The sequence below is a fragment of the Rhopilema esculentum genome, unplaced genomic scaffold (genome assembly GCF_057945365.1).
Source record: "Rhopilema esculentum isolate cy_ngs unplaced genomic scaffold, ASM5794536v1 HiC_scaffold_23, whole genome shotgun sequence".
NCBI lineage: Eukaryota > Metazoa > Cnidaria > Scyphozoa > Rhizostomeae > Rhizostomatidae > Rhopilema > Rhopilema esculentum.
The window spans coordinates 1-135,697 of NW_028300834.1; the positions used below are offsets into that span (position 1 = coordinate 1).

The 135,697-nt window shown below is 35.6% G+C and overlaps 10 protein-coding genes and 1 long non-coding RNA gene across 18 annotated transcripts; 8 read left to right on the forward strand and 3 right to left on the reverse strand.

Moving 5' to 3' along the window:
• Nucleotides 1–1,048: 1,048 nt before the first annotated feature.
• Nucleotides 1,049–12,814, forward strand: LOC148957487 (vacuolar protein sorting-associated protein 35-like; the record flags this gene model as incomplete). The annotated part of the gene is made up of 16 exons (XM_089115180.1): nt 1,049–1,144; nt 2,060–2,156; nt 2,648–2,771; nt 3,226–3,408; nt 3,567–3,783; nt 4,377–4,460; nt 4,696–4,977; nt 5,342–5,490; nt 5,936–6,143; nt 6,564–6,629; nt 6,984–7,073; nt 7,806–7,928; nt 8,872–9,051; nt 10,002–10,259; nt 10,512–10,655; nt 11,544–12,814. Coding segments are annotated over 16 exons (2,481 nt in total), but the record flags the coding sequence as incomplete, so codon positions are not given.
• Nucleotides 12,815–16,352: 3,538 nt separating this feature from the next.
• On the forward strand, nt 16,353–19,090 carry LOC148957488 (ubiquitin-conjugating enzyme E2Q-like protein 1). Its single transcript, XM_089115227.1, has one exon. It carries the CDS (start codon nt 16,630–16,632, stop codon nt 17,356–17,358), a length of 729 nt encoding a protein of 242 aa, XP_088971353.1. The 5' UTR covers nt 16,353–16,629; the 3' UTR covers nt 17,359–19,090.
• Nucleotides 19,091–23,926: 4,836 nt separating this feature from the next.
• On the forward strand, nt 23,927–47,337 carry LOC148957489 (tonsoku-like protein). The gene is made up of 21 exons (XM_089115207.1): nt 23,927–24,006; nt 24,752–24,847; nt 25,266–25,429; nt 26,352–26,653; nt 27,747–27,918; nt 28,469–28,586; nt 28,949–29,088; nt 29,727–29,894; nt 30,475–30,600; nt 31,470–31,650; nt 31,931–31,986; nt 32,334–32,423; nt 33,587–33,659; nt 34,617–34,780; nt 35,288–36,514; nt 37,215–37,413; nt 38,192–38,353; nt 39,051–39,217; nt 40,238–40,415; nt 41,690–42,019; nt 43,103–47,337. Exons 1-20 carry the CDS (start codon nt 23,970–23,972, stop codon nt 41,824–41,826), a joined length of 3,957 nt encoding a protein of 1,318 aa, XP_088971333.1. The 5' UTR covers nt 23,927–23,969; the 3' UTR covers nt 41,827–42,019; nt 43,103–47,337.
• Nucleotides 45,814–49,970, reverse strand: LOC148957490 (RNA-binding protein NOB1-like). Its single transcript, XM_089115211.1, has 7 exons — nt 49,745–49,970; nt 49,457–49,590; nt 48,666–48,737; nt 47,987–48,430; nt 47,242–47,339; nt 46,652–46,796; nt 45,814–46,122 (listed from the first exon to the last, which is right to left on the reverse strand). The coding sequence occupies exons 1-7, from the start codon at nt 49,944–49,946 to the stop codon at nt 45,868–45,870; spliced, it is 1,350 nt and encodes a 449-aa protein (XP_088971337.1). The 5' UTR covers nt 49,947–49,970; the 3' UTR covers nt 45,814–45,867.
• Nucleotides 49,971–50,012: 42 nt separating this feature from the next.
• Nucleotides 50,013–52,002, forward strand: LOC135691295 (2-hydroxyacyl-CoA lyase 1). The gene has a single exon (XM_065209116.2). It carries the CDS (start codon nt 50,077–50,079, stop codon nt 51,787–51,789), a length of 1,713 nt encoding a protein of 570 aa, XP_065065188.2. The 5' UTR covers nt 50,013–50,076; the 3' UTR covers nt 51,790–52,002.
• A 934-nt stretch (nt 52,003–52,936) lies between these two features.
• Nucleotides 52,937–60,494, forward strand: LOC148957491 (uncharacterized). 3 transcript variants are annotated; one of them, XM_089115209.1, is made up of 13 exons: nt 52,937–53,149; nt 53,473–53,529; nt 53,924–53,941; nt 54,428–54,638; nt 55,231–55,439; nt 55,786–55,950; nt 57,343–57,553; nt 57,679–57,887; nt 58,161–58,349; nt 58,666–58,876; nt 59,011–59,219; nt 59,321–59,425; nt 59,696–60,028. In XM_089115209.1, the coding sequence occupies exons 2-13, from the start codon at nt 53,475–53,477 to the stop codon at nt 59,794–59,796; spliced, it is 1,893 nt and encodes a 630-aa protein (XP_088971335.1). In that variant the 5' UTR covers nt 52,937–53,149; nt 53,473–53,474; the 3' UTR covers nt 59,797–60,028. The 3 variants fall into 3 exon arrangements, with proteins under 3 accessions (XP_088971335.1, XP_088971334.1, XP_088971336.1); XM_089115208.1 differs by lacking the exon at nt 59,696–60,028 and adding an exon at nt 60,361–60,494 and having other exon boundaries at nt 52,942–53,149; XM_089115210.1 differs by lacking the exon at nt 59,696–60,028 and adding an exon at nt 60,361–60,494 and having other exon boundaries at nt 53,122–53,154.
• A 4,808-nt stretch (nt 60,495–65,302) lies between these two features.
• LOC148957492 (membrane-bound transcription factor site-1 protease-like) lies at nt 65,303–85,895 on the forward strand. 2 transcript variants are annotated; one of them, XM_089115186.1, is made up of 28 exons: nt 65,303–65,650; nt 67,045–67,193; nt 68,585–68,793; nt 69,487–69,514; nt 70,138–70,200; nt 70,519–70,567; nt 71,028–71,138; nt 71,608–71,717; nt 72,245–72,361; nt 72,923–72,990; nt 73,287–73,389; nt 73,908–73,984; nt 74,418–74,492; nt 74,846–74,946; nt 75,394–75,457; nt 76,091–76,187; nt 76,842–76,889; nt 77,252–77,296; nt 77,684–77,821; nt 78,398–78,474; nt 78,643–78,738; nt 79,495–79,574; nt 80,329–80,364; nt 81,148–81,432; nt 81,848–82,069; nt 84,078–84,206; nt 85,005–85,159; nt 85,587–85,895. In XM_089115186.1, exons 1-28 carry the CDS (start codon nt 65,482–65,484, stop codon nt 85,827–85,829), a joined length of 3,144 nt encoding a protein of 1,047 aa, XP_088971312.1. In that variant the 5' UTR covers nt 65,303–65,481; the 3' UTR covers nt 85,830–85,895. The 2 variants fall into 2 exon arrangements, with proteins under 2 accessions (XP_088971312.1, XP_088971313.1); XM_089115187.1 differs by having other exon boundaries at nt 65,304–65,650; nt 85,005–85,164; nt 85,587–85,730.
• Nucleotides 85,896–88,056: 2,161 nt separating this feature from the next.
• On the forward strand, nt 88,057–100,040 carry LOC148957493 (uncharacterized). Of its 3 annotated transcripts, none has more exons than XM_089115188.1 (9): nt 88,057–88,215; nt 91,281–91,439; nt 93,757–94,721; nt 95,379–95,445; nt 95,574–95,642; nt 96,389–96,469; nt 97,151–97,816; nt 98,262–98,377; nt 99,375–100,040. In XM_089115188.1, the coding sequence occupies exons 1-9, from the start codon at nt 88,117–88,119 to the stop codon at nt 99,430–99,432; spliced, it is 2,280 nt and encodes a 759-aa protein (XP_088971314.1). In that variant the 5' UTR covers nt 88,057–88,116; the 3' UTR covers nt 99,433–100,040. The 3 variants fall into 3 exon arrangements, with proteins under 3 accessions (XP_088971314.1, XP_088971315.1, XP_065065184.2); XM_089115189.1 differs by having other exon boundaries at nt 96,389–96,451; XM_065209112.2 differs by lacking the exon at nt 91,281–91,439 and having other exon boundaries at nt 88,066–88,215.
• A 129-nt stretch (nt 100,041–100,169) lies between these two features.
• On the reverse strand, nt 100,170–107,042 carry LOC135691292 (uncharacterized). Its single transcript, XM_065209110.2, has 2 exons — nt 104,920–107,042; nt 100,170–101,603 (listed from the first exon to the last, which is right to left on the reverse strand). Exons 1-2 carry the CDS (start codon nt 106,190–106,192, stop codon nt 100,183–100,185), a joined length of 2,694 nt encoding a protein of 897 aa, XP_065065182.2. The 5' UTR covers nt 106,193–107,042; the 3' UTR covers nt 100,170–100,182.
• A 603-nt stretch (nt 107,043–107,645) lies between these two features.
• LOC148957494 (uncharacterized) lies at nt 107,646–111,948 on the forward strand. 2 transcript variants are annotated; one of them, XR_016145209.1, is made up of 4 exons: nt 107,646–108,341; nt 108,979–109,223; nt 109,889–110,119; nt 110,939–111,948. It is a non-coding gene; the product is annotated as an uncharacterized LOC148957494 (long non-coding RNA). The 2 variants fall into 2 exon arrangements; XR_016145208.1 differs by lacking the exon at nt 107,646–108,341 and having other exon boundaries at nt 108,711–109,223.
• A 135-nt stretch (nt 111,949–112,083) lies between these two features.
• On the reverse strand, nt 112,084–118,120 carry LOC135691297 (uncharacterized). Of its 2 annotated transcripts, none has more exons than XM_089115190.1 (2): nt 117,916–118,120; nt 112,084–112,481 (listed from the first exon to the last, which is right to left on the reverse strand). In XM_089115190.1, exons 1-2 carry the CDS (start codon nt 118,036–118,038, stop codon nt 112,254–112,256), a joined length of 351 nt encoding a protein of 116 aa, XP_088971316.1. In that variant the 5' UTR covers nt 118,039–118,120; the 3' UTR covers nt 112,084–112,253. The 2 variants fall into 2 exon arrangements, with proteins under 2 accessions (XP_088971316.1, XP_088971317.1); XM_089115191.1 differs by lacking the exon at nt 117,916–118,120 and adding an exon at nt 115,347–115,535.
• Nucleotides 118,121–135,697: the final 17,577 nt, after the last annotated feature.

The following is a 135,697-nucleotide window of genomic DNA, read 5'->3' on the forward strand; positions in this document are numbered from 1 at the left end:
CCCCTTGGAACTATAACTTATCACAACTTGGTAAATAATTTTTCTAACCTCCTGTGGCCATATGTGGTTATTAAAGATGAACCAGAACAAGTACAAAAATTTGCTTACTCAACATCTGGCCTGGCCGTGTGCAAATTTTTGAGCCTTTGATTGGTTCCTTGGGTACAAAATAGCTTTTTGTACCTGTATGTAGAGGAATTGTGAGCCCAGAGAAAACAAATTTTACTGATGGAGCTTGAAAGGTACAGACGTAAACCACAATGTAATCTGGGCCAAGTCACTTGAAGCTTAAAGATCATTAAACCTGTTAAAATAAACACAGCCATACATGGGATTCATGGATGTGCCATGCAATGATTGTAAATGAGACATGCGTCCACAATTGCAAGGCAACCCTATTGGCTTAAAAGTCAAGAGATTTTCAGACCTCAACTAAAAACTTTGATAAAAAAATTTTTTCCACTTTCAAAATTTTTTTTGGTTTCAAATTTTGTGTCATTGTGTGCCTTGCAAGTTAGGCTAGTAGAATGTGAAGAAATTGGAAAATGGGTTTTTTCATCCAGAAAAAATTCATCGTAAACCTAAGTCCATGCACAATTTCAAGTGTACACTTCAAAACTCGAAATTCTGGTATGCTCATGCATATTCTTGTTCAAAAAGGCCTTATATTTGAAGAAATCCGTTTTAAAATAAGTAACTTCTAACTCTCGCAAAAGTATTCTCACCCAAGGTTATATACTTACAGCACAATTTGATCCTGATTTGCTTTTGAATAAAAACATAATTTTTTGAGTGGAACTATGTCATCTATATTAATACAATCTTTTAATCTTCTGTATGAAATTTTGTTGTCAGAGAAATATAGCCAAACTTTTTCAAGAAACAGTATGTGGAAAACTTTGAATGATATTATTGTTCATTGTTGTTCTTTTTTTTGATAAGCCCCATTTCTGGATGACCCTAGAAAAGCTAAGAAAATCATGTTACTTCCAAAACCAGTTCAAAGACATTCGATAACCACCACACATATTTTCTTCTCTTACAATAGGCATCTACATTGTCTCCACAAGAAGAGCAGGATAAACTGCTAGAAGAAGCTGTTCAAATCGTCAAGACACAATCATTTCAAATGAAAAGATGTTTGGTATGACCAGTTTATATATTTACTGAGAGTTTTGCTTGCTAGTGTTAATATTTACTTGCATGTGAAATGTTTTTCGTTAGTATATCATAGTCAAAAAATTTTCTCTCAATTTTGGTTGGAAACTGGAATCTTAAAGACCCACTTTCAACCAGGGGCAGACACTTGATCAAATATTGGGGGGCAAGCCTATTGTTTTAATAAGATGACATCACATTTCCCATTGTTTTAGAACAAAAGACCATTGTCCTCAAAAGTATTGGGGATGGTTGCCCCCCTCGCCCCCCCCCCCAAGTGTCTGCCACTGCTTTCAACCAACAAAGAAGCACTATATTTTACAGGGTCTTTTCTTGTTTTTTAATCAGCATTGTTTGGAATCAGTTGTCCCAGAATTTTTTCAACATTTGAGCTGCTTTTAAGCAAAATATTAGTAAAGAATAGATATGATATCGTCCTAGAAAATTCAGAACCAATTTATTCCATGGTAGTTATTGATTCAACCTTTACAATTCCAGTATTCATTAAAATGTATTAAAACATTTTTAAATTTTTTTTATTGCTATTTATTTAACAAATTTTTTTCACAACCTATGTAAACAGTTGTATAAAGGGGAAAATTAGTTAGAGATCTTGATTTGACCTTCAAGTTCACATAGCAACATGAAAGTTTGTATTAAAAGAAGAAACATGTTTCAAAAGTATCTTTTTTCATCCTTTGCTAAGATGGATGTGTAGAATTACGATGATCATTGTTTCTGTTCTAATCATAAAGTTCTTAACCAGATTGTGCTTTGCACCTAGTGTTCTAGTGTTTTTATTTGGCTGTATCTCCACTGTGTGTTTCTGATGATTCATTCGATGTTAACATTTAAATAATGAATACATTCAAACTGTAAATTCAAACTGCCACATATTTAGGACAAGGCAAAGATAATGGATGCACTGAAGCATGCTTCAAACATGCTTGGAGAACTGCGAACCTCTCTATTGTCACCAAAAAGCTACTATGAGCTTTGTATCCTTTTTTAATCTTTAACTATTTCAAATGCCTTGGTGTTTCTTCTTAGTCTTTTGTATATATTGTTAATGAACAGGCCATGATTAATATGTGTCTTGTAGAACTTAAAAACCAAAGACTTGGTCAAAATAGGCAAATGGAAATTTCTTTTTCATTTTGATAAATGTTGTGCGGCTGTTACCAATATTTTTACCAGAAAGTATTGTTCTAGATTGAATGTTAATTAACACATGAACTATAGATTCTATAGCCTTGCTATATTGAATGGATATTTGGCATAAGCGCATATCAGCAGATGTTATTAGCTTCTACAAACTTGCTATGCTAGTTGCTTCAAATCCCAAATACAACTAAGACCACAAGGCTAATCCATTTGGTATAAAATGGTTAATATTATCTTTGGAACGACAAGGCTGATTTTTGTACAGAGAAAGGCATATCTTAAAGCTTTTTTCACTAGGTTTATTTTTGCCTTAATCTTATGGAAGATATGAGCGTCAGCGATGAACTCAGCCATCTTGAGCTTTATCTTGTTGATGAGTTCTCCAAAGGCCGGAAGGTCAATGATCTGTATGAACTGGTGCAATATGCGGGAAACATCATACCAAGATTGTAGGTTTATTCTTGCTAATAAGGATTTATTCCTTATGATTTACTAACTTGAATGGCTATTTTGTTCTTGTTTCAATGTTCTGTTAGGCTACTATCAAAGTTATTCTTGAATACTCTGTTAGGGTAATATAACATTAGTAAAAAATAGAACTTTTGATATTTAAAGCCTTTCGATTCCAATAATTTTGCGTTTTTATAGAACTGGTTTCACCAGAGTACCCTTGATAAGGCCTTCTTCTTACTGCATATTGGCCAAATTCTATGATCTGCTTCAATTTTCAAGGGAGAATAGTATTTAAGGGAAAAAATTCCAACATGCTTGGCTAAAATTTCGCTTGATTTCACTCTGTTTAAAGAAACTTATAAACGATATTTCAAACTCTTATAAACGAATTGTGTGAATGTGTCCGGTATAATTTTATGTTTTGATAATGTCCCACATTCTTGTCCAAAGATATCTGATCATCACGGTTGGTGTCGTTTACATAAAGTCTGGCGAGGTAGCACGGAAGGATATTCTTAAAGATCTTGTTGAAATGTGTAGAGGTGTTCAGCATCCATTAAGAGGGTTGTTTCTGAGAAATTTTCTTCTTCAGTCAACTAGAGGAAATCTTCCAGATGCAGATGGCAGTGTGAAGTAAGTTAATCACTGTTAAACAAAGTTATTTGCTTAACTCGTAGCTATTTTGGTTAGTTGTTTGTATACCCGTGGAAGTTTAAGAGACAATTTCTGACGTTGCTGCAAAATTCTATCAAAGGTTAACTGGGAATAATTAAGAGATACTGTTGTTTTAGGAACTCTGAAACAGATGGAAGTATCAAGGACTCAGTGGACTTCATTCTGTTGAATTTTGCGGAGATGAACAAGCTTTGGGTACGGATGCAACATCAAGGGCACTCAAGGGACAGAGAGAAAAGAGAGAGGGAACGACAAGAACTGCGAATTCTTGTCGGCACAAATCTTGTACGTCTGAGCCAGCTTGAGGGTATTGACATGGAAATGTATAAGAAGGCAAGTGTTTTAAAATCCCCTAAATGTTTGTATCTAACCGATTTCAACCCAGACAAGATTTTTTCATTCATATATTTAGCAGACTCTCAGTGTGATATTTTAATTTGAAGTTGCTCTGTGGGATTATTTTTGGATGAGTAGGTTTCTTGTGTCATATGTTTCTAATCATGTTAGCAACGGATCAAAAGATAAGCCAATGTGACAGTTTTTTAAGAATAAACCTCGGTGTTATCTCATGTGTCAAGAAATGGCTCACTCACAACCATGATTTTTATCAATTTACAAAAAATATGAAGCTTAAATGAATATGGTGGTAAAGCAAAAGATGATTTCACGAAAGATCTATTATAACTCATTTTTGGCAGTTTGGAATCACTGATAACGTATGTTGTTGAAATGACCCAGGTTTAGTTACAAAACTAGAAAAGAATTAATGGAGTTGTATCCTCACAATGCAAAAAATAAGGTGTGCTTAAGTCATTCTTGTTAGATTCTTTTTATTTAACTTGATAACAAGTTTGAGCATGTTGATTAATTCGCTATTCTGATAGTTGTTTTAGAGTTCTTTTTAGCAACTTCGCTGTTTTTTGCAGGATGTTCTTCCTGGAGTATTAGAGCAAGTTATTTGTTGCAAAGACCCCATAGCTCAAGAATATCTCATGGAATGCATTATTCAGGTTAGTGCTTTCGAAGTGTATTTGACTGTGAACTTTGGCCTATCTTCTTAATGAATTTTGATACAATAACAAGACATTTCTCATTGCATCTCATTTTCAAAGTGGCATAAGCTTTTTAAGCGATTCAGAAGGCAAGCTTATTTGTAGTATAAAATAATATTTTCACGCTTATCTAGCAAAAGCATCTGGTTTTCGTTCACAACCTAATCAACTAAATTTGTACTCCATTTGGCAGGTTTTCCCAGACGAATTTCATCTTCAGACGTTGAATGCGTTTTTGAAGTCCTGTGCTGATTTACATCAGAGTGTCAACGTGAAGAACATCATTATCGCTTTGATTGACAGATTGGCAATGTTCGCCTACCGTGGAGATGGCTCCGGTGAACCTCAAGATATTAAGCTTTTCGAAATTTTCTCCCAACAAGTTCCTCATGCTGTTCAAGGTGATGGTGCTGGAATTCCTGAAGACATTCGGCTGTTTGAGATTTTCTCGCAGCAAGTTGCCCATGTAATTCAGGTAATCATTTCAGTTTTATAACTTCTTTAATTTCAAATTTAGTTTGTTAGTATATCTTTGTTCCAGACTTCAATTCAATTTATTTATAGTTACTTTAATATAAAATCATAGCACAGTTAATTCCAGAAATTTTCTTTTCACTGTTGTATTTTGCTAAACCTCGAACTTATGCAACCCGAAAAAGGCTGTGTGCTGTATAAGTCGTTGTGAATCTGAAGTTGGACTTTGAAATTTAATTTCGAAGCCTTGGTCTTTTCTTTCTTCTGTTTACGTCCCATTACGTTTTTTGGTTTTTCCTTTTTGTCCTCTCTTCTGTCATGATGTGTATTGCACCTCACTAACGATGCTATGCCATCTTCTTTAGTCTCGTAGTGATATGGCCACTGAAGATATCGTTGCGCTGCAAGTTTCACTTATCAACCTCGCACTGAAGTGTTATCCGGACCGGGTTGATTATGTTGACAAAGTGTTGGAATATACGGAGGAGATTTTCAGCAAACTTAACCTTTCCCAGTGCGTTTCATATTCATCTTCAAATTTAGTTCTTATTTTATTTAGGAAGGTGCAATATTCTAATTTGATGAAAAGCAAGAAATTCCGAGTCGTAGGGAAATTACGGCTATGTATGTGAATAAGTTTTTACGCATGGGTGGATCACATCGACTAGACTGTTTCTGTTTAGTACAGGCCATAACTGTTTAGTAAGGACTAGAGTGAAAAAGCACCAGGGTCCTACCTAGCTGTTTAAAGATAATATTTTATTTGTTGTAACTAGTTCTCTTCCTTGCCTCAGTTATCTTAGTTGGTTGTTGCATCCATCACGTACTCTATGATGGATTTGAGTTATAAAGTGGTACTCTATCTGATCGATCCACACTAATTCTTTCCATCACCTTGTTTATTTCTGTTTACCAACAACCAGTAACGAACGTGCTCTAAGATATTTTCTCCTCTGCAGCATCGATAAAAACAACGCAGTTTCCAAAGAACTCATGCGCCTTCTCAAGATTCCTGTTGACGCCTACAACAATGTTCTCACAATTCTAAAGCTCAAACACTTTGCTCCGCTGTTTGATTATTTCGACTACCCTACAAGAAAAGAGATGGCAATGTATGTGATCAACAATGCTTTGGATAATGAAACATTGATACCTTCACAGGAAGAGGTAACGGGATTTTTGCTTAACTTTTTTTTATTTTTGAGATTTTCTGTTGCTCGATTTCGTAAGCTTACAGCTTCTTAACTTTGTAAGAAGTTTTTAAAGTTTAGGGAAGGATTCGTTTTTTCTTCAGAAAGATCATGGTCCTGTAAGCACACAGATAATTTGTGTAAATCGAATTTCACATGGACTCAGTCTGAAAACAACCCAAATTAAATTCATTCAGCACCTGGTCGAAGGCAAAATTAACAATAATTCCTTTGAGGGCCCAAGAATCTTTCCAAATGCAGTGGACAACTTTGTTTGAATTTATAGTATTTAATAACCTATGACGAATCTATTTTGTAGAGGCACATTGTATAGATTCACATTATAAGAAGCACATTATAAAGTTCCGTTATGCTACTTACCAGAATTTGTCCTCAGGTTGACTCGGTGCTCCGTCTAGCCGGCCCACTTATCATGGATCAAGATGATCAACCATCTGAAGTCGTGAGTGAAACTTAATGTTTCTCGGCTGCTTTCTTGCTTCCTTTTTCTTCTGTGCCTTTCTGTTAGCTTTTATTTCCTCATGTGTATTGTAAACGAAGGCCTGTCTAAAAGAGTCACTTCAAAGTAGATCACGTGGCAATTAATTTCTCTCAAAGAAGACAATCATGTATCTTACAGTTCTTCATTATTCTTCATTAATCATGAGCAGTTTTTGTCAAAGACATTTTGCTTGTCGATGCCTTACTGTTTCTGTCAGATGTTTTTGTAACTTTGTTTTTGTACAGTATATATTTTGACGATTTGTTATATCACCATTGCCTGTTTATTTGACATGTATAAAAATTCTGCCCGCAGGAAGACCCAGAAGACTTTGCGGAAGAACAAAGCCTCATGGGAAGGTTTATCAATCTGCTCTATTCAGAGAATTCGGACCAGCAGTATCTGGTAATGTACTGATTCGCGGTCATTATTTTCATATTAACTCACCCTTGATTTAAAAACATTGATAAAGAACATTACAGGTTTCCTAAAGAAGCTGTAATTATCTTTCATCTGTTTGGTATCCATTTTCTTCAAAGGTTTGCCTTCGAAAATGTTTAACCTTTAGTAAATATCATGAAAAGAAAATTTACCATGATTTTGATAATTTCAATTTGAGTTAAAAAACAGTCGATAAACTTTCCCGTTATAAGTGGGATTTAAATCAGTTAAACAGCCTCTACAGTATTTTAATGACTCATCTGAACTTTTTCGCAACGTGCTTTCTCTTCTGTCTTTTGCAGTTTAGTATTTTCTTATATTTTGTTAATAAGCCAAAGCGTTTTGGTTTATCGTAAGTGCTACTTATCGTTAAAACTTGATGAACTTCTGTTTTCTCCCACAAAAAGTTGCGAAATGCATCTTAGGTTTAGCTACCTGTTAAGTGTAATTTTGATTATTCTGTCTAAATGCTGATGTGCGAGGGCAGAGTCGAAGCTGAATAAAGAAACAAGCATTTCTGAAACCCGGTTACAAATTGTCAAAACGGGTGTAAATAAGCTGCTTAGTTCCATCTAGAATAGCTGAGCTCAAGGACCTGCAAGAGCTGCTTCATTTACGACTGCACCCCCTAATTTTCAGTCTTTGTTTCCTACGTAGATACGTGGTTGTATCATTGATAATGTTTGTATTTTGCAGATATTGAATACTGCAAGAAAGCATTTTGGCAGCGGTGGTGAGCAAAGGATCAAGTACACGCTGCCACCGCTGGTTTTCTCGGCTTTTCAACTGGCTTTCAAATACCGAGATGAACAGGAACAGGCAAGAGCCTTTTTGCAATTATTAAGTATTAAAGCGTTCGATTTGTATTCAATATTTAAAGACTAACAATTGCTAACAATGAGCCTTTGCGAGGGTGGCAAATTATCCAGGCGACAATCCAAACAATGGCAGCAAACTTCTACGGATTAACCAAAATTGATTTCAGACTGTCTCAAAATGCATTATGGGATGCTTGCGTGTGGCGCAAAGGCTCATTGTTAGCAATGAATCTTTAATGTAAATCCAAACGGCTTGTCTGCTTTTCATCCAAACCATAACAATCCAGACTGGGGATATTGCTACGGCTGTTCGACTGCCGTCTTTGTAACCATTAACCATGTAACCATTAACCATGTAACCATAGTTTGAACAGTTGTAACCATTTTGTAGCGATTGGTTAATTATAGGATTTTGAATGTTGCTGGACAGGACTGCACAAATGTTTTCGCGAATGAGCTGTTTCTTCAAGGAAATTAGGCAATCAGTCTTGGAAAAGAGCAACCTTTAGGGAAAATGTCTTTGGGCTTTTATCTATCAATCAATGTGCAGAATATGTTATGCATTTTCATGCGTCATTTTAACAGGAGCGAATCATAGGAAAGTCTGGATATGATAAACCAGTACTTCAGGAAACGTTTTTAGCATTATTGTACTTATTCGCCAGTAGTGCCCTTTCAAGATAGTCCATGGCCTTGCCCCTCCCCCCCCCCACCCCGCCCTATCACCAAAACTTTGTTAAAGTTCTTGATGATGCTCGGGGTTGTAGAACTAAGGGGCTCAGGGGGGTTAAGTCCTCTTTGTTAGCTATTGTTTTAAGAGTCCTTTTGTTCTTTTTCATAGCACTCCACCCCTGATGATCATACGTGAGAACTAGTATACAAGAAAGTAATTCTTGATGGAGTTTCTAGGATTCGTATTAAATGATTCGTGTTTAACTCTTTAGGACGAGAAATGGGACAAGAAATGCCAAAAGATATTTCAGTTCTGCCACCAAACCATATGCGCATTGTCAAAAGCTGAATATGCCGATTTATCTTTGAGATTATTCTTGCAAGGTGCAATGGCGGCCGACCAACAGAGGTTTGCCAATGCAGAGACTGTGGCCTACGAGTTTATGAGCCAGGTGAGGTTCTTCTTAACTTCAAAGCATCGCTTAAAAAAGTTATATGATACTGAATTTGGTTGTACTCTCTTGAAAAAGATTGGGTTGCTGGATAATAACAGGGGTTAGTGGAATAAGTAGAGTTATTGAGCTTCTGAATAAAGTGTAAGTATATAAAGGCTGGTGGAATTTAAATACCCCACTTATGTTGCTCTACTTATGTGCAGTGGTTTTGCATTTGAGGGTCCTATGAAAATAAGATGAGGTCGTTAAGAGCTAAAGTTCATTTTATAAATAGCAAAGAAGTTTTAAAACAAAACAAGAAATTTGTCACAATGTTTCATTTAACAAGGAGCTTTTTTACTGTAGACACTGCCTTTCGAGCAAAGAATTTGAGAAAGGGGTCCCTTTTTGTAAGGTTTATGTGCATGAAACATTTAAAAGATTGTAAAAACATTAGATGAAGGCAAGGGAAAACTACGTGTATACTCAGATAAATAAAAATAAGATTGAATCAACGCTTGGGAAAGTTTATGCTATAACCTGTTCCTTTCTCGAGTACATAATACCTGTTTGAAATAGTTTACCAGGTCATGTTTTTGATAAACTTTGTTTTGATACCTCTTTCAGACTCTGCTTTACCAATCTTGCCAGTAGTAATATTATCTTGATTGATGTGCAGCCTCCTCTGGGTCGACTCCTTTTGGTGAAAACAATAAAACTGCGGTGGCTGTTATGACGTAAGCCAATAGGAAAAGCATACCCGATCGGCTTTGTTTTGATCAGCTGACATCTTCCAATGCCTGACGTCATTGATGAGTCAAAAAAGAATGCAGTCATGTTGAGTCTATCTCAGATTTCTCAGCCTTATGTAGACAGACAGCAAAACAACCCAAATATTATTTGATTCTTTTTACTAACTTTTTTCCAACAACGAACCTGATCTTCATTCGATCTTTGTTTTCTTTTAGGCCTTTGCTATTTACGAAGACGAAATCTCAGATTCAAAAGCACAGCTTGCTGCAATAACCCTAATCATTGGAACTTTCGAGAAAATGAGCTGCTTCAGTGAGGAAAACCACGAACCACTGCGCACCCAGTGTGCTTTAGCGGCCTCAAAGTTGCTCAAAAAACCGGATCAATGCCGGGGAGTTTCCGTATGTTCCCATTTATTCTGGTCCGGGCGGACTATAGATGGAGAGGATGCTGAGAAGGGGGAAAGTGCAGAGGTAAGCTGAATATGAGCTTTTTAGAATTAAGCTCCGATGATGATTAAGCGTACGTACTTTTGCAAAATGATAACTCCTGCAAAATTTTCCCTTATCAGCAACCCATGAAGAAATGAGATTGAATATTTCTCTGTGTTTTTGACTGATATTTTGAAAATAAAAGGAAAAGCTTGAATTCAATTAGACGGGATTTTCACTTGGCGGGTTTTCGTTAAACGTGACTGAAATTTGTCATTCTGTTGCATTGATTAGTGTCGTGACAGCAAGAGGGTGATGGAATGTCTTAAGAAGTCATTAAGGATCGCCAACCAGTGCATGGACCCGACTGTTCAAGTGCAGCTTTTTGTTGAAATTCTGAATCGATACTTATTCTACTTCGAGAAAGGAAATGATGCGGTATGTATGTTTGTATTTTCTCATCCCCAATATGATCTCAACTGCTGTTTATGTTTTTCTGAGAGGAATCTGCGAATGGAATCTGCGATGTGTCTTATTCTGAGATGGGCCTAATTTGTAGATGCTGCGAAACTTTGCAGCTAGAGTTGTGACCAGCAGCATTTATCATTATATTTCTGGTTCCATGAAGAAAAGTTTTGATAAGCCTATTTTAGCTGATATGATGTTAATGGCCAGAGCTTGCATTGGTAACAGGTCTTTAAATAGACTTGTTCAGTATTGTCTAGAGAAATGTATAGATAATATGATAGTGTGAAAAACTTAGGCTATAGTCCAACTGAACTCCAAACGATGCTATTGAAAACGGTAATTTGTCAGAAGATTCTCGTACGGAGGTCAAGAATACGTCGTCTGTCAAAGCGTTTAATACCACTCTGATTTTGACATCATCTGTTACTGCTATGAGGTAGGGTTTTTTATTAAGATTTGATTTTCAATTTCTATGTACGACCCTCAAAAAGGATTATTATGATTAAGACAACTGTGTTCAAAAATTGAAATGATATAGCAAACTAAATGTTTTTATTTATGTGAGCTGATTTCTTATTCTAAGAAGCTTGGAAATTATGGCTTATACCAAGGTTTAGTAGGTGTGTGAACTATGTATAATGTTTTATTAGGGATGGTGAATACCACACAACATCGCATTTTTTTTGTGACAGGGGGTCCGGCTCTTGTATCTCCCTATTGCTAAGTCCCTGAGGCAGTGCAACTCTTATGTGTGCTTTATCTGCCTGCTCAGCGTTAATGTAAAATAAGCTCTCTAGATGCAGAAGTCACGAATGTCAACAACACTCTTTTGTTTAGTTCGCGTTTTCTTATTTCCAGGTGAATGTAACGATTTTGGGTCAATTATTGGATAAAATACGGGAGGATATTCCCAATTTAGAGACGAATGAAGAAACAGAGCAGATCAATAAACATTTTCAAAACACATTGGCTCATATTCAAGTGAAGAAAGAAGGTTCTGAAGAAAGTGAACCAATGTATGAAGGGCTTAATTTATAAGTTAATATCATAATTAAATTTTTCCTATTTTGCATTCTTATTACGCAGCCATATTAGATTGGCAAGAGACTAGCTCCAAAGTACTATATTAATTTTTTCTAGCCAAGCCTTTATAGTCTAGCGTTATTAGTTTATTGTTCTCTAGGCAGTTTTCAAAAGATGTTATATTTCTAAATATAGCTTTGTTTAGTCAGCCAACAAGACATAGAATTTGCTGAAGAACAAAGCGCGAAATCAACCTAATCATTGTATTGATTACAGCCTTTCATCTTAACATTCCACCAATGTCCCTGTGCGTAGTACTTTTAGTAAGATGACCAGTACTTTCTATTTCTTTTTAATTATATGTGCACGGTAGGAAGGGCACTTTATTTTTATCAAAAGTGAGAATCCCCTGATTCATAGTATTTTATACATCTTTCAGAATGTAGTGATCGCTTATTTCCATACAGGAAATACCGTGATATTAAGTTATTTGGTTCTCAAAGCACCTAATGTTCGTGGTTATTACACTTTTACATTGGTGTTAACCGATTAGGCAATCCTGGTAAATAAAACTTAAACTCTCATGGGCTCTCATGGGCCCATCATTTCGCACCATTCTTTATGCAATGCCAAAATACTATAGCTCACAATTATAAATACTATCAAAAGGCCTTGGTTGCAAATCCTTGTAATTACTTCATTTGTGTAATTTTTTCGCATAGTATACGTTATTGTGATTTGTTGTTTTGTAAATCTAGAATTTAAAATGATTCCAGAATACCAGTCAAAAAATCCAGTTTGATCCATCGTACTGTCTTCATTTCTCAAGCACGTATTGTCGCTATTTAATAAATAGACAATTAAGGTGGCATTAGCAAAAGTAAAACACGAAATATTTCAGCAAACTTTTATATAATTGGTCTGCTTCATGAAGGCGTCAATGCTTGCTGGTTTTATCTTCATTTCCATTTTTTCAAGCAATGATATGTCAACTGTGTAAGTCTGAGTCAAAATTAATCTCAATAGTCTTGGTTGATGCCTTATGATAGGTGTTAAAGACAAATGCACTGAGATACGTGATGGTTAAGATCGATATACATGTCCATTGAACTCTCTTTCAGACATGATACGGTCAGTTATTTATAGGGTTGGTTATACGGATACGGTTAGTTTTCCAACGTCTTAATTATTCCAATGAAAAAATATTTATGGGATATAAAAGGTTAAAATGTTCTGAGGCATATGCCTGTTTGGAGCTAAGCTCCTCCTAAGCCCCTCCTACGCCCCTCCTGAGCCCCTCCTGAACCCCCCTACGCCCCTCCTGAGCTCCTCCTACGCCCCTCCTGAGCCCCTTCTGAACCCCTCTGAACGCCCCCCTGAACCCCTCCTACATTCCTCCTGAACCCCTCCTACGCCTCATTGTTCTTGGTTTTGATTCATTTTGCTGCTCGAGACTGGAGCAAAAGCCTTACTTTCATCATTTCAGTAACCTGATATTTTTATTTGATACCAGGATAAGTTCTCCCATATCATTTTTGACGTGTTTGTTTTATTCACGATTTTCTTATAGCCTTACAGCTACATATGCCGTTTTTATATAATGACAAAATGTTTATAAAACTATAGGCCCTATCAATCTCAACATTAAGAAACAGAAATTGCTCGAAATGTTCAGAGTTGGAAATGACCTTTTTCTGACGATCAGGTAGCTATTTTTGTTTGAGTTGCCGAAGCAAAAAGTAATCTTTGTGACTGTTTAGTTAGCTATTATATTTCATGTTCGCTTATGGAGCGTTCTTAAGTTTCTGAAACAGGTTTTTGAATTTAAGAAATTGGTATTTTAAAGACCCTTGAAAACTTTTAGTATCAAAATCAACAAAATATTAAGAACAAAGTACTTATCCTAATCTTAGTTTCTCATAAAGAAATACGTGTATAGACTATACAGTTATTCATTCGTCTCAAATATTTCTTTGCCCTTGGACATCCTTACCCTTTAGATTAATTGCAGTATGTAACGGGATAGGCGCGCATCTCTCTCCTTTGCCCCTACCTTTATCACCTTGGCTACACTATTGCCTATACGCTAGCTTGGCCTTGGTGATTTGTTTTTTTTATATTCTTATAAAAATTTACAACGACAATCAATTACAATACAAAAGCCTAGGGAGCATGGAAATGCATAACAACCCTAAGACTTACACTTAACATAGAGACACAAATATTACAATAATAAGCTACAAAAGTGATTAGAGTGGTGTCGCCCATCGTTCCAATAGCGTTGTAGATATGACAAACACTCACAAAAAGCTATTTTAAAACAAGATATCAAGTCTACCTATGTTCCTTGCTAATCGAACAAATTTGCGCCCAGACATGATTTGTTTCCGGGAAACACATCATATCCTACTTTGTTGTGGTAAAAGCATATCCAGGAAGACATCAGGATAGAAGGCAACTTAAAGAAAATTTCACACGTACAAGTTATGTTGTAAATTGTGTTTGGATGACGAGATTTAAAACCCACAACGGAAGAGCAAATGGCTGTTTCTGGTTTATTTGGCGATTGATTGCTTTAACATATGTTATGATGTCCCTATGAAATAGAGGTTTGAAAAATTGGATTTTACGCTACATTGCATACTCGTTTCAGGCAGGAGCATTATATTTCAACTATCAATTGACTTCCATAACGCCTTAACTCTAGAAACAGCGTAATACGTACAGGCATTTTTTAACGTACTCAGTGGTGGGCAAATTGCTACACCAAGCCCTACGAGTTCCCCCACCACTGATAAGCAAAATTATACTTTTACCCCAGATGCCAAGCCACTTTGGGGCCCTTTCAAAAGAATAAACATAAGGCAAATGTGCTGGCAAAAACACAATAATATATTTTCTATCAATATGATGTTTTGGTGAAATGGCTCCACTACTGCAACTGCAAGCAGTCGAACAAACTATGCCTTCAGTAGGGAGGGCATTCAAATTCTTCACTGAAAATGTCAGGAAGCATTAGAAAAATGGGAGGAAGGAATCTGTTCAAAAGGCACCCTAACAAATATTCTAAAACATTAAAAAACCTGTTTTTAAGGGGCACCCTAACAGAGATTCAAGATAAGTTGAGAAAGGCTGTTTCTGGTGGCCTAGCTACAATGGGTTCCCATTTAGATTTTGAATGCTAATACTTCTAATTTTTTTCATACGAACCAGATAATCTCGGTCAAGGCTCGATGTTCTTATATTTTTGATGATTTGGGGCTCAAGTGTCTTCAATGTTGTTCTTTTTTCAAAGACGATTTGTCTACGAATGCATGCTTTAACTAAGACCTCATAGCAACAGTATTCATAAAAATGCTTTAAGCGAGGCTGATTAACTGATAAAATCTGTTCTGCTTTGCTAACTTATGAGAGAAAGAGAGAAATTCCAAAACAAACATTGGCTCTTTTATTCTAATTTTCAATCTGAAGCTGATTTTGTTCTTACGTTGTTTTTTTGGCAAATCAAACATCAGTTTTCAAAGTGATTGGTTCTTTTATAGAAAAAAGATGTAAATGCAAACAAAAATTGAGTTTAACTTTCAAGGGGATCTGTCGTCCGATGATAGACATTTAGCAAATTCGTTCAATTTTTCCTCACAAACGTAGCTAATAAAAGTGATAATAGGCAAGGTCTGGCAAAAGAAAGCTACAATGAATTCTTGAGAACCTCATTTCTGAAAGGTTTTTTCTCGCCTTTTGATGCAGTAAAGGCAAGAAATACATTGATGAGCATGAACCTAAATCAGAAAAAATTCACTATTCTCTTATGAAACTCCAATGATGATGATTAAACACAAAAACAAGTCCATCCTTGAGAATTCAATTGATGAATCTTTTAGAATAAGGCCTAAAATAAAATAAAAAGTCTCAAACCATCGCCAGATAACACTAATGCCGAACTTTTAATAAAATTTTTAAGAAGCTAATTCACCTTTGACTAACAAAATTTTGACAGATTACCTAGAACACTTTGACGTAAGAGGAATTGCTACGAAATGATTTATCGTGTCTTTCTAACATGTCTCTATGTGTTAATGGACTCTAATCAGAGCTGAAGTGAATGACAGATCATGGTGTTTTCCAAGTAAGCGAAATAGGTCCCTTTCTTTTCCATTTATGTAGAAAGTGGGCGTGGCTTGGGTGTGTCATAGGAGCTTCTATTGTTTTTCGTGGACCTTCCTCCGGTCAGTGGCCGTGCGACCGTAATATTTTCCTGACTCTGGACTTACCATAAGCTTCCCATTTTCTAAAATTAAATTTCTCTGCTGATGATACTTGTATTTTCTTCCCTTTTAAAAACTCAAATAAGGGCATTTGCTGTGTCAAACCAACTCCCTTCCCTCCCCTGCCCCTTCTTTTTTCTACCTATTCTTCCTCTTTTTTATTTCTTTCCATTGTTTCTGTTTATCTTAGTGTTCAAAATTTTAGAAGCAAATCCTACTTTCTCGGTTCACCATAACATAATCTGATATTTCTAAGTAACTGTTGTTGAATTACATTTACAATAAGTTTGAATTTGTCAATTTTTGTCCATTAGTAACCGGCCGACCGGTTTGAGAACTTCTCTACCCTTGTCCAGAAAGTAGGATTTTACGTGTAAACGAGGCCAAAGCACGTCAAATCGCCGGCATCAACCGGATATTTGGATGGCAGGATGCAGAAAGCTGTGATCAAAGATGTATAGGAAATCTGTAAATATATTAATGGATGGTGGGGATTTTTGACCATTCATTTCTTTAAAGAAACGAGCCAGGTACTTGCAGTTTCTTTTTTAAATTTGTTTGATTCAAAAGTGAGTATAATCAACGAAAAATATCTTCGTGCCACACGAAAACTTTCAAGATCAAGGTGTCTGTAGGCCTGCGGATGATCAAAGAGAATGGCCGCTCTTTTGAAACTGATCAAAAAGAAGCAAGACAGTGCATCTAGTGGTAGCGAAATAGTGGCGGTTGCAAGTCACCAGAAAAATAAGGAAGGTATTCATGTTTTGGAGCCCAGCGTTGATAAAAGGGGCGGCGTGGGTAATACAGATGCGGAAAGCCAAGTAAAACCAAAAAAGTCGGCAAAGAATGCAAGCTCTGCAAGAAACAATGGAAGGCCAGAGCTTCGCACTAAAAGGTTAATGAGAGAGTATCTGCAAATTTCCAAAATGAGTGGAGATATAAACTCTTGCTTTTCTGCCGAGCTGGTCGGTGAAAGTTTGTACGAATGGAATGTGAAGCTTCTTAGAGTTGACCCTGAAAGTGAATTGCACCAAGACATGACAGAATTAGGTCATGAACATATCCTATTAAACTTGACATTTCCAGACAATTTCCCGTTCTCACCTCCTTTTATGAGAGTAGTTAAACCAAGAATTGATGGTGGATTCATCCTTGATGGGGGAGCAATTTGCATGGAGCTGCTCACACCCTCTGGCTGGAGTAGTGCCTATACTGTGGAGGCCATAATAATGCAGTTTGCTGCCCTTGTTGTAAAGGGAAAAGGGCGCATTGACAAGAGATCAAAATCTGATTTCAGCAGGAAAGAAGCAGAGTCATCATTCAAGAAACTAGTGAAGACCCATGAAAGGTATGGATGGATAACTCCTCCAATCTCAGAGGGCTAAATAACACATGGGGTCTTTCAAGAATGAAACTTTCCATCCATAAAGGGGAAAATGTTTTATAATAGATATGAAGATGATTCATCTATTTATTAATGTAGATATGTAAGACTAAATTTGTTGCCTGTGAAAAAAATTGTTGCTAATATTGCTTGTGCTAATAAGACACTGGATGTATCTAACTAAAAACCATGTTACAACTTCACTTACTTTCAGTTATAAGAAAGTCTCAATTTCCTAACTGGTAGATAAAATCACATTAACTTGAACTTCAAGGAATCTTTGCTGTTTATGGGAAAAGCTCACAATGTTCTTCTTGCAGCCTTTGATCCTACTTGTGGCTTGCAACTCATGGTCTTTGCAGCAGCCAAAATCATAATGATGATCACTGCAGAAAAAATGTTTGCAGAAAATTATACAGACAAATTTACTACTTAGTGTTTCATCCAAACCGACATTGTTTTGAAAATTACTGAAATACATTTCCTTATTCTGCCGTTTGCCAAAACATCTTACTAAGTCTGCACCTCAAACTTTGACTGATTTCCAGATAAACCAATAGTAAGGTTTGTACACAAAATTTTGTATGTTTAAATATTGGAAAATACCAGAACATGATAAGAGTGCTACCACACCTCAATAATAAAATCATACAACTTTGTTTTTATTTTTTCTTGTGAAAAAGTAGAAGAGTAGGAAAGTTCACTTTGAAGAATTTCAGAAAAATTATTTGACCTGTCTTGGTAGTTAGTGATAAGGAGGGAAAAGAGATAATAATGATGATTTTAGTTCTGTAATAATGAGTAAAGCTATTTTTTTGAATTGTAAGAATAATTAATTAATTTGCATTAATTTAGTCAGTGCATTGCACAAGGATGCTTAATTTACCTTTTTTGTTACTTGGTGTATATATTAGCTATTTATTTAGTGTAGCTGAAACTTCATGCCAGTGCTTAGCTACTGTTTTGATTAGTTTTTTATGTTTGGAAATGTTATGAGCATTTCTTTCTCTTGTTATCGATTTTGTGCATCAAAACTTGTGTTCCTAGATATTTTTTAACTTGAGTTTCTGCATTTGATTCTTTTTAAAGGCACACAATTGATTGTAAAGACCAGTTGTTTGACATTAGCTCAGTTGTTGAACTGAACAGCCAACCTTGTTTTATCATACAATGTGTATTGCCAAAGAATGTTACCACTTTTGTTTTGTTTATAAATTGAACTGGGAATGTGAATGCTACCAACTTAAAACATTCTTATGTTTATTATACTATATTTGAATGCACTTAACTAAACTATGAAAAACATGTGTTATCCAGCAAATAATAATTTTTGCTGTTTTTCACATGAGAGCAATACAAAAGAATAAATCGCAGCCCTAAATATAATGACCAATTATTGGGTGCTTGTCTTCTTTTAGCTCCAGGGAGGCTATTGCTCTAGGTTCCATGCTTGTGGTAGCCTGAAGGGGCCCCTCACCTAAAAATGAAAATAAAAATAATTGCTGATGTTTTCAGCTCTGGGCTCTGGCCCTGCACCCCCTAAAACGGTTGCTGTATATAATATGTTTTGTATCTGTTGTGTGTCTTTACAATGTCAGTTTAAATGCTTAATTATCAAATTTAAAACTTCCAAGAGACTTTAAAATGTTGTTGCATTGAACATTTTAATGCAGTTTTTTGCATTTATCTTTGCTTTGTCTTCTGGTTGTATTTTAAAAATGTGTCTTCAGAAATTGGTTGCATTTTGATGTCTTTATGAAAGCTTTGTGGTTGACACACATGAGATTACGAGGTATCAGGCAAACAGCTTATTTCTGCCTTTAATACCAATGAACTCAAGTGTCAACATCATTTTTCCCAGTCAGCTTTGTTTAGACATTCAATTCCTAATTAGCTCCTTATGAACTTTTTGCATTGCTCAAATGCTGTCATAGGTATTTTTTATCCATTATGAACCTAAAAGGGTAAAGAGCAGGGGGTGGACACTTGGTCAAATATTGGGGGGCAAGCCTATTGTTTTGATAAGATGACATCACATTTCTCATTGTCTTAGAACAAAAGACCATTGTTCTCCAAAGTATTGGGGGGCAAGCGCCCCCCTCCTCCCCCAGGTGTCCGCCACTGGTAAAGAGTATGCATAAGCACCTTGCTGAAACTCTATCATACCTCAGTTTCTAACATTTTCAAGGCAAGGATGGTAGCTAGAATTACATTAATATATAAACAAGTTTCGAAACATGACCCAAATAATTGCAGGCCCAGTTTGGATACTCTTAAGTTTTATTGCGCAAATTGTCCTCGAAGGGGTACAAATAGTTATGAAAATTTCAATCCCATAAAATAAATCGGAAATTTACTTCTCAAAAAGGCAAAAAAAACGAAAACGTTGGACCCAAGAAAATAAGCCAAGCCTGTCCATCTCACTGGCAAAATTTCTTCAAGCACAATCCTTGGGCATTTACTTACGTTTCAGCGAGTAAAAAGTTTCCTAATGAGTTGAGTGTATTCTCGGTGCCAAAATATAAACAAAAAGCATAGGCGCAGACTTACATTTTTTCCAGGGGGGGAGGGGCTCAAAAATTAATTGCAATTGCTAATGGTGGCTGCCAACGGCACAGTGTAGAACGAGACCTACAATCCCGGACAAAAATGGTTCAGACTTTTCAAGGAAAGCTTATATTTTCACTTTCCTTTAAAAAAAGTAACGTTCCCCCCTTCCCAAATTCAATGTTGAATGCATGATTTTGGAGAAGAAATGATAGAACTACAAATCCAACATTGCTTCAGGGAAAAGGGCGGGATTCGAATTTACAGGGGCAAGGTAAAGTAGAAAAGTAAAAATATTGCATTTTGTCTCAACGTTTTTGTCAAGGATTCTGGTTGTACTAAGACGATTTTCTTTTACATTGTTCATTATCGTTGTTATTTGATCTTGATTAAATCTCTTGAGATGATTTTTATCCGTGAAACCAAGAATATGAAAAAGTTGGCTAGCAAATCGATAGCAAACTTCCTTGTTTCCCAAGGGGAGTTGAGCCCCTCAAATCTTCGCCAGGACGGGCTCAAGCCCTGGAGCCTCCCTCCCCCCTAAGTCTACGTCTATGACAAAAAGCGACAAAAAGCACTTATATATTTAAGAAAGGTTGATGACAGGTATCGTGAAGCATTGTTCGATCGATTCTTTTGCCCATCTACGCAAATTTTATGAAACATTTTGAAGAACTTGGTATACCTCAAGAGGGTCTCTCCATTTCCTAATTTGTAGGAATGATTTTAAAATATGCATCAGCTCATTAAATCAAGCTTTTTGCTGATTTTGACTGTTGCACAGGGCTCAATGCCACAAGTTTGAAAGAGGGGGCCAAAGCTAACGAAAGTTGGGGGCCAAGGCACTTTTCGCCTTTTTACAGCTTTGAAATTGTTTGCTTCGCAAGAAAATGGGGGCCTTGTTACAAAAAATTAAACAGAAGTATTAAGTCAAAGAATCTGTAAACGAAAGCCTTTACCAAGAGGCATAAATGCAGCAGAAGTGCCCTCCAATTTTAAAAAATATTCTGCATTTCAAATTGTGAATACAGTAATTTACCGCGGTAATTCGATTCAGTCCACTTTAAGCATCCAGCGTTGAAAAAGTCTCTCGCTCGAATAATGTTATGCCGTCTGGTTTTAAAAGAAATTCATTTAATAAAAACTTCTTCATAATGTTCTTTGTTCGTCTTCAAGCATAGACATTGAGTTTCAAATAGTGCAATTTAATAGCTCTTCGTCCAGTTCTTTTTCTATCTAGTTTTCTTGTCAAAAATCTTGCTGTTTTTAATAGATTATTGAGCATATATCTCATAGTAATTCTAGAAACTTCATAGGCCAAAATTAGCCTCACTTAAGTCTTATTATCAGGATACGTACTGCGATGGCCTTTTAAGTCAGCATCTTTTACTAGCACACAATTACAGCGAAAAAGCTTGTGATATTCCACTTTTTGTTGCTCTCTTAGTGACCAATGACTTTCTATCATTTGATTGATTATTAAAGAGTCAGATCGGTGATTATAATGGTAGAAAGGCGATACAGCATTTTTTGAGTCAGTTTCTTATAGACAATGTTTATAGAATACTATGGGTTGGTCTTCCTCGTAGATGAAGGCAAGGACAAAGACACAAACGAGGACGAGAACGAGGACGAAGACGAAGACGAGGACGAGGACGAGAACGAGGACGAGGACGAAGACGAAGACGAAGACGAGGACGAGGACGATGCCTCGCTCTTTACACCAAGTCTGGAATTCGACTGACATGAATGCAGAAGCGTTATCTGTTACTAAGGTGTGTGGGTAACCGAAATGCGCAAAGTCCTGCTCCAATAGGTCAACCGTAGCTTTGGCTGAAACGGACTGTGTGGGATGGATGCATGGGTATTTAGAATATGCATCTGTAAGCAGCAACCAGTTTGTACCCATGAAATTGATCGCATGGTCAAGGTGTAATCTACTCCAGGGTTTCTCTGGAAGCATCCATGGGTGAATTGCAGGTTTGGCTGGTCTGTTCTGATGCTGACCGCAAGGTATGCAGTATCTGCATGTGTTACGGTACGAAGGTCGAACTTCTATCACGTGCTGGTCCACGTGGGTATCAGCGTGAACATCGTTTTATTAACTTTTATGCTTTTTTAACTATTGTTCTGTTCTAGTGTTTAATTGGCTGTTATCATGTTCTGTTTTCTTATTGGCTAGCTGTATTTTAGAAAGGGTATAAAGTAGCTTGCTTGTTTTATGCAGACGCACTTTCTCGTCGCGTCTATTCTGCATCTTCTTCTGCTCATGAAGTCTCCTCTCTTGATTTACCAGTAGCAGTTGTCGACCATCCTTGACCACCACCATCTACCTTGCATAAATTGCAACGACAAGACAAAGATCTTGCTGACATAATTCAGTATTTAGAAACGTCGGAATTGCCAAGTAATGACACTAAAGCTCGCGCGTTATTGCTGTCTATCGATTCTTTTTATTTGGATGAACATGGAATCCTTTGTCATCTATGGACACCTGGAAAGCGTCGTGCTAAGTCTCTATGTACTCAGGTCGTCATTCCTGCGCCTCTCCGTCATGAAATTCTTGTTTCTCTTCATGATGACCCAACTGCCGGACACCTTGGCTCGGAGAAAACCTACGAAAAGGTTCGTTTGAGATATTACTGGCCAGGAATGTACAAAGATATTGAGCACTGGTGTCGTTCTTGTGTAGATTGTGCAATGAAGAAAAGTCCGCGAAATAAACGCAAGGCTCCGTTACTGCCTATTCCGATTGAAGGTGCTTTCTTTTCCCACTTTTCTGCAGAGCTAAAGGAAAATTTTAGGCAAAAGTGGAAATAAATGTAGTATAGCATTCTGTAAGTAACTGTGTTTAGTAATCCCTTACATATGGCTTTAGATTTAGCTTGGTTGCTTTGACTCTACCATAGAAGATATATATAAATTTGAATATGGGAAATAAGATCAAAGAAATCGGTCATTGTCTAAGTTGTACAATGAGAAACAGCTTGGCTTAGGAAATAGATCGAGAAACCTGATCCAGAATAACTTGGTGCCAGCACAAATTGACGGAGTTTTGTTTTTTCTATTGCCTAAACGTGGCTCACAAGGTCTATTTGTTAACAACAAATTTCTCAGGAACATTACAAAAAGAGAGAAATTGCTAGCGATGTGGAAGGGAAAGAAACTGACGAAAAGAAAATTTTTGAGGACACGAGAAAAAAAGAATGGGCAGATTTGTTCTAAAAAAGTAAAATCAAGAAAACTTCAACACTTGATTGTATCGATAATCCATTCCTACTAAAAAAGAAAATCTAGACGCAATTGTAAATTCTATTAAAACTATTTTTTATTTTTGTTAAAAGCACTTTTTTCCAAAATATTTAAGATCAGATGTTACAAAACAATATCCCAAGTGTACAATTTGCTTAATTTGCTTTTATTTTAGTTAATAGTTCTCCTGTTTTTGTTGAACTTGTACATATTGATTAAACAAAGCTTAAAGATATTGCCTCGGATTTTCCTTCAGTAAAACTCAATTTTAGATACAGTCTCTGGCCATCCCTAAAATACAATAATCCTAAAATTTTCTTGCCGCCAACCATGGTGGCGGCCCAACCTAAGCCCTCTCAAGACCTTCATATTTGCCCCCCCCACTTTCAAATACGTTTCGCCGGCCCTGTGTACGTGTCTAAAACAAGCGGAGCATTACACATACGGCATACAAGTGTGGCACCAGATGTTCTTTGCATTTTTTTCTCTTGTTCAGGGTATTCAGATGATCCAGTTATTATAAAATAATCGATTGGGTTTAACCCTTTGTGTGGGCCATATTTAGTTTTATTTTCAGAACTTGTTGTGGGTCAACAAAAACTGGTTTGGACACCCCTGGACTAGGTTTTCTGTTGTCCCTTATTCTGTGGTCCCATAAAAAGGCCACCAGAAGCCCTCGTGAAACCCTGTGAAAATTTTTACCAAACAAGAAATGAACCTCTCTGGTCGATATTCACTCCAAGTTTTGCGAAGTTGGGGGTCTGGTACGAGAAAACAAGAAGAAGCGGGAAAGAATAGGCGCAGGAGGAAAACATGGCTACTGCAGCTAGTTTGTCCCGGGAGCTAAAAGGTACTTTCTTCCAGATACTTCATTTTGTCATGGCTTAATTGAGGTGGTTTTATCATATCGCATATGTTATTTGCTCTATGTATCAAGTTTTAGTTTATTTTTGAAATACAAGAGTCCCGCTTTAGCTTCAAAGCCAAAATAACTAACTGATATAGGTTGAACTGTTTTGGTACCCGCTTGCATTGGTATGACACCCTAGAGAGAAAAGACGCATGTTCACATATACACTTGGGTGTTTTGAATGAATTTGAAGGTTTTAAGTAACAGCTTAGAGTTTAACTTGCAATCATTGGGGAAAGGGGCACCATCAACAAATAATTTTCGTCCTAGTTGAATTAGACCAGGGGGGGGGGGGGGGGTTGTTTAGTTGAAATCCGTTGAAAATTGTGTATTTAAGACAAATATTTAATTAGATAATTTAAAATAATTTTCGTAATAAAAAATGAATCGAGTAACTTGATGAGAACTCATACTTGGACTCTTTTAGTTAATCTTTTAGTTAGTATTCTTAATGGCTACAGCACCAGAGGGTGGAATCCATGTGAAGCTCATGCCGGATATACACAAATAAATAATAAAATGACAACAGAAAACCATTAGTCTTTGCCGGATATCTCGGGCATAAGCTACACAGATTCGACACTGGAGCATAAGACATTAATTGAATAATTGAAAACATAAACAGTTCAAAACCTGCAGTGACGGCCAGATTTGCCAGGTATTAGGAATTTATCTTTCTATTTAGAAATTGAGAAGAAGAAGACAAGAGCAATAAGTAAGAGTGACTTTGCTGAAGCATCAAGGCTCTGTAACAGTGCAGGGGAGCTTTTGTCAACTAATGGTAAAGCTTTGTATTTAAATCTTCATAGTTGATGTATTTCATATAATGTTAAGAACTTTTCTAACCGTTGTTATAATTTCAAACTATCATTAGAACTTCCCCTGTCAGTTGATCTATTGGGCATTACACCACAAAATACAACAATCTTTGTTTCATAAATTGAAGTTAATGATAGAATAATGTGGAGAGATCTCAGCATCAATTTTTAGTTTCATATTGTTTCATCTTTGTTGGCATCAGAGTGAATGAAAACCTTTCCATCTGGTTTTCTATGGGATTTCTAAGATGATATATAGTTGAAAAAGTTGATAGGTTTCACCTTGATAACTTGTAAGTAGTTGATGCTGGACAACAATCTCTTAATTCAGGATGCAAATTGCTTTATCATAATTTCTTCATTGTTTTTGCATTTTGTTAGGATTTTATTCTGAAGCAGTTGAATGGCATAAAGAAGAAGTGACTTGCAGTGAAGTAGCCAATGATAATATCGGTGCAGCAGTTGGACATAGGAAAATTGGAGAATGTCTGTGTGAATTAAGTGACTTTGAAGGAGCTCTAAAACATCAGAGGAAATTTCTCAAGGTAAACTGTTTGGCCACCCAGACTTTTTCAATGAAGGATATTTACAAAAAATATTACAGCGCATGTTTAGTTCAACAAAGATCTCAACATGTCATAACATGACATGACAGGTCATACCATAGAAGTATTATTAATCATCAAACAGTAACAATAGATGTCCCACAATTCACTTCTTTTGCTTTAACACATGAATTTATGTATCATTGCAATGTTCCAATCTAATTCCTTGAACCATATTGTTTAGCCAGTGTCTAATAAAAAACCTTTAAAAATGCAAAAACTGAGAAGTATTAGTGTTGAAGTTAAGCTCTTTTATCAGTTTAGTATAGACAAATGAAATGTTGCTGTTAACATTTCTAATGATGTGTCATTTAAGATTCTAAAAGCTTAGAATTTTTCCAATGATCTTCCAGTTTTAACTCACTTTATTGTTGAATGATAGTGATATTATCAAATTATATTGTCAAAAATAGATAGGAAAATGACTAGGTTTGCTGATCAGAAAGATCAAGAATGTTTGTACCAATAACCAGAAGCAACTTTGGCTTTTGTCAGGATATTTATAAGCTAACATGAATCCAATCAGTGTTTCAAAGGTTATTAACGTTTCTATAAGAATCTTTTTGTTCGCAAATAATGTTTCCTTTCCACTTGCATTGATTCAGCAATACCAAGGGGATGCACCATTTCCTTTACATGGGTTTGAGCTCAGTGGCGGACACTTGGTCAAATATTGGGGGGGCAAGCCTATTGTTTTAATAAGATGACGTCACATTTCCCATTGTTTTAGAACAAAAGACCATTGTTCTCTAAAGTATTGGGGGGCGGTCACCCCCCCTCGCCCCCCCAAGTGTCCGCCACTGTTTGAGCTGTTTCATTTGTATATGGTTTAAGTATATCATCTATCCTTTATCATTTTTAGGTTTCAGAGTCACTGGAAAACAAAGTTGAAGAGCAGAGGGCTCTTGCAACACTAGGGAGAACCCTATTCTTGATGTCTGACAGTTGCAGTACAGACTTGGAGAGAGAAAAATGCTTAAAAGAGTCTTTAGATGTTTATTTGAAGAGTTTTAGCTTGGCTAATAAATTGAGAGACAAAGTATCAACCAAGGAGATGCTTGAGATGAGAGCAAGGCTTTGTCTAAACATTGGTTTGGTATATGAATGGAGAAATCAATTGGACCAGGCTGAAGTGTATATGGAAAAAGCACTTGTGTCATCAAGGTAGCCTTGAATTCTATTGTTTGATGCAGGGATAATCATTTTTCGTAATTGTTGCTCCAGTGAAATAATAAGGTATTTGTCGCTACCAGGAGTGATTGTATGTTCACCTCCTGGAAAACAAAGGATTGCTGTGCTGTCTCAATGGCAGAAGTTATGGTGGTTGGGAGGTAGCCACCCTAATTCAACATGAGTCAGAAAATCTATCACCAAAAGCAAATAGAAAGGAAGAAACTATTTGAAGTGCATTCAAATCTAAAAAGTAAATGAAGCTTAGCAGCAAATAAGGCGACTCAAATATCACCAAATTTAACCTAGAAAAATAGTTTATCAGACGCAGATAATGGGATCAATAAAGTGCCGATAAAATTTGTATTTGTTGTTAGAGTCACATTACTCCGATGCGAAAACAGATAAATCTGAGTTCTTTGAAATAACAAAAGGATGATAATGGATTGAAGTAAAAGTTGGTTGTACGAAAAAGGAGCAAAACAAATACAGAGTAGTAGAGTTAATCTCTCTTACTTTCGTTATTGATTTAAATCTAGATGAAAGTAGGAACTCTAAAAACAATTTTTTAAAAATATTTTTACTTGGCATAAGCAACTGTCTATCAACAACAGAAACAACTGTCACAATCAGACTATAAGTGTGTGTGTTCGTTTTTATCACCCTCATTATGAAGTAGCCTTTTGTCTTCCTTCTACACTCGTTCTTCGACGGGATTTTTAAAAGATTCTGTGGAAATGAAGTAGGTATACAGTAAGGAGATAAAGCCCAAGAAAGGTATGAAAAGAGAGAGAGAGATCTAAAGAAATTTCAATTCAGCCAAACTTTAATAAATGGCGCTGGGTTTTAAAAGCAACTAGCTTTTTACCTAGGGTTGTTTTTACCCAGAATAAACAGAGAATATTTTAATGGCACTCCTGTGCACGAAGCAAAATAGGTAATATAATATTTTGTGTGTATTAGGGTATTCGGGGAAGGACAAAAAGTGCTTAAAAGAATTTTCTGCCTCTCTCTCCTCTACTGGCAAATTTGAGCCCAAATGATTTAATTTTTTGCTCACCCTTCAATACACTTATTTCTCTCTCAGGGAAAATGGGCTTAAAGACAATATGTATAGATGCTATTTGTCATTATCTGGAGTGACAGCAAAAAATCAGAAGTTGCAAGAGTCTCTCAGGCATGCTAAAAGAGCGCAGCATATTGCAAAGGAAAAAGGGAGCAAAACTATGGAAGCAGATGCAGTCCTTCAGCTTGGCCAAGTATGTTTGTTGTGTAGTTTATTTTCATATCGATATGCATTTTCGAGACAGAAAGAAATTAAAAGGCAATCGACATATAAAAAGGGTAGCTGAAGCCAATTGTCAATCAAATATTAGGATAGCACACCTCGGGAAGGAAAAACTCACTATTCACGTAATAAATTTTCTAATCAACCTTGACTGCGCATGTCCACACTAGTAAGTTACAAAACCGCTTGCACTGTCTCTGTCGACTGCCTTTAAGGGCCAGCTGCATGAAAATAAGATCACATGCACAGCTCCTTTCCTCGCAACTTTTAGTTGGCCCAGTGTTTGCCACTATGCAACTGGCCCTTTTAAGAGTGTGTCAAGTAAAGATATAAAAGCTTTTATCATAAAGCATGTAAGATTCTTCCTGATTTCTATTAACAATTATGCTGATTCTCAAGCTTTAACTAACAGGACATCGAAGCTCTATGGAAGCTAGTTTTTCCCCATAATCGACAAAATTGAAATTACCTTCCTTTTTGAACGATAAATTAACAAAATTAATATCCAATTTTTCTGCTAGACATTTATAAAAATTGGAGCGTTTCAAAATGCAGTCAATCTAATTCGACAGTCATACAAAATGCATCCACCCACGCTAGAGAGTGACCGAAAAACGCTGTTGGAATCACTTAAAATCGGTAAGACCTTCAAAAAGGATTTTAACACTGAATATCAAGATTAGTTTTGCATGCACGATTAGTTTTGCATAAACACAAATTTTCTCTTTTATCCTAATCCATCCGGTTCTGATCTTGCTGCAAAGATATTCTAAACTGAGAGGATTTTGCACTCTAAGGTCTTTTAAAGTTGTATTTTACACCTAACCGTTTTCCTCAAAGTTTGAAATACTGAGAAAAAAGATGCTTTCAACTGTTAAATCACACAGAGAAGAGTATTAAAAACTGTTTTTAGTCAAATTCTGTTGTAATATGTAATTAATAATAAAAGAGCATAGATCGGTGAAAATGATATTAAGCTGCGATGTTTTGAAATTTGACAGCGGTAGCTGGTGAGAAGTGTATGAAGCAGCTTGAAGGTGACGTAAGCGATGACGTAAGACTAAAGCTTGTTGAGCAACTGGGGGATGTCTTCAGTGAAGCGAAGTCTCCAGAGAAAGCTTTAGGATATTATAAACAGCAGGTAACTTCATTAAGATAATACAAATTGGTTGCTAATTGTAGTTTTTTATGCAGCCAATTGCAAAACTTGACTTTAGATTAAGTTATGATCACTTTTTGCCAAAGTACACTTTTGCTTTGAACACTAATCTTGGAGAAAGGCTACTGGCATGCCAATAGTATAAACCAACGAAAAGGAGTAGAAAAACCCTCTATAACAACCTAAGTTTTAGCTGGCCAAAGTCGAAGCTCACTCTTCTGCTAAAACTGCTAGAGAGATACTGTTCAGCCTCTTTCCTCTGTTTCTCCAAAGGCTGCACCTAGGAATTATTATCAAAATGCGAGTATCCCTTACATAAGAGCGGGGATTTTTTCCCTTGAATTTTTCGAAAAGATTTTGCTACTGTGAAATGGGAAAATGTTTTTTCTACGAGGTTACTCTTGTTGGGGCGCAGTTGGTTCCGTTCTTCCCTTTGCTAGCTGTTTTGTTCTGTTTTACAAACATCACAAGCCTTTGCTTTTAGATAACCTTTGATTTTTCTTGGCCACACAAATCAGTATCATTCTGATTAAAGGAACAGATATCAAATGATTAAACATCGTTAATCATTTGAACCACTTAAGGCTTCAATGATAGGGAATCACTTTCAATGATTACAGCTTGAACTGTGTCACAAGTTAAACAAAGGAGATCGTGTCGTCGCAGCAGTTTACATATCACTTGCAATCACCTATGCTGAAAATGGAGAGGTGCAGAATGCTTTGGAATATTATCAAAAGGAACTTGATCTCCGAAACTCTGCTGGGCTTAACAACGATTTCAAAGAGGTAATACTTTAAAGACCTTTCTCTATTTCAGAGATATAAAAATTTCTTATTTTCCGTACACGAGTTTCAAATGTCTCTTTCTGTATTTTCATACTCAGCCAAATCAATTGCACAAAACTGGCACACAACAAGCTACTTTGTTGAATTTTGTGGTATTACATTAAAAACACCCTTTTCTTTTGCGAGCTTCCTCACGCCGTGCCTGCCACCGTTTTGATGTTTGGTAAATGGGATACCCAAATCTTTTACAGGTCGGTTCACAATGATACAAATATGCTCTTAGTAGACAGTCCGACAAAATTTTTTTAATCTGTACTGCTGCCCACTCTTATTTCGATTATTTATTTATACCATATAATCTCATACTATTCGCTGCTGTATAAGTCTTAGGTGGAACAGTAACCCGGCTGTAGGTGTGAAAGGGTCTCAATTGTGCGAAATTTGGTGATTCTAGAGCTGCACTGTGAATGAAAGTGGCAATAGAAGCAACACTTTTAGGCCTTTGCGAAAAGATTCGTGAAAGTATTTATTTATGAAAAGATTCGTAAAATAAACGCTAGCTGTCCTTTTCTTTTTGTAGATAAGTGCAACATTTTCAGCAATGGCAAAACTTTTGGAAGACAGCAAGGAAGAACAAGGGATTGTTATTCAAGCATACTCAAAGGCAGTTGAATGTGCAGAAAAGTCTGGCAGTGCCTCATGTCTGGTGTGTATTATGTTTTGACTTATGATTCTTCAGACTTCAGACAATTGTGTAAAGTCATTTTGGGAAAATGTGGTTAAGTTGCTGAAAGATAGCTGGAAAGAACTACGTATCCTTTGGTAACTCTAATTTCTCAGTTAAGAGAAGCCACTTCAAGCAAAGTTTTCTGCTGCTGTTTATTTCAAACGGCCAATGTCGCTAGCAAACAAGCTAGCTAACACCAATAAGACGGCACACCAGAATGAAGCCAGGCTTCTCACCTACTTGCTTTTGGCACACAAGGCTCAAATGCTTCTTCTTGCCTGATTAACTGATATTGTTGTCACCATTTTGCAGAATAGGCGTTTACGAAATTAATCATTTCCTGGTCGTTCACTCTATGTTTTTTCAATCATTAATACTAGGTTTGTTGCCTAGAAATAAACCGAATGAAAGACTATGTTTAGAAAAGTCTTGGGTTTAATAGTTTCAGTTAACTAAAGCCTTGGACAGTGTAAAAAGACGCATATTTTGTTTTTTAAGCGAAAACATCTACTTGTAAGATAAATCCGCGGGAAAAGGGTTTCTTTATTGCGTAATACAGGCGTATTATGAAGAGATCACTACCTTTCAAAAAGGCCATTGTCTTTTTGGGGCTCGAGGAAAGCTTTACATTGTAAATACTGATATTATAGAAACAGTCAACTGAAGATGTTCAATCCCCATAATATACAACCTATCATTTATAATATATTTGCCATTTGGATCCTATATTTTTCATGAGCTTTGAAGCATTCCCTAGTTGGGAGACTTTTGCTGTGTCTTCTTGACTATCATTGAATATTTCTTGCTAGTAGATGACTGAGAGCCTTTTGAATGCCTCTTTTCCACAGCTTCGGGTCTATAAAGAGCTGAGAGAGACCTACCGGAAATTCGGCATGGACGAGGACTACAAAGAAATCGTGAAGAAGATTTCAAAGTTACAAAAAGAGTATGATGAAGATATGGAAGAAGATTCTCAAGACATAAAAGAAGAAGAGAGTGAAAATCTGGAGGGACTTCTTGAATTTTCTGGTCTGTTATACCAAAGTTTTTTGCTTTCACCTCATGTCATAATCTCTAGTGTTTTGACTAAAGCAATACTAATATTAAAATTTGCCCAGGAAGGGTTTGTGTAACATTTTAGGCTTTGGTATGGGCACGGGATCGGTGTAAGTTTTGTAGGAAAGAACCTGTGGCAAAAAGCAATAGCAAGCAATGTTTTTTGATAATATATTGTTTATGTTCAGAAGTATTTTCTTTCATGGTTACTTGGATGAGTTGAATAATAAAACCTTGTTCTTTGTTGTTGCAGATTCATCGGATGAAGAAACTACCACAAGAAAAAGCACAAATAAAAGGCGGACCAAGGTAATTCAACAAACGTCTTTAGAAGTTATTCTAAAAGACTTTTATGGTAAGGTATTTTCATATTTGTTTCAGGGAGGAAGACAAAAACATGGCTGACTGTTTTTTGAAAGCAAAAAACTGCTTTACCCTGGTTTCTGAGGTCTTAAGTTTTAAGATTATAGTAAATCTTTGTTTTTGACTTGCTCCAACCGCATCCAGATTTTTGTTTTGCATTTGTACATGAGCGTGTTTACAGATTCATTTTACAATGGCACTCCATTAATTTTTTCATAGCTAACTTTATTTTAAAATGCATTATCATATATTGTACTTTATTATCATATATTATAATTAATTATCATATAAAGGCAAGTAAAGTCAACGAAAGAGGTGAAACTCCGTTGCATTTAGCCTGCATCAGTGGAAACCTACAGAGAGTTAAAGAGCTTTTGCAAACTGTAAGCTCCAATTGTTCGTTTTTCTTTGTCGTTTTTCTGTCATTATTATAGTTTTCTTCAAGTTTATAGGACTTTCGGTGTTTCAATTGAAGATTAAATGAACTGTGTCACAACTGTATTTTTGCCAACAGATATTAAAGATTTGATAAACTAAGAAAGGAATTTCTTTTTCCATGCAAGGAAAGGAGACTTTCCATCACTATCCATTGACTTTCAATTAACTACGCTATCCAATAGAGAAGCGTATAGAAACACAAAAAATAACAATTTTCTGGTGAATATCCGGAACTTTTTCCAGGATTTTTTATTGCTAATTCAAACTTTTAGTTCGAAACCTAAATGTTTCGTATAGTTGACTTTCTTAATTTAAAATTTTTGAATGCTTTAACTCCGTTCTTTAAAGTTTCGTAATTTAAGGAGAATGCCACAAAGTTATCATTTAAAAATGGCTTTGAAAAAAAAACATTTTGAATCATAAGCTTTCGCCTGACACTCTTCAGAGTATAGAACGTCAGAACATAGATCGAAAACTCCACACCGAGAAATATATATACGAAGTTGTGGATCGAAATAGGCCAAACAGAAACGCGAGCACATGACTGTTGAGCCATTTTTGAATTCTTTGCCACATAAAGAATAGGAGGTAGTGGTGTCATGAAAATCTATTCTCTGAACCTCTGAATTTGGTCCATCTAATCTAAAAGAACGCCATTAAATTCGGCTAAAAGTGCAAATTCAGTCAATTATATTACGGACTGCCTGTAAAAAACACAAGCGTAACCTTATTAGGTCTTGGTTCTAAAACTTATGAATAAGGCAAAATAGAGTAATCTTTAATGAGGGTCGCAATTTAACTTGTCATATTTTAGCGAGCTTTCAACATATTTGACTAAATGTCAATTGTAAGAGGTATTTGATAGTGTTCTTTTAAATTATGTTGTCAATATTCAAAGTTCTTGAAATATATATTTATGACGCCATCATTTTACCTCTTTTTGTTACTCCCGTTATCTTGCCATTAATTGTAAATTTTTTTTTAATGTGGGGAAGTTTTTATTCTTATTCTGCAGTTGGCAAAATTCTTAACAACACTGTAAATAACTGAGATTTTTTCTTGCTCCTAGATAATTGCTTTTGTACTAAAGATTTTTTGCTGGTTCTAGGGTTCAAGTGTTCATAGCAGAGACTTCTGTGGTTGGCAGTCATTGCACGAAGCTTGCAACTTTGGACACTCGGGTATGTTTCTTACAGATGTTTATTAAAGTATTAATAGCAACGTTTAAGAGATTTAAGGAACGTACCTTGAACAGCAAACTGCTACCACTTTGTGTGAAGAAACGTTACAAGATATAGACAATTGTCATTTTAATAGATATGTAAAGAATGCTAGAGATGGCATTAAAAGCAAAATGTTTTGCACCATAATAAAGTACTTGAGTGCAAAGCAATATTTGAGAAAGTATGCTATGAGAAGATGTAAGCGAGGGACGCAACCAGTGCAGGACTCGAACCTGTCACTTGTGGCAGGAAAAAATAATTTTGTCCAACCCTCAGATCATAAAACATCGGGTAATGATCAAAAGATGTTGTTTATTTTTCCTTGTATTTTCTGGTCATTTCCTGATGGTCATTTCATGATATAAATGATGCGTTTGATTGGTCCCTTGCTTTGACCAATCGGCGACAGCTCAACACTTACTTAATTGAAGAGTTTAGTGTGTTCTTTACTATAATGGGTTATGTTGCCAATTTGTAATTACAATTTCTGTAACTTTTCCGCCAGCACTTTCCCAATACTTTTTAAATACTACCTGTTGTAAATCTACTACTTTATTCGCACCTTAGTTAATATGAAGCTCTGCGTGCTATGTTTATAGTGCGGGGATGGCTCAGTTGTTAGAGGCGCTTACTACAGACCCAAGGGTCCGTGGTTCGAGTCTCTGGCATGACCAAACTCTCACCCAGAGTGAGGAGAGTCGCCAGCTCTCTGTAATTCCAGGCGAAGGAATCACGAGGTGTGGTCACATCGAGAGGAAGGACCAGGACACTGCTCGATAAGCATAGCTTCTCAGTGTCCTAAAAACTACCTTCGGATGCTAGGTAGCAACAAATACAATAAAAGCGTGCTTTGCCCTGAAAAGCATTATTCATATCATTGTCCTTTGATGCCTTCAACCATCCTTGCGTTCTTAGAAATTGCAGCCTTGCTTTTGGCCTATGGTGCATCTGTCAACGATACGGGAGGTGATCATTGTGCTCAGGTGACACCATTACACGATGCTGCCCAGAATGGTCATTTGGAGACGGTGAAATTGCTTGTCAAGCACAGTGCAAACCCGTTTGCCCGTGATGCCAGGGTATGATGTTGTTGTAATCTTATTCAAAGTCAACTGGGGCAAGGAACTTTTGTTTTTATTTAAAATAACTCTAGAGCGATGAACATGCACCAGCTATTGTGGTGAGAGCAAGAAAGACACTGACATTTCTAAATGTCTTATTAGCTGTTGTCTGTCTGTCCTTTCGTCGCCTCTCCATTTTCTGCCTGCCTTATTGCCCTAGTCCTTTAAAACTAAAAGCCATAGACTTACTCCATGAGCCTCTGTTTCGCTACTGCCTCTGTTGTAGCGTCCATCAAGTGAGGCAGTAGCGAAACAGAGGCTCATAGAGTAAGTCTATAAAAGCCATTCATTGTAGACATGGTTGTATACATAATAATCTACCATTAATCACATTACTTAACCCTTGATTAATTTTGCTTGTTCAGGCATACATTTTCACTGTATGGCACTACATCCAAAAAGTTAGAAAATCTTTGAACTGTTTTTTTTCCAAATTTTTACCAAACGTGATAAACTTTCTTTCAGGGTCGCACACCACGAGATTTAGTAGAGTTGGCAATCAAAGCCGATGAGGAGGAGCTTGAAGGTTCTGAATCCGAACTTCTTCAGAGCAGGCGTGACGTGCGGGATTTTCTCAGACGGACAATGAGCAAGTCAAGCTCAGAGCCTCAGCTTAGAGACCGATACAAAAACGTTTTGGAACAGTTTGCTGAAGAGGATGCGGAGAGTAGTGATGATGAAATGCCGGTTCCTAGAATTGCAAAGGTTCCCGGTAGGGATTCCAGGAGATGGCGTGGAAGAATCGATGATTGTTCAGAAGATTACCAGGCTTACAACGATCACCAGCCGCTGTTTGGTGAGCCTGATGTAGCTAATGGTAATCCATTGGCAGAGTGCGAAGCGCAGAGCACGCAAAGTCGTAGTTTTGAAAAGGCCAGTTCGAATATTGACGATGCAGTTAGTGATAAAGGCGGTACGGATGAAGACAGCACATATGCATCCATGGACGAGGATGGACCTGTCATGCATTCACCAATCAAACCACTTGAGCCGATGGGAAATGTTGCTGCTGCTCGACAACAATCCTCTGCTGATGTATTCGATGTGCAAAGTCGTGTTGATGTTGTTCAGGTCGACACTAACGATCTAGTCGCAGGTCCGTCCCATCGTCAAGGCATGAATGACTACCCTTCAAGCAGTGAGCACATCACTCCATTTACATCAGAATCTGATTCAGATAAAGAAGAGTTGATTGATGGGTTTATTATTGATGATGTTGGTCAAAAACAAGCCAGGAAGAAACGAAGAATCGAGGGTTTTCCCCGTAAGAAATCAACACAACAGAAAATAACCATCCCCGGAAGCTCCTCTGTCTCTTCTAGTTATAGGCCAACCAGTAACAGTACTAACACAGGGCCAAGACTACAGTCAATAGCATCGAAGCCCAAACGTAAAAAACAGACCAGAATAACTGGTACCTATGCAACTTCGTCCCATCGTCAGTCCAACCAGCCTAGCCAAAGCGCTGTAAGAAACAGCTTTACAGTTAACAATGGTGCGTGTTCATCAGGGACAATATCCCATTTCCCTGATGAAGCTAGCAATACTTTTGATCTTCTTGATTTGCGCCAGGTCAACCAGCCTATGATGGCACCAAGTCTTCGTGTCAGAGTTAGGATCGACAAGGAACAACTTTTAATTCCCTGTGTTGAAGATGGAGAAAGAAAGACTATTAAATGGCTTTCTGACCAGGTTTGTCACTTATTACTCGTAGCTACGTTAAAGATCTAAAAACAACTATTTTGCATTTTTGTTCTGTCCGTTTTCGCAATACTCTTTAGGGATTTATCCTTTAGCTCTAAGTCCTGCAATCTCTCTTAGGGACTATTCCCACAATGATAGCAGATGTGAGAGCCTTACATTCGCTCAACAAGTCTTCCAGATTTTAGAACATTTTAAGAAAGAAGACTACCAACTATGATTTGTTTTTTTATAAGAAACACCTAAAATCGAGCTCATCCTGTAGTCTTTCGGCCTAAGTTGTTTTTTAGCTGTTTCATTGTATTTATTTGCTAAAAAGGCGATCCGTTTTGAAAACCTTGCTCTTGAAAATTGAGCTTGTAAATAATTGTGAAGTATATCGGCGATAATATGTCATCCTTTCTAGAAGAATTAATTGAAAGCCTATTTTTTCAGCCAGCCAATATTTCCTAAACTGATCCTAATTTTCAGTAAATCTGACCCTGGTTATTTATATGCATGTTTCTTGAATGTGCATGCGTTGCCTTGTATCTTTTTGATTTGTAATCTGTTGTCAGTTTTGCCAGCTGGATATGTTAAAGAATAATACCTTTTGATGCTAGTATTCTTTTCAAGCATAAACGCTGTTGAATCATCCCCGATCTAATGTTCTTTTGAGGGTAGCTAATGAATATGTACGGCTCTCTGACAGGCAAGCCAGCGTTACTCCTCAACACACGGAGTTACCCCAAGACTGAAGCTGAAAACCACAGATGGCGCCTGTCTGTGTGAAACTGATTTGGTTACTGATGTGTTGGGAAACAACGAAGAGGTGATCGGTGAGGTCCTTGGCTGGAATTCAGGGTCTCTCTGTGAAAAATACCAAACTGAATGTACTGCATTGGGTATTGGTGTGTATCTCCTTTACTTTTCGCCTTGACTGTAATAATGGTGGATGATTCTCATTGTGTTAATAAGGTGCAAGAGAGACCCGGCGGTAATTGCCACTAGAATGATACTCGAAACTGAAATGTTTTACCATGAATCACCAGTCGTTTTTTCATCAATTAGAAAAATATGTTCATGTTTCAAAGAAATTGTCCTCAACCAAATAGACACAGCAATTCAGAACATTTATTTGCTATCATCATTGAGCAAATCATATTGAAGAAGAAGATTTTGCCTTCATATAGCGTCAATTAAAGATGCCGAGAGAGGTGTTCGTTGTGGTGCTTTTTAAAGAATGCTAAATTGGATTTTTTTTCACGTTTGAAGTTTAAGCGTTTTTAATTTTTTGGCGACACGCGTTACTGACTGGATAACTATATTGGTCATGTGGTCACGTATTTCTGATCGGTCTATTTGATCCACAACTGGGTATATGTTTTCTTTTTTGATCTTTTTGACCCTTGTAATTCTGACGTTTTATACTCTGAAGAGTGTTAGACAAAAAGCTTTAGTCATGTTGTAAAACGTTTACTTTTTACAAATCGTTTATTAGGGAAAATATGCTTTATTATCATTAAAGCTATTTAATATCTTTTATTTACATCTAGTGTATGATGCTTATTGGCCTACGATAGCTAGAATTGAATTATGAATTTCGACTTTCAAAGCTGGAAATAAATTTTATCATCGAAGATAGTCAATAGTGCGTTCTTCATGTTTTCATTTTAAAATTAACCTCAGGTATACGTGAAGACATCCTCAAAGCAATTTCCCTCGAAAATGAACTCAATCAATTGTCACTCCAAGATTTCAACTTGGATAACCCCCATCTGAAAGCTCTCAGCAGATCGATAGCTGGCCATTCGAACCTTAGCAAGATTGACGTAACTGGAAATTTCGTAGGTTTGTATTTTAAGCATATTTTGTATCCAAAGAAAATATCAGATGAATGTACCATTTAACTTATTATTCGAAGTTGGAGCTAATTGGTTTGTTATCTAGATCCCTAAAGGGTTCTCTGGTAGTTCTTTAAAAAGTAGCGGGTTCGAATACACTGTAAAACCATTAATTGCATCAACATTTTGATTCTGAAATAAGCCCCTCTTCTTCGAAAGGATTTTGTTAGTGTTATGCCATCTGGAACTCTGTTTTTAGAATTGTGTCATTTGTTTGTAATTTTTTTGTTCAAATTGCTGTAAACAATTCGTATGTTTTCAAGATGTAAGAAATAGGTGCTGTCAAATTGTGCAAGAAATAGATTAGATACAATCAGATGTCAATCTAGTATGATTAGATACGATCCAGTAACCAGCTAAGAACTTTGTCACCTTGGACTTTTGTTTGATATTTTCAGTATTCAAGCCAATTTTTTTCAACCATGGCACGTTTTACTTAATAGGTTTGAAAGTCATTGAAAATTTTTTTTTGAAGCAGTCATCATACCCCTTTAGGATTTAAAGTCTTTTTGAATAGTTGGAGAAAATTTGGAGACATCGATAGAATATTGTTCTACAATTTATCATCATTGCAAAAATTCTAACTCCGGAGTAAGGAGGCCTCTACATATCTCCACCCTCTCATCTTGTCTGTCTGATTTCAGGTGATGAAGGAATCAAATGTCTGTGTGATTCAATAAATTACCTACCGAGTCTAACAGCCTTGAATCTTTCTTGCACCGGAACAACTTCAAATAGCCTTCAAATAGTTGTCAGTGCATTACGTCGTAGGTCAAAATTTTTTTCTGGGCTTCAAGACCACCAGAAAAAGGTAAAGCTTGATTCTTTGATTATATCAATCATTGAATTTATCTTCTAGAGGTTTCGAGATATGTGTCACGTTTACCAATGTGTTTTGCACATTAGCAAAATTCAGGCCAAGCTTGGAAAACTTAGAATGACATACTATGTGTTATGCTTTGAAAAAAGAAACAATATGAGTTGCTGCATATGCTATATTAGCCATAACTGAATATGGATAAGATATGTTTTAACAATAGTGAGATTTGGTGTTCACAAACTATCCTGATATAATTGATTCTTTGCACCTGAATAGATATTCTCCTCTTGCCTGTACATTTTTACTGTCTTTTAAGTTATATTGTTCCACAATTTTATTATTCAATCTCGCGTTAATGGATTTTGCATGGTTTGGATAAAAGATTAACAAATATTGCAATGGAAAAGCTCTTCATAAAATATTAATCATACAATGCTATTTTTATTTGTGAAATTTCCTTTAATCAAAACCCAGTTTAATCATTTGGGTCAGTTGAGATTTGGACGTGGTTGCAAACATAATAGCAAATTTCACCAAGAGCTCTTAACTACTTTTGAGCTATACTTTTACGATTCCTGTTGCCTTGATGCTCCAAGTGCAACAAGATTTAGATTTCTTGTTTCAAACTTAAACCAATTGTCTGTGATATTCATCTGAAGACAGAGCAGCATGACATTCATTCGAAATGTAAATTGAAGCTTTTGAGTCAAATATCATGACGGTTATACTGCTATTTCATAATTTCTATTCCGAGATAATATAGCCTTTGTTAAAACTGTTATCCATTTGGATTGTGGCTGCATTTCAGTGAAATAGAATGAAATAAATTGATATTCATAGCTGTGTCATTCTTTTACATAGCCTTGGGATAAAGTTAACTTTTTTGCCAATTCTTTTTCATTTGTTGAACCATTTGACATACTGCAATAGGGAATTAATTATTCATCTTGGGCTAGAAATAGCATACTAAGACAAGATAATCAAAACTGTGTTATTTAATTTCATTTCAAGGGACACCCACTTGAAGAAATTGAGTTCAGTTTCAACAATTTGGACTGCTCAACGATAGTAGTTGAATCATTAATCAAGTTAATGAATTCCTGCTCAAGACTGTCCAAGCTGGTTTTGGATCACTGCTCACTTCCTCCTAGTTTATTCTCTGATCTGAGACTTTTTACCACTCTAAAAGGTATTGTATAAATTATTACTTTGTCTTTACTTTATTTACCTTCATCAAGGGTTTACGTACCTTTAACTACAAAGAATGACTAACCAATAGAAGCGAACTGATGATTTTAAGGTGTTTTCCGTTTATTCTGAATAAATATCCTAACCCCGCAAAAAGGTGGAAGAAAAGGTTAAAAGACGTAAAAAAGAAACAGGGCCCAAACACTACCAACCTTAGAAGAACCTTTGTTCTTTGCTCAAAATCTTAAAATTTGCTGTTAACAAGATATTTAATACCTAATCATTCAGAGAATAACCAAGGAAAATGTTTCCCATTTACGTTTTGATCAGGTTTAGGAGTTCAACAAGTAATTGATTTACTCTTCAGGTATTTAGTTTCTGTGAATAGCATACCATTAAAAAAAGTGCTATTATTGAATACAGTGCAATCCTGACATAACGAACCCCGGTTATAACGAACTTCCCGATTTAAGAAACTAAAAATCTGGTCCCTTGAATTCTGCCTTACAAATGCTCTCGGTATAACAAACCCCGGATATGACGAACTTTCGATATTACAAACCAAATTTTTGCTCCTTTTATCATAATTACCCTTCATATAACGAACTTTTCATAAATGTTTCAATTGTTATTTTTATTTATTTATTTCCTTTTATCACTTTATCATGGGGAAATCATTATTTTCGTTAAAACATGCTGATGATACATTTCAAGCCTGGGCTGATAGGCTCAGAGCACAAGATAAAAGTTTGATCACGTCAGAAATTACTGTAAATGAGTACATTGACACTAACGTATACCTTCTTACAACTGAGACATTGGCAACGAGCAACAATAAAATTTTTTGAGACCCAGATGGAGAAGCAGAAAAAGACAAACAGAATGTGAAGAAATCGAAAACGTCATCCAGCCCCCACCTAAAAGTGAAGTGATATCTGCTTTGGCAATTTGTATGTCCAAAATTATAAGAGGGACTTAATGATTTTCATTTTCTATGACTAATCATTAGTAGTATTTGAATTCAGCTTGGTTTTTAGAGTAAAATGTGCACAGAAGTTTGAGACAGCCTAAACAAGCCCACCAGAGTTATTTTAGGCGTGTACTGCGAAAAAACCTAAAAAACGTTTTCTCACGGTTTAACAAACTCCTGATATAAGGAACTATTTTCTGATCTCCTTCAGAGTTCATTTTATATCAAGATTCCACTGTAGTTCTAGAGAGTTCAGATGTGTTATTACAGGAAAACTTTTTTATTTTATATGTAATTTTTCCTAGGTTGCCAAAATCTCACAAGATTATCGTTGTCTGGCAACAGACTTGCAATACGGAATTTGTTCCTTGCGCTGCCTTTCAGCATCATCGATCTCAATCTGTCTGGATGCTTTCCCAAGGCTAGTATTAGATCCAGTTGACATCATCTCAAATGCTTCTTTTATGTTCACAATTTGCTAATCCCCCATTTTGGATAACAAATTTCAATTATGCCTTCTTTTCATTATATTCTCTCCACATATACATATCTTGTGAAGTACTTAAACCTGTTGCTTTATTTGGTATCCTTTCTCTTCAGGAAGGCAACCTTGAACAACTGCTTGAATCATTTGGGTAAGCTTTTCGAGTTTATTCTGCAATCATTAGACAAAGAGACAGTGGCCCACGATGTCCACAGCAGTCCTTTTTCATGCAACAGTTATATGTCTCCATGACACAGTATATATTTCCATGGCACAGATGTAGATTCCATTGCACAGTTACATAATTCCATGGCCAAGTCATATATTTGACTGGTACAGTTATTTATTTCCACGGCACACTATTATAATTCCATGGCACCTTTTATATTTCTCACAGCACAGAGTTTAACATTTCTCGCAGCAAACTTTCTCTTTCACTATGATTATTTTCCATGTTATTATAAAGTAAAGATGGATGACTCCGACTGGATAAAAATGATTCCATTAAACAGTATTTCAATTAAGGCTTTAAATAAAGCAAAATCTGTGCAATGCTTTCAAGAAGGTCTGTGGTTAGTATCAATAAACATGTATATCCAACTGCAAATGTATCTGAACTAACTAACTCATGTTAGCTACCTGTCCTATGAAAATATAAAACTGTGCTATTAGAAATATGAAAGTGTGCTGTATTCCATAGGGATATAAAAGTGTGTCCTTAGAAATGACATGAAATGAAATGAAATGAAAGTGAAATATAAAGTTGGCCATGAGGAATATGAAAGTGTGCCATTGAGATGTAAAAGTATACTGTGAAAAATATGTAACTATGCAGTTAAGAAGATTGTGCCATGGCCCCTTTTCCTTGGCCCTTGTAAGCCACCCGGTTTGTTTTCAGTTCTTCAAGGCACTTCATATTTTCTCTGAATACTTGCCAATTTTTTTATAATGATCTCAACTCAGAGAAACAATGAATGATATAAATATTTTAATGATTTCTAACTCTCACCATCAGAATGTTTCACAGCAGCCCAATATTAAATTGATATAGATATTCCTTAGAACATCTTGGTTTTATTTCCATTCATGTAAAGTTTACCCCTGTTCCAAGTGTTAAAAATAACTTCTTTACCTGGCCAATGTCAGTTCTTATGACAATACTCATGCCCTTGCTTATTCCTAAAATCAAATCGTAATGTAACAAGCTTCTATTGTATAAAATTTCTCCCACCAGGAACCTAGAAAATCTGACATCTCTGAAACAACTGGATCTGTCAAGCAATGAATGTCTTGACTCAAATATGGCTGAAGCACTCATGAAAATCTTGGTAAGGACAAAAACATTAACTATTCTGAAAATGACATCATGCAATATCACTGACATATCTGAGGAATTCACCAGATGCTCAATTCTTTGTGCATGCTTATCATACATTGACATTAGTTTTAACAAAATCCTTGTAAACGATAAACAAAAACTTGTAAACCATTGGCAACAGCACTATGGAACTGTTTCATTTTGTATCAACGGTAGTAAATGCAGAATTTCAAATGATACTGTGTATAATTTTTAGATTATTTAGGAGCTCTTTGGTGCCCTACAGTTGCCCCTTGTTTTACGCTTATTTGCTCTTTCAAACTTTCTATTTGCATTCAGATAGTCTAGTATACTTGTTTTTGGATAATTAGGGACTTCCATACTTGAAATGAAACCGTTTCTTCATTGTTCGTTTTGACAGCTATGTTCATCTGTTTATGTTATTGCTTCTGTAAAATTCATAAAATGTACCCTGTTGTATTCAATATTTTTCTATTCCACTCACATACAATAAATCCTCGAATTGGCCCCCCTTGAAAAAGCCCCCACCCTAGAACTACAAATTGTCAATAAGCCCCCCCCTCAAATGAGCCCCTACTGCTACTGTAAATTCTCGGATTGACCCCTCCATTTGATGATTTTTGCCATCTGAGGCTGCCTATGCCGTTTTATTGAATTACCACAACAAATTCATACTTTTGTTAAGAATTAATTAAATGCTCATAAAGAAATTCCTACTAAAATAAAGGAGGTCTTTTAAAAATGTCTTCTTAACATCTAAAACAATTTTATAAGCCTCCCCCCTCGTATAAGCCCCCATTAAAAAAATATCAAAAATAAATAAGCCCCCAGAGGGCTAATTCGAGGATTAACGGTAGGTGTCCCCTTCCTGCTATAAAGGCCTAGTAGTCTGAGTCACATTCTCATAAAATAGAGTTCAATGACCAGAAATTAATTTGCAGAAAATATTGAACAAGTGAACATAAGGATATAATGTTCGATAAGTGAAAACCCGCTAAACATTCTCTGTAACTGGCTCGAATGGCTGGTTCTTATATTGAAGGAGCTTAAAGCACCAGCCAGGAGGTTCTAAAATCTGCTATCTCTCTCAATGCTGGTTCTTATGACGTTATTGCAGCCTGGTTCTTAAGAAAAATACCATAGCTTTGAGAGTCTTTAATAAGGTTTCTTTCATAGAGGGACTTATCTTTATCTTATTTTCACACAGAGAACCACCCAGCCACCAAAATTTTTGTTGAATTGTCCACCCCTGTTTTCAGAGTTCCCTTTCAGGAGAACACAGGTCATATGTGGGAGACCACAAAAAGAGGTGCACTGCTGGTCATCCAATGGGAGACTTCCCTTTTACCGGTATTGTCCACCCCTGTCCTATCATCTTGATAAATTTCTTTTGCACAACCCTCATAATGAGTGTTCTATTGTTAATCAGAAAAGTCCAGGTGGATCACACTATAATGCACTTGGAATTAATTTCAGTGTGTAAGCAGAATGTGCTTAGTGCTGGAATTTGAAAATAGGTTTACAGAATTTAAAAGATCAATTTATAATATATTAACTGTTTTTAAAGATTATTAGCAAACAAACAGATCTATAATGACATGTGAATTTGAGATGTTGTATTTATCTAATCAATTTATTGTATTTAAACTATCTTTCAATTTGATGGACGAGCCAACTGTACTAGGGAAAATAATAAATTTATTGAATAAAAACTATTAAATGGCAAGAAAATCTACGAAAGCAACATTTTCACAGTGAATTTTTTTTCTGTGAATTGAGCTTTTATTTCATTTGATTTGATTTTAATCTTTTTATATATTTCAGAGATAACAAAGAAAAATAAGAAATGATACTGTCAGGAACCTAGTGCCCTTGCCAGCAACCATAACATGCACTCAAAAATTTTTTTGTTTCCATGGTACCCTAAAAAGTTGCAGGAGAAATATGGCTGATACTTACCCAGTCATTAACTTGTTAGTAAAACATTTTTTCGAATTTCAATATCATTCTGTTATGTCTTTCTTTGTTTGGGGTGCAAAGCAGTTTCCAATCAACACAGCAAAAAACTACCGGGCAACCGCCAAATAAAATTACAGTTAATTTAATAAAGGAAAAAATCATGAATTTTCAATGTTTTTTTCATTCTGGATGTCAGTTAAAACACTTCATTATTTATATTATTATTTTGTCTATTTTGAAAGATTTTCTACAAAAGTTTCATGACGAAAAACTGACAGAAAAAAATAATTGTGTTTTTCAGCCTTAAGAAAACAAACCTAATTTTCTTGCCAAAGAAGTTTGGAATACTGAACTATCCTTTACAACAAATTTTACTCTGACGTTTGTTGTTACCTAACTAATTATGTTTCAGGCCTTTTAAGCACCCAAAATTTGAAGCTGTGCTCAATGTTTCTCTCAAATACAGAAGTTTCAGCATTTTGTGTGAGAAAATTTTTGCAAATGTACAGGATAAGAAAGGAATCTAATTTTTGGCTGCAAATGCAGTGTCAAATTTCAGTATTTTTCAATTTGTGTTTGAGCTGTTGATTTGGAAATAAAGGTATGACAATATAAAAATGAAAACTTAAAATGAAGGATACTAGAGGCATGGAAAAAATTTTGATATTTCATTGTAAAACTTTTAGCAAAAAGATATTCTGCTATTTTCTCTTACTTTTAGTTTTTCGTCCTTCATTAGGATTTTTTCGAGTGTTCTCTTTCAAATGAAACCCTTTACTGAAAGCTTTACTTGTCACATCTTTGTATGTGAAGGGTGATGTCCTAGCAACATAGTCATCACATAATGGATTTGCTTTCTCATTTGATTTTGGTAATCTTTGTGTTGACATTTTTTGATCTTCTGTCAATATGGCATTTGATGCATGACGTCCAGCTTTGGGCAATGGTATGGCATACTATAAAAAAATTTGAGACTCAATAATAAATATCATCAGATTGCTTTTAGATATGATATCACTGTAGTTATTATCATTTTTGCATTGTTGCCAAGACTTTTTCAAATGTAGAAAAATACTTAATTCCACTTTAAAATAGCAATAGCAGCTCAGAACCATCTTGTTATATACACCAAGTGGTGTGTACAGCTCTGTCTATGTGGCATCAATTTTCAATATGCATCAAAATATATATAGTTCACCCCACTATATAAACACCACAAGTTGGTTGAAAAGCTGTAAATTTTAGCAGAATCTTATTGTAAGTGGAAAGAGTGTGGTTTCATGTTAAACTGCAACAAAATTTGCAATTGTTTAACTTAATACCTCAGATTTAGATCATTTTCTAGAAATGCTGAAAACTACAAGGGATTTGGAATGTCACTGCTTACTGCTTTAGAACTAGCCTGATTTTGGATACCATTTCAGCAATTATTACAACAAGAGTTTGCTGCATCATAAACGTTCCAATAAATAAAAACTTGCATACCTTTGTGCCTCTTATGTTTTGGGGTCGCATTCTCTTTGGATAATGGTATGTCAAGCTACCATCAAGATTTACACTAACTGACACCTTTTTTAAAGTCTTGTTTCCACAATTCTTGCAAAATACTCTTTCCATTTGTGTTGTTTCTCTAAAAGTAAAAAGTTTTTTTAACATATTTTTATATCAATTATTTTACACTTAAACTTAATATAGAATTCAAGGCATAATTTAATAGTGAGAATTCTTTGATATTTGTTGTTACTCACATATTTACATACCAGGTTTTTCAAGTGACACCTTGAAATGACAAATTTTGTGAGAATTTGGTGTGATCAGGGTTACATTGGTAAAGATAGTTCAAATATGGAACAGGAATTGTAAATATGTTTTTATAATGAAAGCTTGATGGCTGTCAGTGAATCATACATAGATTAATGATAGAAAGTTAATGATTTCAATTGAGAATAAAAGAACCTGTAACAAAATATGATATTATTTAAATCAACTTGAGAAAGTTTTTCTTAAGAAAGACCTTGAAGAAATCAATACTCATGGATATTATGCTAAACTGAATTTTATTTTGTGAAGCATACTTTCCACATCCATGACATTTTAAAATGTAACTCCTGGCTTGGCGTATCAGCATGCCATCGACCGATATTACATGCAAGCCCATTTGCATCAAAACATTCTAAAACACAAGGTAAAGAAAATTTTTTTATTTTACATTCCACATAAAAATTGATAGACATCTTTATACAGAACAGACACATTCAATTCATTGAGTGGATCAGGATGAATTCTTAGACACATTTTCTTCTTGTTGCCTGTGTATGTTTTGTAATTGGCATTTACATGCCTGCTTAACAACCTCTTTTTAAAAGACTGGTTAAATTATGAAAAAAATCAAAGCAATACAACACAAATGCAATAATGTTTTACACATTGATAAGCTATGGCTATCGGGCCAACAGACTGTCTGTTTTTAGTCCCAGTATGGAACTAAACTCATAGATAATCTCTAGATAAGGCTTGCTAGTATGAATAGACCACATAATAGCTCAACATATCAGAAAATACTTTGAGAAATTCTAATTACAATGAATCGTTTCCTCTTATCACAAACTCTACTTTACAAGTACGTACATGATGAATTGCCTCAAAATCACATTAAGCATGAAACGCTCCGATAAGCTACATCTTAGAATTCTTGTTCTGCACAGGCAAGCATGAAAAACTCTGTCAACATGGCATGGAACACTTAATGACAGACCAGAAAACAGTAATCTTTATTCTTTAGAATGCAATTCTTAAAGGTTTCAAAGATATTTTAGTCACCTGCATTGCAAAATCGGTTGTTAGGCAGCCGCTTTTTGCATCTACTGGACTCTGATCAACATCATCAAAACCCATCTCTTTCTTTACTTTCGATATATTTCCTGGAGTAATCCAGCCTTCATCGTCACCACCATCATCATCACTTTCATCGTCACTTTTATTACCATCCTCATTGGAATTGATGACATTTCCACCAGCATTATCACCACCATTTTCAGAAGCAATATTATCAGAACTTTCAAGATCATCCTCATTGACAATTTCTACTTTAACATCCATGACTTTATCAATACTAATATCTTCATCATTACTTTTATTCACAACAGCTTCTTGTGATCCCACCAGTTCTGAACTCTCACACATTTCACTTTCATCATCTACCTTGTCAGTGTTTTCATCATTTTTTTCTGTAGAATTTTCTTTTTGAGAATCTTTGCCAATGTGCTAAAAATAAGAAATCATGATTTAAAAGTTTTCTAAATATTTTGAGTATCAGGGACCCTTGGGGGTTGGTGCCTTTCAGAACTTTCGAAAATTTCATCTTACCAGTTGCTATGCCAAGATTATGTGGCATCCTCTATCCAATGAAAATAATTAGCACCTAAGTCAAAAGCAACTTGTTATACAAATGATAATTTGAAATAATTACAAGAATACCGTATTTCCAAAAACTACCTACTGATTTGTTATCAAAGTAAAATCCATGTTCTGGTTTGATTGTTGTTATTCCTCCACCTCTTTTTCTTTCAATCTGCAATAAAAGACATAAGCTGAGTGTAAAAAATAGCAAGCATACAATCTGACAAAGTTCTTGTGAATTTGAGTGGTAGTTGCGCTGTGTTTCTTTGGCAATTTGTGCATCATTTGGCAATAGAAAACGTTTTTTATGGCTACATTTCTCTATTCAATGATTGATCAAACCTGTTACTTTCCTAGAGTTATGGACTCTGTGTTTTCCAGTATATTCTTGTACATTGTGTGATGTACATTGTGTGATGCAGTGGACATTAGAAAATGGCATCTTACATTGAAACTCAAAACACTGCTTTTTGCTATGCTTTTGCAGGATTATCAAAACAAGATTGTTTATGCCATAGCAAGAGCTTATATTTTATCAGTAAGAGGCAAAAACAATGCAGAACTTTTGCACATATGAGTTTACTGATTAAATCAAGTTAATTCATATCCTCCCTTGTAATTATATGGCTAGATAATCATAAACAGGGTAATGAAAGGATAATAAAAAAAAAATAAAAAAACAATTTTGATAAGGAATTTAAGAAAACAAATGGCATAAAATAAGAATATGGCAACAATAGTGTAGTCATCCCCAATTATAGAAACATTACATATCTGCTGTTAGAAATAATCGGGAAAAAACACTTTGGCTACTTTTTTACTTGGAAACAAAGATTTCAAGGTCCCCCTGACAAGATTCCAGCAAAAGCAAAATTCTACTGATATACATACTTTGTTAACTGGTTCCTCCCTTATATGCTCCTTGCTACAAAATTCTTTCTCTAATTGATATGTAAGTGCCATGACCTTAATATCCACCGCCGAGAGACTTGGAAAATCACCTGTTTTCTTAGCAAATTCTGAAACTATAAAAAAACAAGACACTATTATTTCAAATTTAATTCAATCAAAGTCATCAACCAAACTAACTTGAGCTGATACAACATTCAAAATTTATAAAACTAACATACATTTCAAAGTCTACAAGTTTGTTGTATCAAAATTGAAAAGGAAACTCACTAGTTTTTACAGACTCAGTTGATGGCTCTCGGAACTCGATCTCATACGGTAGAACGGCAAGCCTCTGTCGTGTCGCCGCGTCTCGTATTTCATGAACGACATCTTGAACCGTAAATATCCTATTTGCAATGTTCTGGAGTTGAGCATTCTTCAAGAAAGCCGCAGAATCAGCCACCAAACTGTCAAACATGCTGTTCGCCATGATGTGAATCGTGAAAGGTTGTTCTTGGAATGGAAATCTGTCATGCAAACGAGGTCGTGCAGACATGGCCTCTCTCTATTCTGTGACATGGCTGACAGTTCAAAGGGCGACTTGTGACTTGTGAGCAACGATGGGGGAGGAAATAGATGGTGGCAACGTTCTTATTCGGTCTCTGAAAGATCATGGCATCGAATACATGTTCGGTGTTGTTGGTATCCCAGTTGTTGAGCTTGCTTATGCTGCCCAGGCTGCAGGCATCAAATATGTTGGTATGCGCAACGAACAAGCAGCAAGTTATGCTGCATCGACAGTTGGGTATTTGACCGATGCTCCTGGAGTGTGTCTTGTCGTTTCAGGACCAGGGCTTGTGCATGCTTTAGCTGGCATGTCGAATGCACAACAGAACTGTTGGCCATTAATTGTGATTGGAGGTGCCTCAGATACAAACCAGGAGAGTATGGGTGCTTTCCAAGAATGTCCCCAAGTTGAATATGCACGTCCTTATTGCAAGTTTAGTGCTCGTCCAAGCAGTATAGAGCAAATACCATTGTTTGTTGAGAAGGCAGTGAGATATGCAATGAGTGGTAGACCAGGTGTTAGTTATCTTGATCTCCCAGGGGACATGCTGCGGGAGCCAGTCAGTGAAATAAGCGTCCGATGGATGGCCAAATTTAAAGCCCATTCCAAACCATTTGCAAATCCAAATGCTGTCAAGTCAGCGATAGAAGTTTTGCAGCAAGCTGAAAGGCCACTTGTTATTGTTGGCAAGGGAGCTGCTTATGCAAGAGCAGAGAAAGACATAGGACATTTTCTTGAAAAAACTGGGCTCCCCTTTCTTCCAACTCCAATGGGGAAGGGGGTTGTTCCAGATAGCCACCCTCAAAATGTTATTTCTTCAAGGTCCAAGGCATTATCAAGAGCAGATGTCATTTTGTTATTAGGTGCAAGGCTAAACTGGATTCTTCATTTTGGACTTAGTCCACGATTTGCGAAGGGTGTAAAGATTATCCAAGCTGACATTTCTGCTGAGGAAATTGGGAATAATGTCCCTGCTGATGTAGCATTAATTGGAGATTTAAAAATGATTGCTTTTCAACTCTCAAGCCAAATTGACACTCAGAAGAGCTCAGTTGTTTGCAAAGACCAATGGTGGGGTGAACTAAAAGAAAAGATGAAGAAAAACAAAGAAGCAACAACTTTGCTTTGTAAAGACAACATATTACCAATGAATTATTACAGAATGTACGATGAACTTTGCAGGTATATCCCAAAGGATAGCATTATTGTTAATGAAGGGGCGAATACAATGGATATAGGACGCATTATGATAGACAATGATTTGCCCAGACACAGACTCGATGCTGGCACTTTTGGAACAATGGGTGTTGGGTCTGGATTTGCCATTGCTGCAGCCCTTGTTGCTAGGGATAATTACCCAGAAAAGAAAGTAATCTGTATCCAAGGGGACAGTGCATTTGGTTTTAGTGGAATGGAGATTGAAACAGCTGCTAGATACAACTTGCCAATTGTTTTTGTAATTGTCAACAATAACGGCATTTACAATGGAATCAACAAAGAAGATTGGACAGACATGGTTGCATCTGGTGATGACCTGACATTGACATTACCACCAACACTTTTGCTTCCAAGTGCAAGGTATGAGAAAATGATAGAGGCCTTTGGTTGTCAGGGTTACTATGTATGTCGTCCTGAGCAAATAGGGGAAGCAATGAGCAAGGCGCTTGCAGAAACAAAGAGGCCATCAATAATTCACATTGCAGTTGATCCATTTTCAACACGCAAAGCACAAGAATTTACTTGGTTGACCAAATCAAATATGTAAAATGTCAATCTGTCTGTCTGTCTTAAATGTCAATAATTGCAAATGAAACTTATGTCATTTTGAAAGTTTCAAAGATAAATAATCAGGTTTTGCTCATAATTTGCCACATGTGATTTAGTATCCCATTATAGTTGAGTTACTACAAGTGCTTTAAAGTAGAAAATTTTACAGCAATGTATGTATTATGTACATTATCATACAATCTGAGAGTGATTCATTTGTTGCTCAATGTACTTTCCACTCTATTACAAAATTCTGAGTTAAATCTAAGATCAAAGCTATGAAGGGGCATGCCCTTGAACCTATAAAATCTCAAAGTTCAGAACACTCCCAATTATTTTACATTTGTTTTATTTACAAGTAGATTATATGAATTAAGCAATAGTTTTTAAATGATATGCATTGTCAGTAAAAGATATCCCCTTTGAAACAAAATTAGGTTCTAATACAAAGTTCTTTGCCACCTAGGGGTGCTTTGTATGTGAACTTTTCGATTGTCACCAAAAAAGATGACTCTCCCACTTTGTTGGCAAATGAGAGCTGAGCACAATAGTAGGTGGCAGCATTGTGAAGCCTGTAATTGCACAGTGGGCAAGAGGAGTACAATTTGACTGCTGGGCACCATTATTATCTTAATTCCCAAAATTTGTTGATAATATCGTTTTTTGTAAAGTCATACTAATGTCTTAAAACTGTTAAGCCATGATTCCCTCTTTACGTGATGCCAAAATGCCAACTTTCAGAAACTTTCAACTAAATGCCTACTATGTAAAAGAGTAACACCATTCATATTCGCTAAAACTATACGCACCCTGTAAGCATAACGAAGTATATGTATGTGCCCCCTAAATAGAAAAGTCTAATCTCAACATAATCTCAACATATCTAGCCTAATACTTATTGATGACTGTTGTTTGTGGTTAGACAGCATTCATGTTGAGCAGTTTCTTGGACCAAGCGTCATAATCTAGGCAAACATTCAAGTCATGATGCAACGTCTCTGGAATGTGAAGATGTCTTGTTACCACGTTATCTTCATGTACTGCTCTTACAGGCTATTAACACGTGCAGCTCTAGTTGGCAAGCCTCTTGTGGTTGTTGATCCATTGGCAAAGAACTCTCGAGATATGATCAATTTTCTTGACAGCGCTTGATGGATGCAGCTAAAAAGTACTTCATGCAACCGTGCTTTTAGAAAATGGGTTGCTTAAGAGCTCTTCATCAGATTTCAAGCAAGGTCAAATAATCACCTTGCAATTGTTTGCGATATGTCGCATCGTCTATATAAGAAAGCCTACCAGTACTGCGAGAGCACTTTTTAGCATCTTTGCCAACTGGTTGATCGGACAGTGAAGAAAAGGTAAGGTAATCTTCTAGTCTATCATTGCGTATATCTATAGGTCATGGTGTCAGAATGAAGCCTGTTTTAGTTATTTCTTTTGTTAAACAATTGGTTAAATTTGAGAGATTTATCCAGTATATCATTATGTTTTATGTAATCAACGTTGACAGGAATTTGAAACATTTGTTCATAACCAAGGTTAAATAAAAATATGGTGTAAGATCCTAGTTGCTCCCTTGTAAACAATTTTCTTGAGCTGTTAGTTCATTGTAACCCTGATACAGTACCATTTGAAATCACTGCTAATTATTGTGGCTGTTACATGTTTTTCTTTTTTGTAGCTATGAAGTTGTTGATTGCTGTCTTGGCGTACATCATTGTGGGCGCAATTGCTCAAAGTAAGCAGCTAAAATCCATTTACTTTCTTCTAAACTTAACGCAATTTTAAAATATGTAGCTGATAACTTTCTCGTTGTCAAGAATGCTATTCACTAAGAAAACTTTTATGCTTCTTTGTAGAGTAAGCAGACCGGATTTTAGCTATTTAGATGGCAAAATCCGCTTGCTTGCTAGCTGCACCTTAGCTGTTTGCCTTGAATTTGCACCTTCTGTTAAAAAATATCATTCTTAACCCATTAAGAGATTTGGGCAAGGTTTTTCTCTTAATTTCACCAATGTAAGCTATTTGCTCGATGTCTGGGTAAATCTTAGGAATTAGAATGGTGCCGACCAAATGACTTATTCTCGTCTTGAAAACGTATTGTCTAATCAGTTATGTTATCTTACCAACAGGATTAAAGAAGGAGAAAGGTAAGCAGTAACTTGAAAAGTACTCGTCGGTATAGTTTTCAACCAAAATATGAATCCATGCATGTCACCAGAACGTTGCAAATGATACCAATAAAATAACATCTTTACAGTTTCCACATATTCTTCTTATGCTTGTTCTACAGAAGACAGTAAGGATCCTCCTAAACAATAGAAATATGATTGAAATTATAGTCAACTGGTTTGTTCCAGAGTGCTTAGTGCCGTATGAACTTAGCTCTGTATGCTTTGATGTGTACTGCATCACTTAGCAGTGAGCCAGCTTGTGCTGCCCACCAAGGTGTTCCAGAAATATGTAATAAAAACCTTATGGATAGGGAGGGAGACCAAAATCCCAAGTCGATAAAGCTATATTGACTCCGCAAGCTTGTCTTTGCTTTTTCTTCACCATACATTTCATTCCGGTCATTTGGAATTTATAAAGATTGCTATTTTTCTCAAAAATGATACTCATTCTTTGAAATTAAGATATTTGCTTGCATGCTCACAATGCATTGCGAGCATTACATCACGAGACTGGTACATTGAGATGGGATGAAGAGCTAGCACGTGGAGCCGAGCAATGGGCAATGAAATTGGCAAGAGAAGGTGGACTCAGGCATTCCAGAGGAAACTATGGTGAAAACCTGTATGCAGCCTGGAGGCAGTCAGCCAGTTGTGCAAAGGCAACCCTGGCTTGGTATGTTTAATGATTAATAATTCCTTATTCTCTGGGCCCGTAAGTAATGCTTGTGCAAGTTGATTATCTAATCATTGACATCTGACGTTGGAGAGAGGGAGGATGAACCAGTAAATAGAAGCAGCAACTAAAACTGAATGTAGAACTCAATATACAAATGAATGTCAATGTATATATAGAAATTAATATAGAAATCCTTTTCAGTCAATCAAGCCTATACATAATTCACAATAACCTGCTTCCGACAGTTAGTTAATCCCCTTTTTGTTATCTTATTGGTCGCTTTTTGTTTACAATCTTATTTTGCCCAAGACAACTTCATTATGCATTTGAAAAATCTCCTCCCATCCAGTAGAAACCGCTCTCTCCAGTTTGCTAAAAAGAACTGACTGATGGTAAACGGTGACTCACTATCTCTGGGTATACCTTTTCCTTTAACAACACTCAGTTCCTTACAGTATCTAATCATCTTCAAGGAGCTGTCGTGAGCAATACCAAGAGCCAGAATAAGCTTTCATTATACAGCATGCTGTGTATCATTTTATGGCTTGAGTTTGTCATAGAAACAATGCCATTCTGCCATCTCTTCTAGGTATAATGAAATACAGCACTACGATTTCAATCGTGGTGGTTTTAGCTCAAGGACCGGTCATTTCACACAAGTCGTGTGGAAAGGAAGCACTCACCTTGGCGTCGGCATAGCAACAAGTGGCAATAAGATAGTTGTTGTCGCAAGGTATTCTCCAGCTGGAAATTTTGGAAGAAGATATCGTGAAAATGTTTTACGTCAAAAACCTGGAGGTATATTTTGTTTCCTTGCCATCTATCAACATTTATTGGACATTGCTTCTGTTTTATGTCTCTTGCATCTTACAACTCGGGCAGTAAATATTCTTTTTTTTCCTTTTCAATTTTAGAATGATTTTCAAAATCTTTTTTGAAATGACAATTCATATTTTGAGAAGCTATTATAATTTTTTTTCTCCTTAACAATGTTTCTGAAAGCAAAAATGTCTATATCGACTGTAGAATTTTTGTCAAACCTCAATTTATCACTTCGTGTTTGTTATGCCTTTTGTAATACGTGTATTTCTGTCTTTGCTGTGATTGGTACGACAAAAACATGGCTCCTCTTCCATCATTGTAGCAAGAGTACCAGGACTTAGTGAGTTGGAAAATGGATCCACTGGTGGACCAGAACCACCTGTCACTGAAGGACCAGGACCCATGCCGCCTCCAACGGAAGGACCAGGGCCAGGGCCAGAGCCGCCTTCAACGGAAGGACCAGGGCCAGGGCCAGAGCCGCCTTCAAGTAAGTGTCTGGTTTTCAGCATATCATTACTTTAATTGATAAACCACTTTGAGAAATTTGCCTAAGATGGGCCTACGATGGACAAACCCTGTTATAGCAAATAAGACCAATTTTGCTATATTTGCCAAGATGCATCCGTGAAAATGACGGACTGCATTGTTTTGGTTTTCAGATTGCAGGGACAATTCGAGCCGTTGCCGTTATTATAAATGGAAGTGCAGATCCAGTAACTGGATTCGTAATCGATGCAAAAAGACGTGCAATGTTTGCTGAAGGAGAATAGAAACTGTGATTGATCTATCTGCAATAATCTTTTCATGAATTAAATGACTTCTATGACATTATGTTTTTTCTTTTTCCTTCTCTCCTCACTGTTCCAAAATAAGAAAATTCTTGATGCATTTGCTTTTGCACTAGGTGAGCATTTTCTTGATGTATTATTTCGTCTTGATGTTTAAAGACTCTTAGTTCGTTAGATATTTCGACCTGCCCATGTAAAAATCCAGCATCAATGGCTGTTAATCTTTACAAGAGTTTTTGACAAAAGTTTTCAAGACAAGAGCTTCTTCTTTTCCTTTCTAATCTTATAGAATAATAGTTATTCTAAAGAGAATTCTTTTATCTAAGAAAAATACTAAAATATTCTAACTGCTGTTTAAAAGTATTACAACTATGCTAATTTCTGTATCATTTTGGATGATTCAGGTTTTGTGTGCAAGGCTTGTTTGATAATCCATAGTTTGTTTCGGTGCATTTAGGAATGCAATCGTTAAAGGATACAAAATTTAATCAGGTATCTGTAAGATGAATCACCGAGAAGAGTTCTTGAGTGATGATGTAAAAAAATATTTTAAAATTTTCAAATTGGGATCCCATAACCTGAAAGAGCATCATAAAATACCTTTAAATATGCAAAATAAGCTAAATGTGTTACGAATTGGCTGAGATATGGCAAAGTGAGATAGGCTCTTTCTCTATGAATGTAGTTTGGTCCCTTTTCATTACTTTAAGGAACAAAGCCATTAATCTTTTTTCAAACTTCAAATCTTTTGTTGGACATATCTCACCAGATTTTTGATGTATTTAACTGATTATGCATGATTAGAAATATTTCTTTTATGCTATGTGGTCAAAATTAGAAGATTCTGAAATAGTCTGTATGACTTCAAGCTTAAGACCTCTATAGCCCCTGCTACTACGAAGCATGCAATGTTTTTTTTTTAATTTTTGTCTCTACCGCTACTTTCTTTCATGCTACACGTAATGATTCTACATTTTAAAGTAGTTCTAACAGATTTCTAAAGTATGGGAACATATATGAGCTTCAGTGTAAAAAGAAAATCTATAAATTATCTTATTCACATGAATATATCATTATCGGATTTTCTTTAGATCTTTGCCTGCATGCACACAATATATTGAGAGCACTCCATCAGAACACAGGCCCAATGACCTGGGATGACGAGCTAGCACGTGGTTCGAAAGAATGGGCAATGAAGTTAGCGGGAGAAAATGGGTTGAGACATTCCAGAGGAAACTATGGCGAAAATCTTTACGCAGCCTGGGGACAGACAGCTAACTGTGCCAAAGCAACTCTTGCTTGGTAGGTTTAACTTTTGACCTGAAAAGAAGATTTGGTTTCCAACAACCTGTCTCCTTTCTGTATGCGGTCAGAATATATACAGAAGAAAGATTTATCGCATTATCTCTTCTCTAACTCATATATAGGTACAACGAAATAAAAGACTACAATTTCAACAGAGGAGGTTACCAATCAGGAACAGGCCATTTCACGCAACTCGTTTGGAAAGGAAGCACACGACTTGGTGCTGCTGTTGTTCAAAGAGGGAACATTGTGGTTGTTGTTGCTAGATACGCACCTGCTGGCAACTTCATGAGTAGATTCGGAGAAAATGTCTTCCGGCAAAAAGTTGGAGGTATTGCTATTGCGCCTAAGCATCATTGCTCGTGTAGTTCGCTTATATTTCTCATCTCGTCCGAACAGTTTTATATCTGTGAAAGTACGATAAATACTGTATCTAATCGGGTAGAATGTACTGTTTGTCTTCGTCTTTCCCCATGTTTAGGTAAAGAAAATATAGCTATTTATAGTAATAGATAATGCAACCTGTTTCGTAGGAAATGAACTGCCCGTCTTTGCTTCTACTTAAACCGTTACCAATGAAACTCATCTTCCCCTTTTTTTGTAGTGACAGTACCTTCGCTCAGAGAAATAGAAAGTGGCATTACACCCCCTTCCACCAATAGGCCACAGCCACCGGAGCCACCTACAGAAAGACCACTTCCTCCAACAGACAGACCACTTCCTCCAACCGAGAGACCACTTCCCCCAACCGAGAGACCGTTGCCTCCAACTAATCCACCGCAACCTTCGTCTAGTATGTTTTCTAGAGTTGCATTTCTCTTTGTTTTGGAGACATCGTCTTCAGATTTAGCCGACATAAAACATCTGCACAAATTGTATTAGAAATTGACAAATCTAAGCGGTAGCTGTCTTGTCTATGTGATCAGTCTGAATGTTTGAATTTTTCTCAAAAAAAGGAAGCTTTCGTGTCATCATGTTGTAGCGTTTCGATTTTTGAAGCCAAATGTTATGAATATATTCCAAAAATATCTTCTGTAACAAAGTTGGACGAAAAATAATAGCAGGTTGTGGGTTCCAAGCTAAACTGAACCGTGTTATCTTTTTTCAAGATCTTTGCTTGCATGCACACAATGTCTTGAGAGCACTGCACCAGAACACAGGCCCAATGACCTGGGATGACGAGCTGGCACGTGGTTCGAAAGAATGGGCAATGAAGTTAGCGGGAGAAAATGGGTTGAGACATTCCAGAGGAAACTATGGCGAAAACCTTTACGCAGCCTGGGGACAGACAGCTAACTGTGCCAAAGCAACTCTTGCTTGGTACGTTCAACTTTTGACCAGTAGAGTTTAAATCAAAGAAAATTTGTGGATCCCGACATTCTATTTCCTTTCTTTTTGTGATCAAATTATATCGATAGAAGTATAGCATCATGTTTTCTTCCGCTCGTGCTTAGGTACAATGAAATAAAAGACTACAATTTCAACAGAGGAGGTTACCAATCAGGAACAGGTCATTTCACGCAACTCGTTTGGAAAGGAAGCACACGACTTGGTGCTGCTGTTGTTCAAAGAGGGAACATTGTGGTTGTTGTTGCTAGATACGCACCTGCTGGTAACTTCATGAGTAGATTCGGAGAAAATGTCTTCCGGCAAAAGTTTGGAGGTGAATGTTGTCAATGTTGGAAAATTTTCTGTTTTATCTTTATTTTTCTTTCCTGAGCATCGAAAAAGTGGCGAACTAACTTTTCCTTTGTTTTTTTGCAGCGAGAGTTCCTTCTCTCCGTGAACTTGAAAGTGGAGTTACAGCTCCTGCTACCGACGGGCCACGTCCTCCTGTTCCAGCTACCGAGCAGCCCCTCCCACCTTCTAGTAAGTTGAATACGTGTTTAAACCCTAAAACCTTTGTCTCTAAACAACCCAGATAAACATTAATACTTGAGATGGCTAAGTCATTGACTTTTTACCGAATGTCAAATTTTGAGGAAGGATGTCCCACGTACCAAGTGGGTCAAAAGAGCGTAGCGAAAGCTGAATAATACCTTGAGATAGCTCTTGATACCGAGATTCTTCTTTTGTCCCTTCAAGAATTTTCTAGCGACTTTGATCAATAAGTCTAAGTAAGTAACTGTATTGTTGCAGATTGCAGGGACAACTCAAGCCGCTGCCGTTATTTTAGGAGGAAATGCAGATATAATAAGTGGATTCGTAATCGATGCAAAAAGACGTGCAATGTCTGCTGAACTGCGATACAAACTGAGATTTGCTACTACTTGTAAACTAGTCAACACAAAGCAAAAGAGCCTGCAATATTTCATTCGTTTTTTCTTCATATCCTCTACTAATAGTAGAAAACATTTGTTAAAACCAGTAGAAGAGATCCTTAAAATATGTCGGCTGATATAGGTCGATCAGAAATAGATGTAATTTTAACATTGGTCTGACCATAAGATATATTTTAAGTTGTTTTTGGGGTTGAATTTTTAAACTCGGTAAAAAGTAAAAGAGAGTAACTCATTCAATGGTTCAACGTTTTTCTGTGAATGGTTTTGTGGCAGTTGGTGCAAGCCCACCCTGGGTACCAGAGCCTCAGTCAAAAAGATTGTCGAACACTGCTTACTAGTGCAACCCATACCCAAATTCCTCCTTAGGCTTGCTCTTCCACGCAGCACCATGTCAACTTCTTCAAAGAGACTGATAACTTCTTGACATTTAGTCTCTGCTGGTGGGATTTTTTTCAACATTTTCAACTAACTATAGGATCTCATGAACTGATGTACAGACATACCATACCAATTATTTTTTAGATTGCAAGGATATGTTTACCAACTGCGGTGTCTACAGACGAAAATGCAATTCGAATTCTTGGATTCGTAATCGCTGCAAGAAAACATGCAACACTTGTTAGATTTCTTTAGAAATGAATGCTCAGTATCTTTCATTTGCGTCCGTCATTGACCCAATTCTTTCTACTGCAGTTCAGCTAGTGTATTCACTGCTCAGTCACAAAGAGGGAAAATTATGTAGTCCTTTTACTGTTACCTTTGAGCTTGAGGAGGGAAGACGTAAAAAATCTGTTGATAATAAAAGTGAATTATATTTTAGGGAGCTATATTGTTTAAGCACCAAAATTATTTGTTAAATAAACTAGGAATTTCAAAATCTGGTTCTTGTGCAACAAAATGTTATTAGGTTTATAAACATAATCTCAAATCTTAAGGGCGTCAGTATGAAACAGATCTTATAACGCTGTTTCTTCTGTGGGTCATAGTGATCATTTTCTGTCCACTAATCTTCTCGAAGTGCATCTTCCATATTGAGCTTCCAATTGCAGAAAGTTCCATAAACAACTAAAATCCTTTTGAGTAGACGAGTACATGACTCTGGCTAGCGCTTAGGGGGAATCGAGGCTTCAAAGTCTTGTTCTTTTTAAGTGTGTTTCGAGTTTTGTTTAGCCTAACAGCTTTTAATGCTGGGTTCTTAGCATTTTAGAGGACGCTTATGTCTAGTTTATGACGAAGATAATATTTAGCTCATGATTAATGAAAAAAAGGAAACATCCCGAATCTAGTGGTAGATCTAGACCAATCCTAGACTTGGTTCTAAATGGGATGTAGGATCGAGGCGGGGCTCTTTCTCATAAATATATTTTAGTCCTGAAAACTTTGTAATTAGAGGGTGAAAAATACTGCCAAAGAGCATTCATAAACCACTAAATCTCTTCATTTGAATGAAGATAAATTCTTCATTCGGTTTCGGAAAAATTTGCAATGGTTCTAAAAATGTAACCTTGTATAGATCAGCCGTATTGAAAAATTATCTGCCGCTGCGCAGTCAGTTAAGTGATCAGTTAAGAAAAATTTTAGATTTTGTCAAACAGATACAGAGACGATGCTTGACCTCGCTCCAGGGCCGTAAATCTGTCAAGTGAGCAGGGGGGGTCAGCAGAGCAAATCAATTTAAAGTGTGCCGCGCTTCATGGCACCACAAAGCAATTTATGGTATGTGTTATGAAAACAGTTGAGGGGCAAATGACTTGAAAAACAAAAGTCAAGATTTTGGGATTTCTTAAGACTTAGTACATCTGACTTGTGTGTATAATTTGATAGATAAAAATTGTCAGAGACGGCCCACGAAATTGAGCCTTGGGAGCTAGAATCGAGTTTAGTGACGTAGGAGGACCCACCTTGGTTAGGTCCGACGCAAAAGAAATTTTTTGAAATTATACCTTCTAGAAAGGCTAAAAAAGTATCCCCCAGACTAAATTTAACAAAATACTAGAGCGCTCAGGATAGAAATTTAGACTCTTCTCAGAAGAACACAGATTAATGTTTATGGGGTGAAATTGTGGAGGGTAAGAGTCATGCTTAAACTTTAGTGGCAAATGTTGGGGAAATATGGGACGCTGTTATATTAATTGGTAGAAACTTACTCACTGAAAAGAAATGTGCGTCTTCCTTATTTTGAGTGCTTCAAGTAGGCCATGTTTACATATCAAAAATGAGAACATTGTAATTATACAGAAAGTTATTTACTGAATAAAAGCAAATAATAGACAAATAATAGAAATATGCGTAAATAAGTTGGTAAGTAGGTCAAATAAAATATCAGTTTGCTTTCTTTTATTTCATATTCTGTTTTCAAAAATAAAACGGTAAAAAACGGTAAATAACAGATAAAAACCACTCTGCTTACAAAAATAACGGCTATCAGCATAAGTCAACTTGCACTTGACACCATGACTTAGTGGCTGAGTTTTGTTGCAATAACACAGAAAAACGTAGTTTGGTTCAAACCCGGCTACCAGAGATTTGTTTCTTTCAAAGAAAATGATGATAATTTATCAAAAAAATCATTTTGCTCTAGATTTTTTTTGGGGGGGGGGTGGGGTCCAGTCCCCCCTGTCCCCCCGGGATTTACGGCCCTGCCTCGTTCGAAGTGTCTGATTCAAACGATAAAGGAAGTTGCTTAAAATTTCCATTATTCTAACGATAATTGAAATTGAATTTGTCACAACTTCTTTTATGAAAGAGATAATCTGTAGCTTTACCGACAAACTAAAAGGTCGATCAGTTTATTTATTCAAAATGTGGGTCGCAAAAAACAGTGTTTAAAATAGGGCCTATCATATATAAGAATGTGACTCAAATCGTAGAGCTGTAACTGAAAATTTCGGAATTTTCTCAAGAGACGACGAAGCAAAGCTTTAATAGGTCTTTATGATCAATTATTTTATTCGACGTTTGTGATTTTTCTACATTATCCTCTGTTTATTTCATATATTTCTTTTGCTCTGTTTTCGTGAAGAATTTTTTTGGATACCTTTGTTTGCTTTTGCCATCTAATTTTTTATTACTCCTCGCTACGATATCAAACGCCTTCGTAAGTGCTACAATATCATAACTTACCCAGACAGACGCTTTCAATATTTTCAGCCAGACAGATGTTTTCACAATTGAAAAGCAGTTTAGATAATTGTTTGGCGCAAATACCCTCCTTCAAAAACTTAGTGTCTTTAAGAGAACCATTTGGCCTCTTCAATCTTTTAGCATAAATGTGTACTACGCTTATAAAATCTTTCATTTCATGACAATGGTAGTAAAAAATGAATAGTTAGCAGTAGTATTATGTCAATATTTCTAAAAAGTGGAGGTGTTGATCTCGTAAACTGTTATAAGGCCTTAGAAGGAAAATACCTTTTCGCAGCTACACGCGTAGAGTTCAGTTTGCTGAGCCACGACGTACAGTGTTGCTGGTCGCAAGGTGGATCCTGCCCGATCATGTCATTCACTCAAATTTCCCTAATCATGTGTTAGCAAATCCTGTACTCAGATCTGCTCTTTCTTACATCTTTTCCTATTGTTGGCATGGTCAAAGCCAAAAGTTTTCTTCACTAAAGACTTTTGTTAGTCTGCTAGCTACTCTGCAATCATGTGAATATTTCTAAATCATTGATAGTTCGAAAAATCAGATTTTTTTACAGAAAACGTGACTAGTAGCTGTGTTAACTGCCCTAAAATACATTTCCCTCTTAGATTTTTACCTCTCTTGTTTATTCTCTAGCAAGGAATGGCTGCAAAAGACTTCCACACATACTTTACTCGTGAATTCACACTACCTTTATTAGCAAGCCGGCTGTTATGATCCCAAATCACCTAGTAATTCTCACATACTTTAGAAATCTCTAGCATCAAGCAAAAGTTCTTACAGGAACTACATGATTTAAAGAAAGTTTTTCACACACCCTTTACACTATCTTCCACACACCCTGGTTTACTTCCAACTCGGGGGCACAGATGGAAAATTTCTCAACTTGGTATTCAACACCGTGCCCTCCCCATCGAGTTTTTGCAAGTGCCCCTCTAAAATTGTGCTTCCAAGTTCTAAATGTTTCCTGTGTCTTCGATGGTCTTAATCTGTGGTCTTAACGAGCCGTATTCTATCCAGTTTGTATCAGACTAAGTCATTTTTAAGATTCTTATACTTATACAATTTTTGCATAGGCTCATAGCCTGTAACAGAATCCTACAGGGACCACACGGGTATAAATAATGCTGATATGAATGATGTTACAGATTCTATTTTAATTTTGTATCTCTTTTGTCAGCATCTCCACTCAATACTTTCTTTATTAGCTTATAAAGTTATAGTCTATATTTGAACATTCAATATAATATGTCAGTAGTGACTGGCTCTGCCTGTCTTTTAATTGTTTATTACTGTAGTCCGATTGTTGTTGAACTTCAATCGACTAATACATCTGTCATGTGAAAGGGAATTAACTTTTGCCTAACATAGCCAGCTTATATCTAAAAATTTTCTATAAAAACATCGAGTCGATAAATTTCCTGTTGAGATTCATTCCCCAAGATTGCACTCTCGAGGCAACCTTTCTTGACCGGAGAAGGTAACATCAACAATTGAATTCCTTGAATGTAATGAAAATTGCTCCCTCAGAAGACATTGCCACAACCCTCATCAAACCACATCTTGAAGCCGTCGGTACATCGATACAAATTGGTCTTTCTTACCCATATTGAACACTAAACCTTAAATATAACTTGATGGATTCAAGTTACAAAGCAACTTGGATGCTGGGCGGGAATGGAAAGGAAAAGTTCACTTTTCCTCACCAGGAAGACAATAGGCCAGTCCTACCTTAGATACCTAAGGTATGAGAAGGGAAGAAAAACATCACTTACTTAGAACATATGTGTAGCTGCAATAAAAACATAAAGAATTCTGTGATGTCAATGAGCCCCAACATCTAAGAAATCGATAAAGTTAACAAGGACTGAAAGAAACACACTTTGCTTTATACCAAAAGGGAAAGAAAGGGTGGAAGAAATGAACAGCGTGGGAAAAGCATTCCAAAAAATCACGCCAAACACAACCCAAATCATTTAAATTCATTTATCTGAGTCAAGGTATAAAGTTTCGTGTCAAAACAAAAAACTACAGAACTCTCACTTTTCTATTGTTCCCAAAAGCATCGATAACAGCATATACAGGCTTTATACAAGAATGAAAGCACGAGCGTTAACACTCTGTGAATTCAAGAAATATAAGTTCACTAGTAAAATCAAATTCATCATCCTTGTGCTACTTACAAGTCCCTCTCTCGATTTCTGTTTTCATTAACATGAGGGACTTGCAGCAAGTCCATCACCCTTCAACCTTGTAGCGTACGTCACAAAGTTGCTTAGCCCCAGGCCCCTGAAAATTCTAAACATCAAGTGCTATTCAATTTTCTTTTGATATAAAAAATGGCGTCGTATGGAGGTGGGTTTGAATGACGCCTCAATTGGCTGGTATAAAACGAAGATAGCTTTCTGAAGTGACAGTGCAGTGAAAAAATGAATTTCCCATACTCGTGTATTTTTTTGACGAAATGTTAGAACTTGTCAAATGCAAATAAAAGACAAAATATGCTATGCTGTGGCGATTGTCGACGACATGTCGGCAATCTAATAAAAAGTACAGAGCGGGTGTCAGCAATAGCATTCGTCGCCTGTCTATGTGTGCTGATTACAGATGGACAAGTGATACCACAGCAGGATGAAGGATTTGATTTCAAAATATCAGAAGTTAAAAATGGTACGTACTTTGATTTTGTTTGGTTGCTGAATTGAATGAAAAGAGGTTTAGATAACTGACACTGTTTGCATAACAATGTTTTAACGACCCTATTCAAAATGTTAGTTAACAACGTTTGTAAATCTATATTTTGATACTGACGGAACCTAAAGCTGATTGTTTGATTATAAGTATCATTTTATTTTATTTTGACCACAAATTCTGAGTATGATCGCAATGACTTTAATTCAACAATTTTATTGTTTCAATACCATGCCATCAAGTTTTATATTCATACAATTATGATTCACAGATGACGGAATAAGAAAACATGTCCCGTATTTTGCCTAACTATAGGTGTATCACTAAACCTCTAGTATAAATTTTTATGTATTAATCTACTAATAGAGAAAACAGATCTCAATAATTATTTATGTTAACTAACCATATGCTATCATTTTTAATTGAAGTGCCTTGACATGTGGCACTCTTCTGTCCCTATTGTGAGTGCAAAGTCCAGGCTATGTCTTATGCAAATTCCATTCCTTGATTTGACATGGGGAAGTCCTTATACAGATAATCATGCCATGTTGGGGGCGCAAGTCCAGGGAAAATCTCACTGCAACCAGAGGAGGGGCTTTGGGCTATACCTCCAGGAAAAATTCTCAATGCCACCCTTTTTAGATTTGCACTGATTGCTTCTTTTTACCGACTATGTTTACTATAGCAGCAAATGAGTAGAAATGACTGCGAAAAAAAGAAAAACAAGTAGGAAATAAATAGGAAACAACAATGAAATACAGAAATTGGCTGGAAAAAATTCAACTGAGGCTGCGATTTTATTTATAAAGTAAAAAATCCTGCCTAAATGGCTATGATGATATTTGGAACCCAAATGTTACCAACCTAAAAGAAAGTGAAAAATTTTGAGTTAGGCCCCCTCCCCCTCCCCAAACATTCAAATATTGTTCAAGCAGTAGATTTTCAGCCTACACAGCTTGTTTTTCTTCAATGTAAGGGTTCATTATTTTAGCCCATGTGGATAGATAAGCTTACCTCGTTTTGGAGATTAGTTGTTCCTGCTAAGTGATAAATCATTTCATGTTGTTTCCTTATCATTTCTCCTCGTTTGTATTAGTTTCTTGTTGTTTCCTGTTGTTTCCTATTATAGTAAATGCATTCACAAACTACTTGTTAACAGCCTTAAGATTTTTTAAACACCTAATCAATGATTTAAAACTGACATGAAAAGAGCTTTTACAAAGATATGGCGCAGTGTGGGTGGAAGCTGATTTGGTGGTGCAGGGAAGGCCTTCCCTACTCACTTCAAGGACTGTAGACTGGATTTTTTGTGTATATTTGTCATATTCTAAATTGCTTATTAATCACTATTAAATCCTTAAATTTTATTTCAGAATACATAGTAACATTTAATGGATACTACTCAACTGAAGAGAGAGCAAAGTTCATGAAGAATGCTTTAGTTAATGTCTCAACAAATTGGAAAGAGATAGCTAGAGATAACCCTGCTAGTGGGTTCCCTAGTGATTTCAGTCTTGTTGAGGTAATTTCTCCAAAAATACAAAATACATACAAGTAATTTTATGTTCAGATGAAAACTTCATACTATTCATCAGGCCTTGCTCTAAGCAAAATGATGGCGCTCTATAGAAAGAGCCCCTTAGAAACTCTAGGTGCTCTATTTTGCACCTCTAAATGAAATGGCCTTGAGAGCATCCTTCGAGAGCTTTGGAAGATCAAGAGCTTCATATCGAGAGCTTTGGAAGAGTGTTAAATAAGAATTTCAACAGTGATACCAAAAAGCACCATAATATGAAATAACAAAACATGCAACAAACATTATTTAATAGAAATATAGAAATATAATAAAACAAAGTCTCAAAATTGTTCAGATTTTTCTAGATATGTAAGTTGCCATCACCTGATCAGTTTTTTTTCACTGTCAGTATCACTACTGTTAAGTTCAGCTTCACATCTTGCTTCATCAAAATGCATGGCTTTAAGTTGAACATTTAACTTTGTTTCCTTTTTTATGATATCCATTCTATAAGACGCGCTAGAACATCTACTACTCATGAGAGCAAATGAAAACTGAAAAGCAATGTGATAATTTGGGTGGAAATGGGATCTCTGATTTGCACAGGTGGTTTTAAGTTATAAAGAAAAAACAGAAAATAATACTTTAACAGAATATTAATGCTTGCTCGAAAATCAAATAAAGCTGGTGGAGAATGCCCTTGATGGTCTGTGTCCTTGGTGGTTATTACAGGGTTATTAGATTAAGGTGAATATTTTCTCAAGAGGTAATCTTATACGCAAATCATAATATTGCGGTCTGCTGGGAAGATTGTTCATGCTTGATCAAGTTTATTCAGCAAATATCAAAAATTTATTTTGCTCTGTGGTAATAATATTTTACGTTTAAGGGGCTCTATAAATTGCTCTCCAAGGCTTTTTTGGGTGCTCTCTAGGTGCATGGGCTTGATCGAGCGCCTTTACATGCAAGGTCTGTATACATCAGTGATAAAGGTTGTCAGCTATTCGTCAATTGGAATAACAGTCAAACCAGTTTGAATTGTATTGTCATATATGATTTTTTAAATTAAAAGCATGCAGTTTATGACACCACAAAGTTATGGTTCTGACACTAAAACTTGTTACATTTTGTTTATTCAACTGGCATACATGCACATTAATTATTTGCACACAAACAGACCATGCGCCTGCACACATCCAATAAATCTGTCTTCAAATCTCATGTTAGATTTGTTATTAGATCCTGTAAGTGATGTTATCAGATTTTGCACATTTGCTTTCAAAATATTTGCAATATGTCTTATCTTAAATAATTTTTAATAAGAGCAATGCTTTGCATTTATCTTGAATAATTTTCCTTAAAGATAATTGCTCATGCCATAACAAATTTTCTTTTAGTTTGCTCATGAAGCCCCATTAATGATCAAAGCTCTTTACAAGAGTGAAAAAGTGAAGCATGTTTCACCCCAGAAGAAGGTCACAAGAATGCTTTTGAAAACAACCCACACACCAGATGATACACAGAATGATGAAAACACAAAATCCTTTAACACACCAGACTGTGAGCCTGGTACTGAAGGATGTGATTATCCTAAATGGTTCCCAAGGTAACCTATATTGTCATTGCTTTGCTAGACTGAAACAAACCTTTTTTCAAAATAGCAAGGAGCAGAGCATGCAAAAAGATTTTTGTCTTGGAACTTGGCTATAACTAAAATTTGCCTGTTAGCTTAATTCGAATTTGTTTGCAAGCTAATTTCTTCATAAAATAAAATGGAGTAAGCATCAGGGAATACTGAAAATATTAATAGCCCAAAAGACCCAGTGCTTGAAGTGAGATGATTTAGTTTTAGATTGTTCAAGTGTTTTATAAAATAAGAAGTGACATCTTTGATCCACAACAGGTTATATTTTTTCTATCTTGTTCTTTCGGAACCCTATTCTGATGTTTTATACTCTGAGGAGTGTCAGACGAAAAAGCTTTTAGTATGTTGTAAAATTTTTGCTTTTTTTAAAGCCATTTTCAAATTATGTATGGCCCAAAGATTGTTCACAGATTTCAATTTTATGTATATTCAAAGGATTAATACATTTAGCATGGATTTATCCTTTTAATTATTTTTACATTGAATCGCAAATACAATCTTTCTTATCCTGTAAGCTGTTAACATTGGTCTATCATTGATATGAATAGCTGCTCCCCAACCAATGAAAGTTTGTTACCCAAGCAACATTGAGACTTTTTATCTAAATGTTTGTCTGTGTTTAGACTCTCCAAATAATTTTTTTTTTGTTTTTAGGAAACTTAAGAGGTCAAGTATTGAGCAGGTCAGTCTGTTCAAAATTTAAGTTTGTTGAATTTCAACTGTCTTCATGAGTATTGTATATTTAAAATTGTACCCTGGTTTTTATCAGTTATATCATTTACCAGCACAGAAGCATTTGGTATCTAGACATTTTTATCATCACATTTTTTTCACAATTTATCTGAAAAAGATTTCTTTGCAAACAGTTTTAGAGACTGGACGTTTTGTTTTGACATTGTGCTATAAGATATCAACCCACTTTTTGTTGAACTTTGATTAAGGAGGTTTGTAAAGCTGTACAACTTTGAACGAATAATCTTTTTGAACAGTCAAGTGAAGGGCAACTTTTTTAATACCGGTTCATGAATATACTCTTCTCAATATGCTTATTCTGTAAAACACAATATTCCCTAAAAAATTCCCTGTGAGTTTTTTAGAGTTATTCTGGTTTTTTCTTTTTCTGTGGAAGGACACAATGGGGCTGAGGGGCTTTGCCCCCAAAAGAAATTCAAAACCATGCAAAAATTTCCTTGCTCTTGGTTTCAAGTATGTTTAGCCCCCTTAAACTTTTTAGCCTCCTCACTCCATATCATTATCCATGTTCCTTTCCTTATTTATCAACTTATATATTTTTTTCTGTCACAGTTATCTGCAGACCAAGTACTTGGCCATAAATCTCGAAAGTTGTTAAGAACATTTCCCAGACAGGTAAGGTTTGAAATGCAAATATATAAATTATACATAGTTGATATGTTTTATATTATCGATTTTCATAAAATCTTTTTGTGTTTATTGTAATCCATCCTGTTTTCCCCACATAATTTCTCGTTTCATCAGACTGAAAAATTACCATCACTAAAAAATTACCATATTGCATATTATCTGTTTCTCTCTCTTCAATATTTCATTCTTTTAAGGCTCTAATTTCTATTCTAAATGAATCTTTTAAATATTTGGTTTCAAAGTTTTTAATATTGATTAAGTTAAAGTAGATTTTAATTTAATTTTTTGTCAATTTTTTCTCAGATAACCCAGACAATGCAAGCAAATATACTTTGGGGAATGGGCCACCATGGTAAGTTTTTTCTGCTTTCTGTTTGCTTGACATGAAGCCATATCTTTTTTATGGCATTGTAAAAAAGTTACTTTCAAAGTTATGTAACCGATTATCACAAGTGCAATTAGATAAAACTTAGTTAGAAACAAGAGGCAAAAAAAAGAAATTATAATATTCTGCATCTGATTTAGTTGTTTATTTGTATTTGTTATATCATTAGAAGTGTCCATGTTAACACTGTTGCCATTAAACATTTTTTGTTATATATCAAAAATCCATTCTTATTTTTCCATTGCTATTTCCATTCCTTGTACACAACACGCCCCAAACTTTCCATTGTATTTTGTTAAATACTGGATATATATATATAATATACATTGTTTTCTGATATCTGATATAACTTCTTGTTCAAGATAGGATAATATTTTTATCATCTGCTCTTTTACTATTGTTTGAGAAATTTGTTATTTTGTTTCAGGGAAAGGAGTCAAAGTTGCTGTTTTTGATACTGGGCTGCCTAAAGGTCATCCCCATTTTAAAAATGTGAAAGACAGGACAAATTGGACTGGAGAAAAAACATTGGATGATGGTAAGTTTCGTATTGATTTTAAAACATGCATTTTCCACTTTTTTCCCTTACATCCACTTTAAATACATGTATATTAACTACATGTATTTGTAAAGCATATAGAAAATACTTCTTTTTGTTGACCATGGCAATTTTGATGAAAGTGATTGTATTATTAATTTAAATTATCTGCATAGTTGCCTGGTACCGGTTGCACTTAGTATAAAAGTATAAAAGTCCTCCATATTAAAAATATCTGACATGTTCTGCACGTTAAATTTTGTACAGCTTTATCTTTATGGCATAAAGCAAAATATACAGAAAGTCAATAGTAATCTTCATAGCATAAAAGGTTTTCTTTCAAAACTTTGTTTTAATGCTACATCTTTTCAAAGTTTTCTATCCCTTAAGTTATGCAAAATAAGAGAGGAATATTTTAAGACATGAAAAAAATTGTTTGAGTTGTTATTGTTTGTACTGTTTATTACAGGTTTGGGCCATGGTACTTTTGTTGCTGGTGTTATTGCAAGCAGCAAAGAATGTCTTGGATTTGCACCAGATGCAGATTTGTACATATTCAGAGTTTTTACAAACAGTCAGGTGGGTAAAAATGTTATGATTCAGTTTTTAAGAAAATAGTAGATAGTTCAACTGATGATCACAAGGGGTATGAATGAATTAGTTTCTGAGTTAGATGTCTGATGGATTTATGTAATTGCAGGAAGGATTACAAGGTATGTCATCAGGTGTTAAAACACAAATTCTCAATCAATTTCTGCACAAAGTTTCCGTATTATGATAAATTGCTAATATTTATCTATCATTTTGCTATGATGACTTAAAATATGACTGAATTCCAGATGACTTAAAAAGACTGATGATGATGATAATGATGATGATGTTGAAAAATGATGATTATGATGATGATGATGATGATGATGATGATGATGATGATGATGATGATGATGATGATGATGATGATGATGATGATGATGATGATGATGATGATGATGATGATGATGATGATTTTGCTATGATTTTGCTATGATTTGAAAGAAGAATTTTTATACATTTTATATATCATATATATTTTAGTTAGCTGTAAATGTATCCTTTCTTTTCTCCAGGCTTCATATACTTCTTGGTTTTTGGATGCTTTTAACTATGCAATATTCAGCAAAGTTCATGTTTTGAATCTGAGTATTGGAGGTCCAGATTTCATGGACAGGCCTTTTGTAGATAAAGTAATGCACTTATTTTGATTATATTTATATTCGGAACGTCTTATTGTCTGGGTCTATGCATAGTAGTTTTAGATATGGTCGATTTAGCTTTGATGGAGAAAATCCCAAGAAATTGAATTTTGTATTTGGTGTTAAGTATCTTTTAATGTACAATAATATATCTGCAAAGATCTTTCAGATTGCTCCAGTCCTCTTGACTTTATTTGGGGGTTGAAATGAAGTATTGCTATTTCTAAAGTCAGCAATATTTTTGAGCCCTGTTGCTCCTTATTGGCCCTTATTGGTGGTTTCACAGTGTAAGGTTTTTTGTACGAATTGTATTGAAATCAATTTACTGCTTATGTGATATCCTGAAACCAAATTGCCATCTTAATTAAATGAAGCAGGGTTTTCCTTAAACAGTTAACTGAATCTTTATCTAAATTTTCAAACATGAAGATTTTATTTATTTCAATTCCAGTTATTTCTTATTAGAATCAAAAGTGAATGGATTATTATTCCAGGTGTTTTTTTTTGTGTAATGGTTTATAATCATTCTCTACCTAATTATTTTGTTTTCAGGTATGGGAATTAACAGCCAATAATATAATTATGGTGTCTGCAATTGGAAATGATGGTCCTCTTTATGGGTATGTTTTTTCAGAATGTATTCATGTTTTTGTTTAATAGCCGGTACATTTGTTTTTCATTTAAAGCAGAGGCAGACACTTGGTCAAATATTGGGGGGGGGGAAGCCTGTTGTTTTAATAAGATGACGTCACATTTCCCATTGTTTTAGAGCAAAAGACCATTGTCCTCTAAAGTATTGGGGGCGCTGGCCCCCCCACCCAAGTGGCCGCCACTGATTTATAGACATACTTGTACACTCTTCAGAGATTTTTTGTTAGTACTGCATCTAGAAATATGAACTTTCGTTTCTTTTCAGGACTCTTAACAATCCTGCAGATCAAATGGATGTCATTGGTGTCGGTGGCATAGACTTCGATGATCAAATCGCCAAGTTTTCTTCAAGAGGAATGACCACTTGGGTAACAAAGTTTTGTTGTATACGAAAAGCAGTGGGTGACACTTGGTCAAATATTGGGGGGCAAGCCTATTGTTTTGATAAGATGACGTCACAAACGACAAGTGTGTTAAAAAATATTAGGGGCGGCCACCCCTCCTTCGCCCCCCCCCCCCCGGTGTCCGCCACTGTTGTAAAGGTATAGGTGGTAGGATCAATGTCTTTGGTTGCTTTTGATGCAATGGGAACAGTAGATGTATTTTGAGCTCAAATTAAGAGTAAATTATTTTTAAAATGGAATGTTGTGTTGTCAAATAGAAGAACATGTTTTAACTTGTGAGCATGGAGCAATTAGGCTAAATATGTTGATATATCACTGTTTTAAACAACAGTAGAAAAAATTAGTTGAATATAAACAGAAAAAAACAGCGAATAGAAGAGATATGGGTATCAAAACATTTGCAGGGAATTGAATATATAAAAGTATATTGTATTTTTGACTGATGCTGAAATAGTTATCAATTCGGTTCTGATTACTTGCAGGAACTTCCAGGGGGATACGGGCGTGTCAAACCAGACATTGTGACGTATGGATCATCAGTGCGAGGCAGCAATATTAAGTAGGTACTTTACATCTTTTCGAGGTTAAGTCAGGTGCTTGGCTATCATAAGCCTTTGTTTGAGCCTTAACCTGCTTCAGGCATGCCGACTGGAACTATAATTTTGTTACGAAACTAAAGCAGTGCTTCTATTGATCAATACCCTCTGACTTAGCACCTTGTCGGTATGTTTTCAGTCAAGAGTTCTGCTAGGTTCTGGTGCTTTGCGATGCATCAAACAGGGATCTTCTTGTTCAACCTTTTTATTGCTGTTTACTGGCTTTTGCGGAAAATAATAGTCAATACAATCTGCTTTGCTTCAAAAACGTTTTGCGTCCTTTCCTGCTCAGCATATGCCTCAAGTTATTTTCTCTTATCATTTATTCGCGTACGTGTGAAACCCTAGAGCCAGAAGCTATTCCGGTTGTTATTTGTAATTGTATTCTTTTAACAGAGGAGGCTGCAGATCATTGTCTGGCACAAGTGTCGCTTCTCCCGTTGTTGCTGGTGCAGTCACACTGCTGGTTAGGTATGTAAAATGATTTTTTGTCACCGTTTAGAGTAGCCACTGATTTGAACTGACTTTGAACCCATAAATGAGAAGCCTTTTCTTCTCAGCACTTTTAGTTCGTCACCATAGGCTCATTCTGCTTCTGAGTTTGATTTATAAGCAACTTTGTTGAAATTCATGGCAATGATGCAAATATATTTAATAGCAGTAATTTTAATTCTGTACCAATTTTTGCTTTTAATACTTTACCTCTTTTATGGATATTATTTGTACATTCAAGACATCATCTACATATAAATATGGTTTCAGTACCAATTGCTGTAGATAATCTGCATGAGAAATATGTTAGAGTGACGCCTGTTTTCTCTTAGCTCTGTTCTTGCCAAGGGTATAAATATCAACCCAGCCAGTGTTAAACAGTCGCTGCTACGATCAGCAAAGAAACTGCCCAGTTTCAATATTTTTGAGCAAGGTATTTGAATTTTATTGATGGAAGTGCTTTTTAATCGACAAAGAGACTGTATATTAAATTTCTATATTAAAACAAAAACTTATCACCGTCTTAATCATAAATATCTGATGTTTCAATTGCTTGATGGTTGCGTTAGTTGTGAAAATCGGAGTCGAAACTTACTGTAGAACCATTTTTATACATAGAGGCGTTTACAGCTCTGCTTTTACGGCATTGAGCGTTATGTGATTGATCAGTAAAACAGTAATTGTCATTATCTAATGTATAACTACTAAATTATTCTATTGTCTACTACCATAAAACGATACTTGTTTGGTCTGATTTGGCAGGAGGCTAACTTTGCACTGTTTTGTCAAACTCAACTAAAAACCCCTGCAATGATATATTTGTGTTGCTGTAGCAATGTTAATGTAAGAATATTGTAAATAGAGTGGTGTCTTTCCTCAGGCCATGGTAAACTCGACCTTTTAAAGGCTTACCAAACCCTGAGCACTTACAAGCCGCATGCTTCGTAAGTTGAAATTTGCTTTTTGCTATATTTTATATTTTCTATGATGTATAGAAATTTCAAAGCATATTTCTTTTGCGCATTGAATTATACTTCCATGCACGATTGTTTGTTTTTCAACACCTCGAGCTTTATTTTTTGAAAATGACATCAGCCAGAAATGTCCCTCCAGATTAAAATGTTATAAATGGAGATATCATCCTGTTAAATATGAACTGGAATTTGGCCCTTCTATAAATATTCATTTCTTTAGAAGGCTAGAGACAAAAAACAATGTCATTGCTCCTTTCTTCATAATCCCAATATACTCTTAGCTGTTGTAAGTCTAACTTGACCAAGTGAAATGCAAATATTTTCTCTTATATTGATTTGATCATCTTCCTCAATAATCTTGAAATTATAAATCTACTGCATGCATCGCCATTACTTCATTTGCGAAATTTCTAATCTCAAGTATATGACTGAAGTTTAGGCGATGTTATTTGGGTTTTTTGTTGTTCCTAATTCTACTTTCAAGTTTCCATGGCTTTTTTAATTAGCTGTATCATTCATAAAGAAGCTCGCATCGTAGCGAAATCTTCCAAACTTTGATAGCTTCTCCATAGCTTCATGTAATGAGTTTTATTTTGTACCTAGACTTATCCCAAGCTCAATTGACCTGACCGACTGTCCTTACATGTGGCCATTTTGCACCCAGCCATTATACTACGGAGCTATGCCTGTTGTCATCAATGTAAGCTCACTATGGTTCTATTTTTTGGTTCTATGATTAAAATTTTGACAAAGACACACGAAGGATATAGAAGTGGCTTAAACCAGGGGCCTTGGCAGGCTTAAAATAGAGAATCAATAAAATCTGTTGTGAGATTTTGCACGTGGTTTTTTGTGTCTTATATGCCATTTTCTCGAATCAAACAAAACTAGTCATTAAGTCGCTAGATAGTACTCCAGCTTCTTGAATATTTCCGTTGGAGAATACGGCTATTTTTCGTTATATCCTATTGCTATAGTTTCATCATGGATCGCGATTTATAAACAGCGCTATCTCAAGTATTTTTGCACTGAAGTTTTAACTGACTATCCTTGTTATTAACTTTTCAATAAAAACAGCACACAATGCTACTTTCTGTAAAAATTTACAAAACGTTGCTTTGTGTATCAATGTAAATGCCTTAGAAGGAGAAATCTCTATACTTTTTTCAATCACACTTTTTTGCCTTGTCGACTGAAGCTCATCCTAAAAGTTTACTTAAACCAGTCTAAGCAAATTATTTTGACTTGTGTTCACATCTGTGACTTATTCAGTATGTTTAAATGTAGTTTTGTGTGGGCAATAAGTTTTGTAAATCGTGCTGTTATGATCGTTTTGCCAATTTCTCCCCCTTAGGCAACTATTTTAAATGGAATGGGCATTACAGGCAAAGTCAAAGGGAAGGTAAGATATATTTCAATTTCATCCAAAATATCTTTACTTAAACCCTGTAGAAGTATTTTTATCTACAAAAACACAGCACCAGGAAGTAACTGAGCGCCTCCCACAGATCTGTTTGTGCAAAGCCTTTTTATAGGGTTAAAATGGAAACAAAATTTGGGGTCTTTCTATACCGTGGTTGCTAAACTTTCTCGTTTATCATCGACTTTTTTTTTTACTGTTAATTTTTTACAAATTCTTAACTCTGGTTGGAAGGGGATAGCCAAAAGTCCCCCTTTTATACGCTTTTGTTTTTTATATAAGCTAAATATTTTCTCAGTTTATTTGTTACAAAAAATTTTTAAGTTGCATTCATTTTCTTTCAGCCCGTTTGGCAACCATTTTCCCTTCAACACGGAGAAATGATTGAGGTAAGGTTTTGACAATTAGCATGTAGAAAACCTCTAAATCCCTTGTTTTACAAAATATATGCGGCCTGGGAAAAATGTTTTTTGCATTTTAGTTTTATATATAAAAGAGAAAATTTTGCCAAGCATTAAAGACCTGGTTATTTGTTTCAGAAAGCGTATGTAGTATCTTACAGAACAGTGCTAGATGAATATATAAATATAAGTTAGCCAAGGGTACAGCCTCTGGGCATCCCTTTAAACTGTTTAACCAAAGTACAGTATTTATATTTTCTAGTACCTTCACAATTTGAAGTATTCTCGTAACAAGCATTTTCAGTCTTGTTCTTATGTGGTTTTTGGCGTATGTCAAGTTGCCCTTAATTAAGTTTTTTTTGTTTTCAATTCCAGGTCGGATTTACCTACTCAGAACTCCTTTGGCCCTGGTCTGGTTTCATCGCCATTTTTATTTCAGTGTCAAAAAAGGCGGCTGACTGGGAAGGAACAGCTCAAGGCCAATTTATCTTGACCATTGTCTCACCCGGAAAGGTAAGTCTTTTTCACCGAAGGAGGATATTGACGGGATCGATTTATACCTTAAATTGTGTTGCTTTTATCTTGATTGCCTAGCAGTTAAGACCGACCTTGACTGATATTCATTTGTCTGATGCGGGGCCTACTATTCCAGCGTTTAAGTTCCAGTGTGCTGGGCTGACCTTATTGGTTGTCTTATCGGCTCGAAGCCCACTACAGATGCAAACGAAATTTGTTTCCCGTGTCCAAAAAGCTCTAGAGAAAGCGCATATGGAAGATGTTGCACGGTGTGTGCGAATAAAATTGATGATTTTATCTTCTCGAGTTTCTCTATTTTGTCTTCTCTTTTGAAGCTATAGAGAGGGCAAATAGTTAAAATAATAGTTGAAAATCTTCATTTGCAAAATGCCAGCGATTGCCCAATAAATTTGAAGCAACGACAAAAGTGGTCTATTATTAGGCAAATTCATTCGACATACAAATCTTTAAGAGGAAATGAGGGCTGCCTTCTATTTTCAGTTGTACCTCTGAATATTAAGTTTGTTTTGATGGAATTGGTTTTGCCTATAGTAATTCTATTTTGCTTTGTAGGAGGAAAATGAAGAGCCAGTCGAGTCGATAATCAAAGTACCAATAAAGGTCAAGGTGATTCCAACACCACCTCGAAGGTAAAGAGATGAAGACGGGCTTTCATTCTTTGTTATTCGCTTCAAGCTTTTCTGTTTTAACCCCGTTTTTTAGAATAAAAAAAGTCTCTCCGTGAATTGTTAAAATATTTTTTATTTATCGGTATGTTTTTGAATGATAATTTAAAGGTTTATTCCTTTTTCTTGTAGCAAAAGAATTCTTTGGGATCAATACCACAATCTGCGGTACCCCGCGGGTTATTTTCCACGTGATAACTTAAGAATGAAAAACGACCCGTTAGATTGGTAAGTCTTTTGGCTCCTTTTAAATGATCCACTATTAGCTAGCACCACGTTATTAGAATGTAAAACTTATTTAAGTAGATGAATGCTCAAGTCAAATGATATGCTTCCAAGTTTTTGAACGTGTTTATTTTCTGGCACCATCATTGGTGACTTTCTGTCAAAGAATTAGCTAATTTTGGATATGTTAAGACTCCTCAATATAATTTGGTCTTGTTTGGTGCTTTTGCAGAATGGTTTATGATTGTTTATGTATCAAAGTATGAAAGACAGAAATGAGCAAAGCAGTCTATTGACTATCAAATGTGTTATTGTCAGTAGCAAACGTGGGTTTGTTCATCGATGTTTTTTCTCATGTTGGAATATTGCTAATGAACCATGCTCTCCAGTTTTCGATCTCAAAATATTGACTATGCTTTTTTTAATCGTATATTTATATACCCATGATATTCCAAGCTATGTGCTGTTTTCTTTAGATATTTTAATCTTACATCCTAGCCTGCAATCTTACATCACAAAAAGTGAACTGCTCAATATTGCATTAAAACATTTCATCTATAGGGTACAATTAGCCAATTACTTGGCTTAGATTGACTTCAAATGTAATTTTTCAGCCAAAAATTTCAGTAACGTGTGTCCTGATAGTGTGTTCCTTATATGGCATTTTCCAGGCAAAGATATAAAAGCGAAAGGCGTGCAAATAGCTGTAATTCAAAATAATCATTAAAATAATAAGTTAGGCTCTTTTTTGTCTTTTAGGAATGGCGACCATATTCATACAAATTTTAGAGATCTTTATACGCACCTGAGAAAATTTGGTTATTTCATCGAAGTGCTTGGTACGTAGTTTTACATTTTGGTTGTTTCTCACTCAGCAAAATATTGAATCTATATGGATCAATAACTTCCTCAAACAGAATTTAATTACAGATGCATTGTCTAGTCCAAAAACTATTTCACAGGTCCTTGATTGATAGCAGCAAACTCATTTTTGCTGAACAAGTTTACCTGTATAAATATGGTCTTATCATTATTATTATTATTATTCACTCAAGAAAGTTTCAACATGTTTTACATATTAACGATTGATAAAATCAATTTGAGCCATCGAGGAGTATTTGATTTTTATTGCATGACTTTCTTCCTTTTGAAATTAGAATTAAAAGATGAATTACTTACTTTATTTGCTTTGAGTTCAAAAGGATTGGGTTGACCTGAAATGTGTGGCGGCAAAAAGTCAACAGAAAGGGGAAATATTTTGTGAAAGATTTATTAATTTTAATTTTTTTCTTTTTTGAATACCAGGTGTTTCGGGAAATTTTGTTAATTTCCTTTCTGATAACAGACAAAATTTGATTGTTTTTGTGTACGATAGAAACAGTGTTTGTTAAAACAAAGTTTTGTTAAAGGCAGGATTTCTAAAGACAATATTTGATTTCTGTCTACGTTAGAAACAAAGTTTGCTAAGAAAATGCTATCAGTAGCGTGGTTTTCCCCTTTTTCCTTATCTTGTTGAATACGCCCATATCTTTGGTCGCTTTTTTTCGCAGTTTTTACATTAACAAACTAATGCAATCATCTGCTTATTTTTAGGGTCTCCTTTCACTTGTTTTGATGCCAAACAGTATGGTAAATCGATTTATTTTTTTTTACATTTTCATCAATGTATGTTGTGATAGGTGAATCTGAAACTTATGAAAAATTTTGCTGCCTTACAAATAGACCAGTTTTTTCATTATTTTAGCACCAAATGCATCATTCACCTTCATGTATGCATAAATGATACATAAGCTCTTATTTAATGACGTCACCTGTCCATGAATTTGTCATTTGTATTCGTTGGTCAAAATAAGAGGCCTCAACCTGCTCATAATTAAGATTAGAAATGTTAGATTTAAGGAATCCCAGTCTCTTTATTTTTAGTGCATATTCAGAAATTAAATGTTTATGGTTGTTATTGATGCTATGTTAATGATAGCAATGACAATGGGTTGTAATAGATAACACGATGACGATTCGTCTTTGAAAGATCATATGAAGTATTCGTGTTCAAAACCTTATCTAGTCTCCGTGCTTGTAATGAACTTATCAACATTGTACGAGGAGAGGGGGGAGACTAGTGGCAATATTCATAACCTATTCCAAGGGAAATTAGCTGCGTAGGCAAACATTTGTTTGTATAAGGAGAAGGGCAATAACCTATTGTTTTAGACAATATAGTTATTGGGGCTGCAGAGGCAATCCCCCCCCTAGTTAGTATCTTGAAAAAGGCCCTGGCAACATTCACACATTGGGGTGGTCGTAAATCCTGGAGTTGTCAGCAATTGGCCTTAAAAATGGTGATATTAGCTCTTAGCTATCAGTATTAGCTAGAATCAGCTGATTGCATCCTAAAGAATCTTTTTTCCAAAGGTACGTTATTAATGGTAGACAGTGAAGAGGAATATTTCCCGGAAGAAATAATCAAGCTTAAACACGATATATTTCATCATAAATTATCTGTTATTGTGTTCGGTGAGTGGTACAACAACGAGGTTATGAAGAAGATCAAGTTTTACGACGAAAACACGAGACAATGGTGGTTGCCTGACACTGGTGGAGCCAATATACCTGCGTTGAATGATCTTATGAAATCATGGGGAGTTCAGTTTAGTAACAGAATTTTTGAAGGCAAATTCACTCTTGACGGGAAAGAAGGTTGGTATTTTCTGTCATTTGGTTGTGTGAGCGGTTTAATCATTATTTGTGAATTTTCGAACGATGTCTCACCTTTAATGATCCTTTTAAATAGTCATTGATTGAAGAAATGGCTTATCAGGGCCAGTCCAGTTGTCTCTCATTTGAGGTAAGAACCTGAACATGCGAAGTTTGCGTATGCAATCAATAAAACAAAATAGCAGCTTCTTGTATCTTGCATTATAACTTTTACTAAGGAGAACAAATCGGGTTTCGTTTCCTTACCTAGATTAAAGATTGTGGTAAATAATTTTCAGACACAGATTTAGATGTTAGTTAGAATCACAGCGTATCTAGCAATAAAGCGTTGCTATGTTAATGTTTTGTCATTGATTAATAATTGTCAAATATCTCATTTCATACTTTTCCAATTCAGTTCCATACACATCCGGAACAAGCTTGGCACAGTTTCCTGACAAGGGTATTGTTATTTACGCTGAGAAATTAAGCGACCAAAAAGGAGCTGTTCTGACTGGGAATCTTAAGGATGAAAATGATGTACCCGTCCTAGGCCTCTATCACCCGACTGCAATTAATGCAGGCCGGATTTCAGTGTTTGGTGACTCTAATTGCCTGGACAGTGCCCATATGGAAAAAGGTTTGTGTTTATGACAGTTCGGGTGAGGTAGTCTTAGCCATGTATGTAGAATTGTGGTACTGTGGTCAGTGTTTGATTCCGGTCCCGGATCTTAATTTGGATTCCTGCTTTGAAAATAACTGGAATCTTGCTTTCACTTTTTCAGGCTAAAATGATGACAATATAAAGCCAGTGTTGTATTGTAATGTAACTTTAGAGCTATATAAGGTCAAATATGCTAGTTTATAACTGAGATAGCGACAGAGCTTTGGAAGACTGTAGGAAGTGGTCAATGGTTGTATTACAGTTAGGAGCTCTACGAGTCATTTGTAACTAGATTTTGAACCAGAATATCCGTACACTGAACTAGAAAGTGTGGTGTGAGAGCTTTCACAGAAAGATTTCTTCCATGGCCTGCTACTCTCAAACAAGTGAAATTCCTTTATACGAGGGTCACTCCAAAATTATTGAGATATTCAAAAACCGCAAGAGGCATCGTCTTCAAATTTTCACAGTTTCTCAAAATACTCTCCACTGGCTTCCACACAAAGTCTCATACGATAAAACCACATATCAAAACAATGGGCCCATTGTTCCGCGGCCAGGTCAGAAACAGCCTCGTTGAAGGCACTAACTGCATCATCAGCGCTATCAAACTTGGTTCCGCGAATTTTTTCTTTCACCGCTGGAAAGAGAAAGAAGTCACAAGGTGCCAAATCAGGTGAATAAGGCGGGAGGGTCATCAACTGAACTGAATTTTCGGACAGAAAGTCGATGGTCAAAGCAGCTGTGTGAGCGGAAGCGTTGTCATGGTGCCAAAGTAGACCTCTTAAGCCGGTCCTTGGACGTTTATTTCGCCAAACTTCTAGAACCTGTGGTATACAGTGGTTAACATACCAATCCGCGTTCACTGTACGACGGTCTTCAACTTGAATGGTTGCGACATGACCCGTCTTTGAGAAAAATGACGCAACCATCCTTTTGCCGACGCTTCTAGATCGCCGAAATTTTTGCGGCGGTTTTTCACCTGGAAAGATCCAAATTGAGGATTGGCGCTTTGTCTCCGGGTCAAATTGGTAAACCCAACTTTCATCGCCTGTCACAATGTCATAAACCCGTTTCGACTTCCCTTCATTAAATTTTTGCAGCATAAACTGACACCAATTGACGCGCTGCTCTTTTTGCTCATCTGACAAGCAATGTGGCACCCAGCAGGCAGCCACTTTCCGAACTTGCAAGTTTTCATGCAAAATTGTGTGCAATGCTGCTGATCCAATCTTTATGCTATCCTGCATCATAGAATAAGTCATCCGACCATCTTGCCTTAGCATCTTCTCCACAGCGGCAACTGTTTCTGGCACAACAGCAGTTGGGGGCCTCCCTGGGTGGGTCTCATCTTTAAGGCTCTCCCTCCCTCTCTTAAATTCGGCAAACCATCGAAAAACTGTTGCCCTTGAAGGTGCATTATCTCCAAATGTCTGCAGAAACTGAGCTAGGCATTCTTCTTGTTTCAGCCCCCTTTTAAAATCATAATAAATCATTGCGCGAAAATCACGTCTTTCAAGCTCCATTTTTAACAAATAAGAACATCTAAGGTGCTGAAATTCAAAACCCTTTTCTATTTTTTTCTCGCGCTTGAAATTAACAAAAATTACAAAACATGGGTGAAATAGATGGTAGAAGCCACCAAAAAAAGTTCAAACTGATATCTCAAGCGGTTACTGAATATCTCAATAATTTTGGAGTGACCCTCGTAGTCGCTAGAAGTCAACATATTTCCGATTCTACACATCTAGTCTATTCAAATGTGTGCTTTATGATGCAAGTAAATCTAGAGGTGCTGGAGTTGAGTTTTAAAGTATATTGAAAATAATTTATGCATTGAAAATGTTGCACAGCGCTGTTTTCAAAAGAAATACCATGCGGCTCGTCAGTATTAGAGCTGTTTTATCTTGCGCTAGAGCGGCCTATTGCTAACTGTTGCAATTACCATCTTCTCTTTTGATGATCATGTTTCATTAATATATAGATTGTTTCTGGCTGCTTGATATGCTCTTGGAGTTCTCAGCAACTGGAATAATTCCCAGCGTCCTGCTAGATGCTGCAGGGCCCCCGCTTACAGATACAAAAGCAAAGTCGTCACCGGAAAGGATGTATGGTAGGTGACATCCTTACTTCAAAATTTAGGATAGAGAAACTTGAGATTTCAGGTCTCTATTTGACAAAAGCAGAAGCAGTTCTTCGTTCTACAGGGAGTATTTGCATCTCTGAGAGCGAAAAATCTCGTAGCTACATCGTCAATAAGAGAACGCTTCTTTACTTTGTAAACAAGACAGACCAACAAAAAGAGTTCTTACCATCATTGTTTTAATAGCCTGTTGTTTTAATAAGATGACGTCTTATTTCCCCATTGTTTTAGAACAAAAAACCATTGTCCTCCAAAGTATTTGGGCGCGACCGCCCCCGTCCCCTCGCCTCCAGGTGTCCGCCACTGAGCTATACCAAAAGTTTTGTTTGAATTTTTAAGAATTAAGCTTAATTAAGTCCAACACGTAGCGATTTTTGATAGGTCTATTTGCCTAATTCAATCCCGTTGACTGATTATGCCCTCAACTTTTCTTTTTTCATCAATGCTAGGCATTTTGTTTAGTGCAATAAAAAGTCGAATTCCTGCTTTGTTGTTTGAGGTGGATTTTAGCTCAACTTATAAACATTACTAATAATCCTGGACAAAAATCGATAATGTGTCATACTGTCAACCGTGACATACGTCCTGTTCAGTAACCCCACGTAAGCCCTCTGGTCATATGCGAAGTCTCCAAAATCATGACTTTTTAGGAAGTATCGTAAAGATCCTTCTGTTTGAACCAACTTGTTCCCAAGCTGTCACTGTTTGTTTTACCTTTATCCACTTCTAACTAGTTATTTTTGCTAAATACAATTTTTCTGTTTTCAGGTACAAAACTTCACAAGCATTCAAAAGTTCTGGATCCATTAAAAGCCGGTGTTTTCAAAACACGTCCACTTCCTCCTTGTCCATCTTTGAAGTGGGCAGTCTCTCATCCTGTGAACATGACAGCACCTCCAAATATAGTTTTAGGATCACAAAAGGTGAGGTGAGTAATTTACTTCAATTTTTTACATTTATTTTCTTGCTGAAGATTTTTATTTTTCTTATAACAAATGTCTCAACGGAAAATATTTTTTCCAGGGCATTCTTTTATTTTGCCGTAAGAATTTGGTAGGAAAAGTACTTTGTGTATGTGGTAATTCTCTTAACGAGCTATGCAGAATTAATTTGGGAAATAGGACGAAGGGACCGTATAAAAATGCTTTGAAAAGTGATGTCCGATATTTTTTTATTTTCAACGTCGATTACTTGTTTCAACAATGTCTTAAATAACTTAGAGTTGAATAGAGTTAAACATATTGTGGATCAACAAGTTGATCAATAATTAAGATCAATATTGTTTTTGCCTGAATAGCTCTGAAATTCCTTTTGTCCACTTGTTGAGTCACAATTTCTTATGCCTTGCAGCTTCCAGTAATCAAACACGGCCAGAAGAACCTACTTGATTTCAATGATGAGCAGACACTGACCATTTACAAAGACAGTGAGAATGCAGACTTCAAAATTATAAACGGACTTTTACTAACTTTACCAGCATATGTAGCCCTGCTCGGTATTGTATTCTTTCTATTATGTATCGTTGCGCGGAGGTTCAGGCGAAAGCCAAGAAATATTCTTGTAAGGGTAGGTCGACAAATTAGGAAATTTTAAATTGTAAATAGGTTTAGTAATGTAGAAGAAGTATTAGAAGATTGATTCAAAAAATTCCTTTTGTATTGATTTCTTTCCCTTTCGTCTCCGGAAAATGTTTCGGCTTTTGAAAAGAGCCCTTTCAGATGACAATGGCAGCATCTACGCATACTGGTAGAAATTTTCCGCAAAGTTTCCTAATATTTTTTACTTCACTAAAGAGGTTGTATTTTGATCCTTAAAAACAGTTATACAATAAACTTTCTGACATTAGCTAAGCCACTATGTTGGAGCAAAAACATTTTCTGATTTAAGCTTATTAATTGTTTTACTCTCGAAAAGTCCTCTTGGCATAAATAGGCGTAAATACTCTCGAAAAGTCTTCTTGGCGTAAATAAGCCTAAACGGTAACAAGCCTTTTCGTCTCTCATTCCGTTTCGCCGGAGGGGCGATCGCCCTTGTGAAAATTTTTTCACGAAAAGGATTGAAGGTTTTCTGTCATAATTTTCTTTGTTTTGACCACCTGGCTTCACTTGTGTGCTGGATAAGTGTCCCCTTGAAATTCCCTGCCCCTGTACATGGCAAAGCCAATATCCTTGTGGTGTCCGTTTGCTCGCTAAGAAGGTAATTGCAATTTCTTTCCGATATCTCTACTGATCGTGAACCAGTTTTTTGTTCTTGCATTTGAAAGTGTGAATCAAAATTGTTTGTGTCTTGAAAATGAAAGGAATGAAGTTCTAAAATGGCGTTATTCTCTATAATTTGCTTAAGTGTTTCAATTCTACCAATCAGTGATGCCCCATAGATAATATTGTCCAATATAACTTCCTTATTTCAGTTAAGACAATTTTTAGAAACCTTTACGCTTTCAAAGAAGCTTTTTATCTTGTTATTGGGGACAAGCATCTTCTTGGGGAATCTGAGAGTATGGTGTAAACTTGGCTATAATATATGCCAAATGTCGCTGAACTCAAACCCTCCCATTTTCAGAATTTTCAGAATGTGATTCTCCTTTCTAAGTTTGCTTTTCTCGCAATTTAAACTGATTCAAAAAATTTCCTCTACTTCAAAATTAAATAATGGAAAGTGCACAACAAAGCTCCTTCTTCATGTGTAGTCGATTGAATCCAGCATTAGTTTGCAAGGGTCTTTAAGGCCCACATTGGTTTAAAAAAGTTATTACCAGCAGCTACTTTTCTCTTTCTTGATTGAAGTCTCAAAAATTACGAAAATAAGTAACTTAAGTAGTTTTCTGAACATAAGTAACTAGACGTGAGATGATTTCTCTGTCAGGCTAACAACTTTGTCATGTTTGAAGCTTAGAAACACCGACATAATACGACAAAAAGCATGCTTGATAATTTACACCTCGAGATTGAGTAATTGAATAAACGCTACAAACAACATTTTCTAACAACATACTCGGAACAAAATCTGAAACTGTCCGGATACTTTCGTGAGGGGAGTGTATAAACAGTTTAACACTGTAGAGCTTCGGACACTTCTTGGAATGGTAGAGCCTAAGCTGAAGCGGCAAACTGTTTATCTGAAGGCTGCGAATCGTCTTAATTCTTGCCCGAGGGATCAAAATACTTTTTAAATGCCAAATACACTATTACCAATAATGATCCTGTTAGAGTATATTACATTATTAAAAGATCTTGATTCTTCAAGTGTTGCCAAAATAAAAGTTTAGGAAATGTTCCTTCAAACGCTGTTAGATAAAAAATCAAGACTTTGATTGTTGGATCTCAGTTCAATGTAACAAGATGGATCTTAAAACAAAACGATTTCCTTGCAGCCTACGTGGGAGCCTACGCTTTGATATTGTAATTCTGCAGGGTCATAATTTTGACCAACTGAACCCTGGGATGAAAAAGTGAGATGTCAGTTATGTTACAAGGCTATCAAAAGAGCCCAACGATAACACATCTAAGTGTATGTATTGTATATCAAAGACAACATGTCATACATTGGCAGCTGCATGCACAGAAAGACTGCAAAGGAGACTGCACTTTGTTAAAACTAAATGTTCACTGTTCCATTCTGCCATGCAAAACACTTCGTTTAGAAGAAAGAGGTGGATGCAGTGACGCCCAATTTTGAGAACCATCTTTTTTAAGCAAAAAATAAACAATGTTGCACCAATAATGTCTAAAGATATGTAAAAAATCATTGGTAGAGGTGGGAATGAGATGAAGTTTTAAGATGAAACAGTGGATAAAATTACAATTCACTTCAACCGATTTGCTTTTTTGAATGGAAAAGAGGCTGTGGCAAGGCAGCTGTTGAATTTTGATGTGGCAGGATGGCGTCCGAGGCGCCTGATCCCAGTTCTTCGGAACTTCTTACAGATTTTGATATAGCAGATGTCGATAATTGGGATGATCAAAACGACAGTTCAAAGGTGGGTTCTAAGAAGAAAGGCCTAGTTTCATTTTGATAAAAAACTTGCCCGAAACACATGAAATTAGCCAGCCAAAACGAACTCGAATTCCAGCTGCAAAGCGATTTACTCAAAGAAAGGGTGATTCAATTGCAAATCTTCTGGAAGGAGAAAATGAGAAAAATAGAAGGAAATGAGTTAGTAATCGTGAATAGTTAGCTTATAGACAAGACGATTCCAGTATAAATGCTATATTTTAGCGACTGGTGTCAATCTACGGCGAGATAACTGGAATTTTGGGTGTGAATTTGGAAGCCCAGGCGAAGCGCAGATAACAACACATGTTACCGTCGGTCTACTCCAAAAAGGAGCGTTTGTAACGAGGAATAGGATATTTTTTATATTTTGAGTTACAAAATATTTACTGTTATATTTATGTTAAGTAAGTCGTTTTGCTAGCCCGTATTTTTCAAGATTTTTCGTCTGTTTTATAATCGGCTCCGTCCGAGTTTAAAATTTTTTCGCCATCTTTAGTCTGGAAATGCTGCGGTTTTCTGATCCTCCCAGAAGTCACCTCTCATTGGTTGAAATTTACCACGTGGCTAAGCGTCACGTATTTTGTTGTGAATGGCTTTGTATAAATGCAACATAAGAAGCGGGAAATTCAAAAATTTAAAACGCGTGCCATGCACTCTGATCTAGGTATTATTTTGAATGTTTCAAAATCTGTTTCCTTTGAAATAAAAAATGTGCACCTTCCAAATTTTTCCTTACAGCACAAAGGTGTTAAGAATTTATTCAATGCCTATATGTTGCTGTTGATAACCTAATATAGAATTAAACTTTCAAAACCATTGATTCAAATTGATCTTTTAATTCCAATGTTTTTTTGGCTTTTCCATATTGATGCCATAACCATAGGCCAACCATTGGTAGCTAGGGCTTTTAACTGGGAATGGCATAATATCACTCTGGCACCCCTTTCAAACAATTCATAGTACAAAAAAAGAAGACAATTCCTTTTTGTTCTAAATGCCATGACTTGCAAACTTTTATTAATCAAAAAGTGTTCTAAATTTAGTACCTACAGGTACCATCAAAAGGGTTCTTGCAACAATAAAATACCATTTCCATAAACACAAAAATAAATGCTTTTAAAAAATTATCTTTCTGTCCAACAAGGTAAAAAGATAGATGCGATATCTGAAGTCACAAAGTAAATTAATACACCTGGAAGCTACTTGTACACAGCAGAGCTTCACAGAAAATAATTAATGGAGGCCAGTGTAATATCTTAAGAGTTAACTACTCTGGCTTGTTCAAGGCTATTTGACTACCTTCTCTGTTAGGGTCGTATTAGTTTTAATTTGTTTCACAGTCAGGGAAACTGCACATAATCATACCATATCAGAAGCAGCAATTTGAAGAAAATATAAAACTTCTATATAGAACATTGAAATTCTTACTGCTAGTATTGCATCTAGCTGCTAAAGAATATATTATCAGCAACGCATACAAAATCTATAACCAGTAACAACTGAATCACTGCCTTAACATCTGTTTTATCCCTTTAGCGAAGCTAATTTTCAAGGGAATTTCTAAAATTTTCAACCTTAAAGGTAAAGAAAAACAAAAATTTTAAGCCTGATAAAATTAAAGCCCAAAACTACTTCCAAAACACTTTTATGTATTATGTATTTGAATGAAATTTAACAACAAAAAGAAGGCCTTGTGTACCTTGAGGAATTCAAAATATATTTATCTTGAGCAGTGCATCCTCCTTTTCCAACTTTATACCATAAAAAGGCCATTTTCACCAATACTTATGTTGTCCCAATTGTTTATTTATGTAATTGTTAAGTGCAAATTGAAGCTTCTTTTGTTGGACATAACCAAGCCACATGGTACCAAGTTTTGGGCATAACCAATGTAGAATTATGTGGATTTCTAAGCCAGTTTTTGAAAAAATGACAGGATCCTTATGACTACAGATTTGTATAGACTTTGAAAATGTTTGTCGAGTAGAATAAAATTTGTTTGTTCTACCCAGAATATTGACTGTTTCTTTAAATGTTTAAAAAACCTTTTTAAGAAGTTAATGTTCATGCAAGGCAGAGTAGGTACAACTTTTAGCTTCACAACTGCTGTTACTAATGAAGTCAGCACTAGCACAAAAGTGTATATTATTCTTTAATGACAAGCAGCTAATCTTGTGGGAATTTGAATTCCTAGAAAAAATTCAGATGATGCTGTGGATATTCTTCATTTTATCTTTAAACTTATTATCTTCTAGCCAAAGTAGCCAAAGAATGACAATTTTTGATTTTATTTACAAATTTTGTAGTTCAAAGTGATCTAGCTAGGGTGGAAATATTGGAGGGACAGAGACGAATCTGACAACATAAGGTGTAGGGTTTACTTTTAGGGGAATTTTCGCAGACCACAGCCTTGAAAATTTGGGAAAACGTTCCATTTTGTAAATGTGTTTGAAATAACCTCTGTGGTTTAGTTGTGGCAATGATTGGTTAATACAGTCACAACAACAACACAACAACAGTCATATGTAGATTATAAAGGCTGGATCTTTCCATTCTACAACTTTCATTTTCCAATCCTTTCAGGTTTTATATTCTGAATTGTGTCAGCGGAAAAAGCTCTATGTGTAGAAACTGTTTTTTCAATGTTGTAAGCAAATATCTAAAAATAATTAATAGTGTTCAAAAACTTCAAACTTAGTCCATTCTACTAGGAGCAAAATCTGTAGAATTCTTTCAAGCACAAAATTATCTATCTTGTAAGAATACCCAATTCTTAAGAAGCTTTGCAGTCAGTATGGTTCAATCATAATTACCTACTTATATATAGTCTGCTTATAAATGGGCTCTTTTGACCCAGGGCTTTATGCTTATTAGAAAACATTTCCTGTTATCATTGTTTACAAATTAACTGCATAATACTTGAATTTGTTTTGTCTTAATTGATATTCACACTCTTCAGTATGATTTCCTACTCCTTTACCATATTTTAGTATTTATAGTTTTTAGTACTTACTCTCACCATACTTACCTGCTAATATTTTGTTTTAGGACATAAAGCTTGTGAAACCATCTGCTCCTTATGTTCCATCTCCGACAATCCCTCAACTAACCTCTTCAATTCAGAGCCCATCAATCACCCAGTCACACTTGAATATTGGCTCACCATCATCAATTTATTTTCCAATGAATACAAACCATTCTAACCAGGTAGGGTACAAGTTTTTAATGTCTAGATGAACAGAATTAGCCCTTTGATATCCTGCAGAAATGCCATCTATTTTCCTAATTGCCCTGATTTTGTGATCACCAATGCTTAATGCAGTTGTGTAAGGCAGAATGAAGATCACATTCATTCTAAATTTTTGCAAATTCCTAATCTAAGATTACCTAGTAGCTGAGCAATTTCATTCTGTTCTCTGGGCCATTCTTTTGAGTACATCTACCAGAAATAGCCAAAGTTTATTTCAGTTCAGTTCAGTTCAATTTTCATATTTTAAATTCCCCACATACAATATATCATAACAAAACTAATTAATACAAACAACTAAACTACAATAATAACAATAATGCGCCTAAAATTGATACAACATACAAATACCGAATAAAGAACAAGATAAATTCATTGGGGGGAGTTACTTAAAGGAGGAGCTCTCTTAGTAGTTAAACTAATCAAGGTGGAAGCACCCCCTGTTTCAAAAATTTCTCGTACAAATTTGATTATTTAAGGCATAAAAGAAACTATGGGCAGATGGCGACTTTCTATATCAATAAGTTTGCAATCAACTTTGGTAATGGTTTTGAAAGAGGAAGGCTTTGAGTTTTTGTCAAAAAATATTAGCAGAGGGTGATTTCTTTATATCCACAGGAATGTCATTCCAGCATTTAGCACCTTAATAGCGCACTGACCTGATACCATATTGCAGAGTATTATTTTGGGTTAGAAAAATATCATTTTTGGTGACTTGCCGTGTCTCATATCGATGAACGGATTCAACTAGGTCAAAGAAAGAATGAAAACAAGAAGTAGAGATCCTATTCACACAATCATATACAAAACTAAGCAGTTTCAATTGGAAGAGATCGTGCAGTTTTAAAATCTGTCAATATAGTTGTGCAGTTTGCACAAGTGTCAATGAAGACACAATAAGTGGAAACATAACACATTATACTGAAGCCCTTTTTGTCTGACATTCCTTAGAGAAAATGTTGTATAAAATTTCAGAAATATAAACATGAGTATATGAATAATACATGTTTCATGCAATTGCTGTTATTGTCAAATCAGTTGCTGCTTTTAGTCCTTATTTTTGTCTTGTGTCTTTTGTATACTATCCACTGCTTTTTTGATCAAATAAAAACCAAATTTTCAATTTTAGCTAAATTTGTTTACTCTACATTCAATGCATTTCTTTATTATGTATTATTTCATATTGAAAAATACATGGTTGTCAATTAAATATCTGGGCATAATTGAAATAAATTATACTAGACACAAATAAATCATAAACAGTAAAAAGAACCTTGTCTCACAGTCTAATGACAAAATAACTGTAGATATTAGCTTTTTACTTTAAAAAGTCAATTTCTAAAAATGTCTTATTTCTTTGACTGCTAAGTTGATTTTCAGCTTTTTATATTTTTATGAAATTTGCAGAAAAACATTTTTTCACTTATAAAAACTTAAAATAATAAAATAAAATATTGATGTATATCGCTCTTACACAGAGCTCTTAAACAAGAATTGCAATTTTGATACTTTCTGTGTGACAAGAATGTCACTATTTTGAAGGAATTCTAGTCCCCCTTCCAATTTCTTTCTCTGACTTTGTGAATAAAAAATAAATTAAACGTGTAATTTTCTCTAAACACTGAGCTTTCTATAAATCCATATTCTATACAGGATCAGATCACTTTACCCACCAAAGCTAGAGTCTTATAACCTCTGAAAGTCAATAGGAATGTTTATTGTCAGCTACTGGATATTATAATGGAAAGAATGCCTTCTCTGCTACTTTACAGAAGCACACCTTCCTATTAGATAACAAACTAGACTACACCTATTTCAAAGTCTTAAACATTTTGCGTACCTTTTAATTTGCTGTTGTAATCTTCACATCATCATAGTTAATTTGCCTTGATGTTTAAAAGCTAATTATTTTCAAATCTTCTATCATTTATGAATAAATTTTTAAACAAAACTGCTGTTTGTCCCTCGTTAATTTCGGTTTTTGATAATAAATTTTTCCTAGATACATGGTAAGATGCCATTCTTTAATTGTATGGATCTATTATTAAATTTAATCCACTTTCTTATTTTTACTTTTCTGTAAATATTGTTTCATGGTTAATTTTGTTTTTTTTAATTACTTTGGTCGTTTGTATTTTTTATGTAACAGGAACCCAAACTGGCAGTGACTGCATATCACAAACAATCATTTAGTTTATTTCAAGTTATTTGATTTAAATTATTTGCATTTCAGTTTAAAACGACAGAATTATGCATTGGTCTTAATTTCGATTCTAGCAATTAGGTTCTTCGTCTCCAACTTTGCCATACCCTTCTGCAGAAGGCCACGACTATGTCAAAGCTGGCAGCTCGTCAATCAATGCACAAGCACTTCTTCAGTCTCAACAAAGAGCAAGCGCTGTTAATGAGAGCATGAAATCAAAACAGCCCCAGTCAGGGCATGCTCTTGAAACACTGCGAGCATTAGCACTAGCCCAGGAAGAACAAGCAAGAAAGCTAAAGGAAGAACAGGAAAGAGCAATGCTTTTACAGCAACAGTCGAAAAGTGCTGCAGGTACTTCCCCAAAACCACAGGCTACGAATCTGGTGCAACAAGGTATCCAGCTAACTGGAAACGGTGCCCCCGGTAAACAAGTATGTATTCCATTGACATCCCTGAAGCTGCCAGTCAATGATTCTAAAAACAAAAATGCCAAAGGGAATTCGGTTTTGCAGCTTCGGGGACAACTCGTGAAAACCCCCGATCAGAAGTTAATGCTTGTCACTGAAGTGGCTGGCAAGAAAGTCGGCTACTTGATATGTCCCCAGTCAGGACAGTTACAAACGGCAGCCATGTCAGTCGCTTCTCAGCTTGCCTCAAAGGCAACACAGGGAAATGCACAGTCGCCATCACCAGTCCAGGTAACCCAATCTGCCCAGTCGCCTGTGACTAGCATCAGCTCGTTAGGGAGTTCGTCACCAAGCTATCCTGTTTTCAAGGCGACCAGTCCTGCAGCTGCAAGCACGAATTTCGGCCTGGAAACTGATGCAAATGAAAACACAGGCCTGAGAGAGGAGCCTTCGCCTATGTCAGTTGACAAGCAGGCTAGCGTCACTGTTAGCAGCGATGAAGAAGATGATTCATCCCTTTCGGAAGTTGCAGCAAGTTTGCAAAACACGCATATTCAGCCAGCGGTATTGACGGAGAAGAAGAAAAAAAGAGGAAGACCTAAAAAGAAGAAAGACAAGAATGAGCCTGTAAAGTAAGCATGTCTCTTGCTGACGATTCCTTTTCACACAGGCATCCAAACACTTTTGGAGATTTTATCTTAGCAATTCTCAGGCTATTCTCTGCATGCCTTTGAAGATTTTTGTCAATACCGCAAGCTAAAGCTCGTTTACTCCACTTTTTGTCTCAATTTTACAAAGCTCAAACTTTTCAGTACTGACTAAGGTAAACTAGATATAGTGATTTTAGCGAATGTGAACCTTTTTCGCCAAGCTTTGGGAGAGAAAATAATTTCATTACTACTTCTATGTCTTTGATAAATGAAAAAAATGTAAAACCATTCGCTCTTTAATTTGCGTCTTTGTTTCATGTTTATGCTTTTCTTACTATCATGTTTAGTTATATGCCACGTATTATCTTTTTTATGGTTCGATAAAGCAAGTGCTCTTTATATTACTATGGCTTGGCTAATCACCAATCTATATTGCTTTTCTTAAATGACGTCATTGATCAGTTCTCGAATGTATGTTAGTATTATATTTCCAATAACTATGATCTCACAGCCATTCTAACAAATTCAGTATTGATACTGCTAAAATGTTTTATGCAGTTAACGATAAAAAACCTTTCACAACGATCAAAATATAAAAGAGCATTTTTCGTGTTGCTAACTTAGTGATATCTTTTTTAGGCCTATTTCGCCGTATTTAATGTTTTTTAAAGATGTTCAACTGCGAGTTCGCCAAGAGAATCCGAAGGTAATCGACGTGCCTCATTGTTCCTTATATTATTTGGTTGCATTATTGAATATTTTGTTCTTATAGTATTTTAAGAATGTTGTTATGAAGCATATGCATGAAGAATTATGCCAAGTTGTTCTCTGCAGGCTGGCCTGGGTGAGGTATCGAAAATGATCTCAAAGCTCTGGGAACAGGCTAGCAAAGAGGAAAAACAGGTAGCTACTTAGTCCACTGAATATGTTATGAATCCTAGCAGAAAATAAGCTGTTTCAAGTATAGAAGCCTTAATCTAATCTAAAAGCCTCTTTTGCAAAACTTTATAAGACGATGAAGAATCCAATGTTTTCTAAACTCAAATGTGAATGTAGAATAAACAAGGAGTTGCGGAAACAGCACACTGAAGCATTTTTTGTCTGACACACTCTCAATATAAACGTTGCAACATGATCCCGACTTGTGTAGACAGAAAGAGTTTGTTATCTTTCTTGACTCTTGCTGTTTGCTAGAAAGCAAAAAGAACCTATCAAACACGTCTTTCTTCCTGTCACATTGGATCTACACCTGGATATAAATTTCATGCTTACCATTGGTCATTTTCCAACGTTTGTACTCTGAGGAGTATGCAAATACTTCAGAATCCTATGTTTCGCTGTTTCGTGCCATCTTCAAATTTCGCGGTACAAAAACGTATTTGGGTATTTTGTTTTGTTAATGTATCTATTGTTGCTTGTTTTGCATATGTTTGAATTATATTTTATGCTGATAGATATTTGATATTTGTATTACAAAAAGGAAGAGAAGCCCAACATCGTTACCCTAGTGTACAAGTTTGTCCGTTGAGTGCCTTGCAAGAGAGAAAATTGTGTTGCTTCTTTAATTTATATTGGACAAAGTTATTCTGAAGTATGTTATTAAAAAATCGATCATTATTAAGATTCCGTTGATTTTTCTTTACTTTCAGGTATACTTAGCCAAAAGTGCGAAAGAAAAAGAAGAATATCGAATTAAGCTCGCGGAATATAAGGCAAGCATTGGAGAGGGGGTAAGATATCTGTTGTCTGGTTCTGTTTCCCCTCTTGAATTTCTATACAATCACGGCTGGTCAGAATTATAACTGGACACAGTGGTCGAATTGTAGGTTAGGTTTTCATGTAACCTGACCATAAAATGATATTAAAAGTACAATTAGATAAACTAACAGATGTCCAACAAATGTATTTATTAACCTAATTAAAACCTAAATCCTATTTGCAAGAAAAGTTATTTGCAAGAAAATTTAAAAATCCTATATCATTTTTTAAAACAACCAAGGGTGGATTTCCATGTTATTGAATGTATCTTTCATTGAGTTTGGGTTTGTTTCGGTATGTGCGTTGATATGATATAACTCGCACTGTAGACTTAATTGTATCATGTATTCATCTTATTCCCGTTATGAATTTGACCTTTTGTTATAACGTTTAGGTAACTATTTGTATTTTACATGATACCAGACGCCTGTGTGTTGTATTATCCATTTACACTGCTCTGCAGTATTCTTTAGAGTTACTTTTCAACAAAGGTTATATCTTTCTACCTTTTATACCTATCATTTTGAATTTTTTTTTATATTAAAACGCTCTCACATTCACTTCCAACATTACGAGTTTTGCCATCATGACGCTGTTTTCTTACTTCGTTCCCAGCTTTTGTTTATGTTTCTATGTTCGTCTAACTTTTATAGGTTGGCGATGGTTCGGCACGACCAAATGCTCAATTAACTACAATCGAAAATGCTAGTTATAGTGAAATGATTGATGAAAGCTCGAATAGTGGACTCAATAATACTCCCATGGTTGTCTTGTCGTCTGACTCATCGCCTGAAAAGAATGGAAGCGAACTTGATTCTGGAGTCACTTCAGGTGTGCAATTCGCGACAGCACAGAGCTCGTCAATGGACACAAACGATGTACAGATTATGGAACCACCTCCTGTTAGAAAACGAGGAAGACCAAGGACAAAGAACCTACTACCTTCAAATGTAAAGAAAGAGCCTAAAAAAACTAAGAAAAAAGAGAAAATAGTCAGTGAAGATAGACCCACTCCGAAGCTTACTATGAAAATAAACATAAGGAACTCACAAATAACAGAGTCGCCGACAAAGGCGTTGGAGGATCTGTCTAAAACTTTTTCTGATGACAGAGTTGAAGAAAAACATAAAGAAGAACACGAGGAGAAGCATGACGAGGATATAGCTGAGGAAGATGACATTGAAGACCAACCAAAGCCTACACAACCAAAATCCTTAATGAGCTTTAAAATACCGTTAAAGAAAAATCGTTCAACTGGCTCCTCTGATCAGAAGGAAAGCGCCAGTAAAGAGAGTGAAACAGACAGTCAAACGGAGAAAGTAAGTATAACTGAATGATTGAGAAAATACTAACCCTAAAGAACTGCACACAAAGGTAACTAAGGTATACGGCTTTAGCTAAGCTAATCTTTAGACAAGCTTCAGCTTTTGCTTATTTTTATCAAGTATCAAGGATACATACTTGCTTTGAAATCTCATGTTCTAGCCGGTTTGTTCAGTCTTATTCTATCCTGCTAGATTCACTTCACATAAGAGGATATTAGTAAATGCTTGAAATGTCGTTAAATTACATATTATTTTCGTATCCCGAATCGATTTCGCATAAATTTCATTTTGTAATTCATTATAGTAGTCAAAAGCTTTATTGTGATTTGATTTATTTCATATTCACTTCATATTGAATTAAGATAATCCCTAGGTTTGATTTACTCTTCTTGTGAATTGCCGTCGATTGCATTTTTCTCTTATCAAACAACTTTTCTAGGCTTCTGTCCCAGCCGTGCGAATATGCGCCAACAATGGCTGTGAGAACCCTGCTAAGATCAGTAAAGAGCGCGGGCCCCTGTATTGTAGCAGCCGATGCCTGGTAAACCACTGCAGGTAACCTTTGACTAAACTCTGTTATCAACAACTTCAAGGTCTATTTCGTTTTCTGAGATTCAGATGCCAAACTAGGGTTGTAAGTGGTGCTGAAGATCATAGGGCCTTCTCAAGCCTTGGCCATTCTGCGCGCAACAATGTTGCTCGAAATTTTGTTGATTTTTTTGCCGTCAAAACATTGAGGCCAAACAAGGCAACATTGTCGTACAACACCTATTGCTGATGTTGTCACAACAGTGCGCCAAATTTGATCAGATAAGTGGTTTTCCGCGCCATATTTGATTTGAGCACAAATTTGCATAAGTATGGCAGAAAGAAAGCAAGCTGCAGCCCCTGAAAGCTGATTTTGACATTGTGTTGCTTTTTGCACTCTTTGGTCTAGCACTCGTAGAAGCAGTAACATTTGGCCGATATGTTATTTAACAACTTGCACTTGGACTTATTTCAAACGATACCTTTTTATTCTTCCTGTAGTCATCACATTTTTATTCAAGCTGGGCAACTTTTGAGCAACACTTGGAATTTGTAATTGTTGCCCGACAATGTTGCCCAGTTTGGCCAAGCCTTTAGTAATTACATTTAGCAAGAAAGTTATAAGCTTGAAATTTTTCATAGGCCGAATTAAAAAACAAGGCACCAGATGAAAGCCAAATATCTCTTGCAACTTTGTATTTAACCAGGTTTTAATTTTTCCATCCAATGTCTAAGATAGGCCTTTTGAACTTCAGCATCTTTAAAAGTTCCAGCATCCTTACTCCTTGAGTAAGTAGCGGAGCATTAGGCTCAAGGAGGGACAAATATGTTTACTGAATCGGAGCTCGTTGTAAACAGAAGTGTCTCCCTTTCAAAAAAATCCAAATATTCAATCTTAAAAGTTTCATTGTTTTTGTTTTGTTCATGAAACTTAAACCGTTGCTTTTTTGGTCAGTATCCACCATCTCTATCTTGTATGATTCGAAAAGTCTTGTAAGTTAGTATTTTGCTTATGTTCTTCTAGGAATGTCTTCGATGCATGGGTGGACGAAAGAAAAGAAGAATCAGTAAAAAATAGATAGATTTATTCAAGCGTTGTAGATATGTCTTCCTCAGTCAGGACGTTAGTTAATCAAATCCAGATGTAGAATCGTCATTAGTTCCTGACGATTTTCTCTCAAATGCTGTTTTATACAATATGGCAGATGTCTCTGACACGTTAAGTAGATGTTTCAACAAGAAACGTATACTTAGCAGTAGAAAGAAGGCCTTCAGGGTTCTCTCTTCATACAGCTGCATAGACCGTGATGCATATGAGAAGTCGCTTATAGACTTACGAGATATCAGCATTAATATCGAGTAACTGGTAATTTTTATATGATAATTACTAAATGAAATATGTCAGAACCACTGAATTTGATGGTAGGACTTTTGAGGTATTTCAGCATTTTGAAAATTATCTAAATTATGTATTTAGACTTGTACGTGATTTACATAGTATTGCTTTGCAATTTTAGATCATCCAGATTGGTCTATCTATTGTTATATATTTCATAAAATGTTGAAAAATAAAGACATTTTCGATATACTCAAGACAACTGCTCTAGCAGTGATCATTAAAGGAATATCATTCACTCCTTTAAATGACATGTACAGAATCAAATAGATGCCTAGTGTTCAATTCCACAAAGTGTCTCCTGTGTCGTGGCTATTACCTCCTCTTTTTGTACGGGTCTATACAGCTTGGTTTGCTTACTTGACTGTTGTGTGACGTCATCCATATTTTCTGTTACGCCAATCTTAGTTTATTTTATGACGATATTTTAAAACTTTTAAGTTATTTCAACTGCAAATGGATCAAAATTGTATATACAGTCCCAGTACCAAACATCACGCATTACCACAGCTACAAACATGATTGTATGTTGTTTTACAATCAACTGACTTGGAATCCTATTCGATGGTTTGCAGTTCAATGTTTTGATGTCAAGCAGGACTTTGAAATTCTTGTTTTTGCAAGAATTAATGATTTCTATCACACCGGAAAATACGCTTTTTTCTTTTCCGTTTTTATCAGGAAAGTTTCTCGTTAAGTAAAAAATGCATGGCTGTTCCGTAGATTGCTCTATGTTTAAGTTCGCTGGGATCTTTGGGTACCGCGTCATGGCTTTAATGAGCCCATCGAATCGAAAGCCATCACTATCCCAGACATGCTGGGAGTCCTTGCTATCTTTTAAGGAGCAAATACACAATTTTACATTTACACTTGGATCTTTGCACTCTCTGTAAATACCATACTGCGAAAGTCTGTCGTAAGAGAGAAGTTTCATCCGTTTTGATTTGAGTTTTGGGCTGGTTGTTGATTGCACCTCAACATGGAAGATGTCTTCCTGCTGCCCAGAACCAGGACCCGCCTTCACCATAAAATCCAAAGTTGTAATTAAGTTGCTGCCAGAACTGCGCTCTCTAACGTTGCTGAAGGAAGAAACGAATAATCTGTGACATTTTCTCTGCTCAGAGTTTTTTTTATCTTTGCTTTTTCCAGTTATAAATTGCGTATCTATCATGTTATTCAGTGTGCCAACTGCGAATTCTACTATGCCAACTTGCTTTGTGTCATTTTTAGCCGGTGTATCCCAGCCTTCACACACGCATAGATTAGGCAAGGCAAGTTCAAGATCGTCACATCGTTTTTCTGCAGGAATTACTTCCAGCAACCCGCGCTCTTTAGGAAATGTCCCGCGGGCGTTTTTGGTTGCTATTGCCAACATTGTTTTGTGCAGGTCTATCATCGTCAGTAGTCGTCTCGTATTCACGCGTAACGCCTTCACCGCGTCATCGCCGAGGTAAGATTTTACTGCGGGAGGCAGTATCATGAAAAGACTTGGATGATGCATCTCGAAACGGCCTTCTAAAACGGCACTGGTATATCTTGTGTATGTATTTCCATGATCCGCCATCAAAATAGTGAGGACGTTCTCCATTCTGGCTAGTTTTCTAACAAAATCGGCCAAGTCGTGATTCAAAGTTTGTACGCGCAGTCCTTTGTAATCATGAGCCGTGTTTATTGTTGTGAATCCAATTCGAGGCCGCCGTCTCCTATTTTTCTGCGCGCTGAAGTATTCCAGCAAATGTTCGAAGTAATAGGCGTGTTGGAACCGGCCATTAAAACATATCTGATTGTCTTCTGGTCCATTGAATGGAGTCTTCAAGTTGTTGTCAGCGAGGATCTTGCAACTTGCGAAGGATAGGCCTACAAGAAAGCTAATTACAAAGTTGTATCATGGTTTTGTTTTCTACTGTTTTCTACCATAAGTTATCTACAGTATTTCTAACTATCTCTATGCCTTCTCAATATTCAATAAGAATTTGTCGATCATTTTATATTCATAGGTTCTATAACTAAAGAAGTTTCTTAGTGCCATCATGATTCTCAAAGCTAGGGGTTGTACATTAACCGAAACTTGGCTGAAGAGTGCCCCTATAGAAGTGTGATTTTATTATATAACACTTTGATAAGTTAAATGGTATATAAAGAACAGACCCCTGCATGCTGTCATGATTCGAAAAAGCGCTTGTTAAATTTTTGAACATTTTACCTGGGCACTTGTTCGAGATAGACGTTTTAAAGAAGCAGGCCTTATTTCTTCTATCATAAGATTAAGAAAAGACAGACGTACAATAATTTCACTCCAGGCAAAAATAATTAATTGCCGATTATAAACAAGTCGAAGGTATCAGGAGGTTTTTAGGCAGCGCACGGAGAATGAACATGTTCTAGATTGGTTGCAGGAGGTTCTTAGGCAGCGCAATCTTTAGTAACTTCTAAAGATGTGTGTTTTGATGTGACAATGCAGTTTGCAGGTGCTATTAGCGTCACAGCAAGTGCGACAGAGTTGAGTAGGTAATGTGGAATGCCAAGAGTTCATAATCTATCCTCGCCTATCTAATTGTTACGATGAAATATAATGCCAACCATCGGTTTGATTGTATCAAACGTACTCTAAACACGCGAGCGGCTACAGTGCCCGCCTGAAGTGTTGGAACACTCATCATGTCCTACTCAAGTCTCCCTTCTCCTCTCCTCCTATACAATGTTTGATTTTGAACAGAAAATGACCATTTGCACACTCGGTTCACCGATGTCAGAAGCTCTTCTTACCCATCAGAGTTTTGCCGGTTTGATTTTAAATAGTGTGAAGATATGTTTTATCAGCGGCTGCCCAAGCCATTCATCTGCTTACCATGGGCTTTTTATCATCCCGATTCCTCTACTTCTTTGCAGCTTCGTTTAAACAAAACTTTTTATTTAGGAAACTCTGTCTGTTGAAGATAAGTGCCTCTGACGAAGACTGCTGGTATTATATTGTTAGAAAGAGATTGCTATCAAGTACTAGGCTAACATTTCGATGCTGTTTGGCGAAAACTAGCATCAGCTGTCGATGCTAAAGTGCCTGACTTGTAATTTTGAAACTAAGATGGCTAAGGTGCAATTACAACATTATTTTGGGGAAACAGACCAACTTAGCTATTTAGGCGAAAATTGAATGTCAGTCAAAAATCGACTGAAGCTGCTTGACTGTTCCAAGTACTTTTTGCAAGCATTGTAGAATTAATGGTATGTAGACACTCTTCATCGGCTGAGGACAAACCCAAATATCTGTCCCTTGTAAAGTATTTACTCAACAAACGCTTCGTATTTGGGTATTGCGGATATTTGCTAGACCAGGTAATTCTGCGGAACGTTCTGAAAGATCCACCCGATGAAGGCAGATATAGATATTTTACTCTCGCTAGAACTCTTCAATTACGTCACATGTGTAAGGGAAACTGATGGGTCAAAACGGAACTCAGGTTTACATGATCATGATTATGATCAGTCAATCCAGTTCCAACTTGAGTTTCACCCCGACCGCGTTCTTGACCTTGGTTGAAATTTCACCCCGCGGTGAAATATCCATGTGTGTGTGGAAAATTTGTCAACCAAGCTGAATTTTCAACGGCAATTAAATCTTTCCAATTAAATATAAATGATGTTTCTGCTATTCTTTTTTTAACTATATATACTGTGCATAGTATGCAGCAAAGAAGATACATGGAATTTTCAGCAGGGTTTCTGTGCAAGTATTGTGCAAGTGTGAGATTACATAAAGTTCCAACAAGACAAGTGGAAGGAAGTATCGCTTGATTTGACAGAAGATTGAGTAAATTTATTCTGCAAGCAAGGAGTGTATAACTAGATGATACTGTGTCACTCTGAATTTTTTCTTAGTTTAAGAGATTCTTTGCAATATACCACTTAATTTACTACAGACGTACTTTATTGTCCCACTTATTTGACTTTTATGCTCTATCGTTCTTTACCCTTATTCAACTAACTATACGCACGAGTCACGATAAATTCCCTGACCGTCGTAAACCACTTATAATTCGATCAGAAATAACAAGCTTTCTTTTCGCTACAATGATGAGAACTGTTGAGACTCTTGACTGACAAGGAGCTTTGTCCCCTTTCAACTCTGAAAATAAGCCTCATCTCTGTTAAATCACCTTTGGCTGGCATAATATCCGAGCGATCGTTTATTAAGAATAAAGGCATCACACTAATAGCCTGATATTTTTAGGCCATGACCATGGCTTTGTTATGATTTGCACGTTCCATCGATCCTTTAGATTTCTTCATGGTAGCAAGACTTACTTTACTAACATTTATTTCTAGGGGATTCGCTGTTGACTCTGGAAGATATTTCCTCTTGGTTGGGATCAGACGTTTTTGGTTAAACTGTAGTGACGTAAGCGCATCATTAGTCTAGAGCCAAGTTGCGTAATGCAATTCAGGGCACCTTAGTTACGTAGATAATTAAGGGCCCCCAATCTATAGGGGCCTCCAAACAAGCTTATAACCATGTTTTGAAGCATATAGCTCAGCGATAACCGTGACATGTTCTACACCATTGGATGCTACTTTTTGGCAGTCCGTTAATAGGGGCCACATCTTAGTTTTTTCCCAAGGGCCCCCAGGTGACTCCGCTCTGCCGCTGTTGGAGCCAAATAATCGATTATTTTATTAGGTTTAGCATTTTGACTTGTTTTATCATTGTGTGATACGGCCTAGGCAAGTCAGCTCCTTTATGCGAGACATATCAATAGTCTAGTAAATGAACTGCCAAAACTTCTCGACCTGTATCGAAAAGTTTTATTATCATACGTCACCGCCCTTCCCCCGTTAATGCCGTTTGCGTTTCTGCATTCTCCGTTTCTGAAAACCACTTATAGCAGACCCTGACTGAATAAAAACCAATAAATAAAGTAGAAAGGTAATACCTACTGCTATGAACAGTGACGTTTGTAGCTATCGGTTCAAAGAGAGTGTCTATGTCCCATTTTCCGAAAAAGTGGGTGAACCATCCTTGATTTGCCGACAATTCAAAATCTGCCAACTAAACATTCCTGGATGTCAAAAAACTCCGCATTTTTAAAATCGAGTTTTTTAACGAGGGTTTCCTACACGATTCCTACCCCCCTTCGCTACGTCCCTGGATATGAAATGTGAAGCCTTCATACTATACCTGTATTGTCAATGCAGGCAGATTTAATTGCTTTCTTCATGCCCATCCAATCACGTGGTGCACCAAGTTCCAGCCGCATCCCCCACCAATACTTCCAACAAACATCATCCTGGTACAATGTCTCATAGCCGGCCTTTCGCAAATATCTGTATAAAGTCTCGATACCCACACTGCTTTTCTCCTTCTCGTTTTCTGTCAGATTTTTTGCGAAGAGTTTCCCCGTAAAGAAAGCATGGAAATTCTCTGCACTGTGGCCATGCACTGATTGAAATAGCTCGAAATCGAGAATTTCAGTATTTGTTTCCGGGTCTGCGTTGATGTCATCAAATGCTTCCAGGACAACCGGCAAAGAGCGAAAAAAATGCGCACGTGCAATCGAATCAAGTAGGACAATGTTTACATCTGGTGTTTGTCTTACTGGTTGATTGAAAATACTTTTATGAAGAAAAGGCAAAAGTATTAACTGACTCTTGGATTCTCTCTCGTCAGTTCGGATACACTCCAAGAACAAAAATTTGTTGTTATGACCAAGTGCAATTTTTGCTGAACTTTCCAATTCCTCCTCAAGCCTCGTTATGTCATCAACATAAAGGAAATCTATTTCTCCAGCATCATGGCTAAAAACACCAATCTTGCATGATTTAAGCTTATCTTTTCCCGAGCAAGTGAATTTTATTTCATCTACCTCTTGAAGTTCACAGTAAATCTCAGTTTGGTTCGTCTTGCATGTTTGCAGTTTAGGGTCTATTTGGTACCACTCATGAGCTAATTTGCACGCTTCTTCGGGAGCCTTATGAGGCTTACATGCGATTTCACTTGTAATTATTTCTACTCTTTGTTTAATTCTTTGCTTTTTGCAGTACTTGTTATTATTCGCTTTACCTTTGTTGCTCAGCTGGCGAGGATTCATTTTCTTGTAACTATCATCGATATCAGTAGTGTTTTTCTCTCTCGATTTCATGTTTTTACGTATATAGGATGGATTCATAATTGGACCTTTCTGGTTCTTCTTATGAATTCTAAGAACGGGATGTCGGTCTCCTTCCCCTTTTGCTTTCCTTCTTTCAACTTCTCTCGTCAGAAATGCGGAGCTTTGTGTCAAATTGTCTCTCCTGTCAATCCAAAAAAAAGGTTCTTTCAAACTACTTGCATCTTCAGATATATATCCAGCCTTGTATATCTCAAGCAAAATTATGACACTGCAGACAAGAAAGAGAGTGACCACAGTTTTAATCAGCGGGAAATTTGTCCTGATGAATCGTTTCAGTCGCATTGCAAATCAATTCAACAAAACCAGTAAGCCCGTTCTAAAACTTTCGTTTATTTATTCAATTCATACAAACGAATCATAGTCGAAAAAATGCATCCACTGCCCTCCCAATCAGCATGAAGATTTCTGTACAATTTCCAAATGCTTGGGACAAAAGATTTATGTTTGTCCAGCTGTCCTGTTTTCTGTTTAAGTTCTATAAAATCAGCTCGTTCTCAAAAGTTGAATAAATATCAAACTCTCCTTTCTCAATCTTCTTTTTCTTGCAGGTGGTGTACCCAATAATAAACAAACAGTAATCTTAGCATATTTTTGTTACCTGGCCTATCTCCAAACTTTTCTGTGATTTTTACACGTCACTAAGAGAAGCTGTTAGGCTATTATTACAAAGGCTATACCAACCAGCTGAAAGGGTAATGTTTTGGAAACAGTACGGTGAGAAATGTAACGGTTCCCTCGTGAGTGTCGTCCAAGGAGATAACATATTCTGTCTTGCTTGTTATTATAATATTATGTTTGTTTTCACTATTAGTTATGGTCTTTAAATACTAATATTAAGAAATATCAATAAAAATAAAAATACTAAGTGGATGAGAAAGGCGAATCATTTCGGTCTCTTAGTTAAATATAATTACTACTAGTAAAACAAAAATTTTGTTAATTTTTGGAGCATGTGGCCTAGATGTGGAACTTGCTTCTTGAACTTTGTAAGTCTGTAAATCTGTGTCCAAAAATAACCCAAGCTAATACCAGCAGTCATCGTATGAGCAGCTTTAAACAGCAACAATATAAGAAATGTATCTGAAAGGTATAATTGCCTCTCTCTCTTTTTGGATTCATTATTGCATGCCCACATACCTTATTACCCCAGTTTCTAGCAAATACGCTACTACCAATTACCACGATGACCAAATTCGACTTTTTAGTATCTGGAAAATCTGGAATATGTGTTGAAGTTTTAAAGACAGACTCTTTGGGCAGGCACACATAAGACATCAAAAGCATGCTAATTGACATGGGGGGGGGGGGGGGGTTGTCATGTTACCCTTTAGAGCTCTTGAACTTTTTCTTGCCTCTCTGGGGCAATGTTGAGCAAGGAATTCCACATAAGAAACGGATAGGTAGAAAATCAGCTTTTTTCATTGTTTGTTTATGTTTTTCTTTCAGAAAAGACTGACTAGCCAAGTGCCCTCGTTTTGATGCAAATAAATGAACTGGAACCAAGGAGAGGCCTGTCATATGTTCAGGTAAATACAAATTTTTTCCAATTTCGTCCTTAAACTTTTTTGCAAGATTCAATGTCGAAAATCACTTTTTACGCAAAACGGATGCAATTTGAAGCAAAGTATTTCCTTTCTCTTTTGCACTACTTTAGGCTGAAATTTAATTGACGTTGAGAAATTGCGAAAAGCTCTTGAGAAATTTTAACAAAGTTTGAGCTGGCTGTTATTTCATTTACAACTTAGAATGTAACAGGTTGGAGACTCAGTATTCTTCAAAGTTATACAAATGTTTCATGCTATAAAGTGTTCATCAGAAGGACAGGGATGTAGTGCTAGGGGCGCCAAAGGGGCTGAGTCCCCTTTGTTAATGCCAAAATATAACCAATTTCTTATTTTGCTATTGTTTTTAGCAACATTATGTGCAAGAGCCCCGCTTGCTATTTCGATAGCACTACACCGCTGCAAAAGGACTGAAAATTTGATTCAAAAGGAATTTGATAGTGTGAAAAATATAATCTGATAGGAAAAATCCTGCTTGAAATTATCAAGAACCCAACAACAAAGTTCCTCCCGAAACTCCATTTCTTGGTTCGAAAATAATTTGTTGTTGTTTCAAAATAGATTGGAGAACACTTTACTAAAACCATAGTTACCAGAGTATATCGGTTTTCGACTGGTAAGACTTTGAGAAATGAAAGAGCGGAAGCCAAGGAAAGTTGATTTTGTTATATATGGGCCTTGCATTCTTTTACTGAATGTTACAAAAAGCCAGATGGCATTTAATTATGTTTGCATGGATTATTGTACTATTCTACACCCACTTCCCATTACAAATACCCAAATTTATTCTGTATACTTTTCTATTGAGCAGCCGAAGGTGGCAGAGCGCCCGATTCGGCATTGTCGGAGCCCGGTCGTGGATCGAAAAGGTTAGAGCCCGGTCGCTGTTCTATCTAGCAGTCTTAGAATCCATGTACATAACAAATAAAAGCGGTTAGCTTCGTGTCACCATTGAAAGGGCACAGATTGGGCATCCTTAACAACCATCTGTACAGGTTTCTGATTGGGCCTTTTCGAGCCACAACGGCCAGTTGTCAACTGGGTTGGGTATATATATTTCCTAACTAAACTTTTTCGATAAATATTCTGAGTGTGTCAAACCCGAATTCTATCGGTAAGTACGTTTGTTTTTCCAAATCATAGATAGGAAAAATAGAAAAGGGACCCCAAATTGTTTTTACGTTAAATTTTATTTCTGTCCAAATTTATGTCTATATTAATTCGTTGCTTTGACTGGAATGAACTGTGAAAATTAAAAAGAAAATATAAATATTTACACGTATGAATTATTCATTTTCAAAAAGTCTACAAAATACGATTAAAATTTTAACACAAATATTTGTATACTCCATGTAGAATATATTTGTTTATTTTTGTTTTAAGGCTAATCTGAAGAGTGTTTGTTTAGAAAAGAAGCAGTGAGTATTAGCGGGTTGTTTTGTTGAAAAATTCAAAGTGATTTCGCTAATTGCCTTCGCCCTTAATGATCTCTCTTTCATATGACAGGGAAAACAACTTTTATGAATCATAAACTGCTCCTGAAATATTTGTTGTCTGTAGCAGGAAAATTAGCAACAAAACAGACTTATTGACAAAACAGACATTGTTGAGAGTCACAGGGAGAACTGAATGACTTTCGATTTGAATGAGAACTGTCAAAATATCTGTCAAAATTTCGAATTGATAACACTGGATTGAGAGTAAACACAAAGCCACTTTGAAAAATGCAATGGCTATGATTTTAATTAAAGGTAAGTTACTCATGGCTTAACTTATGATATTTAACAGCCATAATATCATGGTCTATTGTTGACAGGTTGACATCTTCGGCATTAACATTTCAATAATCGCAATTAAGCTCTTCCAATGTTGACCCTTTCAAAGTCTTCACGATCAATTCACAATTTCTGAATCACTCATCTTTTCGATATAAAGCTTGAAACGGTGAAGTATTTTACAATCGTCTTGCTTCTCAAATTCTCGTACCCAATCTTCTTTCAAAACTAATCAATAAACTTTATCGCAGCTCCTTTTTTTCTTCATTCTTTCCGAGATCTTTCGGCATGCCAGCTACCGTATAACCCCAAATAATAGTACCCGCTAATTAACAGCACATTCACGAGTATCCGAAAGCAGCATAGTGCGTTGTTAGAGTTGCCAAAATTCAAGATTACAAAATAAGAAATGCAAATGCTCAATCTGCGGCGAGTGGACAATAATTGGACAGTAGCATTTATGAAAAGAACTTGAAGCAACAGCTGGCAGAAAGCTTTTTTAAACCACTAAACATTACCAATAACGATGAATATAAGAAATTGCAGTACCCTTATCCCTCTGTTCTTTAGCTTGTTCTTTCTTTACATATATATATATAATATATATATCCTTCTCTCTTGCATCTTATGCATCTTTTCAGATTTTGTCACCCAATTTGAATTTCACTTCAAAGCACATGGCGGTTCATTACTTGGAGAAACCAACTCGAGCCTCGTACCCAGTTTTCTAAACTCTTTGGTTTTTCCTATCTACTGTTGCCTTATAAAAAACTCGGAGCTAACACTTAAGACCCGTCCAGTGTTCTACATCGAAGCGTGATTCTGTTTACAAATATTTCTTAATATCAAGATAAAAAGATCTAGAGGAAAAGGTAAGAGACCTAAATTTATTCCAGAATAACCTGATGTATCCGCAGATTTGATCTTTTCCTATGTTTTTCGTTTACTACCATCTTTCTGTCCATCTTTCCAAAGAAATCTTAATATTCAACAACATACAAGTCACAACATACAAGTGACAACTTTTAAATTCTCATCTCATACGTCAATGGCAAGAGACAGTTTGGCTACATTTGACCTTATAAAATGAAGAGGGGAACAATTATTGTACATCGACTTTTATTTTAAAAAATGATTATCGCTTTTTCGTATAGAAAAAACTGAAATCAAACTTGCTTTAAAAAATTGAAATGAACTTTTTGGCAATCTGCCTTTTTTATGCGTTTTGGGTGATTGGCAGAAGGAAAATTGAAATGTTAAGGGCGCAAAAAATACATCATGCATTGGTTTTGCAGCTTTCCTTTCTATTAGGGCCCGCAACTCTCAAGCCCCCCTACTCCTACCTAAAAGTAGTGTCATGATAAGTACAATGTTTAATTAAACTCCAATCTGCTTATAGAACACTTTCCTATGAGATATCCTTCTTGACATATAGTTCAGAGCTAGTATACTTTGAAAGACGACATCGTAACATGCATGATTTGCCACATTAAAACTAGCTCAAGTAATTGATTGTAGTGAATCAGCTTTCAAAAGATCTAAAAGAAAGAAGCTTCAAATGAAGATTCCCTAAAAGTTTCTTTGTTATCGTTTTGAGCCAAATTTAGATTATTTAGTACTCAGAAAAAGACTTTCGAATAGATAGGACATGTCCCATTATCCAGAGTTTGTTACGAATCATTTATTTTTAGAGCACACGGTGAAAGATTTTCTTAGCAGCATATGGTAGCTGAAATTGGCAACCAAGGAAAACTCAATATAGAAATTAATTCTTATATAGGTTTGCTGCCTCCCTTTTTTTCTTGAACATATTTCATGCATTTCCTTGCATGTTTGCTGCCTACTTTCCGTTTGCTTTTCTGAAATTTTTTTCGAAATAAATGTTTGCTCGTATTAAAGCCATTTTCAAATTTCGTATCGTCAAAAACCTTTAACTATAATTTTATATCTGGGGAATGTTATTTATAGCACTGGGTGCATGTAAGATCCTAGTGCATGTTGCCATGAACACTTGGTGTAAAAAATAATTTGGCATTTGCTAAGCATGCTCAAGAAAGGAGCGGAAATTTCTAGTTTAGGATGAACCTACTTTTTGTACGATGCAACGTTATCTACTGCTATACTCTTTTACTGTGAGTATAAACTGCTATAACTCTTAACATCTGTTCGTTGGTTGGTGCCCATTCTTCTCCAATTTTGAGCTAGGTAATAATTATTTTGATGTGCGTCACAATAGCACGTTTCTTAGCTGATTCCTATAGATCACGTCGATTTTGATCCATTTTCTACCCAGGTCATCAATAAAGCTTTTGCCTATGTAATCATGCAGATGTTCCATTCTACTCTTGAGCACACTCTTGAGATTCTGCCAGCATTCAAACAGGTAAATGTTAAAAAAGCAGTAAGGGTTGGTGGTATAGCATCATCCACTTAACCCAAACATCACTAGACAACTTATAGTCAACAACAATCTTTACTAGACAACAATCGAAAGCATGCATAGAAGAAAGTCACGAGATTTCACTCCAAAAGAGGGGTTTGTAGAAGCAACCATTGAAAGAAGCCAGATAGCTTTCCTCGGGGCACTGTGATGACCTGGTTTGAAGCTAAAAATAGATCAACTTTCCTCAAGGATGTCTCCCTAGTATTGTCAATGTTTTGGTTTTGAAACAACAGCTGTCCTTGAGCAAGAGGAATGACATCGGAATAATGTTCGAAGTTCTTTTATTTGACTGTTTTGTGTAATTCTACAGTCTCTTATATATATTCTTGAAAGTAGGTTTAGACGTTGTCAAGTGAAACCATTCTAAAACACAGAATTTGAAAAAAGATAACATTATTTCAAGACAGCATGATATCACATGTAAGATTACAGGATGAGGCTGAATCTAGCTAACCTTTTTTATTTAGCTATGCAGTATAACGAAAGAGCAAATTTTTAAAGTCGGTAGTCATCAGGCGATTCTATGTTAATGATAAAATGCTGTAGTTTGATGTCCATTGATCTTATTTTGTCTTCATCCTGGCCAGTTCTTCAAGATTTTTCTCTGCTACATCTTCATACAGTTTTTGCCTCTTTATTGTTCCACTCAGCTTCCTCAAAAGGCTTATCACTCGCTTATACTGTGCCATCTTTTCGTCTTCAGCTGCAACACGTTTTATCTCACGATTATTTTGAAATCCGGAGCACAAATTTTTGGCTTCTCTGCAGTACGTTTTGATCATTTGTTCACCCTACAAAATGAAAAGAGTTATTGAAAAGGGGACTAGAATTTAATCTTCACAACTTGCTTTTATAACAAAAATCTTCAATCGTTAAAAGTTTGTTAATCGAATCAAGACCGCCGTATTTTCTGTCTTCCACTTTTAAAAAATCTTCTTCCACTTTGTAACAAGTTTCTTTTCATGTTTTTCTTTGCTTATATGATATTTTGAAAATACATTAAGTGAAGCTTGAGATGGTGCAGCCGCATTTGGCCTTATTGTGAGCTAATAAGACAGATGCTTCGCCTTTATCTGTATCTTGACCTAGCTTAGGCAATCAAGTCATCATTTGTATTCTTCGATTGTTCCTTTGTTTCAAAAATTTCAATTGAAATCTATAAAAAGATTTCCCTTCGTTGACCTTTGCAGTTTTGCACCCTTTTCTCTGTAGTCATTTTTGCCATTGAAAGAACTTTCCCATAAGCAAAAAGTCATTTCAAATTTCCCCGACAATTCTGCCGGCCTATGATGACAACACCCCCTTCCCCCTTTCTGGCTACGCTCTACTACTTAAGATATGTAGACCAAAGCAGAATATTTTCCTGTCCAGCAGCTGCATTTAAATTAAAGTGAGCTAAAACTTTGCTTCGATCACTTCCGCCTACAAAATTTCCAAGAAATAGAAGCCCTAATAAAGATGGCAAGTTTCATTCAAAATAAGCTTCAATTAGTAGATAAAACCCCTTCTTCCATGCAGACTAAATCTCAAATTATTGCAATGTTATGTAGCATTTTTTATTCACAAAAGAATTTTGCTTTCTTCATATTTTTTGGGAAAAGAGGGAGCTTAAGTAGCTTTCATGTGATTTTACAGATTGGACAACTAAATATAAGTTTTACTCATTGTTTGCTTGCAAAAATTGTAAGCAGGTTAATGCCTCATTTTTATCCTTATCAAGTAACATTCTTGCTTCTTCTTTGCTTTCGTACATCTTCCTTCTTGTTGTGCTGATTGGAGCAGAATGCTGCCGAGAGTTTCATTAAACATTCCCAATTCAATTTTTATTTAACATGTCTTTAAGCTAGCTGCTTTAGAACAAGCTAGCTGCAGAGATGTGATCTTTGGCCATATTGTTAGCTCTCATATTACAATATGATGTTTCATATCAGTCCTCTATCTACCTTTTTCTGGGTACGTTCCCAAAAGAGGGCTAGCTATCCATCAAAATAAATCCATCCCATTTTAAAGAGCATGCGTAAGATTTTGAAACCACGGAGAAGTGCTTGTCCGCTGTCATTTAAAGCCTCATTTCGGCATTTGCCTCATTTCGGCAATATTGCTCTTAGAAATGTTTCGGCAATATTTTCTCAACCAGATGGAACCGGTTTGCTTATTAACGGACTTAGAAAGAAAACTGTTTACACAGCTTGCTACATATGAAAAAGTTTTTCTTTGCAACATAAGTTTTGTTCTAATGCAACATAAGCTTTGAACAAACTTTTCTATATACGACAGCCACCAGATGTGGACAATTTTCAATAGAATTTTATCTTGGGATACTTTGATTCTTTGAAAATGTTATTTCATCATTTTCACGGAAGTGTGTCAGTGTTTTATTACAGAGCTTTTTGAACAGGTTAGGATCACTGATGTTTATTGCGCATCGATCTCTTATTATCGAGCCATGCTCACAAAATTACCATTCTGCTCTTATGCTAAACGCATTCCCTGCCCTTACATACATAAGATTTTCTCAGTCATTTTCTTCTATCAGTCATTTTCTACTACAAATGGCAACTGTTGCCATTTCTTATCCGCGAAGACTCAAAACTCACGAAATCATTGCTCGTGAAAAGACATGGACTTCAACTTTTATATGTCAGAACACTTCATCTTTGCTCTTACATATCCTATATCACGAGATCTTATCAGTGACTTATTAATGATGCAAAAAACACCCAGAGATGCAAGCAAAACAGAGCATTAAGACCAGATACATTTCTTTGAATGAAGCTTTATGAAAAGCCTATAAACAGCTATTGCTGCAACTGCAAATCATGTAACTAACGACTGACATCGACTAACGTAAGGATTGTGTAGGAAAATATTTTTACCGCATTCACAGTTTGGATGTTCTACCAAATTAGATTCCATCAATTTATGGAAGAAGACTAAAATTGAGGCATTGTTGGTAATATTCTTTCACCAACAAACTGTGTTGTTTCCAAACATGATTTAGCAGTGCTGATTTTGGATAAAATGAAATTTTCTTACATAATACATTCTAAAAACCCAACATACTGATTTTTTTTGCAAATTTTTTTTATTGGCTTTGAAAAAAGTTCAATGAATTCTGACGTTTCATGCTCTGAGGTATTTAAGGCGAAAAAACTTTTAGTCAATATATTATAAAATTTTTGTTTTTTTTAAAGCCATCTTCAAGTTCTGTACCGCTAAAAAAACTGTTCAAATTTTTTATACAAAAATCAAGCAGAGATTGATAAAAAAGAGACCTAATTATCAAAAGTTTTTAAATATGTTTACTGGTTAAAGATACCTCTGGACGAATATAATCTATACCTTTTGATGGTTTAGCATTATTTTTATAAGCCAATCGATGATAACTTTGCAGTAAAATGATGCCAACTCTTTCATAAAGCAAGTTTTGTCAATTCCTTATAAATTTCAAATAGTTTTGTCATGAATTTAGATCTAAATCTAGCAGTGTAATTAATTGATAATTTCAATCGAAGCCGAAGTAATTTCGTTTATGTCGTATGTTTTAAATTGCGTTTCATTCAAGTATTAACACTTAAGATAATATATAACTTCTTCATAAGCTCTAAGGACACCTTTAAGAATATGGTACCAACAAGTAGTTCACTCAAACCAACCTCGACTTCTCTTTGATGGGTAAAGAAACATTCAACATACACTGCAAAAATTGAAATGAAAAGCAGGAGGAGATGCACATGATGTCTTGCCATTTCTAATTTGTTGATTAGCTTTCTTCTTTGCGCAGTTTATATGACAGCTTGAAGTCCAGGGAAAGCCTTGTCCACTTATCTTCTGGAATAGTCGCTTGCTTCTGCAGTGAATTTAAAGACTCTTGAAAACACGTCATTTGCTGCTCAGCCAATTAAATGCGCGATACGACATTGCTTTTGTGCATCACGAGCGACATCACAAGGCCCTTTCTTTTGATAACACATATGGGCGTGAATATGAATGAGCCGTTTCGTAATTGGAAATAAAGGAAATTTTCATTAGTGTTCTTCCGTAACAGTGTATCACCTGCCCAACGCATATGCAATCGTTTTCAGCATTTCTATTGAATGTGCTTACTCCAAACAATTAATAATCTTGAAATTCTTCAAATATTATTTCAAATGAAATATATTCTTACTTCCTTTTTGTGTGTTTGATGCAAACGGCTGCCAATTATTTAGATAGATTCTTAAAAACAGCCGCGTGCATATCCTTGATCAAATGCAGATTTATTATTGCTATATCTCTTGAGGTAATATCTCTTGACAAAGCTCATTTCACCTCAAAAATTGATTCCCCTTACTTCGCTAATGATGTCAGTCAAAAGTCATCCGAATGGTTTAGTTTTCTTTTCTGATGAAAGCAGTTTTGGTGATTATTTTTAGACACATTTAAAGCAGAACAATAAAAAGTTGTAAAGAAGCGCGTTAAGGTACTTGAATGAACCCAAGCATTTTTGAGTGCCCCATATCGTTCTATGCCTTGCTACAATCCCGGACAAAAGAGTTAAGACTTTTCAGGAAAAAACCTGATGTTTTCTCTTTCCTTTGAAAAATTTCTTTTTCGTCGCCCCGATTCAATGTTAAATGCATGTTTTTGAACCGAAGGGGATTGAACTTCAAATCCCACATAGATGTGAGATGAAAGAGGAAATTCAATTTTACAGCAGAGGCAACATTATAAAATTGTAAAATTTGCGTTTTGCTCCAACAATTTTGCCCGGGATTTTATCTAGAATATTAATTGCAACATTTCATGATGATTTCTTATTGGGAAAATTCACTAGCTCTATACAGAAATTTATTTCTAAAAGGCCTGTTTTATTCAAAATAATTAACGCTTGCTTTGAATTTAAATGGATTTTTATAGCATTTTTTTTCAATCATGTGGAGATGCAAAGCACCAGTAATTTCAGCAAAATTTTGCTATCTGTAAGTCAACATTATTCGACTTCTGCACTATCTGTATAGCAATTATATTCGTCAAATCCATTCTGAATAGTTTTCCAACTTTATTTTTCTTACATAAGTACCCATTTTTAAGAGATTTCTCTGTTTTCCTTTGATAGCAGAAATGTTGTTCTGAGATCAGAAAATTGGGTCAGGCAAAAGGTCCCGTTTCATTAGAAGAGTCTTCTAAAGCCTTTAACAGTTGCAATAATGAGACTTCAAACAAACTTTTGCACAAACTTCATACATTGTGCTCAATGAGCCTTGTACCTAGAGCCGCATGTCCACGGCCCTATTGTCTGAGCCCCGTCTTCATGGCTCCATACCCAAAGCCCTATATCCGTGGCCCCATGTTTACAAGGACATGATCAGCAGACTAGTCTCTTAGTCGCGCCTTCTTGTACTCATGCGTGATTTTGCATGTTGCTCTATCTCTACTTATTTATCACCTTTACACTGAATTTTAATTTTTCTTGTTTCTTGGATGGTAAATTTATGTAGCACTTTCTTCATTCATAGTCGTCCTTTACTGTGATAAACTGATACTTTATCATGAAGAGTCACTGAATATTTGATATAAAAAGTTTATTTGTATTTGCATTCAGCTGGATACACCTTCAATGAATGAATCATCAAGAATTAAGTTTTAAAATTTTACTTTGAGCGGAACTAATTTAAGTCAGGAAGGGATCTAGTGCAGCTTTGTCTCTCTTTACTGTTAGATAGTTTTAGCAACAAGATATATAATCATCAAGTTGGGTACTGTCAAGGGCGAAGTGATCAGTCGATACGTCATGCAAAAATTATGAATTTATTTCAATGAAAAACAAAAGAAATCAAAATATATATGAAACGAAAGAATGTTTAATTCCCTCTTTTTGACAAAAATATCGTTCTCGAGTTCTTGTTACTTTCATGACACTAAGCCATTAGATTCAGTTCCATCAAATTGAGGTCTAAATGCACTATTGCGTTTCCAGAGTGCTTCTGTTCTGTTAACAGTTTCACCTTAATACAACAGTCATGTTACAAAAATGAAATGCACTGAATGGATTGATCATCGAATTTCCTACCTCTTGTTCAAACTGCTATAAAAAGCTAAAGATAAAGTGCTATAATTTACCGTAATTGCTATATTATACTAGCAAATTTTGCTAGCATTTATAAGGAAAATTTTACTAGCATTCCGTTAAGTTTTGAGAAATATGCTAAAAATTATCTATGAATGAAAATGTCCTCCACTTACGTGTTCTTCTCTTCCGGTGAGATCTCCGCCAGCAGTAAAAAACGACTGCACCAGAGTTGAGCATGCCAAGATTAGAAGCAAAAGGAAAATGTTGCACGGTGTTGATCCTTGGTGGCTTTTCATTGTTTGTTCTTGGTGAGGCACAGTTGGTAGGCAGATTTCGTAGTGTTGAGAGCTCAACTAACAATATCCAATGATCTGCCTTGAACACGAGTTCAGCTCTTATACAGACTTTAAAACACCTGGCTTTAATTGCGGGAAAGCAACTTCAATGCTAGGGATTTGCTGCGTGTAAAATGTATTGGGCAGTTGCGGATACAATTAAGATGCCACCCGTTACTACAAATCTTTGCTAAACCGCGGTAGGAGCAATTATAGGACCTTGATACTAGCTTTAAGGCTTGCTTAATCTTTTTTGACAATTTTGTGAACTTTGGCAGCAATGCTTGAATGAAAATCTTATGTTCAATTGCTTTTTCCCCAAGCTTACAGTCCCAAACGATTGAATTTTTTTAATTAGCTTCACATACCTTTTAAATGGGAATACCTCAAATTTTGCCCCGTTTGATGATTCTGAGCCTCAAACTATTCTTAAATCACATTTCAGAAAAGAGTTCTTATCTTTTCTTGTCTTTCTTCATCAGGAAAGTCACGCTTTTCTGTTTGCTCAAAATGTAGTATAGATTGAAAGTAAAATTGTCGATGAAATTCAAGCCTGGGTGTAGCTCTTCATCAATTCTTAAACTTCACCGAATTCAAGCCTCAATATTATTTTGAAAGGTCTCATTTTCAAGAATCCAATGCAGCATATCAACTTTAATTTGTTCTATTAGCACCTGCTAATACTTCTGTAGTACATCTCTCTAGACGTGTCAAATTTTCTCTACTAAACGCCGTTCTCTGATAAACGCCCCGTTTATTAAACACGGCATCCAAATGCTGGATTTTATAACAAATGCTGCGGCGTTTATTAGAGGAAGTACGATAGGTAGGCTGCAACAAAAAATCTTGACACCTCCTACACGGCACACCTTTTACGAGCGAAGCCTTCGGTTGTACTTTCAACTATTTCCATAATAATCATCTTCAAGAATTTGCTTCATTAAATTATTGCGTCTTTCATAATTCTCAAGTTCTATCACTTCATTTAAAAAGAACATCGGTCAAATATGCTATAAATATTTTCGTGATCCCTATACTTTATAACGTATAGGTGACCCCCAGGTAAGCAATCAAAGATCGAAGAAGTAAATGATATTTCTCCTACAGACAGATTCTGTAAATTTTTGGTAGATAAAAAGTCCAATGTACCATTTGTGAACTTATATTGATAAAGTAAAGATCGCAATAATCTTTGAAACCACCCTCAAACTGAGTATTTTCTAGCAGTCTTTGCTTTTTTTATCAAAGATTTTGTAGAAATTTCTGTGCAAAATGGAAATTTCTGTTTGCCGGTCTGCCATAGAATACTTCATGCTATAAAAAGGCAGACCTTTACAGATGCCTGAATTCGCAATAGGGGCAAAAATTGGAGTTAAAATCTAGACCTGTCCTGTTCTGTTCTACACATAAAGCATGCATTCTTGATCATAAATTTTACATTATATGTAACCATTGTGCATACGTTTCTGTAATGAATGGCCTTACATTTTAAAGGTTTAAAGATGATTCTTCTAACATACATTAAATAACTTTTGATTCCGTACAGAGACAAAGTAGCCACTAGCCATGTTGTGGTTCACTTGACTTCAGTGCTGAGGTATGCGGTTGACAAAGGGAGAACAATGGCAGCAATGAAATGAACAAGCCACTCTACTCGTGATACTGTTGGACAAAATAGCTAACATCTCTAGCAGGCACGTCTGTTATTTGTGAATCGTATCACTGATACGCCTTTACCTAACCATGCATCAACGTATGTACATTTTTGACTTTGTTACTGCTTTTATTAGAACGTTATAACTGTGCTCTGCACAACGAGCCTCGGTGTGGAGAGGGGGCGATGAAAAATCAGATATCTCCTCTTGAAATAGCATTTGAAAAGGACGAAATGTGGGAATATTGCGCATTGTTGTATTTGCTAGGCATTTTTCCTCTTTGTACACGATCTTTCAGAATATCGACCACGGACCACGCTCGATATGAAATAGAAGTTGCATAGCTATAGCGAGAAAAAATCAAAAGTGTAAAAGACTGAAATCGGTGGCTCCTGTATCGCGACAGATTGTTTAAGAGTTTGATGCGATAGGCAGTGAAGCAGTTTACGCAGGAGCCAAAATTTAGATAGATTCTCCTTTACTTAGTGGTCAGAAAAGGGTTAGGCATTCAAGTGTTTTCGCAAGAAATTATGTTACACTATTGCTTATAATATTCCGCTTTTTCAAATACTCCTGCTTAAACTATTACTAGTCTTTGGAAGTACCAGTGGCCTCAGTTTGGCCGAATCCTCTTGTCCCTTTAAACAAGGACAAGACGAAGTTTTCACCAACTTGAATTGATATGGCTGAGGCTTTGCTGCAGAACCATATTCATGGTTTGTGTAGTTTTTGTAGCATTTCGGAATACAGGTTATCTGTTAAAAAATGTATGATTTATAGGAATATCTGTAGGTTAAGGAGAATGGAAATAGGACAATGGTATCTAGTGTTGGGCCGCATTTACATCTGTTGGGGCTCTGGGCCCAAAGTTGATTCGGGCCCCTTAAAACAAAAAAAAATTGTGTTACGTACATAGCGCTTGGCTAAACATAGTCAAAACCAACCAGGTTAATAAATAGTTAATAATACACTAAATAGTTTGATAGATAAAAGCTATAATACGCGAATAAACTTGTATCCATTTCGCTTTTCAGTACATTCCCAATTAAAACTACTCAGCTGTTGAAAACTTTTCGATGATTTTATTGGGGTTTAAAACTCCCAGGACATCAAAATCTGCTGCCATTAAAAAAAGGAAACAGCGCACTATTGTGACATTATGGACCTTAGTTCACTAACTTACCCTTTACAGCATGGTGAGCATTATTTCACCGGAGGAACCTCCGTATGGCAATGGCAAACTGAGCAACAAACTAAGTGCAGTCATTGCAATGGGGAAAGCTCCAGCATGGATTACCGAAAGTTTAAGATATGAGGCTAAAAAAAATGAGGCCCCCTGCGAGCGGAGCGTGCTGAAAATTCTTGTGACCACGCCCTTTATTCCATTTATTACTTTACAAGGCCCCCTAGCTCAATTCAAACACAAGATTGAATCAAGAGCAATTTTGCTCGGGGCCATCTAAATCTAAAAATTTTAAAGGGGTCTCTGGGCCCGGGCCCATGGGTAAATGCGTCACTGATCTAGTGGCAGTGACATGTGATTCCAACAAAAGACAGTTTTCATTACTTAGAGTCTCTCTAATCCCCCCTCCGAGTGCTTCTACCTCGTCTAACAAGGAAATAGCTACAAATAAATAGAGATAAGGCTTTTATTTCCTTTGATGGTGGGCAAAAAGAGTTTATCAACAGGGACGTGGGAAATATTAACAACTTAGGAGGCACGACATCTGTAAAGACACTTAACCTGGTTACCAAGGAGTTATTGCAAAAATTGCGCTGTAATAGTAAAAGTCACTTCTTCTGGAAGGGCTCTACAAAAATAAGTGGTGGGGGCACAGTGCCTTTTATGCTTCCCGGTGCTTACGTCTTCAAGTGTCAGAAATACTAATTGACCGAAGGCAAGAGCCATTTCACTACTCAAATCCAAAACCTAAGTGAGTTGCAAGGCAGATAAACATTGTGGAAAGTATGCTTGTTCATCTCAAAACTTATCTTGTTGTTTTTCACTATTAGACATTTTAATGAAAATTCTATAGTAAGAGATTTTGTAAAATTCCATACTATCGTAATAGAATACGTTTCTCTGACTCGTTGAAATAGGCCAAATGCAGACCAATATGTTAATGTAAGTATATTTTGTACTGGCGCGCCTTAATCTAATGTAGAATGTTCAGCTTAATGTAGAATATATTTTGAAAAAGATAACTTACACATGCATCAAAATTTGTTTATTGAATAAACAGATAAGAAATATGCTGAAAAGAGTTGACCATTATAAATGAAATTAGATTCTAATACAGTCACGCCCTAGAATACGATGTTCGTGGTAATCATCCTTCTGAAGCAGGTTCACTTTCAAATAAAATATTTGCGATCAGAAAGCCATATGATTGTGTTACTGAAACAACAGAGTAGAATGTTTATGTTTTTCAAGTACAAAATGAAGTAATACCCCAACAATGGTGGTTCATGAAACCCAACTTTGGGCTTCTTAAATGCTGAAACCCGAAATCTTCTAACCCTATTAATTAACATTTTGTACAATTACGTAACCCCAGTCATTGATTCTCAGCTATTCAAAGAGGTCATTCATAAGATGTTCAGCATAAATTTGGGTCATTTCAAATCGCTTTTGCCTCAAGTCTCCTAGCTCTCTTTGTTTTTTCTTCTTCAATCTCAAATCTTTCGAGTTTTTGTATGCTTCTTTCCAAGTCGATCTTCGCAAAATTTTTAGCCTGGAGACTGAAGGAGAACCAGAAGGTATAGGGGACGTCTTTGCCAACCCCAATTTGAGAATGGATTCAAGAAGTACCCTTCAAGTCCAAACGAAAAGAGGTCCTTGTTGTGAAGTACGTCTTTTCCATAGCTGTTAATTGGAATGGTACTTCAGTTAGCAGCTGTCACTTGAAATAAGTGAGGGAAACAGTTGTATGAAATTATTCCTTACTAGAAGAAAGGTGCCCTCAACATGCTCTCAAATTGCTGCGTCCTATTCACCTTGTACATATCCAACTATAGATGTCCGAACTACAGATGTCCGAACTACAGAGCTGGCCATATTTGGCCGTTTCCCTGGTCTCTAAAAACTTAAAGATGAATTTTGATTTCAATAATATTACGGTTGAACATTTGCTTCAAACTAAACACTCAGCCCTTCAAGTTTTCGTCAAGTTTCGCACTAATTCAAGGTTGATTCAAACTTAAGATGGAGATTTTTGGTATTTTCCAGGCTGATGCAGAATTTTGATCTACAACATTGCGCAAACGCGATTTTCAAACAAGAAAAGGAAACAATGACAAAAACACGGTCCGCTAAACACGTCAAGAGAATTCAGATTCCTTGCTAGCACGAGAATGGGTTGGTACCCTAAAGGCCGTAACAGCACTATAAAGTCACTTTCAAGTTTAAAAACCCAGCACACTAAAGTACACTTCAACCTTCAACAAAAAGAAAGGCTGCAATGAACAGGAGAGTTTGAAAATCTGAGAAACAAATAGAAAAGGGATTAGAAAAAGGCCTCTCAACTAGACGCTCCTCCGCTTCTCTGCTCCCCTCTCTTAAACACCAATCCAACTTACGACTTCACTTCATCAAACCCTTACAAAATTTTTGATCTCAGATTCGGATTTTATTGTACTTGGAAGTTTTCATTATGGTATTGCTCACGATATTGACTTCATGATGATATAAAGATAAATATCTTGTAAGAGATTTGGCCATGATTGGCGACTAGGGGGGTAAAGTTTCTCCCAGAATGATTTTGCTGTCAATCCCATTTCAAACATCAAACTTCATTTCTCCGTTAAATCTAAAATACAATCACAAACAATATGAAAAATGGTATCAAGCCTAAAATTACGGCGATTAAACCAAATCTGAGCTTAAAAAAGTCGTATAAGTAAGTTTGAAGAAATTTCCAAAACAAGGTCGAATTGGTGTGTTTCAACCCTCTAATTTATGTTGTGGCTCTGGTACCCAGAGTAGAATAAGGAATCACGGGCTATGCTCGAAACGTCATTAATTAATTCGCTATTTTTTCTAGCAATATTCTGCTTAAATTCCTAGTTATATTCTATTTTATTGTACAGCACGCAAGCTAGCATATTTGAAACCCATCAGTAGATAACTAGCTGTTTTTATTCCGTTAAGTAACAGGGTTTTTCTTTGAAATATCACAAAAAGTATTCACCCCAAAGACAAGTCGATCATTGCTTACCTAAACCTTATCTCTCTCTGAGCTTATCCCCATTCATTTCATTAGAATTCCCTCATGCACTGGTTTCTCACGAGAGATTTTTTGCCATGAACACAACCAGTTGCAAAATTCTAGGTTTTAGTATGTAATAAATGAGTCTTAAACTAGACCAGTCTTTGTCTATCTGAGATTCTCGCCCACATAGGGAACATCATACTCCAACTGAGTGTATTCTAACCAGTTGAAATTACAATTCAACACAAAAAATGGCTAATCGTTGATATCATTTCTACTCTATCAGCCGTAAAAGTTGAGGCCTTCTAACCGCGATGGATTGCCTTAAAAGAATTTACTTCAAGATTGTGAAATGCTCTTCCAAAATCGCGTTTAAGTTCAAGCTCGTTTTCTTGAATGTAGATTTGTTGCACCACAGTTGCCTCACTAAATATTTTGATTTGTCTACCATCTGGTCAACAAAGCTTGTTTTTGACTGATGTTCGTGAGAATGTCAGTTTTGCCATCTTTGAGAGTGTACAATGGAATATTTTCATGGCCATAAACACAAAATGTTGATCAATTAGAAATACACTCATACCAACAGTTTTAGCAAAATCACAATCAAACAATGCTTGTCAATAAGGTTGGTTAGATCATGTAAAACATGCGGAACCCAATGTGCAATGTTTAAAAATCTGTGTTAGAAGCTTTTTTCACAAGCAAAACAAAAACTGCTCCTCTTACGAATGAAGATGAAAAAGTGCATTAGAGAAGTTTTCGCCACTTATGAAACCTTTAACTGTTCGTTAGCCCCCGTAGCTTAGTTTTAAAAAAATATGCATAATAAAAAGTCAGCTACCTTTGATTCAATTTCCGACTGACAAGCTTTATAAAATTCGGCTTGGCTACTTCTCAGAAATTCATGTTGATTACTTTACAAGTACTAACATTTTTTATCCTAGCTAAATTCAGTTTTGGAGCTAAGATCTCTACCAGCAGATTTTAACAGTGTACCATAGCTGGTAATTTTCCAATTACACTGGCACAGTTGCAGCTTCTTTAGCTTAAAGGTTCTTGTAGACAGGGCCTATTTTGGTGTGCAGTATTACACACTTTGTGCAGTATTAATTTAAAAACGTACAGTATTGATTTCGAAAATGTGCAGTATTGAATTTTGGGATTTGTGAAAATGTCTATTTGCAACTATCCCAGATTCCTGCTTTGTTCACAAAATGTGAATTTTCCTCGTCAGTTCGATATAGAGTTCATGTACTGTAATTCTCGTATAACCATCGGAAAGACTCTCTAATCAAAACTTAAAACAAAGCGAAATTCCCAGAACCAAAAACAAAACATCTGTAAATGTCAGCATTGCTGTAAATTTTGTAATTTGATATTGTCGAAGACAAAACATTCAGTAACAAGCACAAGCTCACTTAACTTAACAAAAAGAAAGATAAAGAGCCTAGTAGAACTTTTTAGCTGTACTGTCCAGAAAAAACATGCCCCTAAAAGCTCCCACTGGGGATTTTGTTGGATCACTAACTGGTACTACTGTATAATTTTTGCATTACACGAGGTAAGTACCTGAAACTGAATCTTCTGGTGCAAATTGATGTATTGTACAAAGCAAGTGCCAGGCCGGACTTCAAAAACGCTTTTGAAAGCTATTTCTAGACTTGGATATTTGTTCCAGGTGTCGCGCCATATGGCTAGATCCGGCGAAAGAAGCGAACACTTTAGTCCATCAAATGTCTGCACCAGCGTAATACACAGTTAGTGTAATTTTTAATGATATCCCAAGGATTATTCAACAACTATCGCAGACTAGAAGAGGAAGAGCATTAAGCCATCCGCCAGAAAAAGTAAAGCACTGGGAGCAAGGATATGTGTGCCCAAAAGATTGTCATCAATCGATGTTGAAGACCTTGCGAGTGAACGAGAACAAAATTAGAATGGTTTGAACCAGCAGCTAAAATTTACTCATTAGAAGGTATTATAACGTCATTATCTTTTGTGAAGAACATAAAGAATACAATTTGTACCCAGTAACCATGAAGAAGCTGATGGGTCTTTTGTAGCTTTGTAGATGAAAACAAAATCTCAACATGGCCCAACATCTTTAAGTAGTTTTAAAGAACTTTGTAGATGTGCACAGAAGTGCATATACCTGTTCAGTAGTTAAGGCAGTGCATGACTCTAAGACCCAATCAATAAAATTTGCAAAAAAAATAAACAATGAGTTCAAAATTATTGTAGCAGAGAATATTAGGTTAAAGAACAGACGACAGACTACACCTGGAAAAGAGGTTATTGTGCTCATTGAATTATCTTATCTCAGACTTTTTTTCTCTGGAAAAAACTTGCTCTAAACTGTTCATACAATGATCATTCCTCGCCGCCTCTGTCACATATATAGATTATGTATCTCCTTGACTTATATACAGATATATAAGATTAAACGTGTAGTTTGATTTTCTTAAACTATAAGCTATATCACGTTCTATGTGCAAACGTATTGAACACTGTGCTACGGAAGTATCAACAGACAAATTTCTAGATACAGACATTTATATATACATATTGTTTGGAGATATATATATAAATATATGCATATGAATTTTTTTGTTAATTATTGTTAAAGAATGTTAATTATTTGTTTACAAACTTGATCATCAGGTCGATACTTCTCGAATTCGCTTGATGTGCTCTCCATCCCATTCGATCGGAATGTCCTTGATGCGCAGGGTCTACCAAAAAATATTCACATGTCTGGGGTTCCAGAAGAGAACGTTGCTGGCAAGTTTACCCTATTAAAATAATGTAATACAATTATTTCGTTGCTGTTATGTTAGTTGGCTTTAGTTAGCTTATGGTTTTTATTGACAATTAAGCTAGAACATGTATTCCAATTTCAAATAAAGTATGAAAAAGGGCGGCAATTTGAAATTTGTTGGCCGCCCTTCTAAGCCCTTCTGCCTTGTATATGAAAGCTTAAAGATAAACGCAAGAATCCAGAGACAGGTCTTTTTCTTGCAAAGTATTGTCAGTCTCTAATGGCATGTGTTTTAGAATCAGAAATTTCTCATCAAGTTGCCATTGGGTTTACCACAAAATTGCCAAATTTTGGTTCCTCTGTGAAAAGACATTGTTAACATCTTATGAAACAATTTGAGCATGCTAATTTTCAAGCTAAATATTTTGAAAATAAAGAAAAGTCATAATTTGTGTATTATTTCTAATTGTTTATAACTTATAGTTATTTCTTATCACTAGAACCTGATGCAATACACGAGAAAATTCATCATTACTGAATGTAAGCAAAAAATTGTGACAAGTAATTATAAAAGTTCACTGAATGTTAGCAAATTTTAATATTCATTTAACTTGGAAAAAGCACTGAGGCATTACAAATGTATACGTATGTGTGGCTTTCGTTATTTGAAGCATCGTGCAGAGAGTTTTACAAGGAAAGCGAAAAAGACAACCATTAATTTTTGTCTGTTGATATATCATGAAAAAGCCTTTGTCTGCAGTTAAGTTTCGAAACTGACAAATAGATTTAGGTTTCAAAGAACAGCCAGTCAATCCTATCGAACACTTTGACCTGGCTTTGTGTATTTGGTGCAAGAACCTTTCAAGCTAGAGAAGCTGCAATTGTGCCAGTGCAATTGGAAATTACCAGCTATGGTACAGTGTTAAAATCTGCTGAGATAGATCTTAGCTCCAAAGGATTTTCTCTCTCTTAAACTGAAGTATGCCCTCTTTTACAAGGCATCCTCTCTTTGTTACCCCAATTTAGAAATTAATCATTACCTGGGATGTTATAGAGTTTTCAAAGCTTTTTCCTGGTTCATATGACGAGGTTATGTATATTTATATATATGCTTCTAATAAATCCAATGTTTCTTAAAAGCATTTAACTGAGCTTCAAAATAATTTAGACCTTTGAAATGATGACATTGACATCATAAATATTCATTATAAATTTCAGTCTATCATTTATTTGCTTCTCTTGAATGCCTTTGAAATTCCTACAGTTTTTTAAAATTTATCTAAAAATATGTGCAGATTTTAAAATAACCGACAAATGTGGAAAGGTGACGCCTTTATAATCATGTTTAGAAATATCGTCAATTTTCAAAGTTTGAAAATAATCAAAATCTTCAAAAGTGGATGCTTGTGGGCTGCCACTGTCAATCCTATACTGGCATTTGGTTTTGCGTATATGGAATCTAGACATTTCTATACGTCCGCAGCACTAAAACAGGCGGATCAATGAATTTGTTTTTTCTAACATAATGATTTAATTTTATTTTGTCTGTACCTAGCTTTATCTTTTATGCTATCATTGAAATCATATTAAAAAATTAGTGGAAATTCGTGCTTTTTAGCGGCAGACCATTGCTCTGAGATATCATGAAATGATTTGATAGCAACAAAAATGAAAAAATAATTTAGAATAAAGAATGGAAAAATGGTTTGAAATTTCCGTTTTGCTCGATTTCATAGTGTAGAGATTCTTTAAATCTTTAACCGGCATTTTCTAATCGTATTAGAAAAATAGTTGAAGATGCTGTTATAAAGGGCTGACAAATGTTTTTCGATGCACAATAGGCTTTAAGTAATGCGCTGCTAAAGGTGAAATTCAAGTTTTTTTATTAGATGAGGCTATTTGATATTAGCTTGTGCAAGCATTCATTTGATGTTTTAACTGTTTTTATGATATTTTTCATAAATTCGATAAACGATAATTTCTGCCATTGAAATCGAGAGGCAAATCTTTCTATTTGATATGACCATCTTAAAATTGGATTCGGCAGCATCCTGTCGATTGTGGTTTTGCAAGGCATTCAACGTAACGACCAAAAATATTTGCATAAGGCCTGTCTATAAATAGACAGATGCCAGAATGTCTCTTGGCGATAGCAGAATTTTGCTGGCTAGATGCAGTTTTAAGAACACACCTATTTATAATCTAAATATGCTGGCAACGCCCATTGGTAGTGACTCTGCCTAGTTCCTCGTAGTCTTTGAAACGCATTATCATGCCTGTCACAGTTCGCAACCACTGTCAATGACCCTTGTCCTACCCATCCAGCCAGTTTTCTTCTTGCCTTTACAATTTTCTTCAGAGCTTCATTATTTTTTCTCAGTGGAATTCGATTCACTGACTGGCGCAGGAGCTGCAATTCTGGATTTCTGGCCTTTAGTTACTACATTTGATGCAATATAAATGAATTATAAGGCGCTGTTTTTTTACTGAATTGTAAGGCTATAGGCTTAACAAAAATGGAAAATTCATACTGTCAAAAAGAATTTGCATTAAAAGTCAATTACTTTAATATGACATGGTTTCAAAATATTTTAGACAATATTTCTGGTCTTTAGTGATTACATTTGATGCAATATAAATGAATTATAAGGAGCTGTTTTTTTTACTGAATTGTAAGGCTATAGGCTTAACAAAAATGGAAAATTCATACTGTCAGAAATAATTGGCATTAAAAATCATTTACTTTAATAAGGCATGGTTTCAAAATATTTTAGACAAGATTTCTGACTTTTAGTTATTACATTTGATGCAATATAAATGAATTATATAGCGCTGTTTTTTTACTGAATTGTAAGGCTTTAGGCTTAACAAAAATAGAAAATTCATACTGTCAAAAATAATTTGCATTAAAAATCATTTAATTTAATATGGCATGGTTTCAAAATATTTTAGAAAATATTCCTGGCCTTTAGTTATTACATTTGATGCAATATAAATGAATTATAAGGCGTGGTTTTTTTACTAAATTGTAAGGAAATAGGCTTAACAAAAAGAGAAAATTCATACTGTCAAAAATAATTGGCATTAAAAATAATTTACTTTAATAAGGCATGGTTTCAAAATATTTTAGACAAGATTTCTGAACTTTAGCTATTACATTTGATGCAATATAAATGAATTGTAAGGCGCTGTTTTTTTACTAAATTGTAAGGAAATAGGCTTAACAAAAGGAGAAAATTCATACTATCAAAAATAAATTGCATTAAAAATAATTTACTTTAATAAGGCATGGTTTCAAAACATTTTAGACAAGATTTCTGAACTTTAGCTATTACATTTGATGCAATATAAATGAATTGTAAGGCGCTGTTTTTTTTACTAAATTAAAAGGAAATAGGCTTAACAAAAAAAGAGAAAATTCATACTGTCAAATATAATTTGCATTAAAAATCATTTAGTTTAATAAGGCATGGTTCCAAAATATTTTAGACAATATTTCTGATCTTTAGCTATTACATTTGATGCAATATAAATGAATTATATAGCGCTGTTTTTTTTACCGAATTGTAAGGCTATAGGCTTAACAAAAATAGAAAAATCATACTGTCAATAATAATTTGCATTAAAAATCATTTAATTTAATATCGCATGGATTCAAAATATTTTAGAAAATATTCCTGGCCTTTAGTTATTATATTTGATGGAAAATTAATGAAATATAAGACGTTGATTATTTTACTAAATTGTAAAGATATAGGCTTAACAAAAATGGAAAATTCATACTGTCAAAAATAATTTGCATTAAAAGTCATTTACTTTAATATGGCATGGTTCCAAAATATTTTAGACAATATTTCTGGCCTTTAGTTATTACATTTGATAGAAAATTAATGAAATATAAGACGTTGGTTTTTTTACTAAATTGTAAGGCTATAGGCTTAACAAAAATAGAAAATTCATACTGTCAAAAACAATTTCATTAAAAGTCATTTATTTTAATTTTGCATGGTCTCAAAATATTTTAGACAAGATTTCTGACCTTTAGTTGTTATATTTGATGGAAAATTAATGAATTATAAGACGTTGTTTTTTTTACTAAATTGCAAGGCTATAGGCTTAACAAAAATAGAAAATTCATACTGACAAAAATAATTTCATTAAAAGTCATTTATTTTATTTTGGCATGGTTCCAAAATATTTTAGACAAGATTTCTGACCTTTAGTTGTTATATTTGATGGAAAATTAATGAATTATAAGACTTTTTTTTTTTTACTAAATTATAAGGCTATAGGCTTAACAAAAATGGAAAATTGATACTGTCAAAAATAATTTGCATTAAAAGTCATTTGCTTTAATATGGCATGGTTTCAAAATATTTTAGACAAGATTTCTGACCTCTAGTTGTTATATTTGATGGAAAATTAATGAAATATAAGACGTTGGTTTTTTTACTAAATTGTAAGGCTATAGGCTTAACAAAAAGAGAGAATTCATACTATCAAAAATAATTTGCATTAAAAATCATTTACTTTAATAAGGCATGGTTTCAAAATATTTTAGACAAGATTTCTGAACTTTAGCTATTACATTTGATGCAATATAAATGAATTGTAAGGCGCTGTTTTTTTTACTAAATTAAAAGGAAATAGGCTTAACAAAAAAAGAGAAAATTCATACTGTCAAATATACTTTGCATTAAAAATCATTTACTTTAATAAGGCATGGTTTCAAAATATTTTAGACAATATTTCTGATCTTTAGCTATTACATTTGATGCAATATAAATGAATTATAAGGCGCTGTTTTTTTACTAAATTGTAAGGCTATAGGCTTAACAAAAATGGAAAATTCATACTGACAAAAATAATTTCATTAAAAGTCATTTATTTTAATTTGGCATGGTCTCAAAATATTTTAGACAAGATTTTTGACCTTTAGTTGTTATATTTGATGGAAAATTAATGAATTATAAGATGTTGTTTTTTTACTAAATTGCAAGGCTATAGGCTTAACAAAAATGGAAAATTCATACGGTCAAAAATAATTTCATTAAAAGTCATTTATTTTAATTTGGCATGGTCTCAAAATATTTTAGACAAGATTTCTGACCTTTAGTTGTTATATTTGATGGAAAATTAATGAATTATAAGACGTTGTTTTGTTTACTAAATTGCAAGGCCATAGGCTTAACAAAAATGGAAAATTCATACTGTTAAAAATAATTTGCATTAAAAGTCATTTATTTTAATATGGCATGGTTCCAAAATATTTTAGACAAGATTTCTGACCTCTACTTGTTATATTTGATGCAATATAAATGAATTATAAGGCGCTGTTTTTTTACTAAATTGCAAGGCTATAAGCTGAACAAAAATGGAAAATTCAAACTGTCAAAAAAATTGCATTGAAAGTCATTTACTTTGATATGGCATGGTTTCAAATTATTTTAGACAATATTTCTTGGCTTTAGTTATTACATTTGATACAATATATATTAATTTTATTCATCTTTCAGAGAGTTAAACGATTAAAATGCACTTTATAAACTGAGTTTATTGAAAACTCAAATCGAAAACAACTTATTTTCCTGTGAGAAAGGTTAATGAGTTTTTGCTTTAAATAAATTCGATATTAAAGATAAGAAGCGGTTTCGCATATTTTGAGTTTTGGGAAAGGTATCTCTAAAGTAATTTCATTGAGTGTGCAGTTCATAAGAATTTTTACATTATGCTAGGATTATATCTTCACAAATCCAAGTTTAAACCTTTAATATCATGGTTTTAGCAGAAAGGTCTTATTCTAGAGTGTTATTAGCCAAATTCAAGCCAGGACACTTAAAAACTATCGTATGAAGTATCAGCCACATCGCCCAATATCATTGATTTTAAACGTAAACATATACTCATAGATTTAAGATTTTCAGTTAAGTCAGAAAAATATATTACTAGAATATATCATAGTATGTTTTCAAATGAATTTGATCTAAAAGCAATATGACAAGACACCTTATGGAAATTGCAAAAAAAGTTTGATTTAAGCTTGTAAATAAAATTGTTGTCAGTCGGCTAGAATCTTATAAAATCTTGTCAATTTGTTAGCGGCAAATGAAAACACCGTGTCGTGCGAAGTTATTGAAATCAATCCAGCAATCTTCTTCAAACATACAAAACTCTTTGGTCAATGGTTCTCAAACAACCATTTCTACGAGTATTCTAAGAGAATTTCATTGCAACGATATTTCTTTAAATTGCTTTGTATTTTTGAAAAGATTGCTTAGCGCCCCAGCTTTAAGTGCAGCTGATGCTCACAAAAGTAAAGTGATCGACGATCAAATTATTCTTTAAAACAGGAAATTACTTGCGGGCTTTCAAAATGAAATTTGAAATTTTCTGATGAAAAATTATGTTTTAAATCGATTAGGCAACCATAATTGAAAAATTATCAAAAGATAAAAATTTGGAGCTTAATTCAGAATAATCTACGGCTGTATAGGTGAATAGAAAAATAGGTAAGAAGGTGAAAAGACTATAAAATGTGATAGAATTTGTGTCCTAAGTTGAAAACAATATAGTAGAATCGCGCGTGCTGAATTCAGTCCCTGTTTTCCGGTTTTCTGCTCCCGGTTTTTCCAAGAGTCTTACGGTTGAATCAAGAGTCGATTGGTTTGTATGTTATCTTCCGGAATGTAACGAATCATATGCTATAAATGTTAGTAGATATAAGTAGGCTGAATCAAATTCTTTGAACGTTTATTGCAAGTGTGTTTAGGTCAAATTAAAAGCAAGCCTTCGTCGTACAGACTACATTGAACATTTAGAAACACGTGATTTACTAGGGGAAAGAATCTAGAATCTTATTTGAACTCCCTGCCTTTAAAAGTATCAAATTATGAATTTCTCATATAAAGTGGCATTACATTACCAAAATCTTTTGATCGCTGCACTCTGATTAGGCCTCGCTTTCAATCTCTTTAAAGAATTTCGTCTCGTCTTTAGAACTTTATCCAAAACTCCAATCTCCCTCAAAGGAATTCAAAACATCCAGGTTTTGCTTCTCAAATATTCGCAAGGGCTGTCAGTGATGCATGTCCATTAAACGATAATTACATTAATCTTATCGAGAAGGCAATTGTCCCAAAATTGCCTGATATGTGCATCTGACATGTTGAAAAGTATTTCTAAATTCCCAACACTTGCACTTGTTCATACCTCTTTGCCTCACGAAAGTTACAACTTTGACGCTTTCAGCTGATACCTTTACGTGCTTCCATTGCAACATATTCCCTAAAGTTGAAAGTCCTCAGATGAACGTGCTGAATAGACCTAATATCAAAATATTCAATCATAAGTTTAAGAAACGATTTTAGAAATAAAAGTTAATCTTGTTATACGTTAGATGTAAGTCGAAGAAAAAAGGAAAATTGCATTTAAAGGTTGTATATAAAAATATTTTCTCTGAGAAAATAAAATTGCTTATAGCATTTGCAGCTGTGTAGTGTATAAGTTAATGGAATAAAAACACTAAGACGATATATGAACAACTAAAAAACCAAAGCATGTTAACTTCTTTTTTATTTAGGTATACTTATGTCTATATATATTCGCAAAACTTACCTAGCACTTACCTATATTCGGAAAGAAGAATGCACAGCATCTCAAGAGAGGTATGCACAACCCGAGTGCAACGAAGGTTAGGTTTGGAAATAAAACGACAATCGTATCATATATTGTCAGCTTAGAGAGAAATATTAAAGTTGGAAGCAAGATTGGTTATAAAAAATGTACCAAAATGAATTAAACTTGGGAGACGCATATGGTCTCAAAATATTTGCAACTTATCATCAAAGAGCTTAAAACAAAAAGTTAATGCTGAAAAAGAGTTACAAACTATTAAATCCCCTAAAAGTATACTTATTTGTTTTAAACACATTACTGCTTGCAGGTCTGTCATAGAGTGCTTTATACTGTTGAAAACGAGTTGTGTTCTTGCTTGGTGATTACATTAAACTTGAAACTTGGAGTTGCAACTTAGAACCGCCTCATTCTACATGCCAAAAGCGCACTCATATACCTATGCACAACTGCGAAGGTAAGATGTAACATTTTGAAAATTTAAACATCAAAATTTTAAGTCCAAAAATACATTGTACAAATATCAAAAGCAGAGAACTACATACAAAGAGGGAGGCCTTGATATAGCCTATGATTCCAAAAAGTTCTTGTTAAAGCAAGTGGCGGGTATAAAATCGACAAAAAAGAAATTATTGAACTTGGAAAGAGATTGGTCTAGGACTAGCCAAATCTAGCTTGGTCTTTGAAGGCAAATGATTCTTCAAACCACCACATGCTTTGCTATATAATAATGCATGTAAATTGAATAGCTCTTCTTACGTTTTAAAAAATGCTGCCAAGACAATTTCACAATAGGGTATTACAGGTGCTTTTTCGAAAAGGGATTGTTTGGACCACATTTATCTTAGGTCACTGCAAACTTGTAAGCAAAAGCTAGCAGTCACTGGTGTTCAATTGACTTATTGATAATCTATCAACTGGCGATGGGTCGTAGTTGTGGGTCAAATTTTATGTCATTTCCTGCCAAGGGAGCAAAAGCAACGATTTGTTTTCAACAGGTCAAGTTCTGACATTAACCTTCATTGATTATTGGCGCCACTTATTAAGACACCGAGCCTGAATGTGATTGGACAAAGCATTTTCAAACAGCAACTTATGAAATGTGATTACTGTGTGTTTCCATCTTTCGGCATTCGGCAAATGCAAACGATTCCAAAGAGAAAGTAAAATGATTAATTGCAACCATACTAGAGTTTTCCATCGTGCATATATTCTGTTTGATTCTTAGACTGGCTCTTTTTCAACATCTTACCAAAAGCCATTGAAATGAATATTAATCCATTCCATTTATTTTTTGCAAAACAATTGAAATATAACAAAAAAGAAGCTATGATAAAAAGGGGGAAAAACTAAGATGGGTCTAC

What these genes read in the sequence shown, in the direction of transcription:
- LOC148957488 (XM_089115227.1), top strand. Translation starts at nt 16,630, where the DNA reads ATGGCCGCTCTTTTGAAACTGATCAAAAAGAAGCAAGACAGTGCATCT.
- LOC148957489 (XM_089115207.1), top strand. Translation starts at nt 23,970, where the DNA reads ATGGCTACTGCAGCTAGTTTGTCCCGGGAGCTAAAAG. An exon ending in ATCAGAGGAAATTTCTCAAG is followed by an intron (nt 25,430 to 26,351) that starts GTAAACTGTTTG and finishes TATCATTTTTAG; the next exon opens with GTTTCAGAGTCACTGGAAAA. An exon ending in CAAATAAAAGGCGGACCAAG is followed by an intron (nt 31,987 to 32,333) that starts GTAATTCAACAA and finishes TATCATATAAAG; the next exon opens with GCAAGTAAAGTCAACGAAAG.
- LOC148957490 (XM_089115211.1), bottom strand. Translation starts at nt 49,946, where the DNA reads ATGGCGAACAGCATGTTTGACAGTTTGGTGGCTGATTCTGCGGCTTTC. An exon ending in AAATGTCATGGATGTGGAAA is followed by an intron (nt 46,797 to 47,241) that starts GTATGCTTCACA and finishes TTTTACTTTTAG; the next exon opens with AGAAACAACACAAATGGAAA. An exon ending in AAAACATAAGAGGCACAAAG is followed by an intron (nt 46,123 to 46,651) that starts GTATGCAAGTTT and finishes ATTTTTTTATAG; the next exon opens with TATGCCATACCATTGCCCAA.
- LOC135691295 (XM_065209116.2), top strand. Translation starts at nt 50,077, where the DNA reads ATGGGGGAGGAAATAGATGGTGGCAACGTTCTTATTCGGTCTCTGAAA.
- LOC148957491 (XM_089115209.1), top strand. Translation starts at nt 53,475, where the DNA reads ATGAAGTTGTTGATTGCTGTCTTGGCGTACATCATTGTGGGCGCAATT. An exon ending in GCAAAGGCAACCCTGGCTTG is followed by an intron (nt 54,639 to 55,230) that starts GTATGTTTAATG and finishes CATCTCTTCTAG; the next exon opens with GTATAATGAAATACAGCACT. An exon ending in CTTCCGGCAAAAAGTTGGAG is followed by an intron (nt 57,888 to 58,160) that starts GTATTGCTATTG and finishes CTTTTTTTGTAG; the next exon opens with TGACAGTACCTTCGCTCAGA.
- LOC148957492 (XM_089115186.1), top strand. Translation starts at nt 65,482, where the DNA reads ATGCTATGCTGTGGCGATTGTCGACGACATGTCGGCAATCTAATAAAA. An exon ending in ACTTACAAGCCGCATGCTTC is followed by an intron (nt 75,458 to 76,090) that starts GTAAGTTGAAAT and finishes TTTTGTACCTAG; the next exon opens with ACTTATCCCAAGCTCAATTG. An exon ending in TAGTTTTAGGATCACAAAAG is followed by an intron (nt 85,160 to 85,586) that starts GTGAGGTGAGTA and finishes TATGCCTTGCAG; the next exon opens with CTTCCAGTAATCAAACACGG.
- LOC148957493 (XM_089115188.1), top strand. Translation starts at nt 88,117, where the DNA reads ATGGCGTCCGAGGCGCCTGATCCCAGTTCTTCGGAACTTCTTACAGAT. An exon ending in ATCAAAACGACAGTTCAAAG is followed by an intron (nt 88,216 to 91,280) that starts GTGGGTTCTAAG and finishes ATTTTGTTTTAG; the next exon opens with GACATAAAGCTTGTGAAACC. An exon ending in CAGACAGTCAAACGGAGAAA is followed by an intron (nt 97,817 to 98,261) that starts GTAAGTATAACT and finishes CAACTTTTCTAG; the next exon opens with GCTTCTGTCCCAGCCGTGCG.
- LOC135691292 (XM_065209110.2), bottom strand. Translation starts at nt 106,192, where the DNA reads ATGCGACTGAAACGATTCATCAGGACAAATTTCCCGCTGATTAAAACT. An exon ending in TGCCTGCATTGACAATACAG is followed by an intron (nt 101,604 to 104,919) that starts GTATAGTATGAA and finishes GCTTTCTTGTAG; the next exon opens with GCCTATCCTTCGCAAGTTGC.
- LOC135691297 (XM_089115190.1), bottom strand. Translation starts at nt 118,038, where the DNA reads ATGAAAAGCCACCAAGGATCAACACCGTGCAACATTTTCCTTTTGCTT. An exon ending in TCACCGGAAGAGAAGAACAC is followed by an intron (nt 112,482 to 117,915) that starts GTAAGTGGAGGA and finishes TTCATTTTGTAG; the next exon opens with GGTGAACAAATGATCAAAAC.